This window comes from Malaclemys terrapin, chromosome 17, assembly GCF_027887155.1.
Source record: "Malaclemys terrapin pileata isolate rMalTer1 chromosome 17, rMalTer1.hap1, whole genome shotgun sequence".
In the NCBI taxonomy this organism is placed as follows: domain Eukaryota; kingdom Metazoa; phylum Chordata; order Testudines; family Emydidae; genus Malaclemys; species Malaclemys terrapin.
In genome coordinates, this window is record NC_071521.1 from 6,951,913 (window position 1) to 7,083,714 (window position 131,802).

At 48.9% G+C, this 131,802-nt stretch overlaps 2 protein-coding genes across 5 annotated transcripts; one reads left to right on the forward strand and one right to left on the reverse strand.

The window, feature by feature from the left end:
* The first annotated feature begins 62,110 nt into the window (after positions 1 to 62,110).
* On the forward strand, positions 62,111 to 94,350 carry EGFL7 (EGF like domain multiple 7). 4 transcript variants are annotated; one of them, XM_054007546.1, is made up of 11 exons: positions 62,111 to 62,336; positions 68,540 to 68,609; positions 72,760 to 72,882; positions 77,269 to 77,466; positions 80,062 to 80,184; positions 80,684 to 80,796; positions 82,496 to 82,591; positions 84,730 to 84,903; positions 90,091 to 90,155; positions 90,548 to 90,710; positions 93,262 to 94,350. In XM_054007546.1, the coding sequence occupies exons 4-11, from the start codon at positions 77,387 to 77,389 to the stop codon at positions 93,282 to 93,284; spliced, it is 837 nt and encodes a 278-aa protein (XP_053863521.1). In that variant the 5' UTR covers positions 62,111 to 62,336; positions 68,540 to 68,609; positions 72,760 to 72,882; positions 77,269 to 77,386; the 3' UTR covers positions 93,285 to 94,350. The 4 variants fall into 4 exon arrangements, with proteins under 4 accessions (XP_053863521.1, XP_053863519.1, XP_053863520.1 ...); XM_054007544.1 differs by lacking the exon at positions 72,760 to 72,882; XM_054007545.1 differs by lacking the exons at positions 62,111 to 62,336; positions 72,760 to 72,882 and adding an exon at positions 65,858 to 66,123.
* Positions 94,351 to 95,514: 1,164 nt separating this feature from the next.
* Positions 95,515 to 119,784, reverse strand: AGPAT2 (1-acylglycerol-3-phosphate O-acyltransferase 2). Its single transcript, XM_054007542.1, has 6 exons — positions 119,452 to 119,784; positions 106,041 to 106,174; positions 103,932 to 104,107; positions 103,485 to 103,580; positions 101,336 to 101,408; positions 95,515 to 98,260 (listed from the first exon to the last, which is right to left on the reverse strand). The coding sequence occupies exons 1-6, from the start codon at positions 119,643 to 119,645 to the stop codon at positions 98,094 to 98,096; spliced, it is 840 nt and encodes a 279-aa protein (XP_053863517.1). The 5' UTR covers positions 119,646 to 119,784; the 3' UTR covers positions 95,515 to 98,093.
* Between the last annotated feature and the right edge of the window lie 12,018 nt (positions 119,785 to 131,802).

A 131,802-nucleotide genomic window follows, 5' to 3' on the forward strand; every position in this document is an offset into this window, starting at 1 on the left:
AGAGCAGGAGCAGAGAGGTTATTTTACCTCTGTCTTTGGCACTGGAATATTGTGTCCAGTTCTGGTGTCCAAATTCAAGAAAGATGTTGAAAAATTGGACAGGGTTCAGAGAAGCACCACAAGGATTAGCCAGGCTGGCAGGGATGGTGTCCCTATCCTCTGTTTGCCAGACGCTGGAAATGGGCAACAGGAGATGGATCACTTGGTGATTACCTGTTCTGTTCATTCCCTCTGGGGCACCTGGCATTGGCCACTGTCAGTAGACAGGAGACTGGGCTAGATGGGCCTTTGGTCTGACCCAGGATGGCCGTTCTTGTGTTCTTAAAGGATTAGAAAACATGTGTCAAGGAGCTCAATCTATTTAGCTTAAGAGAAGGTTAAGGGGTGACTTGATCGCAGTCTATAGGTACCTACATGGGGCACAAATATTTAATAATAGGCTCTTCAGTCTAACAGAGAAAGGTCTAACATGGACCAATAGCTGGAAGTTGAAGCTAGATACATTCAGGCTGGAAATAAGGTGTACATTTTTAACAGTGAGAGTAATTAACCATTGGAACAACTTACCAAGGGTCATGGTGGATTCTCCACCACTGGCCATTTAAAAATCAAGATGGGATGTTTCTCTAACAGATCTGCTCCAAAAATTATTGTGGGGGAAGTTCTGTGTTATCCAGGAGGTCAGACTAGACAATCACAATGGTCCCTTCTGGCCTTGGACTCGATGAATCCTGGATTAACCATCTAGTCACCTTCTACCTTTCCCTGAAACCTTTTCCTTTCCCCCACACTGTGTCAATCTCGGGGGCCAGAGATGGAAGCAGCCATTCCTGCCTGGGCATCTCCCTGCCCTGCCCCCCACCCCTTCTCGCCTTCAAACGAAAACAACTCCAGCTCGATAAAGCCCCTGCTCGGCAACACAGTCAGTCCTTTGTTTTCCTGTGGCGGCGAGATAGCGTTGGTGAGAGCCCCTCGCCCGGCACTTCCCCTTGGGCCTCCGGCTCCCTCCTGCTTTGTTCGGCTGCAGCATTGTTTGGGCGAGAGCGAGCGAGGAGGGACTGGAAAAGGCCAAGCGCGCTGCAAGCAGCCGTTGGCTTTACGGAGCTGCCATCTTGGCTTCCCCGGCTAAGCAGCCGGAGCGCCTCACCCCGCGCCCGCTCTCTCCCAGCCTGTCAGCCTCTGTGAAGCAAGGATAATAAGGGCCGGTTGGCGGCCTGGGAAATCACCCCTTTGTGCTGCTCGTGCTTTCGAGCCGGGGTGCAAATAATTAGGTCAGGTGGCTGGGTCACCACGCAGGACTTTTAGGTCCCGTTCCTCCCCCCGCCCTACCAAAAAAACCCTTTTGGTTTGTCAAACGGGCTGTTTCCAGGTGGTTCGGGTGACTCCGATGAGCTTTACCAGGCCCACTTTGCGCCCCTATGAGCTGCCTCAGAGCAACCAAAAGCCAGGGCTGCCGAAGGCTCTGAACACAGCACTGCCGGTGCCAGGGGGTTATGGGTGGGTACGGAGGGCTATCTCCGGGCGGTTTCTGCCCTTTGGGCCTCGCTGCCACTGATTGTACACTGGTGAAACTCAGCTGCATTCACTGGGATTGCTCCTGATTTACACTGGTGTAATGAGGGGAGGAGCAGGTCCCCCTTGTCCTGGGAAGCTGTTTCCCCGGGGTGGGGGATGGAGGGGAGTGTCTCTCCAGGCCTGTAGGAGGCAAGTGGCAAGGGAGCTATAACCTTTGATTGAAACATTGTCGTTTATATTTAAAATATGAATTAATAATACCAAGAACCCATTTAAATGCTTCAGGTTCCAGCCTCTGGGGCAGCTACTGATCAGTTTCATTTAGTGGCGGACTGTGAATGACACAATGAACGATAGGCCAAAAGACTTTATTTAAAATAAGAGAATTCGTTAAAGCAAGCAGGCAGTGCAATCTAACCACATGCTGCATTCTACACTCCCCTTCCAAGGCGGACGGTGCACCCGGGGGATCACTCCCTGGATGGAAGAACGAGAATAGAACCCGTTCTCTAGCGGTACCTCGATGGCGGATGGGCGTGCTAATCTATAATTAGTGTATGACCTTGGTTATAATCCTTTATAATAGAACCCCATAATTAATTAGCATTAAGCCTGCCTTTTACCGTATCTATATTTCTGTTACCCCAATTAAAATACCTTTTACTCCCTAGTTGGCTATTTAATATTAAACCTCACCTTAGTTAACATCGGCATAAATGCCATTCCAATAACTATCAATATAGAGCATTCGTCCTCAACGTTCCCATTTTGTTGAAAACTCTTATTAAAAGCAGTTAGAACCAAGTATGTTTACAACATGCTCCGGGAGATGTCTTAACTTATCTCTAACTTGCATCTTAACTATCTCACTTCCCTTCACCCACAATTTCCTAGCTCTCGCTATTGTCCAGCCTAAATTTAAGGCAACCCCCACTCCTCCCCCATTCTCTACTTACATTTCAGCACATTTCTAGTTAACCTAAAGAAACATCACTTTTATAGGCTGCAGCCTGTCTGGTGGTTGCCCCAGCCAATCCCTCACCCTCCCACCCCCCAATGGAAAAGACAAATCTTGCCAAGTTACTCTGTTCCTTAATAACCACATGGCTGCCAAGCAAGCTGGGTCCATTCAGGGATAGGCTGTGACACCGAATCTTCCTCATATGTCCATAGGAACAGCCTTGCTAGATCTGACCAGTGGCCCACCTAGCCCAGTGCCTGTCTCTGACAGTGGCCAGCACCTGCTGCTTGAGAGGAAGGTGCAGGAAATTCCACGCTGGACAGTTATGGAATAACCTAGCCCTGAAACAGGCGGCTTTATGCAGCTAGGCTGTGCCAATGGGTGGTGCAGGGGGAAAGCACCTGCTGTGCTGATGAGTGTACCATGAGCTGATGGGAGCGCTATATGCTAACACCTCCATTGTTCCTACCGACTGAATGTCAACCAGGGCATGGAAGTACCAGTGGTGAAGGGAAAGAGATCCTGACCCCCGCACGCAACCCTGCTTTACACCTAGATCTTAGCTGACACGTCACCCATATTTAATTCCACCCCGCAGCAGAATTGCAGTGGGAACTCCAGCCCCTTCCAAACGGGCTCCCAACTCACAGAGGGGGACTATGGAAGCGATGGAAATCAGATAGGCGTGTTCTCATGGATCAGCGTTACTGAGAGGCAGTGCAGAGAGCCCTTCATTCCCACCACTGCTGGCTAGAGGAGAAGGTTTGCAGTGGGGGTGGGGAGCAGCACTCGATTGCTAGGTAGAAAAATTGCTTTCTGGAAACAGGGGACTGCTCCTTTTTGGTGCCTCCAGGTATTCCCCATCCTCACTCCTGTGACAGGCAGCTGTAGTCGGGCCTTCAGCTCCAGGAACTGAATCAAGAGGGGCCCTTGGCTAAACATGTCCCAACTCCAGTGTTGAGCAATGTGCTCCATGGCTCATTGTTGCCCTCCTCCTCTCCAGTGGCAGCTGCTGCATTTCTGTTGTAACTGTGTCAGGCGAAGAGCTTTGGAATCCTTAGACACCACGTATTAGAATGACTTAGATGGGGAAACTGAGGCACAGAGCGGTGAACGTGACTTGCCCAAGGTCACCCGGTGGTGACCAGAGATGGGCATAGAAGCCAGGCATCCTGCATCCCAGTCTGTTGTACTAACCGCTCACTAACACTTCCTACTCAGCCAGTAAGCTCTTGTTCCTGTGGTTAAGGTGATATGTAAAATATCGGAGACGCGCCTGGATTTAAAAGATGAGAGAGCTGCTTCAAAACTGTGGTCTCCAGTTTGGGAAGTTTCTCCGGGCAGCTCCCCGGAGCAGCTCTGCGATAGGCAGGATGGGGAGATGTTTTCTGAGCTTGATCAGCTGGGGCAGGAAACTTGGACACCAGAAACTTTCACATCCCTCCTTGGCCATGCACAATCATTTTTTAAGCTACACTGCCATCTAATGGCCATACAGAACTCTGCCCGACCTTTCTGGGTGGCGTCCGCACTAGGCTCTCCTTTGCTCCAAATTTCCTACTCTTGTTCCTAGGGTGACCAGACAGCCAGTGTGAAAAATCGGGACGGGGTGGAGAGATAATAGGAGCCTATATAAGAAAAATCCCCAAATATCAGGACTGTCCCTATAAAATCGGGACATCTGCTCACCCTACTTGTTCCCCCCAGTGCAGGTTCATCAGTGGTAACAGCAGCGGGTGTGCTAATGTAGACAGGCCTCCTGGCAGCCACCAGCATTTTAAGCACACCTTGGACTAATCCTGCTCAAGGCAGGGCTTGTCTCTGATGGGGCTCCGAGGGCTGCTATTGTAACTCCCTGGGAAGTGGGCGTTATGCATTCTCCTCTGTGGCTGATCCCCACAGAGAATGGGAGTTGGTTACTGCCCCACCTAGGGAGTCTTAGCTCAAGCTGTAGCTGGAAATCCCTCTATCTGTACCTGGTGTGCTGCTAGAATGGCAGCTGTCGCCCTGCCCCCGGGTGGAGTTGCATCGATGGAGACTGTAGCCTAATGCAGTCAAGGCTCCTGAAGTGGACGGCAGCCTCCGTGTCACTTTCCTGGAGCTCAGATCCCAGTAGATCTAGTGACCTGTTTGTGCCATGCTGACTGTGGGCTCTATGGGGCAGGGACTCGATTTTTGTTCTGAGTTTGTACAGCCCCAAGCCCATTGGGGTGCTGGTGTCTGACTGGGGCTCCTAGATGCTATCGCAATACAAATACCGAATGCCACCTGTCTCTCTTTCCTGTACACGTGCACCGAAGGCAGCTCTCCAGAACTCTCCCGGGGGAGCCTACAGTTACAAACCAGCATCTGAAAGCAGAAAGAGGTTGGCCCATCAGCTGTCCCCACGTTGGATTAAATCACCCCGGAATCCCTTCTGTCATTTCTGGAACCAGGGGTGGCTGGCTGGGTGACCCCAACTTGGGCTGTGCCACATTTCTTTAGTCTGGGTCTCCTTTGTCACCCATGTGTCGCAGCCCAGCCACCCCTTGCTGCATTAAAGCACCCGGCTCATCAGGTCTGCATGAGACACTACGGCTCTCAGATCCTCCGTTAGGAGCCTAAGTACTTTTGAGCATCTGGGCCTAGCAGCCTTGACCAGGTGAAGCGAAGGGTCAATAAGACATGAGCCAACAGAGGGCGTCTGTCTGAACCACCAGCGTTCCAAAGCATGCCGCCGTCATCTCAGTGTATTTTTCAGCAGCCCTCGCCACCCCCCGAGAAAAAGCTCATGTGTAACTCCTTATTTTGGACTGATTCGGGCCGTATTTAGTCTTCATCCATCCCCACTAGTCACATCGTGACGCTACATCCAGCTTTTGAACATGAGCCATGGAACATTGCTCTGACTGCCAACATTAGAGGCCCTTCCTTGTGCACCTAACCCTGACCTCCACTGCCAAAGGGACTCAGAATCATGCCCACTGCCTCTGCCTGTGTAAAGCAGCTGCCTGCCTGGCAGAATGGGCAAACATTCCCAGACTCCTGATGGGTGTTGAAACTGCACACTAGGGGGAAGCAGGTAGCCAGAAATTCTTGAGAGATGCAGTGGAAAGAAAGATCTGGTGCGAGACAGCTGTTGGGATGAAAGAACGGGATAGCCTAGGAGAGAGACACATTCACTAGCCTGTATGGTGGGGTACAATTTTGCAGAACTCGTCAGGGAAAATACCTTGCTTTCCACAGACATATCTGGATCTGATGCAATGGGCCAGATCCCCAGCAGGGGTATGTGGGTGGTAGCTCTACAGAAGTCAACAGAACTGTATTGATTTACATCAGCTGAAGATCTGGTCCTAAGTTTCACGTGGAGAAAACGATCTAATCCATCTCCCTGCCCCTGCAGGGTTTCCCAGGTCATTTTCTAGTGGTGGGAACATCCTTCCTTCTCTTTGCAGCATTTCCCTTCTGTCCCTTTGCTAACACCTCTCTGTCCTTTTCCCCATTGCTGTCCCTCCCTCTTCTCTCCTTGCCCCCCGCTGCCTCAGAGCCGGGCTTTGATTAAAGTGCAGCGTGGCTTAGAGTTCTTTCAGAGCCAGTGAATGTTTATAATGCATTTGAGAGGCCCCTGGGACTCATACTCACCAAATTAAAATCAAATTTGCAGCTCATATGCAAACATAACATATCCTTATCTGGAGATCGTGCTGGTGCGCAACGCAAATAAACAGTAACACATGGCTGAGCCCGGAAAAGTAATAACCTCGTTCAAAACCCAGAATCAAAGCCAGGAGTCAAAGTGTGTGGAGGGTTTTTTAAGTGACCTAGTCAAACTCAAATGCAATGAAAATGGACAATGCTGGATAGTTTAGACCCAGCGCCACATCCCCAGCAGGTATTGGAGCTACACTGATAGACATCACATGAGGAGCTAGCCCCCAATATTTAGGTTTTCTACTGATTTGTTAAAAAGAAGGTTTTGCAAAATCTACTCTGCATAGAACTGTCTTCATGACTTAAAACAATGTCAAGAGAATCCTTTCAAAATAAGCATTTTCCCTGCTGTATGTTGCAGCCCAAACATTGCAGCATTGTGCTAGGGCATGAGAACCTGAACGTGTGAAATTGACTTAAAAGTCTGATATTTGTCAGAGGTGCAGGGCACTGCCAACGCCTCCTGAAGTCCAAGGGAACTGCAGGTTCTTCGGCTCTGTCCTAAGTACCTGTAAGGGCCTGTCCCATCTGATTGCCTCCTAGCAACCCCATGATGAAGGGCAATGTTACCATCTCCATTTTATAGAGGGGGGAAACTGAGGCACAGGGAAGCTAAGTGACTCGCCTAAGGTCACATAGGAAGTCTGGGATGGACCAGGGCATTGAACCCTTGTCTCGTGAGTCCCAGTATAGCACATGGACCATTGGGCCATTGTCCCTGTTCTTCTCAAGCATCTTCCATCCTAGGTGTGGCCCGCGAGCCAAGTTCCTGGGTCTCTGATGCAGCATGTCCGACTCCACCTTCACCATTTGGATGGGGGGCAGTTCACGGAGGCTGCAGGGCCCATCTCGCTTTGGTCCTTCCGCACCCCAGGAGGAGGCTAATGGTAGAACCCAGTTTGCAGGATCAGATACAGTCAGTGCAGGCAGGGGCCATCTCCACAGTTAAGGAGGCTGCTCTAACATCCCCTAGAACCAGACAGCCCCCCCCCCCCAGCTCCAGAATACAGGGAGGGCAAAGGTGGCTTAAAGCCATCTTAACCTTGACGCCCCAGCCCTAGCACGAGCACCAGCAATGGATTAAGTGAGCCCCAGGCCCTTGCTCTGAATTCTCCCATACCCAGTGTGTGGCCAGGCCTGAGAAGATCTCGGCCGTTCGGAGCTGGGCGCTACTGACAGCAGCTGGGGGAGAGAACGCGGGAAGCAAAATGTAAAAATTCCTCAGTAACCGCGCAAGTGACATGGCTGCCTAGTCCCTGGGGAAGGTGGAATTCAGTCCCCAATTCCCCGCGTGGTGAAAGGTGCTGGACTGACCGCCCTGGAGCCCTTGCTCCACACCATAGGAATGGCAACAGGGCAAGTTTCTGAGCCAAAGGGCCATGTAGGAGGGTGAGAAGATATGCAGAGCAGGGCTGGATTGAGGCTCACCCTGCCACCTGCACCTAACCCAATGGCATGTGACAGCATCATGGCACAGGGGACTCTACTGTAGTGATATCTAGTGGTTAGAGCAATGAACTGGGAGCCAGGACTCCTAGGTTCTATGCCTGGCTCTGCTTGATGTGTGACATCGGCAAATCATTTCATCTCCCTATCCCTCAGGTTCTCTATCTGTAAAATGGGGATAATGATGCTTAGCCCCCCCTCGCAGGGCAGCTGTGAAACCCACGTGTGCAGAGGGCATCGGGGTCACCAGAGGGAGCAAACTAGAAGAGAGCAAAGTATCCTGGTCTGGGCACCTTTCTTACTCTGTGTGTGCTAGCTGCCATGACTAATGTTACAGGCCTTGGCTACTGAATATAATAAAGGTAAACGGGCTCTGGCAATGGGGATGAATAAAAACAGGACTTATTTCAAGATCTGATCTATTATTATATTTGCTGTGTAGAAGTCAGAGGCCCCAACCGGGAAGAAGGTGCTAGGTGCTTACAGACACATACTGCACCCAAATGGTTTACAGGGTAAACTGACAAGACAGCCACGGGAGGGATATGGCAAAGGTGATTAGCCCCCTTTTACAAAGGGGGAACTGAGGCACAGAGAGATTAAATGACTTGCTGAAGGTCACACAGGGAGTCTGGGAACTGAACCAAGCTTACCCAACACACACACACACACACACACACACACTTTGCCACAGAAGTCCCCCAGCTCTAAAATCGTCTCTCTCTAACGAGCTGGAACAGGAAATTAGGGGGTAAGTTGAGCCCCTTTCTGTTCCTAATGAAATCGGTTGATTAAAATGCCTCCAGGGGGATATAACGATGAGTGTATGATGAGGAATAGTTTCTTCTAAGACTGAGCTCTCAAGGGTCGCTCTTAAGAGCTGGGGCCCTTCCTAAGGGGTCTGAACGGATCTATGCATCTACACTTTGCCTAGCTCTCCTCTATCAGCTGGAAATAGGCAGCAACAGCCTTGGGAAGGCTGGAAGCTACTGCTTGGGCATTGCTGTCCCTTCCCTACCGCAGCTCCAATCCAGCAGTTTATCCTTCACGGGGGCATGAGAGAGGAGAGAGAGCTTGCGGCTTGTGACTCTTGGCTGCGCTGCAGGCATTGTAATATGCAATACAGATGGTGAGGATTAACTCTACATGTCACTAGAGCCATAAAGGGAGAAGAGGAAAGCCCTTGACGGAACACAGATGGTAGCGATAAGGCCTAAAACGCTTGCTATTGCCTTAATGATCACTCCCATAGCGGGGGGTTTTCTATGGAGATGATGGGCGCACAGCTGTGCCCACCTGCATGGGCAGCTCTCTCTTATCTGGGTACCAGAGCGGCTTGTTTAGGAGAATAATTTCTTCCTTTCAGATCGACAATACCATGGATGTGATGTACTGGTCACGTCACCTGTTCCTTCCTACTCAGAGGCTCTGAAAGCCTTTGTGATGGGTACCCTGGAAATTCGCTCTCTTTCCAAGGGTTAATACAACAAACTAGATTTCAAACTCTGGCTTAGGTCCCAGGTGCACATGAGTTTGATGAGCCCGATGGGGGATGTTAAATCACATCACAAAGTTGTTGTGCTTGGAGTAAAACAGAGCGAGTCCTGAGAGGAATCAGGAAAAGAAGTGCCTTTGAAGAAAGCTTAGCTCAGCGGACTGGCATGAGCAAAGTGAAAAGCAACCAGTTCCAATTCTAGAGAGCACCAGAGAAAGTCCACTAGCAAGATATGGAGTGGCAACTCTCTCAACCAATGAAACACCAGCTCAAAGCATTGCATCATCACAATAGCTCTCATTGGCTGGGCTTACTTAGGCACCTCTAAAATGAATGAACCTGGCTGGCGCTGGTTTTCACACACCTCCCCAAACTATCAGCCCATCCAGCATGATTGTCGTGTGTGCTCAGGAGAAACCCAGGGCTGGTGTCACAGATGCGTGGGGTCCCAGCACTCATCTGCCATGTGGTTGGCTCTTGCAAAATGCAATTAGCCTCTCATTTCCCTGCCTCTTAAATTCACCCACAGGGAAAAAATACAATGAGCAAAATTCTGTCTCTGTCCTAGTCTTTGTTCTTCCCATCTCTTTCAAGGCACCCTGCAGTTCTAAGTACAACTCTGAATCTTTATTTTCATTTCATTAACAACCTGCTTCTTGCTCTCCTCTGTGCCTGTTGCAGAGAATCTGTATAAGAAAGGAAGGTTGGAAACTGCCGTCTATTTGCAGTGGCATCTCCAGCCCCCAGGGCTTATACTTCCAGTGTCCCATAGTGTAAGGGTGGGGCCGGCATCAGGGAAAATGGCGCCCTGGGCAAACTTGTATTTTGGCACCCTTTCTTTGAGTTTGAGAACAGCAGGATGTGAGGACCAGCTCCTGGTCCTGAAGCCCGGCTGGGTTGCACTGGGAGGAGTTTCTGTGCCCAGGGGTTCCCCTGGCCATACACCCCCTGACCACCTACCAGGAGGAGTGCCCAAGGGAAGGGGAGACCCGGGGGCTGGCCCGCTGGCTCGGCAGGGATGAGCCCTGCTGCCGGTTCCTCCCCACCAGGCTGGCAGCTCTGGGTGGCCCAGCTGGCCACGGGTTCCAATCCCGCACTCACCCCCACTCCAGCAGCCCAGGCCCACCAGCTTGCAGCACTCGGATGACACTCCCCTGACCAGGGCGCCCTGGGCGGTTGCCCACATGGCCCACCCCTAAGGCCAGTCCTGATCATGGGAAGTCAGTCGTGTCTGAATTTCCCTGCGATGGTTCTGGAGTGAGTCCCAGGCAGAAGAAAGGGGGAAGAGAGGAGGGAGGGTGAGTGCAAAGAAGGGGAACAGCTTTCAGTGCTTAGCAGCACAAAAGTGGGAAGGGAAACCTCCTCCTTCTGCAATTAGGACAAAGCACTTTGTGTCCCCTGCTTTAGCAGCAGATCCCCTGTGACGAGACTCTAATGTGCACCACTTGGAAACAGAGAGAGAGAGAGAGTCTAGGTACCTGGGCAGACACTGCAGCTGATTACACGGACAAGTGTCTGTTTCAGTCTTGTATGCAGTGTTGGTGTAACCGGGTCGGTCCCAGGATATTGGAGACACAAGGTGGGTTAGGTAATATCGTTTATTGCACCGTTTGTTGGTGAGAGAGACAAGCTTCTCATCTGGGGAAATTAAGTTCAGATGCAGCTGGCGGGGAGCATGTCCTTGCCTGTTCCAGCAGGTGTCGCTACGGAGCTTGGAAGCTGCACGCCCCAGAGAAATTAACGCTAACCTCCAGGAAGAGTGTTGTCCCTGGCTGTGTCTGGCCCTGAGTGTTCTGGTATTTAGAGATGGATTTTTGCCTCCCTCCTTGATGGCCTTTTTATCATCAAGGCCCCAGCAGCAGCTCCGATAAGGGCAGCATTAACTGCTTCATCAGGATCGTGGGCCCTCTATGTAGGGGCAGGGGGGCAGTGACAGAGTGCAGAGACGTTTCCCAGATAACGCCTCCCAGGCCGTCCTCTGTCCTGGGACCTGGGGAGGCAGAGCTTCTGATCAGAGCTGGAGCACTCTCCCGCAAACCGGGCAGCTGGCCCAGAGACCAAGGGCCATGGCTACACTCATTTTTGCATCAATAGCCACGAATGTCAGGGCCAGAAGGGGCCATTTTGTCTCACCAGTGTAACAATGGCTGTGGACTTCCCCCCAGTGAGCCCAGTAACGAAACCAAAGCCGGCTGGGAAAGCCCAAACCAAAAGGTGTTGGAGAAGAAACAGGAACAGGTCTGTCTCCATTTTCCACCCAGACCAGTGGCTGGCAACACTAGCTTAGCCACAGTGGCATCACTGGCCACACCTAGCACCTGGGTGGGAGCGCCGGGGGTCAGCAGCATAAGGGCGGATTGTAGCCCCTATCTTCACAAGTAAGGCTACTAATGCAGTGTGATGGGCCAGGACAGGACTCCCGCAGTGCAGGGCTGTTGTCGGTGTAGATGATACTCCTCCCCGAGAGGCGGTAGCTAGGGTGACAGGAGAATTCTCCCATCGGCCTGACGCTGTCTACACTGGGGCGGTTTAACTATTTGACAGCTTTCTTCTGTCGTTCAGAGGCAGGGGGGTTCTTTCTACTTCCCTGCCCAGCACAGCCATCCCCGTTGTGTCTGGGTGCTGTTGGTAGACAGACGCTGCCAGGGGGAACCAGTGCTAAAGGGTGTCTCTCCAAGGCTGAATCCAGGCAGCAGAAATAAGATGAATGGGTGTTGGGGAGAAGGAAATCGCCAGGTGCTGGACTCTCACTCGGTGTCTACTAGAAGGAAGGTGAATTGTGGCAGGGGGTTAAAAGGCAACTTCTTTCCCATTTATATTTCTCTCCTCCCGGCTCGTCCTCTCTCCAGGCCCCAGGCAGAGAGCAGGGGGCGTTTCCAAGGTTATCAGTGAAGGCCAGCAGCTTGGACTGATCAGGAGAAACAGCCAGGATTGTAGCGTTGAGGGAGAGGAAGGTTGGTGCAGTGGTTGGGGGGCTAGCCAGAGGCTTAGGTTTAATTTCTGCTCTGCCACAAACTTCCTACGTGACCTCGGGCGAGTTATTTGGTGTCTCTCTGCCTCAGGTCCCCATCTGTACAATGGGGTTAATAGCACAGCCCTGCCTCCCGGGGGGGCGGTCTGAGAGGCTAAATACATAGAAGATTCTGAGGTGCTCAGATGCTGTCGTGAACTCTATACGTGCCTTCAAGGGACGGAGGAACCTCGCGGTATTCCGTACACCAGCTCCATTTCAGAGTAGCACCCAGCTGCCAGAGCAGCTCTGTGTCGCCTGAGCGCTCCTCACCACAAAGGGAATCAGCCAGGGGCTTGTCCAGCGGAATTCAGTGCTCATTTGTGCCAGGGCTCTTGGTTCACCAGAACTAAACCCCCTTTGAAAAAAGCTGGAAGGGTATGTGTGCAATTATTCTCCCCCACCCGTAACTTAGCTTGGTGGACATAGTTACATACACTGTGAAGCTTTAAACCTATTAGTGCCCAGATGTGAGATGCTGGCCCAACAAAACTGTCATCAAAAGCGACACATTTCCATGAAACGTTTTGGTCTGAACGCAACGGTATTTTGGTGGGGAAAAAAATTCATCCCATTTTTTTCAACCCGCTCTAGTCAATGGTAATGTGTCTGCCTCCTGCATTTCATTTCAAATTGAGCATAGTTAACTCCTTAATGCAGCATCTTAGACTACATCTACACTGCGAGGTAGGGGTGTGACTCCCCTGCTTATGTTCACACTCACGCTCGCTCTCATCGGGCCAGTGTGAGTGTGAATAGCAGGATAGCCGGGTAGAAGCACGGCTGAGCTGTACCGAGTACATACCCACTGGCTTAGGTATTCGGCATGGCTCAGTCATGCTGCCGTTGCCTGTGCCACTCTGGCTACGCGGCTATTTATGCTCCTGCTAGCAAAATGAGAGAGCACGCGAGCCAGGGAATCACTCCCCCAGCTCATAGTGTAGACGTAGCCGCAGAAGCTGCTGCCCTCTGCACAGACAGGTGGAGCAGAGGCTGGCTTTATTGAGCTATATTTAGAAATATAAACAGTTATTTGTAAAGATCACCCAAAGTGCTCTCTTCTCGCCCGTCCTCGTGGGTTTTGCCGTGGGACTTTGATCTGACTTTGCAAAGCCAAAGCATTCCATCTTCACCTGGAACCACCGCCATCTGTGCAAGAAAAGGCAGCTCTAATGTTAGCCCTGGACAAGGTCATGTGTTAGCCCCCACATGGCACTGACTCAGTGCCACGTAAAGTCCAGCCAGCCAGCAGCATTCAAAGGGCCTCGTGTTCTCATGGGGAATCCCAGCAGGAGATCCTGTCCGTCCTGCTGACCGGTCAGCTTGGTGAGTGGCAGGCACATGACAGAACCCTTCACAGCTATAGGTCTGAGACTTCAGTTTCCATCTGACTCCAGATGGTCCAGACTCGTAAGAGTCAATGAACCTCTTAAGTGCTGCATCAACCTTGTGATGGCCCCAGCACAGGGGTGAAATTCACCCTTTTCTAGGAGCAGGGCAGCATACGTGCATAGCTTCTCTTTCACGCCAGCTGATGGTGTTCACCGTTCTTCAGCTCTAGGCTGGAGTCTGCATTTCATGTAGAGGGGACTTTGAGACGCCCCGCCTCACTAACTTGCTGAGATTGTTCCAGGGCAGTGTGGTAATCAGTCTCCCTTGGAAAAGGTACAGAAAATAAATAGATGCAGTAATATCGAGGGGGAACCATCCAGCAGCAGGGCAAGGAAGTCCACTAAGCTTAGGTTATTAGTGGTAAACATAGTAATGTTCAAAGCCCCAGGTGATACAAGGGCCCCATTATACCAACACAGAAAAGACCAAATCTTTAGAATGGCCTTAGTGACAGAGCTGGGGGAAGTGAAACTTTCATTTCTCCATTTCCTTTGTTGCGCTGAGTCTTGCCGACGCTGGGCCCAATTCTGCAAGGTCCGCCACTCCCATTTGGCTCCAGCGGGAGTTGAGAGCACTTGTCAGCTTCTAGGATCTGCCCCTCCATTGTCCATAAGCATGATGGACACTGAGCCGAGTAGGGGCTTGAGTCCTTCCCCTTAAGTCAGAAATAAACCACTCTTCCCAGCTCAAAGAGTGCAAGGAGACTAGGAGTCTTTTAGGGCCAGCAGTTCCTAGGTGACTTGATTAATCTGGCGGTAGGAGAGATCTGGCTGTGATGCCTTGTAACATCTGGAAGGCATTTCAGGCTTGCTGCATGTTACACAGCAGTCCTCTGCCGTGGTTTATCTTTGGAGGGAGAGAGAGAGATTACAAAATCAAACCGCACTGCTGGATTAACACCACACGGCGAAATACCCCTAGGACCCGCGTGAGCCAGCAGTGCTGTGTAGGGCGCTAACCCAGCCAACGTTTCACTGTAATGTTTATAACCAGTTAGCATCCATTCGCATGCATCTGAGCAAGGCCTTCCCACTTCAAAGGCTGTGTGACAAACAGGCAGAGAACATTGCAGACCATTCAATAATAACAACACCTAGCTCTGGTATAGCAGATCTCAAAGCACTTTACAAAGGAGGTCAGTGCCATCAGCCCCATTGTACAGATGGGGAAACTGGGGCACTGGGAGGTGAAATGACTTCCCCAAGGTCACCCAGCAAACCAGTGGCAGAGTCAGGAATAGACCCCCCCTAAGTCTCCAGAATCCCATTACAATGCCCTAGCCACTAGACTACACTGCCTGCCAGCCTGGTTTCTTCCCTTATTGTGCCCGATTTTCTTTCACTCTGACCAGTTTGATACTGGCACAACTCCATGAGAGCTGGTGGGAGAAGCCCAAGTATTTTCATGGGAAATTGTTAATTTTTTTCAGTTTTTAAAATGTCTCATGACAAAACAAACAAACAAAAAACAATTTTTTTTTAAATCTGAAAACGTGGGTTTTTTAAGTTACCTGGAGTTATTTGGTTTTTCATCTAAAACCTGGAATAAATTTGACCAAAATAAAAGTTTTTCTTTTGGTCAAAGAGCCATTTTTCTTAAAAACTCCAACTCTAAACTCCATCGATTCATGATTTACACCCGGATCACTGAGAGCAGGATCAATTTCTGCTCTAAGGTCATGATTTGGTTGGTTTCTTTCCCCACTGGCATCATAAGGAGCTTTTCATTCCTCCCTTTGGTTATTCTCCCATCTTGTATTCTTGCAAAGTGCAACATCTGCATCAGTGCTCTTGTCGTCACTGCAAAGTTAACTTGAGTGTTGCTCCTAACACCAGTCCCATGCGCATACAATACCCCATCACGCCAGTGAGGTGTTTTTAACTGAAGCTGGCTGGGCTGAGAGGGGATACAGGCCAAAGCTGGATTCAGCACAACTCAGCAGCTGCTAACACTACCGTCCTATAGTGTGGACACAGGCTGGCACCGCTCGATGTCCTCCAAGGCCCTCCTAGAGCTCACAAAACGGATAAACAAATTCTCCCACAATTCATTGGGAAAGAATTCATAGAGTGGCTCAGCTTACCGCTGTGCTAGGAGCCTGGGTTATGCCCCAGAAGCCTTGTGTCACACAGGAGTGAGCCCAGCACCAGTGTGGACGCAGCCGCTGGAGTGTCACTTTGCAAGCTCGAGCTAACTCTGCAGTGAAGATAGACCCAGAGACTTCTCCTTTCTCCCTCCTGATCCTGTTTATGAACATTCAACATCTAACTCCTCAGCTGGTGACAATTAATGTAGCTCCACAGAATTCAGTGGAGACTTGACGCTTTATCCCAGCTCAGGATCTGGCCCTTATTCTTTGGTGACTGGATGAATAAACCATGTGAGCTTGTCTGTCAATTTCCTACTCCCTCTTTCAGATGTCCCTTCTCACCAGCACCATCTGCTCTCATCAGATCAGCACTGCTCCTGTCTTTTCCCCAGATGGACACTACAGCCTTTGAGAGATGTGCCTGGGATAGTCGTAAGAACTTAAAAACGGCCATCCTGGCTTAGATCAATGGTCCATCTAGCCCAGTATCCTGTCTTCTGACAGTGGCCAATGCCAGGTGCTTCAGAGGGAATGACCAGAGCAGGGCATGTTCCTACTATCAGCACCATCCCTTAGTTAATTATTTGGCTAATAAGATGATCAAGTTTATTATGATACTTGTGAATTTTAAAAAACAACAACCCTTTAATTCATTACAAATATTTTTCTAGGCCCATTCATTTCCCCTGCTCTGATGTTTAGAAATAGTTGTAATGCCTGCAGATCCGGTTGCTGCCACTTGAGAGGGAAGGTGTAGAGAGAGGGTAAGTGTAAGTTTCTGACGTCCCGCTAGCCTAAACTGTGCACCTTCGTTTTCTCACCCACACTTGACTGGTGCAAATCGCAGGACGTGCTTCTTTAACTACGTGGCTAGCATCCACAGGCAGGTGGGTAAAAGTACAAGTACTGGGATTTGTGCCATGATTCAACCGTGTTTGCCAACTTGTGGGTGCATTTTCTGGGTGCAAAGGTATCCCTGCAAAAAGGAAGCCCCTTCCATGCTGAAAATGCACCCCCTAAAGGCTAGCATTTGTGCTTCCAGTCAAGTGCCCCAGCAATTCTCCACCTACAGTTGATGTCTGGCATGAAGTGGTGGATGCAATAGACAGCTGTTTTTAAAGTGTGGCCCTTTCTTTGCATACCTATTTCAGAGCTCTGCTGCTCTCCAGAGGAAATGCCTGATGTAGGGCCTGAACCGGTGACTGCTGCAGTCGCTGGTTAAACTCCCATTGGCAGCAGTTATGCGGATCAGGTTCCTACTCCCAAACATGCACCAGTCCTAAGAGGGACCCTGGTTGCAGTTACCCAGTTTTGATGATGATGTTGTTACTGTGACAAACTGAATTCATTAAGTGTGTTTGGAGAAGGCTCCAGAATTCCTCCCATTTCAAGTGCTTTCTGCTTCAAAGGAAAGCAAACAACGTGAACATCTCCCTGGCTTAGGTGACTCAGAATAACACCATAGATCAGTCCAACTAGCCAGCAATCCTAGCCTCCCATCCACGCCACAGAGTCAGAAATAAACAAACACACAGGAGTCAGGGCCGCCGATCCATTTATTTCCTTAGACTTTCAAAGATGCGTGAGGCAAGATCAGGTCAGAGGGTGAGGAGATAATTCCGCGGGTCACTTAAAGCTTTGGGAAGAAGCTGGCGTTCTGCTGTCCTGTTCTCTACCCCCGCCACTTTATAAACAGCAGGCTATTTGACACTCTGGTTCTTATGAGCTGTGAGCCCATGATACCATTCCATGGAACGTTCCTTGCACATGCACGGCCTCTCGCGTTCTGTCCCAGCATTACCGATACCTGCACAAAAAGCAGAGCTCCGTATTTCCGTCCGGAGTCAATGGGAGAGTTCCCTTGATTATTACTTGTATTGCAATAGTGCTCATAGGACCCCAGTCAAGGATCAGGACCCCTTTATGCTAGGTGATGTATACAGCCCCTACCCAAACTGTTTAGAGTTTTTCCAAGCTGTTTCCCTTCAGTTTTGTTCTGTCTGGGTTTGGTGGCTGTGTGAAATGTGAGCCACAAGCCCAATGTAATTTCCTTTGGTTTAGAGAACTATTTTCTGAAAATATTTCTGTCGGGTGGCAGCCCGTTTTTGGAAGTTTATTAAGCAGACTCATGGGAAGAGAGCGTGCAACGGCAGTTTTGGGAAGCTAGAACTGGCCCCCCTCGACAGAAGTAGTGTTGTGCTGGATTCTCATACCTGCAACATGCTCTGCTACTCAGGGGAGGAGGCTTGAGGACACCTGAGTACTAGTCCTGTCTCTGCATCTCTCTGTGTCTCAACAACTTCATCGACATAGAAGGAGGGTAATAGTTACTCACCTTTGTAAGGTGTGTGAAGTTCTTCAAGGTGACTCTGAGGTGTTATTGTTACGTCGTTCCCTTTTCACAATGCAGTCTGAGATGGGGCATTTCAAGCCAACGGGGCCACTTTACAGCTTGGTCTAAAAATATTGCAGACACGGTGAATGTGCCGGCTACAGGGTGTGCTGGTCCCTCAAGGCAGGTGACAAACCCAACACAGTCCTGTCCAGCCCAGAACCAAGGTATCTTGGAGGTTCACAAAAACCCACACCCATTCAGCTAACTTTTCCCTCTCCCAGAGTCCCTTTCTCTTGGGCACTCTCCTTATTCTGAGGGAAGGCTGCCTCTTCTGTCACCATCCTTCCCAGCATGCCTAGTGATACCCTACAGTTCCCTCAGCCTTTCTGGGGACTACAGCCACCAGAATGCCTGGGCTCTGGGCTGAAGTGGCAACTGGACCTGTAGCTTGCCTTACAGGGCTAGCACAACCTGTTGCAGTGTCATTGCTACATGAAACCAGGTGGAATTCAGTGGCTTCCTCCAAAATTTAAGGTGATTTCGGTTCCATTCAAATCCAAACCCCAAAGTAAAACTGGGCTGCATGAACCACATCTTCTTCTTCTTCCCCTTATCCCATTGTCTTGGGCCGGGTCAGCATGCAAGTGTCGGCCATCTTTGTCGGAGGCAACATGAAGGTCCACCTGCTTATCATCTTTTTGGTGCAATCCTTCCATTTCTTCCTCGGCTTTCCTTGGGGTCTCTTTCTTACCACCGGCTGTTGCCACGCTATCTTCACCAGGTCCTCCTGGTTCATCCTCTGCATGAGCCACATGCAGACTGAAAATGGTCACACACATGTCTGCAAATTCACCTTTCTGACCCTGAACTGGGCTCGAAAGTGCTGTGAGAAGTCAGTGCCTGACAAAAACCTCCGATGCTGGCTGGATATGAACAAGTCTACAAACCACCCCGCCCCATCCTCTGTTGTGTCTGCTGCTGTCTTCTGTGCAGGAATAGAAAGCTTCCCCCAGGCAGCTACTCTTGGAGTGGCTGAGTTTGATCAGAAACATCTCCAGCTCCTGGGCAATAGGTTAAATGGATAGACAAGGAAGGAAATAAGGGATGTTGCTTTTGGCCCATGGTTGCGTGGTTTTCTGCTCTGTCCGGCTGCACTAATGCACACACTTCAGCACACGAGTCCTCACCATCTTTCCATGCGTGTAGGTGTCCATGTTTATTGAAAAGGGGGTTTTCAACTGTCGGCTTTTGCACCAATATTTTCCTTTCTCTCTCCAAGCGTGACCAGACTGCTGGGAAAAGGTGCACCAGGGATAGCACCGGAGTCTCAAGTCTTCTGAGCCACAAAACAGGTACAACAAGGACAGCAGCTTTCACACGCACACGCGTCATAGATTCATAGACTTAAGGTCAGAAGGGACCATTATGATCATCTAGTCTGACCTCCTGCACAACGCAGGCCACAGAATCTCACCCACCCACTCCTGTAACAAACCCCTGACCTATGCCAGAGTTATTGAAGTCCTCAAATCATGGTTTAAAGACCTCAAGGTGCAGAGAATCCTCCAGCAAGTGACCCGTGCCTCATGCTGCAGAGGAAGGCAAAAAACCTCCAGGGCGTCCTTGTAAATGTTCCTCCACCCTGTCTTGGAAGACAGGCTAGCAGCGTATAATGCTGGCCCAGCCTCTGGTACCTTTCCATGGACTAGCACCTTGCTCCCTGGGTTGTCCCGCTGACATAACTCAACATCAGAATCCGGCCCCCAGGTTTTATAGCACAATGTTCTATGTATATACAGCGCTAGTAGTATCATATTGCCAATAAAATACCCATGCAATAACCAGGACAAGTACCAGCAGCAGAGTGCGCACTGGGTCTGAATCGTTATCATACACAGACATACTGGAGCCTTGTTTTAAAAGGAGGACCAGGCATGCTTCACATTAAAGGCACATTCATAATATTTTATAAACTGCTATGAAATGATTAGCAGATGGCTTAATAAATGGCTAATCAACTGTTATAGATTGTTATAGTCTCTATCAGGACAGTAGGTCACTTCTGGTGCGCTCACAACCATCTACAACACATATGGCTTATGTCCGAAACGAGCTTATGGCGCATAGTAATCTGCTATTAACCTGAAACCATTTACAAATGCCCCCTTAATAGAAAGTGTGACTGGAGGGTCTTTACTTGGATATCCAATATATTTAGGATTGTTTGTAAGTATCCATTGAATAGGTCTAGCTCATTAGCAGGAGTGTTCTACATGATATGTTACTTTCCAGAAATATATCCTTTCCACAGGCAGGATTGTGTCTTTATCACAATCCATTAGAAAGCCTGGCTCTGTATTTATCTATGTGTCTGATGCAAGACCAGAACCGACATGGTTTAGCGTGGACTCTATTGGGTACAAACCTCATTGGAATCTACTCAGCTCTCACTTTGTTCTTGAGACGTGAGCTATTAAAGGCCCCTAAAATGTGTGCGGTTCAATCCATTAGCCTGTCAGACCTTTGGAGGCCTGTGTTCTAATCTGGACAAGACGAAAGACAACCCGAGTGGGTTTGATGGACTAAGCTGAGCCTGGAGAGGAAAGCGGAATGCAGCGCTCAACCGTAGCAGGCTTTGGAGCAACTCTCAAGGAAGATCTGCCACAAGAACGGCAGAGGGAGCTGTTGGTCAGGTTTGGCCTTCGTTTTGCAAGCCCAACTGGCAATTTAGTTACACTCAAGTCTCAGTCCTTTATTTTCATGATTTTAGGTATTAATCACACTTGCCCAGAAAGGTCCAAAGAAAGAAATGTCTGTAGAAGACAATGGAGACAATCAACTTAACCAAGTGGTGCTGCTGATCTGGAGATCCCACGCCCCTGGTCAGTGCTGGGAAAGTGGATCCACTGGGATCTAACTCAACCAGAAAGCATGGTTCTTAGACCCACAATATCTCGTCACAACGACAAACCATTGTATCTTTTTTGGTGTTACAACACATCCCAGACAGGCAGACTGCAGGAGGCCCAGAGGTTTGGAGTCAGTTCAGAGCAGTTCTCAAAAATGTGGATGCTGATTCCAAACATGACCTGGGTTTCCAACCCTAGGCTAGGTGATGGCACAAGAACAGGCTTACTGGGAGATCCCCTGGCCTCCCTGCTTCCCAGGGCACTGAGCGGAAGGATGGCCCAATGGTTAGGGAGCCAGATTAGGAGGCCTGAGTTCAAGTCTTCGCTCATCATAGCATTCTTGCGTGACCTTGAGAAAGTCACTAGACTCCCTGTGGGAAAACAGCCCTGCCCTGCCTCACAGGGGCGTGGTGAGGGGAACAACATTAAACATTGTGAGGTGCTCAGATACCCCAGTAACGGGGGTCAGCGAAGTACCTTATATGGAGGGCTCAGTCTGTTGTGGCGCTGAGTTCCACCGACCTGGATGGGATTTCAGAGCACTCAGCATGTCACAGGCGTGCTCGCCACCTTGCAGGGGGGAATCCTTATGCATCATGGTGGTGAGCACATTAAAGATACACAAGTGTGTAGACCGATCGGCTCTGGGGCTTTGGTTCGATCTTCCCTGAACTTTGGGGGAAATTCAGCTCTTCGATCCGGATCAAAATATTGTGATTTGCATACACTGAAATAAATGTACAGGGCCTAATCCTCTCCAGGTGCCAACAGGTGGTGTTCCATTGAAGCTAATGGAGGTATGTTGATTGACATCAGCTGAGCATCTGACCCATAATCTGAAAAGTTCTGAACTAGTTGCTGGTTCTGGCTTGGACATGGGTGTGGGTTGGTTCTCATGTCACCCATGTCCAATCATGTCTACAGTGCCCTTGTGACCATCAAAAGCGGAGGCAGAGTGTCATACCTTTTCCCATCCCTGACAACACCAAGGCTCCTAAACTCAGGCCTGTGCAACCTTTTTTTGGGGTGGGGGAGGTTTACAATATATGAAAATTACTTGATACTTTTACCTCTCCTTGTGCTAGAAACCTGCAGACATCTGGGGCAAAGTTCTGCTCTCAGATTAGCATGGCAGATTCCAGCTCTGAATTCTGCCTTCCCTCCATCTGTAGATTTCATTGTTAGGGTTGAGCCCACAGTACAAGGTTTGCATGTGGATCTGGATCCAGACCTGAACTTCATGAATGTTTCTAGGTGTTTGGTTCTGGCTCAGTCTCGTCTCTATTTAACATCAGTATGAAACCCTGGCATGCAGGTCTGAGAGCAGAATTTTTGCCCTTCAGTTGGAGAGTCAATGCCTCATCCTTAACACGAATATTGATTGCCGTTTCTTTGGTGAAATCCATAGCCACAGAGAAGGCAGTTTCGCAAGCTGGGTGCTGATCTGCTTCTAGGCATTCAAGATCACAAATGCACCTTCTCAAGAGCACGGCTACTCTAGGGAGAGCAAATTTAGCTCCATCCTGCAAGGGGCCCAGCACCCTGAACTCCCATTGACTTCGCTTTGAGCTGACATTCACGCTGTACTTTCCAAGTCTGGACCTATAGTGAGTGAAGCAAAATATACCCCAGTTACAGTAAGTGGCTTTCTTCTTGCTAACAGATTATTCTGATGACTCTTGTCAAAATCTCGCTGGATGCTCAGGCCTGAAAAGTCCTTTAGAACAAAGGTCAGACACCCCCCGGCCCCCGAACTGCCTTTTGGGGGAGTTTGTCCAAGCTCTCAGAGAGCACCAGTTGTGGAGGTATCTGTTTAAACCCATTTGTGTGTGAGTGCTAGTTGTGTTTTAATATTCTAAACAAAACAATGAACCTAATGACAAGGCCTTTCCCATCTGTTTCCTCTGCTGATATATCTTTCAGTGCGCGCTCGCACCAATTTGCTGATTCTCTTTGCGTATCCTCAGACACCATTCCCAGACGGGGCTGCAGCTGTGCTGGAAAACACCCTTGCTCTGCAAGAGGAGGTGTTTCCAGACCTGGAGGGCAAGGCATATTATTTATAATTTGTATCATTGTAGTGCCTAGAGGCATGATCCAAACACACAGAGAGAGGCAGTTCCTGCCCCAAAGAACTTACAGTCTAAATATACAGAGGTTGGGATGGGCAAGAGAGTGACAATGAATAGATGGGAATAGACCTTAGGTTTCCTGACACAGTTCAGTGCCCTACCCATTAGACCACGCTGTCTCCTCTGGGCTGAATTTGGATCTCCATTGCATTCCCTTCAGTGGAGCAACTTCGGAGTTATCTCAGTATACCAGCCCTATTGGCTTTTAACTGAGCTTAAGGAAACATTCTTTAAATCCTGTGTTTTTATGTTTTTCCAGATGCAATCAGCCTAAATTGTTTTGGGTTAAAGAAAACAACAAGAAAGGACAAAAGTAAAGTCTGTGTGAGGGAGAGTGCAGTGTGTGTTTTCTCTATGGACAAAATGGCTGTGAAACTCTACCTGAAGGGAGAATCCTTAAAAGTTAAACGGCGCAGTACCCAGAAATCAGAAGGCAGTGCAGCATCGTAAATCCACAGAGCACATCATGAAATGCAAAGCTTTTTAAAAATATGGGACATTTTCTTTCCCTGCTGCTCTGAAAGCATCGACATGATGAAACAGAACTATTTTTTTTTAAGTAGCACTTTGTCTAATTCCATTTCCTTGCCGGACACTGTTCCATGTAGCTGAGCCAGCCAATATCGCCACTCCATGCCCTGTTCTGAGATCCCATTATGAACAAGATGCAACTTAAATGCAAGATTTAACAACATCCAGTCAATATGCACTGGCAGGTCACTTGAAACTCCATAAAGGCAAAGAGAATTACTTGGCAGAGACTAGGTGAACCATGACACAAAATTACATTGCTGAAGAATGCAATGAACTGCTCCCTTAAATGACCATGGCAGCAAGGGAGAGCTGAGAAGGCAAAGCAGAGTCCAGCTCACTCTCTTACGGCTGTATTGGCTCCTACAGGACTAAGAAGAGTACAAGACATTGCAGAACCAACCTTCGCGGTTTTGGACCCGCCTACATAACAATTTGTGTATGAGAGACAATGGGAACTGATTACTGCCCATCATGCTCCTCCTCCCATACACCGGGCCAGGCGAGGGCTTTTGGGGAGGGGTAATTAGATCTTAAACAGATCAATTTTAAATAAAGCGTGTGTGTATGATGGGGGGAAATCCAGTTTTGTGCGGCCGGAGTAGCACCTGGCTTGTTTCTTTCAGCCCTAGTCATCAACATACATCAGTTTGTTTTCAAGGCTGTTCACCAGGAAAAGGGGGAGGAACCTGTCCTTTTAAAATGAGAGCTGGGCATTGTTATGATGTCTTTCCTGAGGAGCCAGGGCTATCCTGGCGTGTCCAGTAGTTATTTTAACAGACATCAGCCATGTGACAAGACATTAAACTGTTGCCTATGTTCACCAGTGACTGCTTAGTCTCTTTCATTAGACTATCTCTTGATAGATTCACATTCTGTTGTACTTGGACCTGTTTTGAATGAAGATAAGGATTTGTATTTCTGCTGGACTCTGCCACTGCATTGTACTTAGCTGCTTGGCCGTAAAAAGGTTTAAAAAAAATCATAAACAAACCAAACCGGCTCTGGTTTGATCTGAGTGGGGGTGTGGTCTTGGGAACCAGGAGAGCTGGGGTCATTTCTTGGCTCAGCCACTGACTGACTCTGTGACCGCAGGCTAGTCACTTATCCTCTTTTCCTTCAATTCCCTCGTCTGATAACGAGGCTGATGAGAACCATACTGACCTAGCTCACCGGGGAGGTTGTGAGGATTAACTCGTTAGTGCTTGCAAAGCGCTTTGAAATCCTCTGCTGGAAGGTGCTATAGAAATGCAAAATATTATTAATTATTTGCATCACAAGAGTGCCTCAAGACCCCAGTCTGGGACTGGGCCCCATTATTACAGGCACTTGTCTCAAAGAGCTTATACTTCTTGCCTATAATAAGAGACAACAAACAAGCAGAAGACAATGAAATGATCACAGCCCCCAGGACCTGATCCCTCTCACTGACTTCAACGGCTTAGCTCAGGCACCAATGGTCTAGCCATTGCTAGGTGTTTTGTAGGCATCACTCAGCAGCGCTCCAATGTGGGCCAGTCTTTGTTTTGTCCAGACCCGTTTGTCCAGCTCGTGTTTTCGGTCCAACCCCAAATGTTTTGGTTTTCAGGGGGTTTATTTTAGAGGCAGAAAAGTAGAAGCTAAATTTAGCAAAAGAAATAAAACTGTTGTCCGTCCGTCCAAAATGGAAAGTGTTCCTTCTCTCCCCAGGGGGAGGTTTGCTTCTGGAGTATGCTGGGAATGGCGTGAGATTGGGTTTGTGCACCTATAATTTGGCCTTTAAACAGCTCCCTTGTCTAAGTCATCTTGGGATAGATCATTCCAGCAGGGATGTGAGGGGCAAAAGGCAGGGAGCGAAATGTTTGGAAATCAGGTTATATTGGCATCTCTTAAGTCTGCAGGCCTGACCTGGAACCTCCTGAGAAGATGCTTTCTCTAGTGATTCCTTTCCTTTCTCCTGCTGATCCTCGCTGGATCCCAATGAAAAAGTGAGTGGAGGGGGGGGATGTTATTTGAACGTACCCGAGCCCACAGGAGGCAGTGTGCTGTAACAGGTAGCGCAGGGAACTCTGGGTCAGGAGACTTGTGGGCAAGTCACTGAGGACCAGATTGGCAAGTGTTCAGCCCCCACCAATGAAGATGGATTTTCAAGAGCTCAGCTTCCAATTATGCACCTAACTAAAGACTAGATTTCCCAAAGGGCTGTACACCCAGTGTGTGGAGCAGCTCTGAGAACCTGGTGTCTCAATGGGTGCGGAGTGATTTTTGCTCAACTTTTCAATGTGCTGTAACTTGGACCCCTGGCGACGTTATTTTTATAGTGCAGAGCTCGGCTTTCCGCCAAATAACAAGACGGGGTCACTTTGAAATTATCCACCGTGGAAAAAGGCTTAATTATCCTCCTCTTCAGAGAACTCTGTGCTCTCGAGGGCGCCGCTGGAATGTGGCTTGTGGATGCCGCACCAGGCCGCTGAATGGAGGCGCGCTGCTCTCTGACAGGAACTGCGCCATTGTGCCCTGGCAGGCTTTCAAGGAGCAACTGAACTGTAAAAAAGAGAAGATGGAGGGAGGGGGGAATTACAGAAGAAGGTGGATTTCCCCCTCGCCCCTCCCATTACTTCTAAAGGCACCCGACTGTTTTCATCCCTTTGTCACTCAATTTGCTAAACCGGGTGGCTCTCCTAGCACAGCATCCATTGCCTTCGGTGGCACCAAAGGGGGGATCCGTCCGTGGCCCTCCTGTTCCTTAGCTGGAGACGGTGGAGACAGCAAAGGCCCAGGGCGACCTCCCCCTCCTCCCCTCTGCTCTCTCAGAAACCTCCGGCTTCACCTGCCATGGGACAAAGGGGGCCGTTTGCAGGGGAGGGAGGTTTCTTCATTCGCAGCCCGTCAAAAGTGCCATCTGCCAGAGTTCAGTGCTCGTGGCAGATTTCTGGCTCGAGAAGCTGGCAGGTCCTTGTGTAGGAACCCACGCCCCTTACTCACCTCTCCACCAGGGTCTGGCGGTGAACCCTGGATTTGGGGTCCTTCCTCTTTGTATCTATAGGTGCTGTAGGGCCATGCTGAACTCTGGAGCGTCCCATTCCCAGCAGGAAGTGCTGCCAGTAATGCTCGGCTGCTCTGCTAGGAGCTGCCCCCGATCAGAACCACTTCTGGAAGTTGTGAGATTGTTCAGCGAGGCATTATTGCTTCTGCTTTCCAGACAGGGCCAGGAAGGCGGCTTCGGGGCATCTGTTTGGTAGGGTGACCGACTTTTCAAAATGCAAAAACGGGACACCTGCCCCCCTTCCGTGCCCCGCCCCTGCTTCTCCTGTTCCCCTTGATACCCCGCCCCCTGGCCAGGCTGGAAGCCAGAGACAGGCAGTGGTCAAAGCCACGCAGGGAGCCTGGGCAGCTGTGGGGAGCCTTAAACCCTCCACCTGTCCTGGGTAGGGTGCCCAAGAGCAGTCCCTGGCCCGTATCCCCACCCCACGGGGCACACCACCCAGGGCAGGTGGAGGGTCCGGCGCTCCACACGGTCATTCAGCCTGGGACTGGGACTTGAACTCTGCATTTCGGGATGGGTGGTCACCCTATTGTTTGGGCCTGTAGTGTGGGTCAGCAAGTCCCTTCCAGGACTGCTGACTCCAGGCCAGGACTCGAGAAGAGCCTAGGCCTGATTCGTCTTTCATTTACACTGGTGTAAATCAGGAATAATTGCCGTGAGGCAAATGGAAAGACAGTGGTGTGAAGGGGAGGAGAATCAAGCCTACCCTGTGGTGGCCATTGCAGACCTGAATTCCCAGTACAGGCTCTTCAGACTTCCTGGTGTGATTTTCAAATGTTTGAGGACGATTTTCTGTGTCAAAATATTTCCCTGCAATCCTCTGCTATTTTCCTGGATCTTTATTTCTGTCTCACATCTGCTGTTAAGAGAGAGAACCAGGAGACCTGATAATTAAAGTCCAGACACAATACAAACTCTGAGTGGTGTTTTTCACCCAGCTGATGACAGGTTTCATGAAGCAGCCTTGACGTTTCATTTGTTTCCATTTAGACCACCATTTTCTAGCACTGACAGCTGTCCAGCCTGATTTCTTTCTCCTCTCTCTTCATCCCCCGCATCTAGATGACCAGGTGCAGCACTGCTGGATTTAGTTATCAAGAGTAAAAAAAAGAAACTAACAATACTTAAGCTTATACCATTGTGGAGAGAAAAGGTGCACAAGAAGTAAACCCACCAGGCAAATGCTGTCATCCTTCCATCAGCATGAGCTCTGTAGGCGTGGGTGCCATGACAAAAAGGGCAATACAGACAAGGGATTGCAGATGCAGCGCATTGGCATCTCTCAGTTTATTTTACAGGGAATTAGATAATCCCCAGGTATCCCCTAGACAGCGCTGTAGTGTGGAGGAGGGAAGGTGAGATCGGAAATGTCTCCATCTGCTGGTGAGAAGGTCAAGGTGATCCAAAAGATATAAGACCTGTTCCTTTAATAAGGGAGCAGTCTTGTAACTCCGCCCCCTACAGAGGAGAGCAGACCTATAAATGGGAGCACAGGCTGTCCTACTTTCCTAGTGGGAAGACTTCACTTGGACTGAACGTGCTGCAGCGTGACCTTGGGCCAAGTCACTTCCCTTCTCTGTGTGCCTTGACATCTATGGAAAGTGCTAGGTATTGTTCTCACAACCCTTCCTGTGAAGCCAGCTCCTCACTCTCTCGATTCCCTTCCCTAGCCCTGGGGAAAGCTGGTGAGGTCTGGCAACAAGGGGAGGCCTGGCTGCATGTGGCCAGTGCAAGGATCTTGGACAGGGATGTTATCCAGGGCTCTTGCTAGCTCATGGACAGTTCATGGAAGGAGCCTCTCTCAGGTGACACACACAATAGGGCTGGACCCAAGAAATAGACCCAGGATTTCAGGCAATGCGAGTAGCAAACTGGAAGGCAAATTAACACCCACACACGACACTGTATTCAGCAGCAGCTTCCATTACCACTGCGCACCCGAACATTTCCCTTCTCTCTCATCTAATCCCCTGGTTTTGCTTAGCCTCACTACATTCATCTTCCCTGCTGCTGCCCTGTTCCCACACTGGAGCCAGATGGTATGAGCTCAGCAATGCAAACCTTGACTTGCCCACGTGCCGGGGGCGACTGTATTTGTTCTGATGGGCAAGTCGAATGTTGTCATCACCATGAACCAGGCCATTGTGTAGCGTCTTGGACCCGGCGCTGGTATATTTCAGGGGGAAATTTTGCAAGCCTGGTTGGTGTTTATGGTGGGGTAATCACATGTGCGACTGCAAGCTCCTTTGAGCAAGGGCTGCAGCGATCAATGGGACAGCCCCACTTCCGCCGGGGTTGTCTTGCACAAGCGCACGGGTGCTTGTAAGAAAGATGGGCCTGGTCCAAGCCCCGTTGAAGACAATGGGAGACTTCTACTGTGTATCTAGGAGCTTTGGGATCAGGTTTTATATTAGACGCTTTGGGATCAAACGTTCTCCTGGAGGAATCCAACTTGCATTAAGCAAGCGAATGGAAAGATCCTGCGATTCTGGAAAACCAATGCAATTTAAATCACAGCGGCAGCTTAGATTTTCCTTTCCATTGTTCTGCTTCTCTGCCTTGCCCTCTCAGACGCTCCTTGCCTTGCTTCAAAGGAAACTGGGCTTAAGACATGGCAAGGCTATTGTGTCTAGGCAGATGTACAAATAAGTTGGCAGCCTCTGGTATACATTACTGCCACCTAGCCCAGTTTAGGAATGTGCCTTTGTATGTGTGTATTTCCATCACATCCTCTCTAACATTGTCTCACCGGGGTCAAGGGCTCTGGTTAAGCACCATCCCTTTTAACGGGAAAACAGGAAATCGAGTCGATTGCAGGGATTTGCTTTATTACCAAGCTAACATTACGGCTTTTTACAAAGCAGGCCTGGCCTGGGGAGCGGTCACGTCTTGCAAAGCTTAAAGCAGGGGCCAAGAGTCTGCTGTGGTTCTCAATCTCTTCACCGGGGAGAGATGTGGCTGATGAAGCATGATGGGAAATGCTGCCTGCAGGACCCCAACCCGCACTCCACTGTTAGCGGGTCAAATCCAGCTTCAGCTCACTCAGCTACGAGAGGCTGGAGAAATTCACTTACCCCCAGTGCAAAGTGATGGGGTGGCCTTGCACACTCCTGGGAGTAAACAGCTACAAGACACGCAGGGCAGCAGGGAATTGAGCGCTGAGGTTATGTTCTGACTGGCCAGCTGGATGGGGATGGGAGGGAGCGGAAGGGGGGTACGGGCCGTGAGCAAAGTCAGCTGTTTGAACAGGGATGGTGGGGAGGGAGTGGGGAGGGAACCAGGTGGCATTTGAAATTTTTTAAATGGCTTCAAAACGTTCCTCAAATTTCCTCCAAGTGCCAAGCCTCTCCGAGGGCAAAGCCGCTGTATGAAAGAGATGATCATTGCACGATAGGGCCCGCTAGTGTAAATTGTCCCAGAACTATACTGATTGACACCAGCTAAGGTTGGGATCTGGTCCTTGGACACTAGAAAAGCGGCCTAAAGACACCCTTATATCCCATAACCCCATCTATCCCCACCCTTCTCTCTCCAGGCACACCCCCATCACAGGCGTTAATGGCTTTATCCTCACTACGCCCCTGTGAGGCAGACTCATCACTCAGCGCAGGCTTGTTCCCCATAGCCCGTGTTCTAGGCCAGGGCATGACACAGCAAGAAATGACGGGCAATGCTGATTCTTGGGGTAACTCCGTGGAGTTCGGTTTGCGGGGGCTGACTTTGCCCCAGCATCTTACAAAGTCTCCGTTACAAACGTGCTATCAAAGTACTAAAGCTCAAACGGATGGGGAAACTGAGGCACAGAGCGCCTGACCAAGATCACACAAGACCGGGGTTAGACTGGATGACCCTTACGGTCCCTTCTACCACTATGATTCATGATTCCACCCGAACTCAGGGGAAAGTGTTTACCGGACTGAGCAAACTGTTAGCAAACACATCACCGTCCTTCGCACGACACCGACCCGTTTCGCACCTCTCCCTGAAACCTGGCGCTAGTCACTGCTGTAATTTAGTCAACTACATTTTATGTCTGATTAGGGTTTTGTTTGTTTTTTTTGCAGATCTGTTTGTAAGTTTCAAGGTGATATTTTAAAGTGCAAAGTTTCAGATGCTTTACTAGTGGATCAGAAAGAGCTTTTGGGAGCTAGTTCCAGTTCTCCCCCCATCAATCCTGCTGACACATTAGACTAATAGCTGAACATGCCTCGGGTCCAGAGGGACTCCCTTGTGTTATCTGCGTAGAAACATCTGTAAGTGATCCCGCTGCGCCGTTATACCAGTGTTTACACAGTAAAGAGACACCGCGGCAGACAGACTCAGGGGGCAGTGTTTGCTCTAGGATCTCTTCCTGCAAAAGCATGCGGGCGCCGGATTTCCAAGGTGGAAATTCCACCCATGATTCACTGATTGGCTTCAAGGGGCTGCGTTGGCACTGCAGGAAACTAGTGTGCTGGTTTTGTAGCTTAAGGGCCTGATTCACCCCCTGCGTTACTAGCCTGGAGCTTGTCGCTGCTGCAAATGCTCTGGGAACCCACCTTCAAGAAGGCAGAAGGGACTCAGCTCTCAGTATTGGGTGGAGGGCTAGCATGGGCCAAGGGTGACCTGGGTTCCATCCCTCCTCTGCCATGACCCATCTTGGGTGATCATGATCAGCCTCTCAATTCTCCATATGGCCAGTAGCCCTGCCCTGTCTCACAGGGACGTTGCAAGGCTAAATACATTCTCTAGGTGCCCCCCCATTGCCATTGTTAGAGACGAGTGAGGATACACAGGGTTATGAGATAGCCGGCTGTAGTTAGGTAGATGCGGGTGGGGAAAGGAATAAGACTATCCAATTTAGTGGACACAGCTGTGGATTGGGGTATTTAAATGCGAAGGGATCTCTTTATTATTTCGTATCCAAGACGGACCAACAAATGCATCTTCTCTGCCCTCTTTTAATGCTGTAGCCCCGAGCAGAGCCCAGTGCAGCATTGTGAAGCGGGCCTGAGCCCTGCACGGGTGGGGTTGTGCAAGGGGAGATCTGCGGCTGTTGTCTTGGGCGTCTCTTTCCACGGTTAGCTGTGCGGGATCCTTTGTTCTTTCATGCGCCTTTCAGTTTCCCATGAAGTCGGGGGGCGGGGAAAGTTAATGCGGATTGTCAGCGGCAGCCCAGTTGGAGCAGAGGCCTGGGAGTCAGAACTCCTGACTTCTTTTCCCTGCTCTGCTCCTGGCTCACTGTGCGTGCTGGAGCAAAAATCACCGGGCCCCTCTGAGCATCAGCTTCCCTTTCCACGCAAGGGGGATAATAGCACCTCACCGCCTTGGAGGGAACGAGGATAGTACCGAGAAGGGGACAATGAGTCTCATTTCCTGCTGGGCACCTGTGACTGCTGATGCTCAGTTAGGTGCAAATGGGGCATTGTTGTGCGTGGGGGCATCTCCATCCAGCACTGCTCAAAGTCAACAGAAGAAAGATGATTTCAATTCCTCCTAGAGGGAGCTTCCTTCCACCCAGGAGGTTGTATCCTTTCCCTTCAGGTTTGCAGCATTCACTTGGACACCAGAGGCACACCAATACTAAAGGGGGCATCTGAAACCTTTGTGAAGTGGGAGCACTTAGGAGCTTCAGTTCGGTAGAGCTCCGAAACTCGAAGCTAAGCAGAGCTTTGCTAATGAGCAATTTAGCATCTAACCTGAAGGACTTCAGAAATCCGTAGGACTGGAGCTGTGAAGCTAGGCTTCTGTGGCGCTCCTAAGCAGGAGGTGAGGGGCAAGGGGCATAAGAAATAGGGCTGGCCAGAAAGCAACGATTTCATTTTGCAAAAAATGCCGAGTTTATGAAATGTTTTGGTTTTCTGATGGAAAAAAAAGTTTTCTTGAGTTTTTTTCAACCAGCTCTAATAATAAACAATGCCCATATCAAAGGGTAGTTATCAGTGGTTTGCTGGCACACTGAGAGGAGGTTTCTAGTGGGGTCCCACGGGGATCTGTCCTGGATTTGGTACTATTCGACATTGTCATTAATGATTGGATACTGGAATGGAGTATATGCTTATAAAACTTGTAGATGGCTCCAAGCTGGGAGGGGTTGCAAGCACTTTGGAGGCCAGGATTAGCATTCAAAACAACCTTGAGAAATTGGAGAATTGGTCTGAAATCAACCCGATGAAATTCAATCAAGACAAATGCAAAGCACTACACTTAAGATGGAAAAATCAAAGGCACAACTACAAAATAGGGGGAAACAACTGGAGGGGATAGTGGATCACAAATTGAATATGAGTCAACAATGTGATGCAGTTGTGGAAAAGGCTGTTATCATTCTGGGGTGTACCAACAGGAGTATTGTATGTAAGACACTGGTGGTAATTGTCCCGCTGTACTCGGCACTGGTGAGGCCTAAAGTGGAATATTGTGTCCAGTTTTGGGTGCTACCCTTTAGGAAAGATGTGGACAAATTAGGGAGTCCAGAGGAGAGCAACAAAAATGATAAAAGAAAACCTGACCCATGAGGAAAAGTTTAAAAAAAACCCTGGGCATGTTTAGTCTTGAGAAAAAGAATTGAGGAGGGACCTGTGAACAGTCTTCAAATACGTTAAGGGCTGTTCTAAAGGGGGAAGTGATCAATTGTTCTCCATGGCCACTGAAGGTAGGACCAAAAATAATGGAAAATCTTCGTACCTATAAGGACAGTTAAGTATTGGAATAAGTTCCCATGGGGAAGTTGTGGTATCCCCATCATTGGAGGTTTTAAGAACAGACAAAAACCACTCAAGGATGGTCTGTGTTTACTTGATCCTACCTCTCAAGGTCTTTCCAGCCCTACATTTCAATAATGCAGGGCTTGAAAAACTCAGGGCTTAACTCTCTCATGCCTTTCATCTGAAGTTCTCAAGGGCTTTTATAAATATGAATTCAATTCATTAAACATCTCTACCCCCCTGAAAGGTAGGTAAGAGAGCTCTCCTTTCACTCACCAATGAAATGCAACCCCCTCTGGGGTATGACATGGCAGCTGTTATCTGCACACTGCAGGCTAGCACAAGAAGTGAAGGGGAACGGCGTATCCAGTTGGAACCGTGGGGATTTTTAAAGACTTGAAATTTTCAGCTTGCATCTTGACTCAACTAGTATTCACAAACCCACAACATGTGGGGGTGAAGGGCTGTATGACGTGAACTTGCAACAAACAAGAACACTCATCTATAATATTCCATATGGTGTTTAGGAAAACGGTGTGCCTTACGGCAGCTAAACCTGTTGAAGCACAGCCAGGTCAGAATCGAATGGCTTCCGTAAATTATTCTCCTGCAAACATAATATGTTTAATCTTACTGCAATTGCAGAAAGTGGCAGCTCAGATCTGGTAGGACCAGTTTTTATAATTGCTTAGAGAAGGCCCTATCTTGGATCAGTCACGCTCAGAAGCATATCAGTAATATAGGGAATGCAGATGGACCAGCATATATTGGATTGGCCCAGGATTGGGGACAAAGGAGACTTAAAGCCATCTTTGCATTCCCACTCCTGCTACGCCAGGGCATTAGGGCCACGCTTAGAGCAGTCATCTGATGGGAATCAGTATTGGAATCCAGGGGAAAATGTTTGTTTCAGAGTAAATGGGATCCTTCCCGTCAGTCCTGTATCCTGCATATAGGGCAGCCGGCTTGTGAGGCAAGGCCGAGGGCTCTTCTGTCCTGTCTATGCATAAGTTGCACTTGAGCAAGAAGAACAGCTTTGTGTTGGCTGTGAATTGTCCAGGAGAGGGGTGTGTGTGTGGGAGATAGGTGTAAATTACAGGAAAAAATAGTTTCCAAAGCAAACTAGTTCTGCAGAGTCCAAAAATTGTTTGGGGGTTTGTAACGCCTTGACCCCTTGGAGTTTATTCCTCTCTTGTGGGTATCAGCTACTGTTGTAAACTCTTTATTACTTAATCAGTTCTTTCTGGTGCTAATGTCCATTTCCCTTTCCCCCAGCCTGCGTCTTTGCGGTTCCTGAAGAGCCTGTGGTGTCAAAACTGACTGCGAGTGTGTTCGCTGGAAACAAAATGTGTTTTCCGACCCCGGACTCCGTGACGCCAGGTCTCCTGCTGCTGTGACTCCTTCATGGCCGAGCTAGACACCTCCTGATACTGCGGCTTCTGAATAGAAATGCTGACACAGCCTTGAGGAGTGAGTGGGGCATGAACAGTCCATAATCAGCGCTTCTGGTTCCCCTCCATTCGCCAAAGCAAAGGAGGGGAAGGGCTGCAACCTACTGGGCCACATCTGACAGCTGGCAAGGCTGTTAACTTATCGGTAGGACACCGCTGTGAGGAAGTTCGCCACATGTCAAAGCCTGGCGGGTTATTTGATGGAGGGATAAAAAGGGAGCCACTAGAGAAGGGTCCTCACAAGGGATCTTTATCGCCTGCAGATTCTCACTTGTTCCGAGGAGCTGGATTGCCATGGTCTAGGACTGGGGTCGGCAACCTTTCAGAAGTGATGTGCCGAGTCTTCATTTATTCACTCTAATTTAAGGTTTCACGTGCCAGTCATACATTTTAATGTTTTTAGAAGGTCTCTTTCTATAAGTCTATAATATATAACTAAACTATTGTTGTATGTAAAGTAAATAAGGTTTTTAAAATGTTTAAGAAGCTTCATTTAAAATTAAATTAAAATGCAGAGCCCCCGAGACCAGTGGCCAGGACCCGGGCAGTGTGAGTGCCACTGAAAATCAGCTCGTGGGCCATAGGTTGCCTCCCGCTGGGCTAGGAGTAAAGCTCGACTGTGTCGTGAGCCAGTCAGAGCTACCAGCGTGAGGATGCGTCTCAAACATCCTTTGAGCCCCTTTCTAGGAAGAAGCACCAAGCGTTTTATTTCTCTGTGTGGAGCTGGTTGTAACACACACCCATTCTCATCCACACTCGCACAGGTTCCTCTTTCCTCTCCAAGGCCAGCCACAGGCCGGCGGGATTAGTGATTTATTAATGAAGCAGAATAAAAGTGCAGCCGGAAATGTCTGCTCCGAGAGATTGGATAATATTCCGACCCACGGCCCTTTGTAGCCTCCAAACGGCTGCAGCTCCGAGGAGCGTGATATCCTTTTCCTTTCCGGCTGGCCAGCTCCCTCCCTCCGGCAGCCTGGCTGTCAGACGTCTGGCGTACGAGTTACTCCTCACCTGGCGGGGGCAGAGGGAGCTGCTTTACACACCGAGAAAGAAAACCTCCAGGACAAGCTGTTTAGAGAAGAGGCAGGTCCTTGAGCCAGGCTCAGAGGTGATGCATCCAGTGGTGTACCTGGGACTCTCAGGGTATGTCTACATGGTGATAGAAAACTGAGGCATGAGTCTCAGCGCCCAGGTCAATTGACTGAGGCTCGCCCTGTTCGTATCACACGCCCACACGGCAGATCCCTCGCAGTCGACACCCACTGAAGATCTGGCCCCAAAACTTCATTACAAATAGCACTGAGAGCAGAGATGGTCCCAGGCTGCCAAGTTGGAAATCCAGGGCTTTGTTTTGGGCCTAGCTGCCTGAAAACAACCAGACAATACCCAGATTCCCGGTTAGCGCTGGCAACCTGTGAAGTCATCGGCAAAGTCCCCAGTGTAGCACAAGGCGAAGAGCCGAGTCAGGCTTCGACAGCATGAGTCAAAACACAATTTTTGGCCCTTGATTTCCATAGTGCTTAAAAAAAATAACAAAGGGAGCCGTCAGGGATTTACTATTATTATTCCATTTAGAATGGAGGCATTTTTAACTGATGGGAGGATTAAAAGTAAACATCCAGAGTAAGATTGTTTCAAACAAAAATTGTTCTCAGGCTAAGATCTCACATAGGAAATCTGCAGCCAGGAGCAAATATTTATGGCTGAGTTGTTAGCCGCTGCGAGGAAGGCTTTTATAATGGAAAAGCTGACCCACCCTGAGCCAGGGCAGCTCGTACAGCGATGCTCCCATGTGTGGGCTGGGGCTGTGTATACAAGAATCTGTCTGCGATAGGCCTGGGCCCCCTATTTATGATAAACATTTTGAATGGTAGAAAGAGGTTGTGTTACAACAAAGATCCATCACAAGGCAGTCCTTGGAGTTGAGAGACGTGGCCCAGCAGGAGTAGCGTGTGGCAGGGTCTGTGTCATAACAGAAAGCCCTGGAGAGGGGAAAGGGGGAAAGAATGTATAGAGATGACAGATGCGCGCGCACACGTCCGCCATTACACGTCATCCAAAGGGCCGGTTATCCCTAAGTAGTCATTTCTTACTGGAAATTAGATAGGACCAGAGGGGACAATAATTGCTAACGAAGGACCCCAGGATGGAAATGCCATTCTAAACTATTCAGACTTTCTGTCCTTACAGGGGAGTCCAGGGAGAACAATAGTCTATTCAAAGACTAATATTCTGGATTGTTCTTTGGGAATATTGAGGCTGCCCTTTTCTAGGGCCCAATTCTGCAAGGTGCAAGATGGCAGGAACCCCCCCCCCCAGCTCTGCATCCGGCAGGATCAGGCCCTTAATTTCCCTGTGCTGCTTTGAAAGCCGGCGTTGGTTCTGCAGCTCTCCTGAAGAAGTGATGTGCTCTAGAAGTCTCTTAATCTGCCCTGTGATTCTTCCTAATTCAGGGATCTTTGGCTACCGGCCTTGTCTCATAGGGACTGGTGTGAAATCTGGGCCACAAATCCGGTTTTGCTTCTGAACTAAACCAAAGCTCAGGGCTGTTTGCAATTATTATTTGCCATGTGCTGGTGGTGCCATCTGAGATCAGAGCCCATTGGGACAGTGGCATAGGAAGACACGGTCACTGCCTCAGAGTTGATAGAGAGTCATAGAGTTTCAGGCCAGAAGGAACCACGAGAGCATCTAGGCTGATCTCCTGTATATCCACAGGCCACCACCACCATCCAGCACCCTCACGCTGAACCCAACAATGGAAATCAGACCCAAGTATCAGAGCCCGCAGGAGACTAGCCCATGATGTGCCATGGGTGGAGAAGACGAGGGGCTGAGGGGCACCGGGCCCGAGACCCCTGCAATGGCAGGGAAATGGTTGCATGAGATAGACCCAGATAATCCCGGCAAGCGAACCCCACTGCACGCTGCAAAGGAAGGGGAAAAAACCCCCAAGGCCATTGCTAATCTGATCTGGGGGAAATTCCTTCCCCAGCCCATGTCTGGCATTTGCGATCGAAGGGCCAGATTTTTTAAGGTATTTAGGTGCCGAATGCCCATTGATTTCAAGAGGGGGTTAGGCACCTAAACCCCTTCAGAAGTCTGGTTCTAAGTAAACAAGTTGGATGAAGGGTCAGAGCCAGGAAGGGTCATTATCCCTATTTTACATAAGGGGAACTGAAGCACAGAGGGATTAATTGACTTGCCCAAGGGCATACAGGGAGCGGTGGCAGAGCCAGGAAATGAATTCAGATCCCCCATAGTTCCAATCCAGTGCCTTAAACCACACATTCGTCCTTCCAGGATTTAGGGACAGGCACATCTCTGGCTACTAGGAGCAACTCCCAGCTGAGGTCTTTCTGATCCGAGTCTTTTGAGAACAATCCAAACACTTTGAAACATAATTTGCCTTCGACGTATAGTTTGGTCATAGCAAATAAATATTTTCACGTCTCCCATCTGAGGCGCTCGGAGACCTTTCCAGGCACAGATTAACGCAGCCTCCTACTGATCTGGACATCGGGAAGCACGATCCCATTGTCCAGAGGGAGGAGCAAAGAGATAGAGGCTAGTAGCTTCTAATTTGGGGCTCACCTTTAGACGCCGTATGGGCTGAATTGCCGAGGTGCAAAGCAACGCGTGGCTTCCACTGGCTTCAAATGGAATAGTGGATGCTCAGCACCTCTGAAAATCAGCCCCCCAAACTGAGGAACCCAAAAGGGGAGGCCACTCTTGAAGCTGTGTCCCAGCCTCATACAGGGAGGCCAAGCTGCCTGCTCTCACCATTGGACTCCAGACTCATTGATCATCCCTTTAATATGAGATCAGCTCCGCTTACTCCCCAACAGCCAGGGCGTGTGCCTCGTCCCTGGTGACTCTGGAGGTCGATTGGGTTAATGGGAACTCCACCCCCGTGCCGAGACATTAACTGTTAATTGTTCTCTTTCATCTAAAGAGGAAGTGGCGTTTCTTTAGTTCGTTACTTCAATAAAAGAGACGGTCTCAGGATAATTTGGATCCAAAATAGCTCACGACAGGGCCATTCAAGGTAGGTGGACAACGCCTGGCAGCCTGTTTGGAAAAGGAACCTGGCAAAAGCAAACTTAGGAGGTGGAAATGCTGGCTGCTTTCAAAGGCTTGGGGAAATTCGACTTGTGGAGAACCCAGCTCCTTGCTGGGGCCGGAGTCTGGACTGACTTACACTGCAGTACCTCCATTGACTCCGGCTATGTCTGCCCCGCTAGCGCTGTGTGTGGTACTACCACACAGGCACGGGCACTGTCTCCCTGGGCTAGCACAAGTAGAAATAGCAGTATAATCAGGGTAGCACCAGGAGGCACGGCTGAGCGATGCTGAGTACGTACCCACCGGTTTCAGGCGGGTTTGTTCTCATCACAGCTCAGCCATGCCCCTGCTCCCGCTCGCTGTACTACCGTGGCCACCCTGCTATTTCTATCCGTGCTCACCCAATGAGACCTAGTGGGAGTATGTGTCCGCGAGCCGGGGAATCACACCCCGCACTTGTAGTGTAGACAGAGCTTTATACCGGATTGACACTGGAGCCAGTGAGATCAGTCAGAACACCAGTAATAAAATACGGACAGCGGGCTCTCCCGCTCTAGAGCTGGAAGCACTTTAAAATGCAGGCAAGTGCTATTATAAAATGGGGAAACTGAGGTGCAGAGAGGTCAGGTGCAAAGAGACTGCGAGGCATAGACCCAAATATTCTAACGCCTCGCTCAGCGCTTTCTCCTCTACACCGTGCTGCCTCCCAGAGAATGGGCTGTTACAGGACTGGAGCTGAAGAAGGGATTTCCATAGAAGCATGTGGCTTGGCAAAGACTTCTAGAGACCCCTCTGACTACCCAGTCTATCCCCCGGCATAATGGCCGGACAGCTTCCATTACATTTGGTTTTCAGTGTCCTCTCGATAGAAGATGCTTGGCTTAAACCTATCCCATCCTCTAGAGAGCGGTGACTGCTGGGTACATAAGAAATAAGGGGCATGATCCTCTTTGCATCAACAAATACTGAATCGCATCTACATCCCGGGAAGTCTCAAAAGAACCCAGAGCACCCTACAGCCTGTCACAAAGTTCTGGGCAATTGACAAGGAGGACAAGTTCCGGGACAGATCATTGTAGAATCTCCTGACCCGGGTGCATGTTAAATCCCTGCGGCAGTGCTGCCGTCACATCATTTTATTTGGGGGAGGGGGCAAGCAGTGGCGGTTGCACTTAGTGGCATCTTTAATCGGAACCTCCTGGCACTCCTGTCAAATCTGTAGCAGACGGAGCCACAGATCCACCTCCCAGGAGAGCTCCCCACTGACTCAAACTGGCACTCTCCAATGGCTGCTTGGTGGCCTGTGTGAAACCCACCAGCAAAGGGAGCACTAAGTGTGTATTCGCCGAGAGGCCCGGGCTATGGAGTGGACACGGGGGTTGAATTGTCGTCTTCACCGCCAGAGGTGGGTCCATGCACATTGGTGGGGTGGGCGGAGACAGGTCTGAGTGTTTGCACGGTAGGTACCAAGTGCTGTCCCTGTCCTGCAGGTCAGTAGAAGGCTTTTTTGTCTGTGGGGGCCTCTCGCTGAACTACATATTGGGATGTGCACAATCTGGGCCACTGGGGCACCTGCAGCCTTCACACGGATCCGCCCTGTTGCAGAGCCAGTCTGGGAACAGCCATGAAGGGGGCACAATGTTGTCAATGCGAAATTTCTCCCGTATTTTTCTGAGTGGGGCTATTTCACGGAGGGACGCGGTGAGAGTCGCGACTAACTGTCATTCATCTCGGAAATGTGTAACCGCGAAGGTCAGGAAGGAAAGGCCGTGCCGTTTTCACCCAGTTTTAAGTGTCACGGGTCACTAAATGGCAAATCAGCTGATGGTAAATTTCCGGACGTCTCCCATGAAATCACACCACACCAATTTGCCGCGGGTGGTTTAGTCTGTTTAATATGCCCTGGAGCCCTGAGCAAAGGATCCATGAGAGCAGACAATGCCATCAACAATAGATGGTAAAGCACATGCATGTACGCATGCGTGCGCTCGCCCCAAGTGAAAAGAAAAGAGCAGACAAGGTGGCTGCTGGGAGTTTAATGAACAGCTTGCTTGCTGGTGGAAACAACATTCCTTCAGAGCCGGAACGCTCCTCGTCAGGAAGGCCTGAAAAAAGCCAGGGACAAAAGGCGGAAGTGATGCCTGCTGTATCTGAAGTTATCTTGCCATTGCACTTGGGGGACTGTTGACTGACTGCTCTTTTCTGTTTCACTCCAGAGAAGCAGGAAACACTCATCTCCGCCTGGTCTCTTCCTGCCTTGACTTAACATTAGAACTGTGGTTTACCATACTAGAGAGTGAGGGAGTTGATCCCATAAACCTGTTGCTAATGGGGGCTGCCTGAGCAATCTTATGACAACACCACCTGGAGAGCTACTGAGGGGTGGTGGAGCCCAGCCCAAGGGGCAGCTACAGATCCAAATGGCGGAGCAAATGCATTTATAATGCCGATAACTCTCAGCGTAACTAGAAGCTCTGTTATCCCTCGGGAGGGGCTTCTACTGGTTACGCCCATGGTCCCAACAGGGCCAGGGTCAGCTTTACTGGGCTGTGGGTTTTTAAATGACTCAAGGTGTGAAATGACTGGTATTAATTAAAAGTCATTAACTGACAAAGCTAGTGCCTGTGGTGCAGGGTGACATGATATCTGCCTCTCTCTGGGCAGTGTCACGTCTCGCCCAACGTGGTATACAACGTAGTAAGGGTCTTTACCAGACTCCAGACCCTTTTGCTTCGGAGTCACTGGTCCCAGTACAGCCCAGGTCAGTAGCACATGAAAGTCATTCCCACCTGAAGGCTATTTGGTGCCATATATAAAATGAACTTCATGGTCTCAGTCCAGTTCCCCATTGACAATCATCCCCATCACAGCCCCCATTAGCACTAATTGGCTCCCCGTTAGGACTGAATGGGTACTGACCCGGAACAGCCCTTGGGATCTCGAGGTCAGGCTGGCGGCACACTGGTATGCCGTGATGTTGGGGCGCTTCAGGCTGCTGCTGGCCAGGCTGGACCAGTGTTGTGGTTTTCCTTCCATGAAAGCTGCCTAAGGGATTTTGACCAAGTCCCATTAAAATTAAATTTCATGGAAACTGGGTATCTAAATCTCCTACTCTGGATCCTAGCCTCTGATGTGTGGAGCTGTCTTTCTCGATCTCGCCACAGCTCATAATCTAGCAGTGATAATAAATAGTAAGATTCCCCCTCCCCAGGACCCAAGTGCAGTTGTTCGAGCTGGTGATAAACAAATAAGACTGCTGATTTACTGAGGAGGGGGAATTCATTTGCTTTCCCGTCGTTTCACTTTAATTCAAGCCTCACACTCATAATCCCGGCTACATTTGCTCAGAGGTAGCCTGTCTCCAGAGCGCATGTGTAAAGGACCCCAGGACAAGAAAACCTCATGCTGTTAACAACTCTCACGGCATGTTTGAGTCCCCAGTGGCGATCGCTAATGGCCCAGGCCTCCCGCGCCGCTCTCGAAATAGTAGCACTCAGCTCAGGGTTCTGGAAACTAGGCGAGAGGTCTAGTGTAAATAAAGGCCATTGTTTAAGGAAAGGTGCAGTCATGTGGGTGGGGAGGCTAAAGTCTGGCAGAATTTGTCAGGGCTGATGGTTCTGCACTGGAATGTTTCAAATCGTTTTTATTAATGAAGATTCTCTGGCTACTGATACACTTTTTTGACATATGCTCTGTGTATTGTTGGCTCCATATACACTGGAGAAAGACCCACGCCAGGATACCTGATTCCACACAGCCGTCCCCCAATCTGATTTACGCTTTAATTTGCAGCATAGATGGGAGCTGAATCATAGTTCAACTGGCTTCCCAGTTTGTACGGCACCCCTGCAAAGCCCACGGCAGAGGCATGCTATAGGAACTCTTTTTGTCCTGTCTGCTCAGCAAGACCATGCCAGGCTTTAAATGTGGTTGGGGATGGCTGTGTATGACAGGGTCCCCCAGCGCAGCATTTCTACAGGGCAGACCGGATCGTTGAATCATTGGCCTGGAAATGGGTAGTGCCAGTGCTGTGCTGAAAGGACTGAAAGGACATTCGGCTTGACTCTGTCTTCAGTTAGGGCCTTGGCTATCCTCTGCTGAAATGCAGCTTTGTATCTTCTTCCAGGGTTACGGCTCTGTAAATACCAGCAGCTACACCTGCACCTTCTCGAGCAGGGGTCAGCAACCTTTCAGAAGTGGGGTGCCGAGTCTTCATTTATTCACTCTAATTTAAGGTTTTGCATGCCAGTAATACATTTTAATGTTTTTAGAAGGTCTCTTTCTATAAATTTATAATATATAACTAAACTATTGTTATATATAAAGTAAATAAGGTTTTTAAAATGTTTAAGAAGCTTCATTTAAAATTAAATTAAAATGCAGAGCCCCCCTCCCAGACCGGCGGGCAGGACCCGGGCAGCGTGAGTGCCACTGAAAATCAGCTCACGTGCCGCCTTTGGCACACGTGCCATAGGTTGCCTACCCCCGTTCTAGAGTGACCCTATTTGCTCTCTTGCGGTAGGCATGGAAGAAACACAAAGATATGCTCAATCAGACCACGTTGTAGAAATGCATTCTCTACACTAATACTAAGTTCTTTAATCAACATCATTGGCTGCATTCCACTCATTAATCAATTATCTCAATACTGCTACCAGGTAGGTACTTTCATCACAGGAAGGTAACTTTGCCTACTTAGTGCCACAGAGCGGACTGTGTTAGCCAGGGGATTAGAACTGAAGAATTCCCATCTGCTGCACAGGTCACTAGAATACACCTTTCTCCAGTGGTGAAAGTAATTTACAGGACTTACTGCCAGAGTCCTGAGGGGGTGTGGCCTCAAACGGAAGAGGTGGGGCTTCGACCGGAAGAGGCGGGGCATCTCAAGATTTAAAGGCCCTGGGGCACTGGCTGTGGCTGGGAGCCCCAGGGCCTTTAAATCAACCCGGGGGCTCCCAGCTGTAGAGGTGGCTGGGAACCCCCAGGGCTCAGGGGCAAATTAAAGGGCATGGGGCTCCACCGCCGCAGAGCTCCGGGCCCTTTATAGCCAGAGCTGTGGGGGGGATTTAAAGGGCTCTGGGCTCCCAGCAGCGGCAGGGAGCCCAGAGCCCTTTAAATCCCCGCTGTGGAAGCCAGTGCGGTCCGGCATGGCGCACTGTCTCTTGCCGGTACGCCGGACCGGACCGGACCGGCTTACTTTCACCTCTGCCTTTCTCTCTACAGGACCTGCCATTGAAGGACAGACCTAAAATGAGGTGCTTTCATTTGGTGTTTTAAACCCATCAAGCTAAATTTGGTCTGAGTTGGGTTTCTTACAGGAGGATTTTCAACATTCAGTCAGATTACGCTTCGTAGCGATCCACCTTTCCCCGCATTTGTTAGGCTTCAGTCGGGTATGGTCAAAAGTCCATTTTACGAGCCATTCGATAGCCAAACCATTTGCCAGCGCTCCCATTACCATTGTGTAGTTCCCACCTGGCCTGTGTGGGATTTCTGGTCCCTTTATCTAGTTTTACAACCCCCTCGCACCGCCTCCACCCCTGTATAATTTGGTTTGTTATTGTAAACAGCATTTTTACGACATATCATTTGTAGATGTTTTTCCTGCATGTGTGAGAAAGAGCAAAAAAGGTGGAAACCCTTAAAACATGCTTAGAAAACAAGGGAAATACTCTAAACCCTGAGCTCTGTCAGAGAAGGAAAACAACGGGGACTAAGAAGTTGGTATAAAAACATGTAACAATCAACAACCTAGCCTGATGCTTTTCCACTGAGAAATTTGGAGCCCACCTTAATGTGGGATATCTGAGAATCTGGACTGAATTTAATTTCAGGTGTGAAGAATGCAGCTGAAAATGCAGATCTTATACTATGATACTGTGGTCTACATTTTTTAAAGTGACTAGATTTTGAGTGCCTCAATTTTACAGCGCCCAAATTGAGACCCCTTAAAGATGGGCCTGATTTTCAGATAGGGGTGAGCACTCGCCCACGGAAAATCATCATTTAAGGCATTTCACATTGGTCACCTGAAAACTGAGGCAACCAGAATCACTAGTCACTTTTGAGAAATGTAGCCGTCCGAGTTTTAAATCAGTGTTACAGATTTAATGTCCGGGACATTTCAGATGAGAATTAAGACATTTCAAGTTGAGATGAGCCCAGGATGCACAGTTTGGAGCTAAACCTAAAGTTTCCCAAAGTTCAGAGGAGTATAGATCTAGGGTTTCAGACTCTTCTTTGTTTGTAAGTACAGGACAATGTAAACATTCACCAAACCCATTGAACTGGCATCCGTTTTGCGTGATGATCATGTCAACGGCAACATAAAGTGCTTCTGGTTTTCTCTGGAAAAGAAAGAGAGACAACCCTGGGCTGAGCAGTGTTATGTTGACAGCAAATTTTCTAGGGCCCAGTTCCTAAACTCTCTTGAAAACAGGACTTTGTAATGGAAATGCTGAGCCAACAGTAATGGTGGTGTCCTGAACACAATGCTAATTAAGGAGAGGAAGGAGAACTGAAGCAGGATGTCCTGTTTGGCTGCCCAGCCTGGAAAATTTGTCACAAATAAAGAGCTTTCTCGTTCTTTGTCTTTATCCTTTTGCACAAGGGCTCCCAGATGCTGCAAAAATGCATTTTCTTATCTTTCACACATTCTTTCCCAGTGTTTCTTTTTGAAAATAGCTCCTGACAAGTATGTTGTTTCTCTGCCATATTCCCTGGCAGGCTATAAACAATGCCAATTGGGAAACGAATGTCATCTCCCTGAACACAAAGCCAGTGTGCTGTATCCCCCGAACAAAATCGTTTGGGCGCAAAGAGTTGCTCAGCTCCGTGCCCAATGACTCCCAGAGCGAATTGTTCTCACAATAACTTGCGGCAAGCACAAAGGGACAAGCAAATCAGAATGTTGGCTCTCAAAACCGTGTCATAAAATGTGTCCTTGCTAAAATACACTTGCCGTTGAATTAGCTCTAGGGTGTGTCGCTAGCTGCGTTAGGTCTGAGAATAGAAAAATAAAAACAAAGCAAAGAAAAACAATGCGATGAAATACATATTGAATCTATTCCACTGTATTCCAATGATTCTGAGTCCTCGTGATTTTCATGATCATACATAATCTGTTAGAGAACAGTCCAGGGACTGCAGAGCATTCGGCAGCTGTGGGTATAGGGCTATGATAGCAATAGTGTTGGGTTTGAGGTACTGCTCTTGCTCTGGGGATAATGGTCTCCTGCCACCACCCTCCCCAAAATCTGAGAGAAAACTTGATGCATTTATGGAAAATAAATGTGTCGAAACTGAAATGTTTATTTCCAAAGCAGGAGGCACTGGTCATGTGACTATGTTCTGGCCCAATGAGTTGGTCTCTAGTCCATCAACCCACTGGTATAGATGTTATCGCTTTGCCTATGACATTAACTCACTGTGCCTTTACTGACCTTCGGAGTCCTCATTGGCTTAGAGAACAGACCCATTGTGCACTTCAGCCAGTGAGAGAGCAGCTTTTCACAAGAGTCTGATTCGTTAAAGGATGTTGCATTTTATGAATAGAGGCTAAAGGGTTATTTTTCTTCCTACCAGTAAATATTGACCTCAGCCTTCCAGCAATCTCTTTGGCTGGCACAGGTTCCATTGCGTTTCATTGAGTAAGAAAGATCCTATAGCAGTGGAGAGAAACTGTAACATCTTCAGACTGTCCATGGAACGCACTAAAACGCACTGGATCTGCGTCTAGCATGTCTGCTTCCCCTTATGCTCTCCTCTCAGTGCAAGCATGTAGATGCCACTTGCATATGTAGATCAAAGTCTAACTCTTGAGATCCTTTCTGTCCCTTGTTTTCTCCCAATCCTTCCCCTGGCTAAATCCCATTGATTTCAGTGAAAGCCTGAGTAAGGACTGAGTATCAAATGAGCAGGACCTCTGTGCTGAAAGAAGCCTATGAAGCTCTCTGGACCATATTGACATCACTGCTTGTCAAGCAGCCCCATGTTACCCCCAGCTTGGCTAATAGCCCCTGCCTTGTCCATTTGCTCGTCATCTTCACACAGTCACTTCCATCCCTTCTTCCGCCAGCCCCCTGTGTACAGGACAACCTCCCTGAGCTCACTGCAGAGCCCTCCTACAGCACCTTCCCTCCGAGCATCTCAGAGCCCTTTAGGAGCAGTAAGAAGTTTGGCCTCTCCTAGGAAATAGGTATTACCCCCACTTTACAGAGGGAAAACCGAGGCACAGAGGGTTTAAATGACATTCCCAAGGTCATAGAACTAAGTCTGTAGCAGGGTTGGGAAGGGAACCCAGGTCTCCCGATTCCCAAGTCCAGTACTGTGACTCTCCAGAACTATCCTTCCTTTGTGGAAGATAAAATATATACTGGGTATCCATGCTATGGAGCATTCTGCCTTCTAGCCAGTTCCTTGCCCTTCTAAGAACTATTTGCTGGGGGTTATGTTACACCAGTGGTTTTCCACCTTTTTTCATTAGTGGATCCCTAAAAGTTTTTGAATGGAAGCGCAGACCCCTTTGGAAATCTTAGACATAGTCTGTGGACCCCCAGGGGTCCACAGATCTGAGGTTGAAAACCACTGTTCTATGGGAACAACAACCTTTCATGGACCCCTTAGACATAGTCTGTGGAGCTCAGGTTGAAAACCACTGTGCTACACAATTTAAATATCCACAGTTGCAAGCTGGGAATAAACCCAGGCTCCTCTTAGAGCTTTACACGATGTATACAGCTAACTATCTCAGAAGATGGGAGAGAACCCCATGATAGAACACCCCAGGTGACTGCGCTGATTTTTCAGGTGTGTGTTTTCTCCATTGAAGTGTCAACCGATGAACTCTTTCTCAGCGTGGTCCACCAACTCTCTCTCTCTTTATCCATCTCACTGTCCTTCCCTTTTTGCTCCAGCCCTTCATGCCACAGGCTGCGTTCCTGATAGGTTATTTGCACATTCTCTTACAGTGGGCCAAATTTCTTGTGAAGCTCTGTAGTCTCAATGACTAGGTGAGAGTTTAGGGGAGAAATCTTGGCCCCATTGAAGTCAATGGGAGTTTTGCTGTTGTCCTAAGGGGAGCGAGAATTTCACCCTCGAACTCTAATAGATTCTGTCAGGTTGCTGTAGGTTGATTGGCTACATTCGTTAGGCCTTGGGTGAAATGAATCAGCTAATAAGGTAAAAGATGTAAATTCCGAGCAGCCCCGAGGTTAACACTGGCAATGAAACTGCAGAAGACAGAGCAGCAGTAGAGAATGACACCATTTCCTGAGATACGATGACTAATAACAATAGAGGCCATTTCCAGACGCACCTTTGTCCAGCACAAGGCTCAGATGACACATAATCTTGACAAAGGTGATGCCCACTCCATTCACAAACAATTACATCTTTCACTAAGCTCTTCTGTGATCTATGGTTCCGTGTTTCTAAGCGCTGGACGGATGGTGATGCAACTCCAGCTGCGTTCAAATTGAATCCTGGTCCTCAGGCCAAGGAATGCGAATGCCTGCCAAGATATGGTTGGAGGATGGCAGTTTTAGCATTGGGAGCTGATTTCCTCAGAGTTCAACTGGTCGGGTTTTTTTATTCTACGCAGTGTTGTTGCAGCTGCGCCAGTCTCGGGATATTAGCGAGACGAGGTGGGGGAGGTAATACCTTTGATTGGACCATCTTCTGTTGGTAGAGAGACAAGCTTTCGAGCTTACCCAGAGCTCTGGGTTTGGTCTCTCACCACACCAGTTGATCCAATAAAAGAGATTCTCTCACCCAGGTTTTTATGATGTCCTTTTCGAAAACGCTCCTCACTACGCTGTAGTATTTGCGCAGCGATTACATGTACCCCAAAGGAGCAATCATTACTTTACGAGATGGCAGGCGTTCTCTCTCCCAGCCCATGGGCAGATTTAAGCGGTCATGCAGGAGGAATCAGATCTAGGAGGTACATTCCCTACCGTCCACAGCTCAGGCAGTCCCTCCAGGCAGATACGGGAGAGAAGGCTTGCAGAGAAAGAGCAGTGCTGCTGACAAGGAGCAAAGCGTAGGCTCAGTCCAGTTGCCTTGGCTGTGAATGCCTTGGCCAAGACCCCACTGCTGAGCACTGTGTGGACCTTCTCCCTCAGAGTTTGAATCTGGATTCCACCAGCCTTAGCTTCCCCCTCGAATGTAGCTATCTCCCAAGGGTCCAAGGCCCTAGCCTATTCAGGGCTTGCGAGACAAGGCCCAGGGTCCAAAACCTATGTCAATGCCCACTCACTTCAGTGAGTCCAGCAGTGTCCCCAGAACCTTAAAACCTGGTATTTGCTAGGTAGCCAGTACAGATCACACTGAATAAATCAGTTTAGCCGTAGGGCCGAATTCAGATCTCAGTGAGTTCATTTGGAATGGGATTGGGCACGAAGAAGCTGGTTCTGCAGACTCATACGTGCACGGCGATTAATGGGACTGCCTGCCTGAGTGAAGCCTGTTCACGTAGGAAGGGAGCACAAAATCATGGATTTACTTATCGGGCCAAATTCAATTTCCTGGTGCGCCTGCATTGATTTCAGCAGCGTCCTCCCAGGGAGGAATTTGGCCCCTTTTGTTTAATTAATTTCTGTTTCTTCCACTGACACTTCACCAACATTCACTGCTGACATTGCCCAGCTGTGGTTTCATGGGCTGAACAAATATTTTGCTTGGAGGAGAGGAAACCTGCTCGGGACTAGCTTGTTTAAATATGTGGGAAGAATGATTCTTGCAACATCCCAAAGGCCCTCAATCAACCATCCCCTATAAATTACCTACCACACGTGTGGCAAGCGTGACAGGGAAAATGATGCGTTAGCTGCGACAGCCAAAAGTGAGCTGAAAACTGGAACATCAGTTAAGGACTCTCGGCTTTCGCCAGTGGCTCAGCTGTCCCGTCTGTACAGCGAGTTTAACAGTTCCTACCTCACGGGGCCATTGTAAAGTCTAATTAATACTTGTGAAGTGCTTTGAGCTCTCCAGGCGAAAGGCACCAGAGGGAGGCGAAACGTGGGATTTCCCTGTGTTTAGTTACATTGGGCCAAGATCTGAAGTCATGTTACAAGGGCTCATCTTGCCCGGCGTGGCACAGCATTGACTTTAGTGGGAATTCAGGGTGCTTGGTACCCACAGCCTCACCCAGTCAGAGCTTCCATTGGCTTCATCTCCAATGGGAACCTTGCCTGAGTAAGTAAGTTAGTTAGTAAGTACCCATTACACCTCTGGTGTTTAGGGTAGCAATGAAGCTCCTCCACCCCTGTCTATTTCTGGCAAGTCTTTCAATGGTTCCCCAGCTATACCCCAGGGTTTTCAGCTCGGCTTCCGCAGCTCTTCGCCATGTTGTTTTCAAGCTGCCTTGTTTTCGCTTGCCTTCACATGTCCATTTTATTGCTATTCTGGTGATGGAATCAGTGTCCAGCCGAAGCACATGGCCAATCCGTCTCCAGTGCCTCCTGGCAATGATGGTGCTCAGAACCTCTTGGCGGCACTGTGTGTGAATAGGTCTTGGTTTGAGATGGTTCTGGGCCAAAAGATACAGAGGATTTTTCTGAGGCAGGTTGCATGGAATGAAGACAGTTTGGACGTGTCATACTTTGTCAATCCCCAGCCTTCTGCACTATAAAGTAGTGTTGGAAATAGGCAGCTCTGATAAATCCTGAGTTTGGTTTGGATGTTGTACTTTGATGCTTTCCAGACTGTATTTAAGTCTGAGTAAGGACTGGGTACAAAATGAATAAGAACTTGACCCAACATATATATGTCTCTTAAAATGGACCCCATTTGCTAATTAAGGGCTCCCTTCAGCACCCAGTGAAGTCAATAGAAACACTCTCATTAATTTCATTGGGGGGTGGATTAGGGCACAGTCCTGCACTGAGGAAGGCCAATGGGAGTTTGGTCATTGACTTTAAAGAGAGCAGCATTGGCTGTTCCACTGTTCATTCTTGTCTCAGGGGCAGGTTGTCTGAAGTCCGACCTGCCAGCGCTGGAGAGCTAGAAATAGGGATATTTGGGAAGGAAGATAAGAACAGTCCGCTAAAGTCCATTGCAGTACCTTGGGCCGGGAGAGCTTTTGGAAGGGACGCAGTAAAAAAATGGGAAATATTTTGCTAAAAAAACAGGGACTGTCTCTCCGAAACAGGGATAGTCGGCAGGTCTGGGCGACACCCTTCACCTGGAATAGCAAATCAGGGCGTTTTCAGTAAGGACCTACCACTCTAGCTAGTATGAACCGCTTGAATAAAGTCACTGGTGGCTGCTGGAATCGTTTAATCAGGAAAAGGCCTTTATGACTATATTTGTGCAGGCAGCTCTAAATGCCTAGGCTTTTTATTCTTCCCGGCTTTTAAACTAAAGGTCAGTCTCTCTTCCCTTCCAAAAAAAGGTGAATTCCTTTTGACGCAGATCCCTTTCCCCTCTGGAGGAGAGTTTAATTGTTCTTAGGAGCAAACTCCAAATCTCCCCTTTGCATTCACTTCCTGTTTCCTGCCAGAGAGGAAACAGAGATTTCTGACTGTGTGAACCAGCATCCTTTATTTGAGGATACGAGAAAATAACCAAACACTAATTCAGTGCAACTCCGTGCACTTTACCAGTGGCTTACAAAACAAAAGAAAGAGAAACACATCTCCACCCTCTATCAATTGCATTGTAAACTGTGTAGTGAGTTGAGTATAATGGGTATTTATTAAACTTGCACTGAAATATTCAGTAAAGCCCAGCGCATGCAGAAAACCCTCCGCCCAGGAAGTTTTAGCTACCAAAAATAATCATCAGATCTAGCTAATATTTTTAACGAACTCACATTCTTGGGAATTTCCTCTTCCTTTGGTTGAGATAAGTGCTTCAACAAAATACATGGCTGTGGCCATTTTGATTCACGTCAAATCTCAAAGAAAAAAGCACATCAACAGTTCTTTTTTGTTGTTCTTCCAATTTCCTAAGTTTGGACTTCTGCATTCACTGCGTGACTTTTGAGACTGAATTCTGCTTCTCTGCTACATTGGGGTAAATCCAGTCAAGTCAGAAGGAAAGACAGAGAGCCTCTTTTGTATAGAGTCTTTAAAGCAGTGGGGAGAGTTTGCTGATGGGGATATAATTCTCTATTCCACGCTACAAGTTGCTTTAACAATTCTATAGAAAAAGATCATGCTCCATTCAATTCTGTAGGTTTTCGAGTAATATCTAGAGCTCTCTAGTTCATGTCTATAGAACCCCATTGGTTTAGTGACTATTAAATTCTATAGGACTGCTCCAGAAGGAAAGTTAATCTGGATTTACACCTGTGCAACCAAGATCAGAGTTAGGTCCCTAGAGTATATATTTTTCACCGCGACAAGGTTTTCAATAAGGAAAACTCTTCATTGCTCAGTACTATTCTATTAATCAATAATAGCTCTCATCATGCAAAGCGTTTCTCATTGACTTATAAGGACTACATCATTATCGAATATCAAGCCTCTATCTATCCATGGTGTTTATTCCTTTCTTCTGTGCTTCTGAATTTGTCTTTTCTTTTGCATTTTTTCTATATCTTTATTAAGCTATTTGGAATCGGATGCTCAGTGATGTGCATGCTGTCACTGCTGAGATCGAGGGACGTGTCACACAGAAACAGCCTCCAGGATGCTAATCCCGTCTTGTGCCATTCATAAAAGGGCTCTGTTTCGAGGAGGCGGGGGAAATACTTGCCTTCTCATTGTAAGGTCTCTTCATATGGGGTCAAATCCACCTCTGTGCAGAGGGCCAACACAAACGTACCAGTTAAGGCCTACTTCAGCCCTAGAGTGAGTACTCCCTTTGTATCATATAAGTCCCACTTACGCAGCCGACTTGTCCTATGGGCTGGTGTGGAACTTAAATGGTGCAAAGGCTTTATGTTGCACAGGGATGAATTTCATTCTCTGTACCCTTTTTCGATGACCCAGCTCCTTGTTGAAGCCATACCTCATGGTGCTACCTAGAGGCCCAACCTTGAAAGGTATTTTAAATCATTGAAGTCAACGGCAGAAGAGGGCTTTCATAAACCTGCGTAATCAGGTTCCCTATATGAGAAGCAATGACAACACATTGATTTTTAAACATTTAAACTTGATTTACTCCTAAAAATGTTCATACATTAGACAAGCAGATCATTAAGGGTGGAAACGGGGGGGGGGGGGGGGGAGGGAAATGTTTCTTTGCTGCATTCACAGAGTGTAGGGAGTGTCTGGGATTGATTGATTTATTTATACTCATTTGATCATTTAATGTCATTTACTACAGAACATTCCACACGTATATTTTATTTGTTTGCTCTGAAAGAAGAGCTCTGCTTTTAGGAGTTACACTTTGTTGGCAAGTGGTTTGTAAAAAAAAAAAAAAAGAATTATGATGCATGTAATTCAAGACAGCATGCAGCAGATATCAGCCATTAGGTAATGACATGTTGACATATTCTGAGATACCCTATGCTGATATAAAACTAAGGGGAAATGAAAAAATGAAAGAGACAAACATTAAGGTCTATTTGCTTCCAAAAACATAAGTGAGGTGATTATGGAAGTCATGGTTAACTGTTTGTACAGATCCTTCTAATGGAAATGAAACTAACTGCGTGAAATTAACGACTGGATTTATGTATGTTTTTATAATGTAAAAGTCCCTCACTACAGACCTTATCCAAAGCCCACTGAAGTCAATACGAATTTAACTTCTCTGGGTTTTGGATCATGTGCTGGTAAATCCAGGGATCTAATCTTTTTACATTCAAAGAATAGATGTATAATACAAAACCCCTCTCCTATCTTCTAACCAATGTAAATTGGCAAATGTAAATCATTTGGGACCAAATACTCAGGTTCTTGTTCAGTTTTTGGTAGTCCTTTTTATCACGGACTTCAGTGAAAGATGAGAACTAGGTTAGGTCATCAGAGCCCAATCCTACAAGTTGCTGAGCCCTGGAAAAAAGCTATTTACCTTGATATGTATCATGCCTCTTCTGAACACAGCCCATTAGTGCCCAGCTGTACAAAGAGAAACATCTGAAACCACAAATGTGATTTGCCCCACCTTCTGTTTCTTTCCTTTCTCTGTGGCTTCACAGAGTCATCGACTTGCACAAATATTTTGTGAGCAACCCCTAGCTCCAATAAGGGAGATATCTTTGAGATAAGGGAAAACTCTTTCTGGCAAGACAAACATGAACCATTATCCCACACTAAAGAGAAGATAAAGAAAACCACCAGGAAACTTTTATCGAGTCAGCTTGGCTAAAGAGAGTAATTGTAAAATTACTGCCACGGATTTTCTCCTTTCCATCCCAGACCCTATCACACTACGAGTGGTCATACCAAGGGCTGACCGCCTCGAATACAGCTTGAAGATAAGTTCATTCCCATCCCAACCACTTCATCAAATACGTATCAGCTGAATCATCAGTGCTGCTTCATTTGTTACCTTCATGACATTTCTCTCCATCTTACAGACATTTTGGAGAATGCATGATATTAGAAAGTTCAAATAAAGGATGATCATTTCTATGCTGCCAAAGGGATTTGGGCACCTACTTCCTGCTAAAATGAATGGGAATTAAGGATCTGAATCTCCCAGGCAGCATTAAAGATCTCAGCCACGGTTTCTCTGATAACTCAGGTTTCAGAGTGGTAGCCATGTTAGTCTGAGAAAGCCCTGCTTTCCTGCCCTGTGTTTGTTGCTAGACCCAGATTTCCCAGCCTGCGAGAAAGACATTACTTTGCAATGCTCTTTAGTATCCTTCCCTCCCTCTTGTATCTGGTTTCCCTGGGACTCGCATTTGAGATCAGCAACATACCAGGAGCAAGAGGCAAGGTTAATCTCACGTGGGGTCTGATTCGACAACAGCCACCTTGAGCATAATACATTCGCTCCACAGAGCCTGGCTCGATTGAGCGGCATTGTCAGTGCAGAGAAGGCTGCTGTACAATCTCCATTGTGGGGTGTCAGCAGGGAGAACGCAGTCGAGCACTTTCCATGGCTGGTGCGTGGGGCACGTAAGCCAAACAACAGCCAGCACCTTAGTGCTGAGTAGGGTGGGCAGTGATGCTCCGATAACCCAGCATAATCATCCAGAGCATGTGATACAGTTTTCCCCTGGGTCCCAATTCAGAAAAGCCTGTTAGCATGTGCTCCAGCCCCTCCCTTTTCATATTTAATTTTAAGCACGTGCTCAAGTGTTTCCACAACAGAGATATTTTCCTGAATAGGGGCCTTAAATCCTGGCTCTGTGAACTCTTAGCCACCCAAGTTGTCCTTAGCTGAGCAAGTCATTCCGCTAAAGTCAATGGGACCATTTGCTCACGCAAGTCAGCACTGGTGGGATCAGATCCTCAGGCTGTCGTTGGTCAAAACCCTTATCACGTCCAATGTGAGACTGGGCCCAGGGAGTTTAATGTTTTAAATACTGAATCAATAATGATTAGCTCATGGTGTTAAATTAGGAGAAGTAGTAATAAAAGGCCTGATTCAAATGGAAAGATTTAGTGCAGCTGGAGCGGGCTATTAATGAATCATTTCTTTATTTATATTCTGCTAGTGTCTAGATGGCCCTGTTAGGGGTCAGGACCCCATTTTCCTCGGTGCTGTATCAACAGATGAGAGATGGTTCCTGCCCCAAGAAGTGCTAAACGTGAATTCAGTTTTGGGGACTAGAGCTGAGAGTCTCTTGAATAATTTCTGAGCTTAGAACCCTGGCGTTTCAAAATGAGATGGGGTAGAATGTGATATTTCTAGCTAGTCCCTTTGGGATGTATGCAGCTTTGATCTTGGAACTTAGAAACCCTTTCTAATTCGTATCTTCAGACAGCTCGGAAGCACGTACTGTGAAATATGAATCAATAACAAGAATCAGGCAAGTTGAAACAACATGGGAAAGACTTGAAGTGAACAGAGTTTCCAAAATGTTTATTTTAAAAAAGTTTGTTTGAGATCGATTCTTTAAAATAAGAGCATTAAAAATACAAACAAACAAACAAACAAAAAAACCCACCGCAAACGCCAATGACATGCAGCCAAGTAGTCCAAAAGCGACATCTCATTTTGGTCCTTCCATTTTTTTGGTTCCCAATGTGAAAATATCTCCTGTGTCCTGAGTTGGGACACCCACAGACTGAGGCAACCCAAATCATTAGCCATTTTGACGCTCTTGGCCATGTTGTCAATTAATCTGTCTAATTTATCTATCTGAGAAATTTATATGCCCTCCATTCCCCATCACCTTAGTACCCGAGTGCATTGTGTGGTTCCCTACTGCGAAAAGCTGGGAAATGCTGTTCAGAGCTGGCTAAAAGTCTTCATTGAAATATTTTTTGTTTGTTGTTTCATTTTGTTTGATGTTATTCTGTTCTTTTCTTAACAAAACATGGCTGTTTCATCCAAACAAATTGCCATGGGAAATGTCTGATGTCAATTACTCTTTTTGTTTTCAAAGCCAATTGTTAGTTGCGTTTTGTTTGTTTGTTTTTGTTGTTGCAGTTTTCAGATTTTCTATGAAATCCCCCAAACTTCTGATGAGAAAAGTAGGCCAAATCTTTTTCATTTTTGTCCACAATTTTTGCCAGACTTCCCTGCCATTTTTTGACCAGTTGTACTGTGGGGCACCAGGTTCACTGTGGTAGCACCTTTCCTCAAAGCGTTCTATTAACCATGTCTGCACCCGGCACCGCATGGGTACTTACCCAGCACTGCCTAAACTCCCAAAGTTCTGGCTTAGCATGTGCTAGATTCATTGGAAAATCTGGGATGGATTCACAGTCTCTGCCTTGTTTGTTCCACTGTGATTGTCAGAAGGAATGTCTCTGGGACAGCTGGGATTGCCAAAGCTAATTCCCCTGTGCAATTATTGAACAGTGTGCATAGAAATCCCAGAGGTGGCTTTAATCTTAACCCACCAGTGCATCCCTGGCTATATCCATGACTAGCATCCTATTAAAGAAAAGACAAAGATAAGAAATAGCTGCAGTTCAACTCAGGGCAAGTGGCATGTATAAGAAACAGGATGAACTCTAGGGGTGAAGTTTTGTGTCATGCATTGGGCCCATATTCTTGGATGTGCATGTGTGGCTATGAATTTAATGGGAGCAACGTGGGCATTTTGGAGCCCAGCATTCATGTCAGTGTTTTCTATTCACTCCAGGTCCGCCTAGGTGTCGAACACCTGCTGTGCTGCTGACTGACAGGTGCGCCCCCCACTTCTAGCACATCAATGAGGCATGAAAGGATGAGTGAGAGCCGCTAGCCAGGTGCAATGGAGGCCCAGCACTGAAAGGTTTTGTTTTTTCCCAGGGTCCCCAAAGCGTTTCAGGGTTAAAATCCCGTTTCCAGCCACCTTTTCCAGCTCCGGTAAGCATCCGATTTCTTTTTCGAACACGGGAAAGAAAGCCAGTGGGGTTCCATGTCATCTGGAATAAAAGGAGTCACACTTACGTAGCACATTTCATGCATCAATCTAAAAAAAGCTTGACAGACTTCACTTGATTAAGCATCACAACACCCCTGTGATAGCTCTGTAGGTTTTATTATCCCTGGGTGAGAAAATGGAGGCACGAGAGATTAAATACCGTTCCCAAGATCACACAAGAAGTCACTGGGACTAGAACGCAGGAGACCTGGGGCCCAAGCCCAATCACTAGCTAATATTCCCAAATGCAACATGTTGCCATAGACGCCTGTAAAGGGTTTACACTGCACCCTGCCTACTGTTTAATTCACTGGCAAGGTTTCTGTAAACCCAGCAAAGTTCAATGCTAAAGAATCACAAGCCAGATCTTCAGCTGGTGGCAGTCAGCATGTGAAGCCAATGGCGCTGTGATGATTTACACCAACTGAGGATGTGGCCCCCCACAGGGGCCTAAAACCAATGGGAGACGAGCCAGGAGAAGTGGCATAAAAGTAGTTGCAAGAGTGGAGATCTTTTAAATTAAAGCTCCATAGAATGCAATGGTGCTTTTGCCATCTGCTTTTGTTTGCTCCCTGCTTCTTTTAATACTACATGACAGACGTTCATTAAAATGTCACACCTTTTTATGGAATAATATTCCCCCCCCCCCGAAAATCATTCAGGTTGTTGACTAAAATGCGAGCAAACAGAATATTGCAGCAAGCAGAGCATACTGGGGACCAGCTGAATTCATGCCAATAGCTTCCAAAATATAAAACTTCAAACTAGGCAGAATTCAGCTTCTCTGCAACAGAGATGAGACTTTGGAGTCAGGGGGGATAAACATTTATGAGCAAATGGATCTCCTGTAGTGGGACGATAATGGAACGAATTAGCTAGTGGTTCTTCTACTTCAACTGCCATCAGAGACAAATGATCAGGACCATGGAGATAGAACACGACCCCAGGATCAAGGTCCCCTGCTTTGAAAATAAATGTCCTGGCTTCTCTCTCTCTCTCTCTCAGGGTTTTTCTGTAGTGCCCATCGGCATAGTAGATGAGTGCTGAGCTGATAGATTTGATCTCCAGGCCAATGCCTAGTGGACTTCATAGGGGGCCACATGGAAACCCTTGGGTGCCGGGTATAAGGACTGCCCCTGTATGTGCCCCAGGGGCCAAATTGTCCCCAAAGGGGGCGGGGTGCCTGGGGAGAGCAGGCTAAACGATCCTAAAGGTTTATCTTCCTAAGCGCTGTACGCCCTGCTCAATGCAGATGAAATGGCACAGTTTGGCCCACAGCATTTTGCTCATTGTCCTTCCCAGGAACTAGGAAGGCCTGCTTGTTTGTTGTCTTCATTTTCTTCAGCCTTCATTATTTCCCACAAGTGCCCTAGCCTGAGCACCTCCAACAGGAGCCCTTCTCTGCCACGGCATTTGCTCCGCTTGCACTGTGCTGCCCCTTCTTGCACGGAGAGCATCCGCCTCCATTCAATCCGAGGAGCCCCTCCCAAACAGTAGCTGCCCACAGCTCAGCACAGCACTACACACACACGTGGATCGCAGTACCGAGTATCTACAAGTCAATACAGCACTTTGAATGTGTGCGCGCGTGCACACACACACACACGGATTGCAGTACTATCTACAAGTCAACACACCACCTTGAATGTACACACACACACCACTTTGAATGGACACACACACACCACTTTGTACACACACATGGATTGCAGTACTATCTACAAGTCAACACAGCACTTTGAATGTACACACACACACACACACACACACACACACACCACTTTAAATGTACACACACATACATACACACACAGATTGCAGTACTATCTACAAGTCAATACAGCACTTTGAATGTACACACACACACACACACACACACACACACACACACACCTTGATTGTACACACACACATCACTTTGAATGTACACACACACACGGATTGCAGTACTATCTACAAGTCAATACAGCACTTTGAATGTGTACACACCCACACACACGTGCACCTCCACCCCCCAGACCGTTTTTACCAGCAGGCCTGACCTCCACAAAAGGATAACAAATCGCTTGGAGATGAGGTGTCATTATTTTGAATTTAAAAATACACAATGTTGTGGCCTCTTGTGACCATTTCCCGCCTCCCCAGCTAACATGACCGGTACATTTCAGTAAACAGGAAATGTTTTCCACACATCACATTTTCACTCCCGTTGACTTGAACGAAGAGGTCAGAAAACGAGTCCTCCACTTGTCTCCATGTGAGCTGTTGCTGGGTGGGTGGCTGACATGCTCTCAAGAATGGAGTGTGACCCGTTGCTATGAATAGGCGAGAAGACATGGGAAAGGATGGGTTAGAGCTAGAGGCCGTTGCTGGAGCTGATAACTGGGCCTGGATCGGATCTTTCCCAAAACTCAGGGGGGTTGAGTTTGGTGACCTGGGGATCTTGGGACATGAGATTGCTCAGCATTTCACATGAGCGCTCAGCACCTTGCAGAACTGAACTCACGACTGCACTTTATAGAGCATTAGATCGACTCTGGAGCTGAACTTCCCAGTGTGCGGGGTCTCCAATCTGAGGTTCTGCTGTCCTCCCAGCTCTGGGTAGTTAGAGTTCTGTATTGCTTTCAGTGTCTAATGCATCTACCTTAGCCTGATCCAAAGGCCACGCAGATCAATGGAAGCCCTTCCATGGATTTCAGGGGACTTTGGAAAAGGCCCTAAATGCACTATTCAATACAACAGGCACTACCCAGTAGGCACCCAGATACCATGGTGATGGGCGACAAAGAAATGCTTCTGAAAACAGTGCTAATAATAATAATGAATTGTACACAATTTGAAATGATATATTGTTAAAAATATCAAATTAAAATGATGGTAGGAAAAATAACAATGGAAAGGCTCCCACTAAGGAAAATAAGTAAATACAGGAAATAAATATTCAGTTGATTCAGCTAAGGTTAAATTCCTGCTTAAGTGCTTTGCTGAATCAGGATGGGATCACTTGTGTGCTTAAAGTTAAGCACATGCTAAAGTGTTTTGCTATCTCAAGACCTTAAAACACTTAAGTTTGCACATAACTTTAGACGTGTGACGTTGCTGTGATTTCACAGGAGTAAATGCTGTGCTGAATGGGGAGGTCCAGACATGCTTAACTGTGTAACTGAGTCAGGGTGTGAATAAAGATCTCACCCCTAGCAGCATAGAGAAACCGAGGCAGTGCAGCGCTAAAGATGTGTGCTGTGTTTTCAGATTATTTCCTTTCAGGTGGATTAGGTAAAATTAGCAACAGTTTCAAATATTTTACAAGGCATAGCAGGTTTTTCAAAATGCGATTTCTTTTAATCCAAATTGTGAATTTCAATATTTTTAAAAAGGGAAAAATACCTGAATTTCTACCCCACCCCCTTCCCCAATCTTTGACCAGCTACTACCGGTTGAATTTTGAAATCCTCACAAAATGTTGATGAAAATATTGGTGGGTTGGCCTGGGGACTATATTCCCATGTTCTGATGGGCTGTAATATTATACATCCCAAAATTTTCTTCTTCTGTTTCCCAATGAATGTAGTACGGATGCTAAGAGCCAGATGGCAGTCTCTAGATAAATACTAAGGGAGGAAGGATGACCCGTTAGGTTCAGTTCCCAGCTTGACTATAGACTTCCTGTGTGATCTGGGACAAGTCCCTTATTCTACCCTGTAGCTCAGTTCCCCATCTGTAAAATAGGAGTAACACATCTCTACCTCGCGAGGGGTATTGTGAGAATTACAAAAAAGATCCCTTAATGATTATGATGTATAATTCCATACTTAGATATGAATAGATACAGTAATTAATAATAGATATAATTAGATATTAATCCAAATCCAGACACAGCATAGACTGTGCAAGGTTCTCCCACCAGTGTGCCCTGAACTGAACCTAGAGAGCCATGTGAGAGCATTGGCTTCCAGCAAGCCACCGGCTGGGGACATGCATGCCTCCCCCTTGGGAACTTGACTGAGCCTCATTTTGTGTAGGCTGCCGGACAGCCAGCGGATGCTCCTGGCTTTCAGTCACTGCTGCCCTGGGTTGAGTTCCAACCGATGAAGCAAATAGGAAAGGCTCATTGTCTTCTGCCCGACGCAGTTGTAGCTTGGCCAGGGTTTTCTGGCTCACCAGGTGTTGGGGGTTGGGTAGGTTTTCTTCACCCATCAGCCACTTGAGAGCCCATGTGTTTAAATATCTCCAGTATATAAGCAGATTCAGTGCGGGGGGAGCGAAAGGGATGCTATGTTCCGGGAGGGGTTTAACACTTCTAGAAAGAGTCCCACTTGCTCTTGGCTGGGTGCAGCCAGAACGTCCCTGGAAAGCATCGGGGTGTGCTCCGGGATGGAGGGCGGGGGGGTCAGTTCCACTCGGCTGCCCAGTTCTCCCCCCCCTCCCAGCACCAATCCCAAAGCTGTGTGGCAGGGGACCTTGGTTTTTAGGCTGCGGCTCTGGGTTTAACACAGAGCCGGAGGGGCAGCCAGGTTCATTGCTAAAAGCTAAGACGTGCCAGTGTCTCTGAAAAGCTCCCCCCCTCCATCTGCCCGGTCTAGGGGTGACCCTCAGAGGAGCTTGGGGAGCCCCAGAGAGGGGCTCTCACTGCAGCCGCTTGGGGCTGTCCGTGTTCTGTCAGTCTGTGGGTCCCAGCACCATACTGCTTGGAAGTGGCCTGGAGACACTCTTAGCCCCCCCTTTCACTGTGACTGGGGTGTCACGGGGGAGCCCACGAGGGCTGCAGGGGCTGCCTTGTCCCGAGGCCCTCTCCCTCTCTCGGCCTGCTGTGAGCTGTCCGTTGTGTTTGTTCTGCTCTCTGAGCTCGTTATCAGTGAGCAACACACACAGGAAGTCCTGTCTGGGATTGTCCATTCCAATCCTGATTTATACAGGAAGAAAACCATAAAAAGCCTCCCTTCCACCTCTAAAGGGACCTCCTGCCTGCCTGCAGCACCAGTGACCAGCCACGCTGGGGAAGCACAGGAGAGGAGCAGATGCAACCAGCTGGGGAGGAGAGGCCTTGGCCATGCAGCAGCGGCAAACAGCAGAGGAGGTGGCGGCTGGGTTGTGGAGAGTTGCTTGGAGCAGGAGAAGGTGGCCCATTTCCCATGGCCGCTGCAGAGGGACGCAGAGAGGACGAGAGGACGTAGCAGGTACCGTATGCCAGAATGGGCGTAGTGCCCAAGGGCTGCAGGGTGCTGGGGATGGGTAGGAAAGCCAGCATATGAGGGTTAAAAGAGATGCCAATCAGAGCTTACATTATCCCAGTAGCAACAGGCCAGTTCCTGAGGTCTCTATCCAGTGGCTTCAGTAGGACTTTGAACATCAGAGAAAGTGACTAAGAACCTCAGGGTCTGGCTCAATAAAGAACAATAAAAAATTATTCTTACAGCAAAGAGGTTTTTTTGAAGCAACTATTGGCTTCTTCCGAGAAGAGCAGAGTGTGCTCACGTAGGGCCAACTCTGCTCTCCGTTACACTGGGGCAAATCCAGAGGAATTCCTTTGTCTTCAGTATTTCTGAGGGCAGAATCCAGCCCTTTGGGCAAATTTTTAATTTCACTTCACTGCCACTCAAGCTGTTTGTCTTGAAAAGAAGAGCGATGGAGGTCAAATATAAGAAGTTTAATTATGTACTGTCCATGTACAGGTCAAAGCCTGGGGTTTAAGGCTGTGGGAGCAAACAGACACAGTGGCAAGAACTATATAGATAGTGCTCATTTGTTTCCATAAAGTTACTTTCTTTCGCTTTCCCCCAAACCCCATATTGGTACAATGATTAAGAGGGCTATAGGTATTGTGTATGATACATGCATGTTGGTCCATAGCTATACAGTGCAAATATGCACCACTCTCTCCTCCCTTCACCCCCCATGTGACAATGATTCAAAGAGCTCTAATGCAAAGCTTATTACTAATCAGATCCAGTTGTTTTCGATTCCCAATACTAAAAAAGTCATTAGGCAAAATACAGCGCTGAATGATCCCCAGGGGCTGGGAAGATCCCAGAAATCTCAAATAGGGGCAGCATATCCTGGATATTTAGTGTGCTTCTATTTGCTGAGAATTATCTGATTCTGGCAAGCAAGAAGTCAAAGATCATCTGAAGTTACAGCTGTGCAGCTGGGTGATTTGCATCCTGCGGAGTTCTGTGTGCTGCTAAAGAGCTGTCTCATTTCACCCCAGAGGCTGCATTTCAGGGGTAGGTGATGTTATATCTCTCCAATGTGTATAGCCATATACCGCCCTCGATCCATGGCAGAACACAATGTGGGTGGGCGGGCGGGCGGTCTGTGGTTTGGGGATAATATTTGTCCTTAGTTCGGAGGGTACTTTGGGTGTCAGTTACTGTAATACCCAAAATGAGGCTGGCACTGGAGATAGAGGATATACAGAAGTATAATGCTAGGGAACGCTTTCTCCTTGGGCATTTTTTTCTGAGGGAAAAGACGATTTTGCGTATTTCTCTGCGGGGTGCAGCCGTGGTAGTCTGATGAATGAACTAAGCAAAGAATAAAAGAACAAGGAATTGTAGGTGATGAGCTGATGGGCAAGCTTCTGACACTCTCTTCATGCATGAGTCAGCAACACAGATATAGTGGCTGGACTCGGACCCTGTCCCCCATCATTAAATCTGGATCTACTGTGGATCACAGCGGAATTAGCAGTGGGGTAAGAAAACACTGTCTGGACCTAGAGTGTGTATTTGTTTGACTTTTTAGACATTATTCCCTGTGATCCACAGTCTAATTCTGGGATCTCAATTTGCACCCCTCAATAATATCTGAGGCTCAACTCCAGTGGGTTCCCCCCAGCTAATGAAGAGAAATTGACTCTCAGAAGCTTGCTCATTTTGACATATTTCTTTATAATATAGAGTCTGTGGAGGGGCAGTAGATTTACAAATTGCAGCAAAATAAATCTAAGTCTCAATCGATATACATGGGCGATGGGACAGTAAGTCAATTCAGAGCATAAGGGGGCAGATTTAATGTGTGCCTTCAAAATAGACACAAAAGGACAAAAAAAGGGAATGCGGGGAGGGGAGAGAACAGATGGCAGAAAAAACAAACTGAAGAAATTAAAATGTTCCCATATTCAATCTCTCTCTGCCTTCCTCTCCCACTACAATACCCGCCCTACAGTGCTGGGAATTCCTGTATGCCTACCTGATCTGCTTCTTGGAAAGCCGATAAGCTAGGAAAGCTCTACTTTGGTCCATTTAGTGCATGCTTACGTGCAATCACTTTTGAACCAGAAACGGCCTCTTAGAATCAAAGGCTCATAAGAACAAAATGATCTATTTTAAAACGATTTCTTCTTGAAGCAACTATTTGTTGGCAGAGGCGTGATTTAAGGACCAATTTAATCCATGCATGCAACTCAGATCGATTCCCGCAATGGATTGAGGGCAGTATATTTCCTTAGGGAGTGATTTTGCTGGGTGAATGTACAGGAAAAAACATGGGGGCTGATTTCTCTCCTGACTTACACCAATTTTACACCAGTGTAATTCCACTGAAGTTAATGGAGTGACTCTTGATTGATCCAGGTGCAAAAGAGATCCATGTTTTGTAAGTGTCTCTCTCTTGACTTTCATACAGTGACCATCACTGTCTCATCTAAATGTTGTGCAAATAATATGGAGCATAAGTAATACTATATAATAAACCTGGCTAAATAATAAACGATATTAATGATGCTCATACATTTGCTTTATGGTGGAGAAAATTAGACTGCAGTGAATTACTGCCATAGTATTTAATTATAAGAGGCCAGTCCTGAGGTCCTCACTGAGTGTTTGTCTTTATACCAGCAAAACATTTACCTATTTGCCTGAATAATGACTGTAGACTTTGGACCAGAGGTACCCACAGCACTGGGCGATAGGTGAGCTGACAGGTGCTTATCTCAATTTCACTTGCTTTAAGTTGCACTGACTTCAGTGGAGCTACTGTGGATTTATACCATGTAAAGGAGATCAGAGTCTGGTTCACAGCAAGTGCAATAGAGAACAGTAGGGTGGGTGTTCTTTTTTCCTTAGCAAACTTTGCGGAATGGGGTTGCTCCTCTATTTCCTTAATTTAAAAGACCCAAGCATTCCAATTGAAAATGTTCCCCCTCAAATAATAAAATGCTTGGTAAAGAAGCAATAAAGAATCATTGTTACTTTAGCTCTCTGTTCATGGAGCTATGCTGCATGCAATCCCCCCACTGCAGTGCAGGAGAGGTCAGTGTGTAGAACGACTACTGGGTCAGGCCTGATTTTGTAGCAAAATTATTGCAAATATGTTTTAAGAATTTGCTTATCTATCTATCTAGCCTGCCCATTACTGCCTCTAAGGCCCCAGTTCAGGAAAGCACTTAAGCACATGTTTAAGTCCCATTGACTTTGTTGGGACTGGATGATCAGAGATGGATCATTTGATAAATTGCCCTGTTCTGTTCATTCCCTCTGAAGCATCTGGCAATGGCCCCTGTCAGAAGACAGGATACCGGACTACATGGACCATCGGTCTGACTCCATTATGGCAGTTCTTATTCTCTTATGTACATGCCTTCCTGAATAGGGATAGTTTCCTGAATCGGGGCCTTAGTGCTCAGTCTCCTATTGTGTCCTCTCTGTTAGTCATTCATATCCATTTTTCATCTATGCAGGGTACCATTTTCTTTCAGAGCCACAACTCCCGTGTGGATCTAGAGCCAAAGCCTGTACTCCTCCCTCAGGGCCCTGCTGCAGCGTTTGCTGCACACCCAAAACTCTGATGTCACTGGGAACCAGGTGTGCAAGGAATCCAGGATCTCATCTTTATCCCACACTCAGCCTTCAGTGCCTGGGATCTCATGTCTGCTTTACATAAACCCACTGACCTCACCAGAGCTGTGCGCCTACCATGTCTGCAGCTTCTGCTATAAGAGTCTGCACTGCAGGTGACATGAGGGTGAGGATATGAGACAAGAATTTTGCCCTTAAAATTTAACCGGCTTTTCATTTAGAACTGATCCTGTAAAGCATTTGGAGTGTGTCATAATTTACATTTTAGTCTGTGGGGAAAGCAGCGGTGCTGTTATAAGACTCTGCATTGGCAGATAGATTTCAACTTTTTTACAAATAAGAAGCGATTATGCAGGAACGTTTCTTTCTTGGTCTTGAGACAAACAATAATATTACATGTAGCAGGAGTCCATTTTTAATGCCTGGCGGGGTGCACTGTGGGTGAATCATCCAGAATATCAGTTTAGGGATGGTATCAAATCCAGATAGACTTCAACTGAAGAACTAAAAGACATGAACTTGCTTTTCCGAAATCCTATAGCATTAGCATTAACAGAGCAATGGGACAGATCTTCAGTGCTGTAAATGACCACAGCTCCATTTAAATTACGGGAGTGATCCCAATTTACACCAGTTGAGGATTTGTGCCCAGATACTCAGTGGTATTTAAATAACTTTGACCATCTGGGTGTTGGCCCAGCGAAGTGAATATTACAGTCCCAGGCACTGAATGCTTCCCTACAGCCCGGGGATCAAATAGACTTTTATCAGTTTATCCTCAGTCCTTACCTAGCTGACACTGATGTCAGTGAGAGTTTGCCTGAATAAAGATTTGTCCTAGAAAAAGGAGCCAAAATTCAAACATTTTAGCAACTAAAATAATTGCAAAATTATAAATTGCTGCAATGCACGTCAGAAATAATTAAGCAATAAGATAACAGAGAGCTTGAATTATGGTGTATTTATTTCTACCTAGTGTGTTATCAGAGGTGAAGCTAAAAGCTGTGTGCCGTGAATGCAGTTAGGTGTGAATTAATCCATCCTCCTTCACACATTGGTATCTGAGTATGATTTTACACTTCCGTTACATAACTAAGGAATGAGCCTGCAAAACTGAGCATCTGCCACTCATTGACTTGAAGCTGAGGGTGCTTGAAACCTTACAGGACTGGGCCCCAAATTTTCCAGTCAAATGTTTCACCTTAAATTCCCATGCAGTTTGGCAAAGGGTGGTGTAGTGTAGTGGGTACAGCACAGGCCAGGGCACCAGCAATTCCTGAATTCTATGCCTAGCTCTGACACTAACTCTTTCTGTGGTCTTTGGTGAGTCACCTAACCGCTCTGCCTCCATTTCCCCATCAGTAGAGTGGGGATAATATCGCTGACCTCCCTCCAAGGGATGAGATGAGGATTCATTGTGCAATATTGATACAGCCTTATTCGCATTAGGAATTCAAAGAGAACTGAAATATTTGTCGGTGGAGTTGTTTCTGTATTTGTTGGCAGGTTTAGAATACATGGCTGAAAGTACTGCGGCTGGTATATCATAGTGTTTAGGGATGGGCACTAAGTATGGTATAACATTGCTCGAGGACACTCGGTTTGGGGCTGGCATAGCATATCCCTAGGGGTGGAGCACTGAGAATGCCTGGGGAAGCGATTGTGAAATAAGCTAGGGTGTGCTCCTATTCCACTCAGGGTGCCTTTTTGCTTCCAAACTGGATTAAACTAAACTGCCCAAAGGCAGAGCAGAATAAGAGCATTCACATGGCGAGCTAGTGTAGAATAGCTAATCCGGACTATTCCTCCAGGCAGACGAGCCCTGCGGGAGGAGTACTGGGGATGGGATAACACGCTGCTTGGGGCTGTGTAACTGATGGTTTCAAACTGGGATTTTCAGATGAGCCTAAGGAAGATGGATGTTCAAAGCCCATCAGAATTCACTGGGAATGAAGCACCTAATTCAGCCTCCCGCCTTGCTTTGGAATGAATATTGGATGCAGTAGAACATATTGCTGGGGGGATAAGTACCAGCTCTGAGTTAGATGGTCCCACCTAGAGTTCTTTAGAAACAACATGTTCATTTTCCTGCCGATTTTATAACTGCACTTTGGAATAATCTAAAGTCACACAGGCCCTGATTTTCCTCTTGTGCCAGATTTAAATCAGTGGAACTCCACTGACTTTGGTGGGGATACTCCCAATTTATACCAGTGTAAAGGATCGTGCTCATGCAAACCCCACAGTGAAAATTTGTCCTCCCGGACTTGCGTTGCACAGGAAAAAATGTACCATCCGAAGGATGGATGCTGTCCTACAATAGCGCCAGTCACTTCTTTCCATCCATTCCCCACCAAATGGTTATATTTTTGTAGTGTGGTTTCATTATAAATATTTGCTAAAAGTGTGCATTGAGATTGGGCCTGATCCTGTACTCCTGCTGCCCCACCCAAATAGTCCGGAGGGAGAGCTGGGTGCACAAGGAAGCCAAAGGCAGGCCCAGAATGATCAAGATCTGAATCAAGGAAATCATACGTCAGGAGAACGGCAGTGCATAACCGTGGTTTTATTTGTTCCAACAGTAAGAAATCATGGTGCCGTTTAAAGGAAGCATCCTCCGTTCATGACAAATGACTGATTTCAACAGATCAGGTGAGTGGCACAGCAGGGAAATGAAATCCAACACCTTTATGGACAAGCTTTTCACTTGGCTAATAGAAATCTACTTGGAAGCAGAGTTCCATAGCGGGCACTGTTCTTTTCCCCCAGGCACTAGGGCTGCAATAATAGACCGTGCATTAAGATTATTACTGTCCCTGTGGGAAGGGCTGTCTGTGCTCTGAGTTTATGAGATTAAATGAGTTTAAATAATTCCCCAGGGGTAGATGGATCCAGACGGAGGAATAAAACAATTCCTGTTTCGTGCTTACATAATGCAAGATGCTACACAAAGGGGAACAGAGCCAATGACCTTTTCCTTTGATGGGTTTGGTTATCCTCTCTGCCTCTAGGGATCCGGACTCCTCTCATGTGCATGCCCTATTCCATCACACGCACGGTGTCTCGTTCTCCACTCCCCTGCTCCTTGTCATTCACACCAAGGCAACGTGCTATCAAGCCACAACGGCGGGGCGAGTGCCTCGGCTCATGGAGCTCGGGGGCTAGTTGAGGATCTGGCTCGTTGTGTTTCACGCTCACTTTGCACGGGTGTAAATGAATGCACAGCAGTGGAGAATCAGCCCCAATGCATCGTGACCTTGCGCTGGGGCTGTAGCACCAACCTTCAGCTGATGTGACTATGGACAGGGGGCAGCTGGGCTTAAATCAGCCGCCTGCCCAACTCCCAGACAGGAGACGCGCCAGCGATTTCTGAGCTGCTGTTGTCTAGCTGCTAACTATTTCCCCTACATGTCCAGGTCCTAAAAAACAACAACCCCAAGCTAGAGGGTAACAAATATTCCCATATGGACCATACCCTGACCTTCCTTCACACGCCAACTCCTGCTGGCTTTGGGGGCAGTTCTGTGCACGGCCAGGTGACAGGAGACTGCGCTAAGTTGTTTTAGGAACAATAGTGCTACTTTGCTCTCCTTCCTTTACGAGGGAAGATAGAGACAAAGGAAATCCCGGTTTGCACAAAGGGACTGAACCATTTTCTTTGATAATTGACCAAGGCGTCTAACAAAGTAACATGCCAGCCGAGGAAGTCTGTGGGCAGCTGGACCATTGGGCTTGATGTGTTCCTTGTAGTGAAACTGGGTTAGAGGAAATGAAGATGCATCGGGGACACATTTGGGCCGTAGTATTTATGCTTTTATCTGATTCTGTTGTGTGATGTAATGTGTAAGGAGCCGATCCCGCGAACGGCTGAGCACCACGATCTTTGCTAGAATTGGGCCCTATGCCCCTGAGCTTTGATGCCTGGTTCGTGGAGTGTCAGAGGATTTGTTAGGTCAGATTTATATTTAAAAATTAGATCGACCTAGCTACGTCGCTCAGGGCTGTGAAAAATTTTGCGCCCTGTGCAACATAGTTAAGTTGACCCTTTGTAGACGTGGCTAAGTTGAAGGAAGAATTCTAGCGTTGATTTAGTTACTACCTCTCGTAGAGATGGATTAACCATGGAGGTGGAAAAACCCCTTCCTACACTACGGCACTACAGTTGCAGCACCGCGGGTGTGCTGCTGTTGTGGCCGTCCTGTAGCCACACCCTTCGATGTTTTGGTAATTTGGAGAGTTCTAGGATATTTCACTGACTCACAGACAAGAATTCAAATTCACTTTAACTCATTGTTAGTGTACAAGACGCTCCGATAAATAACATCATTCCTCAGCCATGCACCTGAGACATCCAGACCTTCACTGCTGCTCTTGTGTAGCTCAAAAACCACTAGAAAGAGTTTTTCTAAAGTTTTGCAAAGCGGTTCTGAGTTAACTCCTTGTGTATTGAGTCTCAACCTACATCGAACTGAGTTATAAACGTTTGGAAAGAGAGTTTGCAAGTTAGACTGAACCCCCCCCCCTTTAATCACAATGACTAGGACCACTTGGAAATAAAAGGCAGAATTAAGACCCCCCCCCCACACAAACAAAACCACCCCCGCCCCACTATTTCCATGAAGTAGAGGGTAAAAATTGCTCTAAAGTGCATTTAAAATAAAAGTGAAAAAACATCTGCGCCGTTAAGTTCAGATGGTTTAATTTTTCATTCTGCTGGGCACATGTTAAACCAAAAAACCCCACCCCACCCTGGAATGAGCTCTTCTCTCTGGGGAAGCAGCAGTCTACAAAACAGGCCACTTGGTCGAGTGGGATGGTGTTAGAAGGAGAGCAATTTAATCACCCAAAGTGGGGACTTAGTGGGGAAACAGAAACAGAAGTGGGGGAAAACTAACCCCAAGAGCTTTCGAGTTGCAGTTGGGTGTGAGATGGGTGGGTTGCTTGGCGCCCCCTAGTGAGCGCGACAGGCAGGGGAGCAGTTTGGGTTTGGCTCATCCCTGGTAGCCGGGAGAGTTAAACCTGCAGCCACATCCCGCCCTATCTTTGCAAGGCGGCGGGGTGCACCGTTCTCTCTGCACGGGCAGGCGGGCTAGCCGCGGCACGGAAGGGCCCCTAGCTAGGGCTCAGCGTTGACAGAGGGGTCAGGAGGAGCTCACGAGCCTAGAACTCACCCCGGGGCAAGCCGCAGCTGGGGGAGGGGGGCACTGGCTGGATCGGAGCGCGCGTTGCTTTCCTGGAAAAGGGGGGGGGTCTTAGAAACCGGTTCAGGGTACCGTGGGGGGCACGCGCGGAACATGCACCCCGCTGGGATCCCCCTTCGCGCTGCTCCTCTTTGCACGGCCCCGCCCCGCTGCAGTCACCCCCAGGCCACGATCCGGATTCCGGACCCCTGCTGAGACGACCCAGAGCGGTAACCCCGGAGGTGAATGTCAGGCGCAGGTGCAAAGGCGAGGGAGGATTTCCCCCTCTCCTGGCGGGGGGGGGGGAGGGGCTGCAGGTGCACCCCCCCCCCGGTGGGGGGGGTGTTTCCAGCCGCAGGTTGCGTGTTCCTTGGTCCCCCCTGAACTGCTTTGTGGGTTTCACTCCCGCGGTGCAGGGCTCGGCTCTGATCCTTCCCATGAGCTCATTGGACTAAGAGGAGAGGGACGCGGCAAGGGGGGGGGGGGGGAAATGCAAAGGGGCTACACACCGCTGGCTGCTCCATCAAGGAGGCAACATATGGGGGCAGGAGCTCCTGCGTGCGCGCAGCTACGGTGGGGCAGGCGAGCTCCGGGGAGGTCTCCCCCTCTCTGCAAATTCGCCTTCCTAGGACCGGCAGGAAAAGTAAGTAGGCTGGAAATCGGAGCTTGTAACTTCATAGCTGGGCTCTGGCTTTGCAAACCGCTCTGACCAGGGGGCTGGAAAGTGTCGACTCACGTGCGTGGAGGTCCCCCTCGCCCGCCCCCCCCCCCAGCTTTGCAATTCGGATTTCTTTGCACGCGCTGCTGCTGGGTCGGAATTTGTGGGGGAAGCCGCCTTCTTGCAAAAAGGCAGTGATGGGGGCCGGGGTGTGTGTGTGTGTGGGGGGAATGGATGCACTGGGTTAATTGCAAAATCTGGCAGGAGCGGTTCCCAGCGCGGCAGGATCAGACCCGAAAGGGGCCAGGTGGGGAGTTTGCAGAGATGCAAGGTAGCAGCAGCAGGACCTGCGCCGGGCATCCCAGACGCCTGGTACTGGATCAGTCGGAAAGAAACGGACAGCTGGGCTGGTGGCTTGGCCTGCCCCGGTGTAGCCCCGTGACATGGGGTTCCCCCCAGCAGGGTTACCCTGGGTTACTGGGACAGCAGCGCGCGCCCACCCCCTGCAGCACTTGGCTAGTCGTTTGCAGGGGAGCTCAGAATAGCTCCAGGGGTCTGCTTGACCCTTAGGGAAGGCCCCCCTCTAGCGGCTCTGAGACCGAAGTGCCCAAAGGAGGGGAGGCCGCGAGCTGCATGACATGGGCAACTCTGTCGTTCAGGAAGTTGATGGTTGTTGACAGTTGTCTTAAGTGGGTGATTGACCTTCAGGGTTGACAATCTTAGCCGACTCCTATTGCGCTTGCAGAAGGAGACACATCTTCCCTGTACGCCACAAGGGCAGACTTTGGATTCATCTCTGTTATTTTTAAAAATGGTTAATTTAAAAAAAAGATTCATTCAAACTCTTAACCAGACACCCCAAAGTTTGGCGAAGTTTGGATCTGAGCTGGGCTCATCTGAAATTTTTGTCTATCTATCTATCTATCTATCTATCTATCTATCTATCTATCTATCTAATCTTTAGCACCACTGACTGCAGGATCTAGTCGTAATATGCTTAGTGAATATGACATTTCAGCGACACAGGACCCGACCGCAGCGGCCTCTGGAATACTAATGAGCCCAGCAGTCCAGAGGAAGAATTGCTGTGAGTAGTTTGGGGTTGGGTCCCTGAGAAAGTTGCTCTGTCTCTTGCTCAAGTCCAGAAGAGTGTGAGTTACACATCCCCAGGTAGGATCGAGGCACTCTCGTGACGGGAACATGACTCCCAGAAGTCCCACATGACGAATGTCACTATGGAGCCGTCAGGAACGTTTTCACTCGCGGAGGTGAATGGGAGCTGCAGAGCTGAACCCTCCTGCGTCACTTAGAAAATAGCCCCCGACACAATGATTCAATAATAGACTTTAGCTGGTGCTTGGGTTTCAGCTACAGAGCTGGAGATAGTAGCAGAGCTGACACGCAACATGTGAAAATGTTTTCTGTTGGCTCCCGCCGTAGTTTAGGCAACAGCTCTGAGGGCAGGAATTTTAGCATATAGTTTTGGATAGAAGTCAGATGCAACCACTGGAATCATATTTGGCTACAGATGCTCATATTACAAGGCTTTGATGCCTCCTAGCATTTCAGGAGCATAGAGCTCCATACAGTAGCTTTATATGAACAGAGCAACAACATATTTTACATTATAAAACTTGAGACACACTTGAGATTAGAGAGACTATGCAAAAATGTATTGTGTTGGGGTTTTTTTTTGTTTTGTTCTTATCACACAAAGATTTTTCTGGGACATAAACAGAAAAAGCATTGTTACCACTGCCAATCATTTTAGAAAAGCGATCAGAGAAAAGACAACGCTAAATTACAATTTGACAAACAAGCATTAGGCGTCGTCTGCAGCCCTCAGAGGTCCTGGCTTCCTGTGTGCATTAAACACGTGTAGAACAGCTCTAATTTGATCAAGAGCGGCTCTTTATCTGACGCGGAACAACCCTGATTTTAACACACCGTGGAGGTGGAGATACATTCTGATGGGGGGCGGGGGGGGACAATTCTGTTTTAGACTCTTTGATTTTTAAAAACAGAACAAAACAAAGTGTCCTTCGGGACCCAGGCCTCTAATCCTTTGCCACCCCCTGCAGGCAAAACTCTTACCTCTGTGAGTGGAGTTTGGTCGAAGGTCTGAGATGATCTTCGGGGTTTGATTTAGAACGTGGAATTCAGTCCCGTTGAAGAAATACCATTGGCACGGAGGATTATGATTTCACTGAGAATTTGCACCGTACTCTAGCTTAGGTGAGGTCAGAGGGAATTAGGAGGGTCATCAGACCACCCAAGATGTTCTAAGATGCCTCCATGTGTGTTGAGGTGTGCAAAAGAGTTTTCTTTCTTTTCCATTGGTTGTTGACGTTCTTATTTCTGTAAATGGACCGAAGCTTGATTTCTTGTGGAGGCCGGCACCATAAATAACTAACTAGAGGGTGAAATTCGGTGTAGACAGCCAGCACAAGGCCTGTGCAGCATCTGAGCTGGTGTTTTGTCACCCAGGATGGAAAAGATTTTTGGCCCCTTCCCTTCCCCCCACCCAAAAGGGGCAACAAAACAACTTGGCGGTGATTTGGCATCAGTAACGGGGTGGCTTGCCTCATGGGCTGGAGAGCCTGGGGATAAGCCAGCCCTGAATACAAGATGAACCCCACCTGAATGGGATCAAGTAATTCCCTATAAACAGCAGCAGGTGGCTGCAATGAAGTGGGGGGATTCCTTGGGAAACAGAAGACGAAGGAGCTGCCGCTGGCTTGAAGAAGCAGCTGTTGGGAACCCATTGAATTGTACTGGGGTTGGGTCAGAATGTGTTTAAGGAGTGAATACATACAGGGAGCTCCCAGGTGGGGAGTGTTTTCATTTTCTTTGGACTGTTGGTTGTTTAAGGAACCCTGAAGAAGGGGAACATAGAGGCAGGGCACTGCACAGCCCGCCCCTGGCCGCAAGGGGGCGCACGGGAGGCAGCCAAGACTATCAGTGATCCTAAATGCAAACTATTAAGGATTAATCAGACAAAATAGGGTGATGCGATGGCGGCCTCTGTGCCTTTACAAGAAGAGGGAGGTTTGCTTGTCAGCCTTCTGATGGAGTCTGCTGTGCTTTTTGGGGCCAGCTGACTTCAAATATGTGGATCTAGTCGGGGTGAAACTGAGCTCAGGATTTTAACCAGCTTCAAGCCAACCGTCTCTTTCTCAATTGCTTCTGTGGGCCGTTTCCCTCATGTTCTCGAGGGGCCCAATCCAGTGCCTGGGCATCACTGCACTTGTCCCTTTCAAGGATACAACCTGCCTGCTAATATGAGTCCCCTCCTTGGCCATAGCGGAGCTAATCCAGCCGCTCCTTGAACAAGAGTGTTTGGAGCGAGGGCCCGTGTGACCTTTTCTATAGCTCTTCCTCCTCTGTTCTGGATCTCGCATCCCCCTCTGCTCCAGACCTTCCTCGCTGCTTCTGACCTCTTCCATGGTACCCCTGGACAGAGGATCCAACCCACCAGGGGTTGGTTTGTGCCCCAGAACCATTATTAGCCACGCGGCCGCCTTGCTCTGCTTTGAACCAGATTCTCAGCTGGTGTTGCACTGGGCTTCAGTGGAGCTGTACTGTTTGACATCAGCTGAAGAGCTGGAGAGCTGGAAATTCTTCTAAAGAAGAGCCATGACAGAGCCTGGACCATTCCAATTCTATTTCCAGCCCTGATTTCCCCTTTTACAACCTTCTTGCTATATCAGTGTGATATTTCCCCGTTTCCATGGGGTCGTTTCTTATTAAGCTTGTGTCTCCCCATAAAAGTGGTTTGTTTCAGAGGGTACAGTCAGAAAGTCTGGCCCTCTTTCATTGTCATGTATTTGATTTGTTTTTTTCTCCCTTTAACTTCCATCACCTGGAGGTCAACGGATTGTTTAAATTAGATATCGTTATTGACCCGCTAGAACTCTGCCTCGTCTAGCAGAATCAATGCCTCTTTATTCCCAACTTGGTTAGCATTGGCTTTGCAGAGAAAGCATTTAGCCTTCTAAAGCACTGGAGAGGACCCTTGTGTTTAAGAGGGAAGGAGACCCGATTTCACGATTTCATTTGGCGAGAAACATGCAGCTTTATGATGGCATATATATTGCAGACCTTTGTACTGGCCTCCCTGTCTGGCATTAGTGGCATATTTCAGAATGATACAGCTCAACAAGCCATTTACTCTATTCCTAGTCAAAGAAAATCTTCTTAAACTTGTGGGGCCAGATCTTCAGAGGGTGTAAATCAGCGTAACTCCACTGGCTTCATTGGAGCGATGTGGGGTTTTATGCCAGCAGAAGATTTGACCCACAAGTATTTAATGTGAATCAGATGCGAAATAACAATGACCCTCTCTAATTTTTTTTAAGCACTTTTACATGGAACACCCTTCGGGTTCAGCTCTGTTACCTTCTTTTCTTATCCTTGCCGGTACGTGCCCAATGATTTGGTATCGGAAGGCTGCTGTGCACGCTGGGTTGTGTAGAGTGATTGTGAGCTGCAGGCTGCGTGGGTGCTTTGTTATTGTAGGGTTGGTCGTGAGTGTTGGCCAGACATACAGGGCGGCTCGCTCATGAGGGATGGGCTGCACATGCTCTGCTGTCATTGTAGGGTTACTTGTGAGCAGTGGGTGGCTGGCATTAGTGATGTTTGTTTATTTTAAAACCCATCATTGGGACCGCTATCCTCATATTACTAATAGTGCAGTAATAACCAGACTGTGCCAGATGCTGTATAGACAAATAAATGCCAGTCCCTGCCCCAAAATGCTTAGGGTCTTACGAGACAAAGGAAGTATTATTATCCTCATTGCCAGATGGGGCAGTGAACTTAAGTCAGTGGTTCTCAAAGCCGGTCCGCTGCTTGTTCAGGGAAAGCCCCTGGCGGGCCGGGCCGGTTTGTTTACCTGCCACGTCCGCAGGTTCGGCCGATCGCAGCTCCCACTGGGTGCGGTTTACCGCTCCAGGCCAATGGGGGCTGCGGGAAGCGCTGGCCGCCCTTCCTGCAGCCCCCGTTGGCCTGGAGCGGCGAACCGCGGCCAGTGGGAGCCGCGATCGGCCAAACCTGCAGATGCAGCAGATAAACAGACTGGCCCGGCCCGCCAGGGGCTTTCCCTGAACAAGCGGCGGACCGGCTTTGAGAACCACTGAGTTAAGTGATTTGCCCCAGGTCACACAGGGAGATTTTGGCTGAGCCGGGAACTGAACCCAGATCTCCTGAGTCCCAAGCCAGAAACGTCCCCATGAAATTATTGTTTTTGCCGCTGCACTTTTAAAACCTACTTCGCTCGCGCTGCGTCATTGTAAGAGCATATCCCGCATTGCTTTGCTAGTGCACAGCAGGGAAATTCCTAGTCCCTTAGCGAAAGCAGCCCTACACCTTGCTCCCCTGCGCTCCTTTTTCAATAGGCCCAAAGGGGGCCATTGAAACGTCCCCGTCCCAGAAAGGACGCTGCATGGTAAGGTCATTATTCTTTTGGTTCCAGGGTTCCCCACTGAAGAGACACATGCAGTAAGAGCCAGTGCTTCCCATCAAAGAGTGACACCCCTTCATGCCACACAATATCGCACAGCAGGAAAGAAAGTGCCAGCAGAGGACAGGAAATGCAGAGAATCAGCTGCCTCCTCACGGGATTTGTCTTAATCCTCGGTGTGACCAGCACTGAGCGTTTTGCCCGGTCAGGGTAAGCCTCTTCTTTGTCCATCCTTCAGAAGTCTGGCTTGCCGCATGCATGCCGCTGGGCTTCTCTGCAAGCCACAATCAGGATTGATTCAGGGGGCTAGGCTCAAGGAGACATCAAAGGCCAAGTTCAGAAGTCTGCTGCATATGAATGAGCGGCTTTCGAGGTGTGGGGACAGGCAAGAGACAACCTTGCAGATTCTTCCTGGGGTAGTGTAGGTTTTGGCGAGCTTTTGTGGTGTTTGTTTGCTGTGTCTGTAAAGCAGAAAGCCATCCAAATACATTCAAGTGTATCCGTCTAGTTCCATGCAGCATATACAAAGAGAGTATCTTTGCCAGTTGACTTGGGGAGTCAAAAAGCTAAATAGAGCGTGCACTGCTAATGATTTCTTATTGTGTCTTTCGTGCACATCCCTGCATGCATACACCCTCCCTCAAGCATAAGTGCACACCCACCACCAACACACCCACCCACATGCATTCACACACACGTACATACTTCAGATGTACCCCCACCCCGTACACATGTAGATGTGCATGCACACACAAATGACTGGTTCACCACGTTCAATATCCTGCCACTAGTAGCAGCCAATATGAGATGCATCAAACTACGGCAAAATCTCACACCCCTAAGTCGGCAATGCTGTAGATGATGGAACAATTCCTTCCTGACCACAGTGTCAATCAATTTGTGCCCTGAAGCATGGGATTTGATGTCCCCTATCTGATCATGCATAACTGCTATTGTTATTGTTGTTAGAGATGGGTTTGACCTAAACCCCAGGATCCAAACACACTTTCAACTGGGGGGAAATTCAGATTTGGATATAAGCTGGGCAATGAACTCTCAACTCTCTAATGGGTCAAAACAGCATCCCAGCTCCAAAGCAAAACTTCCCCTTGACTGCCATGTTAAAATGTAGGGAAGTCTGGATTTGACTCCCGCCCCCCCTCCCCCTATTAACTCATTTCCCAGTAACTCTGGAAATATTGATATCTGGACCCCAGTTTTGTAGTTCTGACCTATCTCATTTGGTTTTACAGTGAGTGACCCAGCCCTTGCTACAGTATTGAATCTTTTGCAGCCCTGAAGTCTACAAGCTGAATCGCTCTCTCTCTCTCTCTCTCTCTCTCTCTCACACACACACACACACACACACACACACACACACACACACACACACACACACACACACACACACACACACACACACACACACACACACACACACACACACACACACCCCCTCTGGCTGCTGATATATATATACACACACCCAGAGTAGATAGATCTTTATAATAATGTCAGCAAAACTGCCTCTTTCATACCATTAATCCAGCAGGGTGAAATGAGTTATCCGGAGTTAATGGAAGGCATCTGATGTCAGTGTTAATTTTCAGCACTTTAGTTCAAGTTTCTAATTTGTCTGGGAAGCTGACACAAATAATCGGGTTTCTTAATGGGCTTCTCCTCCAGAGCCTAAGATCGGTGTCAGACAACATCCAGCTGAACAGAACCTCTCAACCTGGCAAAAGGCAAAATGGTGCAAAAATCTTTAACCAAGAACGTGTTGGATGTGAATTTCATGAAGCTTTTACATTGCGGGTGGGCGGGGTGGAGAGCTCCAGATCTCAGCAACCCCGGTGCAAATTTAGAGCTACTTCAGTGGAAGGGATTTTACCCCACTGAGCAGAATCTGGTCCTTGCTGTGGATTTTTGGTCATCACCTCGGTGTTGTTTTTCAGTGCTGCCACAGTCTCGGAACGAAAACAAATCGAAGGCCAGCTAAAAAGCAAATGATTTTTTTTACCGCATTGACGTGTCCCCTTTAATCTGCTGTTCAGGGGGAAATGATTCCCCCGGTAATGGATTTGGATTCCTCTCCTTTGCATGGTAATTTTACAGCAGCCTTCGGAGGACTCTGTTCCGAGACTTTGCATGACAGCCACCCAGCAGCCCGTTCGCTGTGGATACCTGTTCCCGACATTGGAACGACTGGCATTGTTTTCAGTGAGATTGGAGATGGCCAGCCAGGGCTCCTGGAGACAAACTGTAGAGGTAGCCTTGCAGCTTTGAGGGCAGAAGGGAGCGTACCTGCAAGTGTAGAACCTCATTGAGATAGGTGCAGAATATAAGCTCTCAGCGGTGTGAGGCAGGATATAGAGCTGATATTCAAGGGATTTACTCGTGTTAAGTTTTGGAAGCCCCTATCAGCTCCTCTTCCCAACTGCACCCCAATGACTCTGCTCCAGTAAATGAGGAATGAAGGGAGCCTTAGCAATTGCATCTTAACCGACCCTCTGTGAGGTTCTTGGCCAGAGTCTCTGTTAGTGGAACTTGGCACAGCTCCATTGGAGGCATGGGGCCATTGACGCTAGCTGAGAATCAGGTCCCCCATAGGCCAAATGCAGCCAGGGAGTAAGAGGGCACAGTTGCACAGAAGTCAGCAGTGTTGCATCCTCTTGCCCTGGAGCTGGGTTCGGCCCCCACGGAGGGGTTTTCACATCACATTCCTTACCTGCGTTCCGGGCCTGATCCCCGTTGCTTTATGCCTGTCGCTTTCACTTTGAGTGAGACCCGGTGCCTTCTGTCCAGCCGCAGGGTGTGCTCTGCAGAGATGCAGAACGGAGCCACTTCCTATGTGGAGTCCCACGTGCAGCCTGTCTACCAGCCCTACCTCACAACGTGCCAGGGACACCGGCTCTGCAGTACGTACAGGTGAGAAGAGCAGCCTGCTTCAGGGCATGACGGGTGCCAGCGCTGCAGACAGGTGGCATCTGGACTAGCCCGTTCGCTCCAGGGATGGATTACAGTCTCCGGGGATGCTGTGTACAAGGATTTGCCCAGAGACACAGCATCTCCCCAGGGTGCTTAGCAAAGGGTTTGTTCAGAGGTGTATAAGGAGCCATCACCCTGCACACTGGAGGGAGGAAGACCATTCCCCCAAGCCCCTGTTGGGAGAGATAGCCGTACTTGGCTCTTGGGTGTGGGCACGGCCCCTGCTCCTAGGAGCATGCGAGCAGGGAGGGATAGGGAGTGGGCAGAGGCAGGCTGGCACAACAGGGGAAGTAAGCGGCAAAGGGATGACCTGGTTTACTCCCCAACCCTAGGAGCAAGGCAGGGGAAGGATTGTGACTCTCCCCAGGGCGAAGCAGTCGGCTCTTTCCGCACCCCATACAGGCGCAGTCCCTAACTCCTTTCCTGAACCTTATTGCAGAACCACATACAAGGTTGCCTATCGCCTGGCCTACAGGAGATTTTCCCAGCCCATCTATATGTGCTGCCCCGGATGGAGACGGGCAAACGTCCACGCAGTCGGATGCAGCAAAGGTAAATGAGTGGCAGAGAGAGAAGAATATGGATCGTGATGAGATTGCAGCATCTCCCCTTTGGCGCTTTGGTCCTGCTCTCCCTTCCACTTTGTTTTACACCAGTCTTTTTTCATTGACAACGGTGGCTTTCTGCCTGATCTGCACTGGTGTAAACAAGAGCAGAATCAGTCCCATCGCCTCGAGAGGGACAGCTACAGCCTGGCTTGAGCCCTGACCTGGGAGTCAGGAGATGTGGATTCTATTCCATTGACTTGGCAGGGGCCCTGGGCAAATCACACCCTCTTGGTGCCTCAGTTTACCCATCCGTAACACAGGGATTGGAACTACTACTCCCACGTTGGCAAAAAGCTTTGTGCTTTGAGATCGCTGAATGAAAAGTATTAGCATCATGCTGGTGGGAGGGGCTCTCCTAGTGCAGAATGCTGGAGAGAAGGAAATACAGCGCAGACAGGGGTTGTTTACACCCTGCAGAGGGCTCTCAGCACCTCTCTGATCATCACCTCTGTGTGCCTCAAAAACCACTCCCCTTGTTACCAGATCTGTCTGAAATTAGTGTAATTCTCTCTTGTACTAAGCAGGCACTTATCCTTCCAACACCCGCCTGTGAGAACAAATCGGTTTCAATCAGCCATTCATTTATAGCCTTGCTTTGCTTGCCTTGTGTATATAGCTTGGCTTTATTAGCTTGGCTTATACCAGAGGAGAAATTAATAAACCCTTTCTGCATAAATCAGCAGTAATGGAACAGCTCTGCTCTTAGGGGGAAATAGTGATGTACAGCACAAAAGGAATGCCAAGCCCATCAGAGGCTAATCTCTTACCAGATCAAACCAGCCTGCAATATACTAAGGCTTCCCAGAGCCTGTCACTGACTGAGAGCTGCTGCAGTCCCCCTCTACATCCCCCCTACTCCCTACACAGACTCTGAGGAGGTCTTCCTCTTTCCAGGGCTGAAATGGGTTAAGTTACAAATGAAAGTGTTTATTGTGCTAGCGAACCCCAGTGGAAAGGCTTTCCAGGCATCACCTCAGTGCCATTCAAAACACCATCCTAGATCTGTTGCCTCATTTGATGAGCCCCTGGAGTTACTAGAAGGCTGTGAAAATACTGAGTTTCTGGGGCCGAATCCTCCTTTCTGATCTGCTCAGGGATCTCTGACCAACTCTGGGCCGAACTGTGAACCTCTTACTTCCGCTGGGAGCAGCTGTTTGCACTCGTTGCTGGCCCATGGGAGCAAGGCGTTCACAGCCTTTGCCCTCTGTGAGTCACTGTGGTGTCTTCTACCGCTTGTCTCACGCCGCGCGCCCGCCCGTCAGCCTCACTGGAAGTGCCACATGCTGAGCGTAATACAGATCTGATTCACATGGAGGCTGTTGCATTCACGGGGTGGGGGCCTCAGCTGGTGGCAAGGGGCCGCGCTACGCTGACGTTAATGGAGCTGTGGGCATTGACACCAGCTGAGGATCTGGCCCCATGTTTTTGCTCACCTTTAACATTCGCCCGAACTCTGCTGGCGGCCAGGAACATTCCAGAGGTGCGCTCAGCACAAAGGCCTGGACAGGCGCTCAGAAGGTGCTGATAAAAATCTCCCTGACGACAGGAATTTGCAATGGTGGGAGCACGTGCGCGTCTGCCTGCGGCGGGAGGCCCAGACTTTTGCCTCGGCAACATGGTGACCGTGCGTTATTGTTTTACAGCCATTTGCAGGTTGCCTTGTCAAAACGGTGGGAGCTGTTCAGCCCCAGACAGATGCACCTGCCCCCCAGGATGGATGGGGAAATCCTGCCAGACAGGTAACAGCTCTGGTTTCCCTGTTTTGTATTTCAGTCCCTTCCCTGGGCTTCCCTTTGCCGGGGCGATGGGAGCAGGGTGGGGGATGGCGGGATATAGCAGGTGACCTGTAGAAGGTGATTTGCAGGAGCTGACAACAATCTCCTGGATAGGCCAGTGGCACCCAGGCCTAATGGTTTCCTCTGTTGGTTCTCAGCAGGGAGTGAACCTGAGCCGTGCACCGGCAGAGTGCCAGGCCCGTGGGCTGAGAGAGTAACTCCAGGCTCTGTTAGCTGTCATAGATTCTTTACATGGACCCAGCGCGTTTACCCAACCCGTGACACCAGCTGTGTGGTGCCTCCATTCCATGCTTTGGGTCAGCCCTTGAGATTCGTGGGCGCTGCCTCCGCAAGGCGTCAGCTCAGCACCCAGCGCATGTAATGGGCCATCAGGCATCTTCAGCAGGATCGAGCTGCCCGTGTGCCTTCACCAAGGGTCAGGTCAGGTGCTTGTGCAAAAGACCCTCCCTGCTTCCTGGTAGCTGAGTCCCGTCATTTGGAACAAGGGCTGCCGTCCCATGGGCGTGGGCATTGTCGCTCCTGGGCAGCGCTCGGGGAGGTACGGCAGGACTGGCTTGTGGATCTGGGCTCTGGCACTGGGGGCCTTGGGGCAGGTCACTGAACTTCTCACTGACAGCAAAGGTCTGGAGGGGTGGGGGTGGGGGGAGCGCTGTTTATGCCCACAGCTCCCACAGACCAGCAGGCAGGGGGTGGGCCAGAACCGGCCAAAGGGCTTGGATGGCGTAACGCTGTTGACCCAGCAGAAGGAGGCAGAAGCTAGCGTGTAGCTGGCAGATTGGGGTAAGGCGGTCGGGATGCTCAGTGGATTTTGGGGGGGTGCTAGCTGTGGGAGGCCTTCCCTCCATTCCCTCCCCCTTCTGCTAGAGCTCAGGGCCGAGACTGGATTCCATTGCAAAGCAAAAAGGCCAGAGCCATGGCTGGGGTAAATGGGTGACGCGCCCGCCCGTGACGTTCCGGGCGCTCTGAGAATCTGTCCCTAAATGCCCTTTCTCGCTCACTTTATTCGAGAGGCCTCGTTTTGGGGGCTTCATATTACACTCCTGGGGAGCATGCACAGGCCTGCCCAGCCCCCACCCAGGAATTCAGTCCTGTCGCAGCCTTTCTGGTTCTCCTCTCACTTGCCGCGGTGTAACGCAGGAGTAACTATGGATTCGAATGGTGTAAAACCCCTAAGTCCAGTAGGTGGTTGGCGGCAGATGCCTGACGGGTATAAATTGGCTCTCTTGAAGCCGGTGAAGCGGCCCTGATTTCCACCAGTTGAGGATCTGGCGCGACTGTAATACCAATGCACGTGTGTGGGGTTGAAACACTGGCAGGCTGTAGTGACAGCTTGGATCCTCCCAGCGCAGAGGGCTGAAGAGATTGTCCTGGTGCCTAGAACAGGCTTGCCCAGGCACAGGAGGGGGCTGTCGTTCATTTCACTTTGTGGGTAAGGCGTTAATACCCCCTCTGCCCCCCGCGAGGCGAGGCGGTTGGGCTTTACACACCCACTCGAAAGGCTGATAGCACCTCACCGGGGATGGGCTGGCGCGTGTGGCCCCCCGGAGCCAGCGTTGAACAGCGCTCACCCAATCAGGGAGTGTTTGGCTCCAGCGCCCCTAGAATTAGGGAGCGTTCAGATCAGGGGCTTTGTTTTTGCCCTTTTTAGATGTACTGGGCCTGATGCATCACGAGGCTTCTCCCGTTTTACCTGGGGTAGCATCAGTGGCGTAAAACGGGAGTAGCACAGTGGAGAATCTGAAGTTTAGCTCCTGCTAGAAGCGAGACCCGAGCTGGCTGCATTGACAACAAAGGAGATTCTTTACTCGGGCAGCTGGGCATGGACAGACTCTGTGGGGTTCTCTCTCTAGCTCCCAACGAATCCAGCCTGCCATCAACACCCAGGTCTCCCCGGCTTGTGGCCTGGATTAAGCTGACGGCTCTCTAGTCCGAGCTGTTCCACGTATGCTTTTGGTGAGGGGCCCTGTCTGGTGTGGTGGTGTCAATCTGCCGTGCTCGGTGCTAACCCTGTCTTCACTAGCACTGCTCCCTGCTGGCCCGCCCCCACCCGAACCCCTGTGACTTTACCCCTGTGCTTTCAGACGTGGATGAATGCACTGGCCCGAGCCACGGCTGCAGCCAGCATTGTGTCAACACGCCTGGGAGCTACGGCTGTGCCTGTCGGGCTGGGCAAAGGCTTTCCGCCGATGGGAAATCATGCCAGGCTTCGGAGCCACCCACTGAGACAGAGGCCTCCCCCGCCCTCAACCGATCAGGTAACACAGCATGGGCTGGAGCTAGTCCGGGGGCATGTTACTGCTTGGCTGAATGTTAATTGCATAGCCTTCACCAAAGGGTACGAGGCAGTGGGGGGTCTCTAGGCGCTAGAGCAGGGGTCTGGGAGCCAGGATTCCTGGGTTCGATTCTGACGTGTGACCTGGGCCAGTCACGCACCCACTCTGTGCCTCGGCTGTAAAATGGGGATAATGGCTTGCTGTGAGGTTTAACTGATTACTGGGCGAGACCCCCCCAGCTGGTGGGACTAAGGGGCTTTGGCAGCCAGCTACTGGCCAGGCCGAAGACACAATGGCCAGCGGGGAGACAACTGGGTCAGCACAACATCATCTTTTCTCTGCATGTGACTCCAGAGCCACGAGGACGGGAGTGGCGGCGACGCTGGTGCCGGCCCATTATTACTTTTGGTACGCGCTGTGACACTTCAAACTCGTACCGTGAGTAATAATGCGCTGCGGCCAGCCCTGGCGACAGACAGGAGCAGCACGGGCGGAAGGGCTGTGCCTGCGCGAACAGCTGTGGAGGTGATTCCTGCGGCCTGCCCTCTCGGCTTTCTCCTCTCCAGAGCCCCTTTCCCCCTTGGGGCAATCTCTGCCATCTCTCCTGGGCTATTGCAGCAAGTTTAGCAATAGGGCTAAGATTTTGTCACGGGAAAAGTGACGCACGGATCACAGGCAGCAAACAAAAATTAACGGGCGCCCGTGACCTGTCTGTGACTTTACTAAAAATAACCAGGGGACAGGGCTAGGTAGGGGGAAGGAATGACAGCTGGAGTCCCAGGGGGTGGGAGGGACTGACAGTTTGAGCCCCACTGCCATGGGGGTGGGGGCACACAGCCCTGGATCCAGCGGCCGCAGCCATGGGGGGTAACTGCGGGGGACACACAGCCCCGGATCCAGCGGCCGCAACCATGGGGGGTAGCCACAGGTGGGTGGGCGCACACAGCCCCGGCTCTGGAGCTGGCAGCAGCCGGGGGGCAGGGGCACACAGTCCCAGGTCCAACCACAGCCACGGGGGGTGTAACAGCCCTGTGATGCTGCGAGGGGGGGCGCACGGCCCTGGCCCCTGGTGGAAGCTGCAGGACGGGGAACACGGCCCCAGATACAGCCCCCAGTGGAAGCCGCGGGGCAGGGGAGCGTATGGTCCAGGTTCCAGCTGCAGGGCAGGGGTGCTGAAGCCGAAGAAATCACGGAGGTCCGGTGAAGTCACGGAATCTGTGACTGCTGTGACCTCTGTGACTACATCGTAGCCTTATTTATCACTAATTCCGTAGTACAAGGTGCACAGTTCCACCCACTGCCCCGGTTTATCTCTAGAGCAGGCCTGCACAACTCGTAAAGCGGTGAGGGCCATATTACTCCAAAGAAAAGAGCTGAGGACCGAAACCCCCCAAGCGCTGCCAAACCCCCCTCCCCAGCACCACCCAGCCCCCCCCGAAACACAACACCCCCCCCGGCGCCACACACCACATGGAAACAACCCCCTCAGCGCTGCTGAAACACTACCCCCCCCCCCCCAGCGCCACCTGCCCCGCGGAAACAAACCCTCATTCCCCAGCACCACCCCACCAAAACAGCAGTATTGAACCTCGGTAATTTGTTATAGCGGGCCCCTAAGGTAGTCTTTTTGCTAGAAGTAGAATAAGATCTTCCCCCCACTTTGTAATCAATTGCCCTGTTGAATGAGGAATGAATGAGGTGTGAATGAGGAAGGCATGGAAGGCAGGCACCTCCAGACAGCTGCAACTCCTGGAGAGGGCAGGGCTGGCTCTAGGATTTTTGCCACCCCAAGCAAAAAAATTTTTGGCCGTCCCCCCCTTTTTTTTCGTGCCCCCGGCCCCGCCCCAACTCCACCCCTTCCAAACCCCTTCTCCAAATCCCCAGCCCCGCCTCCTCCCCCAGCGTACCGCATTTCCCCCCCCACCATTGCTTCCTGTGGGCCCCCCGCGACCTCCCGCCCTAGCTCACCTCCGCTCTGCCTGCTCCCACGGGTGTGCCGCTGCTCCACTTCTCCCCCCTCCCTCTCAGGCGAGGCAGGGCGGAGAAGCGGAGCAGGCGGAGCAGAGGTGAGCTAGGGTGGGGGGGGGGGGGCGCAGGAAGTAACAGGGGGTAGAGGAACCACTCCCCGCTCCAGCTCACCTCCGCTCCAGCACCATCGCTGCCTCCCCCAAGCGCCCTGCCACTCGGCTTGTCCTCCCTCCCAGCCTTGTTGCGTGAAACAGCTGTTTCGCGTGCGGCAAGCCTGGGAGGGAAGGAGGAGAAGCGGAGCGGCGGCGGTGTGCTCAGGGGAGCAGGCGGAGGCGGAGCGGAGGCGAGCTGGGGCGGCGGGGGCACTTTTTCCCCATGCCTCGGAGTCGGCGCCTATGATGGCCGGTGCCAGAATGCTGCCCCTAGAAATATGCCACCCCAAGCACCTGCTTGTTTTGCTGGTGCCTGGAGCTGGTCCTGGGAGAGGGGATGGGAGCCAGACCAGATCAGATCAGTAGAACAGGTCAGCCACCGATTCACCGCTTGCCTCCTCAGCCCCCCTCCCCTGGCTCACCTACTCACTCCCCGCCCACTCGCCTACTCAGCCCCCCCCCTTCACCCACCGCTTGCCTACTCACCCCCCGGCGGGCCGCACAGTGAGCCCACCTACCCAACCCCCGCGGGCCGCACAGTGAACCCATGCGGGCCGCATGCAGCATGTTGTGCAGGCCTGCTCTAGAGCGATGTATAGGGCTGTACGGGATAGAGTCCCACCCTCTTGAGCAAATTCTTTGCTACGCCAGCTGCCCAGCCCAGAGGACGGTGCTCTAGGCAGGGTGCAGATGCCATTTTCCACTTCACACGGGGTAGATACAGCCCCACTGAAGTCAATGGAGCTGTGCCGGCTCGCCTCCGCGGTGGAGCCAACCCCGGTGTTGCTGTCATCCAAGCGCATGGAAGGGTAGGACATACCTTGCATACACCACAGCCCAGCCTAGCAATACCTGCTCCCTTCAGCAGACCATCAGGGGCTAGTTGTTTGGGCTTTGCGGACGGGGAGCAGGCTCCAGCGAGCTCATTAAGTGAAAGCACGGCCCTGCTAAATTGCATCTGCACAAGGACAATTGCTAGCATGGGGTAATGCAGCATCCCATTGCTAATTGCACCTGGCTGCAGCCCACTGTTGTGTGCTGGGTGTCAGACCATGCCTGCTTTGCCGGAGGAGGGCAGCTCCAGGGCCCTGTGGATCGCAGACCCCAAACTGCCCTTTGAAAACCTGCCAAAGCCAAGGAATGAAAATGAATCACTTTTGAAATATCTTTGGCACCTGAGCATCTCTAAGGAAAAGTGTCAGGGGCTGACGGCCGTCTCTTAATTAATACCCTTTGGTGGAAACACAGGAGGTTACTTCAGGGCTAAATTAGTTGCAGCCGGACAATAATTCTAAACCTTCATCTTGTTTCTGTTCAGAACAAAGGTAATTCCCCTCCCCCGCCAATCACACACACATTTTGGACCCATGCTTTGCTCCCCTGTGAGGGGAAAAGGTGAACTGGTCTCAGCCTGAAGAGCAAAGGCTGGTTGGAGTGTGTGGGGTAATGTGCCCCTCAGGATTAGGGTCAGAGGCTGGGGCTTGGACAGCTTTCTGTGTTCCAGTGCCTTGTGATTTGCTACACTGCCAAGACCATGTTCTTCAGTAAGAGCCAGCATTGCTTGACTCTACTAGTCGCTTGGTTGCCTGGTTTGGGCCAGATCCTCAGCAGATGGAGGATCCAGCCTGGGGAATCTCTGCAAAAAAAAAAAAAAAAAAATCAAAGGGCCAAATCAACTGCCCAGCCCCAGGGAAGTCAGTGGAGTCATAAGATAAAAGTGGGTTCCCCCCCTGGTCCCCTGTACAACAAACCCACTTGCAGGAGCATAGAGGAGCCAAGCATGCAGAAGGCACGTTCATGTGTGACGGAGACCTTGCCCTGCAGCCCACCCCACTGCTAGGACCATCCCGAAGGAAGAATCCCGAAAGCCGCGGCTGTGCGAACACATGGTGCAGAAGCTCTTCAGGATTGTAAATCCCAGGGCAGAAGGGTCTCAGAATAAGGGCAGATTAGTTAGCTCCCGGGGTCAGTCACAGGCGCTCCTCAGTGGCTCAACTGAGGGCAGTTGTGTGTTTTCAATCAGCCACTGGTGTCCGGGCTGGTCATTACTGCCCAGGCCCCTTTCCATAGTTCCTGGATTAGTTGAGGCGGGGGGGGGGGAGGGGCTGCTGGTAAACTCTTGGCGGGGATTTCTAGCTAGGATGTAGATTGATATAGGGGACGCCTGAGCTGTCGCTTGTTTTCATTCCTGCAGCTGCTCCATGAACTGTGTCTCAACAAGCATGTCCCAGTGTGGCAGCCAACAGCCAGCTCCTTCCCTCACTCTCAGGCAGACCTCCGGCTTAACCCTTGGGCTGCTGCTGCCAGGGCCGGCTCCAGGCACCAGCCCACCAAGCTTGTGCTTGGGGCGGCACCTGGAGGGGGGCGGCGCGGCGCTCTGGCTCCAGCCGCCGGGGAGAGCGGAGCCCCGACCGGGACTCGCCGCCCTCCCCCCGGCGCTCTGGCCGCCGGGGAGAGCGGAGCCCCGACCGGGACTCGCCACCCTCCCCCCGGCACTCTGGCCACCGGGGAGAGCGGAGCCCCGGCCAAGCACTCCGCCCTCCCCCCCAGCGCTCTGGCCACCCTCCCGGCCGCCGGGAAGAGCGGAGCCCAGGCCGGGGAGAGCGGAGCCCCGGCCAGGGCTCGCCGCCAGGGAGAGCGGAGCCCCGGCCGGGCACTCCGCCCTCCCCCCGGCGCTCTGGCCGCCGGGGAGAGCGGAGCCCGGGCCGGGGCTCACCGCCCTCCCCCCGGCGCTCCGGCCACCCTCCCCTGCCACGCTGGGGGTGGGGGGCGGCCGGAGGCTTTTTTGCCTGGGGCGGCAAAAAAGCCAGAGCCGGCTCTGGCTGCTGACTCGCGGGTTGCCAGTGGCACCTGTCCAGGTTTTCCCAGGATGGCTGGGAAATCCGCCAGGGGGCTCAGTACACACTGCCAACGCCGCCCTTTTAGGGGCTCCTGGGTTTTTTGCACCTGAGAGGTGGCAGACCTCGCTCCGCCATCACAGCCCGGTTTTGAGGATGACCGTTCACTTTAAGGGATTTTATTAATTCCTGTGATGCTTTGCTCATGGCAGGCGCCTCCAGTGAAATGAAGGAAGAAATGCAAGCCCTCCGGAGCCGGGTGGAAGTGCTGGAGCAGGTGAGCCCCTGTCAGCGAGTGCAGACAGAGATGCAGGCACTTGTACCTCAGCCTTTTTTCACTGCACTTTTAATTCAGAGTATTTGGCTCCAGAACCTCATTGCACAGCTGTTCATAGCTGGAATTTTTGCCCTTCGCTGGCTCTATTTTTAATTTCGCCACCTCATCTAGTCTTGGCTTCTGGTATCAGCATTCCCCGCTGCGCCGCCCACCGCTCGCAGCAAATACTGTGAGAACTCCCCCCACCAGGAGCCCTGTTAGCACTAGTCAACTACCCCAACCATCAGCTCTGCCAGCCCGGGAGATAGCTGAGCCAGCCGTATCAGCTGCTGGCAGGTCTGATAGTGTAATAGAGAGGGATGAAAACTAACAGCTCCTCTCTCTCTCAAAAGAAACTCCAGTTACTGTTGGCTCCATTCCATAACCTCATGCCATCGGCAGCAGATGACGTCAGCACAGACCCCATCAGCCAGCTGTTCTACTCCCTGCGGCAGCTGGATAGAATCGAGTCCCTGAGTGAGCAGATCTCCTTCCTGGAGGAGCGACTGGAGACATGTAAGTAGCCAGGGTAGTTTGGCAGTGCTCAGCAAGGAGAAGGCCCTTGATTCTGGTTATTGCTAGAGATTGTACCCCTGCACCTTTTGCTATTACAATGACACTGCCCTAGACACTGGGTCTGTAAGGTAGACATGGTCCTGCTGCTGAATTCTAATCCCAGTTCTACCACAGGGTTAGGGTTACAAGCTCACTTCAAAAAGCCATGTCCCTAACTTGTAGGGAGCAGGTGGAACAGTGACATGCTCTAAATGGCCCCTTTTTTGTGCATTCCGAATGGGTAAATCAGAGTACAAATGCCAGATTGCTTCCCTCTTGTAAAGCAGATCTAAGAAGTAGAACGGCAGACATACCACGCACGTGCAGACCAACTGGATCGGTTATGTTTATGCCACAGTTAATCTACTTCTACGCCAACTCCCAAACCATCAGCTTGTAATTAATAAAAGATGGTTGCAACCAGCCAGAGTTTCATTTCAAAGCTGTTTGTGCGGGGGCTGAATCCGATCCCTTCATGCAGCATCCAAAGATAATAAACAGCTGCACAGAGATCACATAGTTTTGGGCAGTGGCGCGGGTACATATTATCTCAGCTCCTTTTCATGCCACTGCTGTGCAGGGGCCATAAGCATCTACATCAGAAACTGCCTCAGATCCTAGGGTGTGTGGGTGCCGTGTCAGAATTCAATCCTTAGTGAAACTCAATACAAAAGTTAACAGTCCAAGTGAGTTTGGGGAGTACAGAACTAGTCCAAATCATGAGTACAGGGAACATTGAGGGAAATTGCGCCTAAAATTCTACAAGCCATTTTTTTTTCTGCAGTGCAGCAAATCAGGGCTGTTTAGAAAAGGTAAAATTGCACCACAACTTTGAACAAAAGCATTTGATGAAAACCTTCGCTTCTGAAAAAGTATAACTAGCTGAATAAAGAGCAGGCATAGGGCTTAATTTCCTACCAAGATGTTTGCAGCAGCTGTAGTTATCCAGCTAATGTGTGGGTCATGGAAATTAACCCAGCCTGGTGAAATAAGTATCAACATAATGTTTGCTGTTAATTTCAGTGTATAGGTTTGTGTTTTCACACAGCTGCGTTAATTTCAACGTGCAGAGGCGTTAGTGGAGCACTGCTCCTTGGGATAGTAGAATGTTTTACTCCCCATTACAATTTTGAAGTGCTTTGTTTTAGTATGCAATTTGCCAGCCATTTACAACTTTTGCATTTGAAAGCCTTTTGTTTTCCATTAAATGCTTTTGATCAAACTTGCTGAGAAACCTGCTCATTTGTCCACTCAGGAATTGGTGTGCACCAACAATACAGCTTAATTCCTGATTAGTTACCCTGCCTCTAAACGGTAGAGGAAGTCCTACAATATACCTAGTTCCAACATAGTTGCTTATGTGCCTAAGAACACGGGCCCTACGAGACCGTCAATTTTCAGCTGGTTCCTGTTATAAAGGGGCAAAACTTTTTCTGTTATTTGCTCAAACAAACAAAAAAACCCATATGTTGGGGGGAAAATGTTACAGGGGCTGCTCTGTAGTGATGTTTTTTGAAATAGGCTCACTCTGTCTTTTAAGGACACATTCTTATCACCAGCACAGTACTGGAATGAGCTGTAAAGTGGAATATTTCCACACTACCTTGTGATGTTGCTTAAAGTTCACAACTGTAACTAATTTGTGCCAGGCCCCATCCTGCCCCCGGGATGTTTTTTCCCTTTTAAAACAAGAAGGTTGAAAAATTAAGATGGAAACTAAGACCCATCATGCTCAATTAATTAGTATTGATAGTGCAAAAACCTGTCACTGAACAGGGCTTAGAAAGGTAGCTGGAATTCCCTCCCTTCCATCCTCAGCGGGACTCCAGTTTTTTAAAAAGTGGCGTCCAAAGGCTTCAGTTGCAGGCACAGATTTTCTTTGGCACTGCTCCGCGGTTGGGGTACTTGGCCGTCTACATGGTAAGCAATCAGCAGCCACATATAGAAAAACGTAGCTGTTCTTGGTTTAGAATCAGGCCTGTCATAGCTTGGTGACTCTACAGCAGTGAGATAAGAGTGACTTTTGGATACCCCGATTGTACTGTGTGCTGCAGGTCTGAGCCTCCTGGAGAGTGGAATAGAAGTGTTAAATGCTTTGTGGATAAAAGACCAAATAACAAGGCCCTTAATGTTAGTTGAAGCTAGAGGGTTTTAGGTGGTTTGGAGGGTTTTTTCCTATGGTTTAATAGTTTAGCATTTGATATTATTATAAGTTTGGATTTAAATTCATTCCCAGACTGACTGTGTAAGGGTTCTACCCATAAATGCCTAGGATCTTCCCTGAAATCTGGGACTTGATCAGCTGTGCTGGTCAAAAGTTACCCCTTTACAAGCAATCTGAGGGTGTTTGGACTTTACTTTTTAAATTGCCTGAGCTTGTGACCCTTTACAGACAGTCACACCCAGGAAGTTATACTAGTACAAAAATCAGTGTGTAGACCAGGCCGCAGCCCTCTCACTGGCACCAAGACTGGCCCTGACTAACACCAGCTCTGGAATTGTCTGGTTTCAGGTTCGTGTAAGAATGAACGCTAATAGTAAGAGGAGCAGCACTTCATTGTGGGAGCAGAGTGATTGGTAACCCTGGATTTCCTATCTCAGCACCTCTTGACCCAGCCTGCCGCAAGAGGCCCTGAATGCCTTCAGGACCACGTGGGAGAGAGCCATAAAGAGCTTATTTTGATACGAAGGGCCCTAGTGTGTTTTTCTAAGAATTGAGCTGCTTGGAGACTGATTTTAAATTGGACTTACACCTTTGCCATAAGGGCAAAAAACTATGAGATGCTCAGGGTTTAACGCTTTCTTCCAGGCGCTTGGCCCACTGGCACAGCATCAGCCAGTGCCCTACAAGAGACTTGCTAAAAGTGAAACCATGTGGTGCTTAATTTGTTTGTGACTATAAGGGAGGTGAAATCTTGGGCCAGCAGTTAATCGTGTGGTACAGCAGCAGGAGATGATCTGTGCAAGCAGCAGCTTGTTTAGCTTAGACGCCTACGTTCTTCGAGAACGAGATAGCCAGACCTTGCTCTTGCTGACAGCCAGTGGAAAGTTTTGCCTAATCACACATTGCGTCACTAGTCAAGCAGAGGGGAGATAGGAGGGCTGTTTTCCACCATCTCCTTTTTACACATGCCTGAAATTCAAAATGGACCAAGTCAAAGCTGGTCAGTAAAACCTTCCTCCATTTGAAATGCTAGAGGGGGTGGGAAGAGGATAGATATAATTCCTTTGCTTCTTAAAAATCGGTTTTATTTACACACTGAAGCCTGGCACACTTGCTTGTCTATGTGGTAAGATAACCAGCCAGTTTTGCCGGCTAAACCAGTCTTGGCTCAGCCTGGGAGGAGGAGTGGCAGAACAGCTGTATTTAAAGTAGGAACGGATGCACATTGCCCAGTTGCCCTGGGTGAAGCCTGCAATGCTCATGCCTCTTTGCATAGTTATCTCAAGGCTGCTGGAGGAAAGATCCTAATGTTTCTAGAGAAACAACGAGTCTATGGTACAATGCTTTCCTACCTGTAAACTGCCAGAGACTTGAGGTCTATTAGCCAAGCACTGTGTAGGGTGGTGCAGTTTTTGTATTAAAGTTATGTCCTGTACAGCTCTTGGGTATGGGCTTGTCATTGGTTGGTCAAGATGCTGAGCCATGAATTAGGCGCAGTGGAATCCAGTTTAGGGGTGTTATTCTACTCTCGGTCATGACTTCACTCATGGGAGCTTAACACCACAGTTACTGCTGCACCAGAGGTAGGCTGGGGAGGTTAGCAGCTTCCTTGTGCTTGTAGCCAAGGTGCAACTTGATGTAAACGCACACTTACCCGGGTAGGAAGCTGCAGGTAGAGATGTCTGCATTTCTCCCCACCTCCTGCCTATGGCAAGGGGAACAGTTGCAGTAGCATCTCTTCTTCTCTGCCTGAAGGGGGCAAGGGGGTCCAGCAGGAAGCTGAGGGTACAAACAACTGTGTAGGGAACATGACCAGCCCCTCCACCCATATATAGGAACATGGACGCTAGATGCCCTCAAGTTACTGGAACCCTTTAGAGTGGTCACCAGCTCTGCTTGAGCCTAGTAGAGGGCCTGCTGCGCCTACAGCCTATTCCTCTGCCCTGGGGAAACAGGGGAGCAGAAGGGAAGGGCTGGTAAGGAAGTGACTCAAGACCAGCAAATCTTTTCTGCTCATATCTCCTGCTGGTGCGTTTATAGGGAGGAGAGGGTACTTACCTTGTATATCCTCAGACATCTGCAGCTGGCCCATGGGATGCGAATCCAAAATTTGTATCTGTCTAGGGCTCTACACACCACACTGGGTAAACAAGTCCTCACTGTAGAAGCTTGGACAAAAAACACCTTTTCCTCCCTGATGCAGGAGTCGTTCGTACCAGCTCGTTAGCAACAGGAAGCTCACTCCAGCTTTCAGTGCTTGGTTCCGAGAACACTAACGATTTTCTACAAAATTGGTAATTACGCAGGATCTCTGCAGGGATCCTTACGGCCATGCAATCTTTGTGCACAATCAATGTCTAACTAACATGTATCCATGTAGTAAATAGTGATGCATTTGAGAGTGGAAGCGGCAGAAACTGCATACAGATTTGGTCCAGACAAGGCTCTCTTCGCTTATTACCTCACCATGCTCACGGGGCAAACGTGTAGCTAGCGACAGAGACTCAAATGGGGAAACTGACAATATTGGGTACACACTCCCCACCCACAAGAGGCAATAAGTTCAACCCAACCTGGGTTCTAATAAACCCCACACAAGACTTTCTATTTAAATAACTGCTTTATAAGAATGTACATTTGATCAAACATACATTGTTTAAACAACTAAAAAACAGAACAGCAGACAACGGCCTTTGTGCACGCTCAATCTCTTTTCCCACTTCGGTCATAAACAGACAGACTTAGATTTATACATCTGATACAGAGTCATCTTTGGCCAAAGAAAAATATCCACCCGTTACGACCACCCTACCCTCCCAACTGCTCACCCTAGACTGGAGCCGTTGGGCAAGAGGGAATGAAATCTCCACAAGAACTTGGATGTTTGCCTCAATTACATCGCCGCTTTGTCTGCCATTCTTATGGAAGGAAAAAAAGAAAGTGCTGCTTTGGATTTCAGAACTGAAAAGCAGGAGGATTGCTTTCTTCCACTGGGTCTGTACTGAAACCAGATTTCACCAGATGGATGCTCGAATATTCATTTGTAAACACAGCTCTGAACCATGTGGAGCTACCGCCTCCCAGCATCCTCTATTTGGTTTCTCCCAATTCTGCATTAGTGCTTTTTAAGCATTCGATTTGGTGTCCTTTCTAGAAAAAACAGGAATTCAGTGATTGAGACAGCATCATCTCCAATGCCACCCACCGAGCAGGAGGTTTGGGGATGATGCATTGCACCAGATTACTTGACATGAAGAGATACACTGCCTTGGTGAGCTTGAGGCAACATTCCCACAAGGCCTCTAAGCAAATCCCTGGAGTTTTCATGGCCAAGGCCTGCTCCCCCAGGGAGCATAAACATCTCTGCTGTTACTCCCTTTGAGGAGCTCGACATTTCTACCGCTGGGTGAGGAGAGTCAAACTCAGTTACCGGGAATCCCTCTAGCTGCTATTTCCCAGCTGGCAAATTCACACTGAAGGAAACATTGATTCAGGGCCATCATACACCTCTCCCATCCAGCATGTTTTACATCTCCAACACCATGGCTTTCGCCTAACACTAACAGTCCTAGTAAGGCGAATCTTCCGAGACACGTTTGTATGGCAGGCACTGTCTTTTGGTCAATGCTTCGGATGTGCAGTGTGTCAAACAGCACAGTATAGCCCTTAGGAAGCAAGAGCAGCAACGAAGAGTCTAGGTACAAAACCTAGATTAAAAACAATTTTAAACAGAACATTTGAGCACTGAAAGCGTTGCAACAAATACCAAGGAAGTGCCACATCTACCCTTCCCTCAACCCGTCATACCTGGCTTTATGCTAAAAGCAAGCCATCAGGTGGAGTACACGAGTATACACTAAGTCAGGGATGCTGGCGGTAATGCAAAACAAAGGGGATGAGCAGAGAAAAGTCCCGGTCTCTTTGTGGGTTTGTCTCATCCTTTTAGTTTAGTTCTTGACATGTTAATGCATCACTTACAAACCCCAGGGATTTTGTTGAGAGATAGCATCCCCATAGAGGTTTGCATTATAGCAGCCATCAGGCTAAGTGTTTGGATAAAAACCTACCAAGACACTATACAGCAGGTTTGGTTGGGTTTTTTAGGTCTCCACGTTTCCCCCTCCTACGCCATCCCTAAATGAGTCCACATGGAGCTTGTCCACTCAGTGGACACGGAAACTTGACTTCACTAAGGGACAGCATCAAGAGTAGCTGGCCCCATAAGGCCCACCTGTCCTAGCCCAGAGAACCTGAAGGAAGCCTTAGGCTGCAGGATTGCTAGAAGTACTGCTGGGGAATTCACTCTGTCTGGAGAGCGAGTAAGGGATGGACATCTGTACAAAGCTTGCACCAGGACTTCTGGTAAGAGCAACCTGCACATTTCAGTTCCCTGCTACGTCCTACGACTTGGCCATTCCATCAGGAAGGGGTGAGTGGTTGGTCTCCCATCTTTGTCTCTGAACAGAATCACAGATGCTTAGTGTCTTTTTAGAGAAAAAAAATCCCCAACAGGTTGATTTGTCAAAAACCAAATGGTGTCTGAGGTGAGAGTCGAGGCTAGGAAGAATGAAACAGTGCTGGGCAGAGACCTTAGAAGCTGAATTTCAGCTGTGAACAAGATTTCAGCTAGGGCATCAGTCCCTGTCAGTAAGCGCTGGGAATGCACAGCCACATGAAGAGGGCCATCTGAACTGCTCCTACCCTCGCCTCCTCAAGCACCAACAGCTAGGGACAGGATGAAAGTGAGGATTAATCAGTTGGAGGCTGCAAAGATGTACCTAACACGGTCTTCGGCATCCAATGGATTGGCTGTGGCTAGTGCCAGGCTTGCAGTGGTCGGTGCCAGGACCTTAACACAGTGTTCTGCAACACCTACTGTCCCAGCTACCTGAGTGTGGCAGGAGGTCGCAGAAGAGTTCACTGCACTGGGCATCAGCACTAGCTCTTGTAGGGTGTTTGAGGAAACCGAGTGCAGGAGACACGTCCCCAGGGGAGATAAAGAACCCACAAAAGAGATTCACCGAACAGTAGAATTGGCCCAACAAATGGTGTTTGTCAACTTAGGTTACCCTAAGCAGAGGCTTAGGATTTGCCCAAACCTGCTGCAAAGGAACGGGAGAAACCCCTTGGATATTTTGGCAATGGAAATAGGTCCTTTCAGTCCCTGCTATTTGGGAATACTATTGTTGAGGGCCCTGCGTTGAGCCGTTCGCCTCACTCGCTATGCCAGATAATCTGAAAAAGGTCTCTCTCATGGTGCAGTAGCATCTCTCCGTGAGGTCGGCGACATCCTCGGCCTTCAGGCCCTTGGTCTCAATAGGCTGGAGCACCTCAACCCGGATTTTACCTAGGAACAAGAGAAGAAACTCAAGTTCTGCATTTGGCCATTAGATAGTCATAGGAAGGGTGGAGAATGGCTAAAATACCAATCATAATCCCCACCTTCACAACCCCTGGGAGCGCAGCAGACGTGGCCATAGCAGACAGCATAGCAAAGCTCGCATGTGCTAGTTACCAGGATCCAGTCTAAGTGCACCGTTACATCTGCTGTAACGGCCATTAGTGGGGATAGCTCGTTTCCATCTGTGTCCCAAGGCTGTGTACAAGGAGTTCCTGGCAGCAGGCACCCAGACCCCAGGCATTCATGGCTTCCTATTGCAGGAAATGCCTGCAAATTCCAGCTGTAGCTCAAACGGACTAGTCCAGCAGAACTTGCGACTCCTTTCCCTGTCCCCACCAGGCTAGTGGCAGAGTCCATTGCAAAAGGTCACTGGTGTGACATTTTTAGAAAGCAGGGTCATTTTTGTAGCTGTTACTAACAAAGAATTCTCTAGAGAGGATTGTGACAGCACAACCCCCTCATGTACAAAAGCAAGTAGCGATTAGCACTCAACAGAGCCAATTTCCTTGGACACATGTCGTGTCATGAACGTCAGTGTTATACATATGTCCAAGGAAATTGGCTCTGTTGAATGCATTTCTACATTCAATACCCAAGTGTCTCTCTCAGGCTGCACCCTTAGGAGTGAATTGAACCACCTGGAATAAGATCTTACTCTCTGGGAACCATTAGATCCTTGGAGGTATTTGGTGGGATCATAGGGGTGAGTTAATATGTACACAATAAGAGTATGGTCTGAAACAAGATACTGCCACTTGATCGTTTAAGCTTTGCTTCTGCAAGTAAAGTACTTCTGCTCCTTTATTAAGCTACACACCCTCTGGCCTACCTAATCTGCTCAGGTCCCAGTCATTGAAAGCCACAATCAAGCTAAGGTGCTTCACTTGAGGCCAGGCCACTTGGCTCTCAGAGTTGAAGTCATCACATCTATGATTTGGCTGGGTGATATTTACCTCTTAACCCTCCTACCCATGGGGGCACACATTCATTTGGAAGCCATGTAGTCCTGTTTGGCTTTCCCCAGACAGTAAGAAGTGCCAGCAACCCTCCACATGGCTGCCCAGCAGTACAGGTTTCGGGGGGTGGTTTTTGCTGTGTGGAGCGAGATTTTATTTTTGGTTAATTAAACCAATAGACCCTGCTGTTGCAACAAGCAAGACACAGACCCCCGCTCCTCTTCTGCGGCAGCAGGAACCACTGTGGCATGCAATGGCATTTAGGGGACTCAACAGGGCGGTTAAGTGCCCACTCAAGGAAAGTAACAATAGCCACTTCTGAAAGAAGTTCCTAGTTCCTCAGTTCTCAGTGTGCCCTTTATCGTCACAAAGGCTGGGTACAGCCCTCCGGCAGAGCAGGGGCCCAGCTAGGACAACACTCAGGAAGTCCTTCGGGGAGAGAATTACAATTCATTCCTTTGAAGCCAACAGCTCCTGAGTGAGCAGTTAAAGAAACTCCAGCCTCACCTTGCAAGAGTGTTTACGAGGCAGCAGGAGCCCTTCAGGTGCTCTCTCCCACAGGGCCAGGTGCATTTTGATACTCTTGAGATAACGAGTCAGCCAAAAAGCCAACCCAGCGACCTAGCCTGCATATGCTGAGGAAGCAGGCTGGAACACAGGAAACATCTGCTGATTATGACAGAACAGGACATTGCCTGCTGTGCATGACCCAGTAGTGTCAGGTGCTTTGTTCGCCCGTTCCCTTTTTGCCCATTATATACTGCAAGCATGGGCCAGATGAGAGTTAACTGGACCAGGCCTCAGCCCATACTCTAGTCAGTAGGGTGCTTACATCTCTCCCTATGCCCCAACTTGTGTAGAGATATTTCTACCACAGGCCCAGAGCCGCCTCTTAGGTAATAAGACCACAACCTAGCTCTTACCTAGTACTTTCCATCCAAAGATCTCAAAGTGCTTTTACAAAAAAGGTCAGCGTCATCCCCATTTTACAGATGGAGAAACTGAGGCAGGGAGCAGGAAAGTGACTTGCCTAGATCACCCAGTAGCCAAGTCAAGAATAGAACCCAGATCTCCGAAGTCCCAGTGCAGAGCGCTAGACTCCGGGCCACAATGCCTCCCTGAAGAGCAGCCACCTAGATCTTGTAGTCAGGGTTTCCCCTAGCCCAAGGCTCAGCACGTGAGGCACCTCGGAAGGACAAGCCCAGCACTGAGATTACTAAAACTGCAGATAATGGGAGAAGAATTAAGATGCCAGTTGAGTGACACTGGGACAGAAGTGGCCTGATTGTGACAGGAAAGCAGAAGGGGACAGAGGCAGCTGATTTTCTCCCCAAGGATAATCCAAAAAAGCTTTTATTCACTGCTGTCACTACCTTCATATTGGATTTGCTCATTGAAGTGAAGAGCTGATAGTAACTGGGCATACTATATGCTGCCAAAGCGCTGTGACCCACCGGTAGCATCCCCTGATATTCTATCCCTGGGCCTCCCCAGGAGAGACTGCCTGTTGAACCAAGTAATTTGAGGGCTTTGGAAGGTTAGCAGCTGCTCAAGACACTTGTAAGATGCTAGAATTTGATCCCTGGTCCCCAGAGGTGCCTATATGCACCCTGCTTTGCATCTTAAGAGCAGCTGGCCCAACACAGTACATAGAAACAATCCTGGCCCAACACCAAGCATTGCCCCCTCTTGCCCAAACGCTACCCTCACCACTGGGTCCCAGTGCAACAGTTTAAGTGAAGGAGATTTGGAGGCCGCTTTTCAGAAGAGCTCAGCTCCTACTTGGGCACCTAAGGGCCAGATGGTCAAGAGAGCTCAATTGACTGAGCACTGTCTGAGACAAGCTCTGCTGGGGAAAAAATAAATCCATCCGTCTAGCCCTGATCATGGCTACTGAGTGCCTTGGACAATCCGGCTCTGGAAGACTGAACGAACACAACTTAGTAAGAGGACAGCCACTGCGACAGGAATGCCCAAATAAAGGCACCTCAGCACCTCTGTCTTGAGCCCAGCTTTTCTTCTGCTGGGAGACCAGAAACAAGAGGGGTTCAAAGCAGTACAGTACCTGATATAAATAGCTTCTTGGCTGGATTGTAAAACGAAGAGAACGAGGAATACACCACAGGAATAATGGGAACCTGGGAAGGGAAAGAGTACCGGAAAGTTAAAGGTTTTTTGGTATTACAATAGCATGGCACCAGTCAACACTGAGCCCCCATGGTGCTAGGTAGTCTACAAATACAGAACAGAGTCCTAACTCTGGCTTTGGACTGTAGGCTCAAAAAATACAGAGGGCAGGAGAAAGCTACTCTCTCCTTTCCCATACGTAAAATGGAGTCCAAGACAAAGGCCCAGATCTTCAAAAAGGTATTAGGCGCTTAACTCCCACTGAAATCAATGGAAATTAGGCACCTCCACACCTTTGAGGAGTGGGGCCCAAGTGACTTTCCTAAGGTCACAGGAGCTTGCAGCAGTGATGGGAATTGACCTGAGGTCTCAGGCCAGGGCTCTAAGCACACAGTTACTCTCCCAAGTCAAAGCCCAACGCACCATCCTCCTCAGTATGTTTAATCCTGCAATTCCCTAGGTTGATAAGCAGCTCAAACATTCACTGCAAATGCCTCTAAGCACACAAGAGGAGGAAGGTGCTGGTTAAATATTTAGGAACAGGAATCACTGTTTGCAATCATTTATGAGCAAGGCAATGCCTCTGACCAAGAAAGAGGAGAAGAGGCAGCTATTTTTAATCTGGCACAATATGGAAGATCTACTGTGGGCAACTTGCTTTGAATATAAACGAAGCCAGCCACTACTTCAGATGTTGTCCTTAGCCCAGTCTCTAGAAATCCATCTTTAATGACTTGTTATTGGGTGGCTAATTTGTATATTGGATTTGTGGTCTGTAGCTGGAATTGGCTTCTTAAGTCACAGGCTCCACACTGGGTTTAAACTGTCCATTAGAGATCAAGGAGGTTGAGACAAATATACAGGAAATAGGTTAAGAACTACAATCTTAATATTTTCTGCTTCACTGTTGATTATGGTCCCTTCTGCTCCTGGTATATTAAAGCTTGTATACATACAAACATCATGCCCTCCACAAACATAGAATGGACATGAGATACGAAGCAGTGTTTGGTTTTCAGAGTCTGGTAGGACTTCCTAAGCCTGAAGAAATCCAGGAGAAGCGGAATAGCCAGACCGTTTTCAAGTGAACTTAGTAAAGTTCTAAATTAGTGGCCCGGGAAACTAGAATCCTCCATGTATTTGCTCAGCAGGCCACTGCACCAGTGCAAGCATTATCCCCTTCCAGTATGCTGGCGACTATTTAAGTTGTATTTACCCAGTTCTCTCTCTCTTTTAAAGAGAAAAACGGTCACAAAATATGGCTACTTTGAATATCAACTTTTGTCTGTCTTCTAGTTATAGAACATACCATGTTGCAATTTAATAAACTCATCTAACCAACCACTACGGAGCTGGAAATTGAACTATCCAGACCACAGCCTGTACAAGTTGTGTGGCATTTATATGTATCGAACCACATTTTAATCTTGCTTCTTCCAAGACATGGCACTAATCAATCAGTCCCCACCTGCACTGTGCTAAACACCACAGCACCTACCGGGTCACCGTGCACTGCAGAGCAGGCAACACCGAGGAAGTGATTCAGTTGGCTAAAGGAGGGATCTAATTGACAAAGGCGGGTTCTAACCCACGTTATTGCAGACTAGATGTGTGACTCAGAACTATGACTTTAGAAGCTAAAATGCAAGTCAGTAGTAGAAGAGCCAAGTTAGCCAGAATTTGATCATGCTCCATGGGGTTGTCCTGGAGAAGGATGCCAGTTACGCCATGGTATTGGCTGGCCATCATCGTCTCCCCATGGATCTAGGAGGGCAGTCCTTATAATCTCTCTGGTCCCCACCCATGTCCCCTCTAGCCCATTTATCTGGGAAGTTTCAGGTGCCATTTTCCAAGGAGACTCACATACTTCTGGGAGCCCAGTGAGAAAGCTGCCTCTCTCTGCAGCTTACTATCTTGGGTGCTCTGAAGATAGCGTTCACGTCAAAGGGCCTGGGTGTCATTCATCATGCTCACATTTTGGACTGCTAACGAATCCCATGTTGCCAGTGTCTGGTCACCATAGGTAGACCTTTCACTGGAAGGCCTGTTTAGCGCTTTGGCCTGCAAAAGAAGCCAACAAGTGTTACCTGTGCCTGAACAGCAAGATGAAAAGCTCCTTTCTTGAATGGTAACAAGTCACCATTCCCATTCCTCGTGCCCTCCGGATATATCCATACCTTCACCTGTAAGGCCGAGATAAACCATGAATTCCATTTGTTGGCACACCAGAAGTTAGCTGTAGAATTAACCCACATAACCTCTCTAGGGCTAACCCAGAGAATAGATTGCATGCCTCTATTCCTAGTTGTTTGGAACTCCTCAGAAGATTTTGCTGCGCGTACAGCTAGCCAGGACTGGCATTTGATGTCCACGCTAGCCACCAGGTACTAGAGGTCAGACGATAATTCTCATAGTATTCCACCCTCCCTTCATCCAGCGGCTGACTAATGTTCCAGCACAAGCAGCCCTCTACTCCAACAGATGCAAGCAGTGCCCAGCACTCACAAAAACCTAGTGGCATATACATTACTCACGTTCTCATCCAGCATGGTCTGGGCAACCCCAGACATCACCGTCTTGGCATTGCTCGTACTCTTCCTGTTAATGAAGATGACGCCACCCAGGTACATGATCAGACCCACAGGGCCAGTGTACAGCAGCTCCTTCTTGCCGATCTGAACGCAGTTATCTGGGAGGATTTCCATCAACCCTAAGCCCAGGGCGAAGGGAGAGCGTAAGAAGCCCACCCACAATAAGCCATGACAACAAGAACATCCTTCTCCACCCACAAACCAGATCGGCAGCGTACGAGCGACACAACCCACGCTTGCTGATAAGCACTGGGAGCGAACGGGTGCAACAGGCTGCATGTACAGGAAGGGTGGCAGCAGCCAGGGAACTTTGCAGAGATGATCCCTTGCTGATTCAGCGGCATCGCTGGCTTGCAAGCCACCACGTGTCTTTCAGCAGCTTTCAGGTATTAGACGCTGAAGAGACTTAGTCGTAAGAGGATGGAACGAGAGCAGGGTGTGGGCGGGAAGGGAAGGAGACATCGTAAAAGGGCCACCTGTTCCACAGCTCTGCCTCAGGGGTCTCCTTGGTTCTGCAGCAGGAGCATGGCAGAAGGGACCCATGGGAGCCTTTGCCTCTCTAACAGGGGCTGCAGCTCAGAAAGGTAATTTTTTATACGTGCACTTACAGGGTGGCAGCAGGAGTCAATGGCTGGAGCAAGGAGCTGTGACGGAGGAAACGGGTTTTATTCCCAATTCTGCCATCACTCCTCACTTCGCCTTAGACCCACTCTGCTTACTCCCATGTCTGCAAGATGGGGCTATGACTTCACCATCTTTGGATCACTGGTTCCTTCCTAGACTCTAGCTGTGTTTGTACAGCACCTGGCACAATGGGGTCCCGGTTCATGATAGACTTCTAAGGCACTATGATGAATAGTAATAATGTAGTCTCAATTGCTGAGCCAGCGGACAGGCTGCAGCTAGAAAGTAGGTGTACCACAGTCTCCTCCTTCGCTCTAAGGGCTCCACTAGCTTATTTTCTGGTTAGTCAAGGTTTTTTTTTTTTTTTTAAACCCTTTCACTACCTGTCATGCTAACGTCCTCTATTAAGATGAACAAACCCTTGGGATGTACCCAAGTGAGCCAGACAATGCAACAAGAGGCATTCCAGCTGGAATATTTACCCCTGGAAGGATGAAGTACAGTATCTCGTTACTGTCCCAGCTTGGAGAAAGTGGGAGTATGGCCTCTGGGTGCCACTCCACATACCTCTCTGCTTGGCTTGCCTTTTAGGTCTTTGCAGGATTGGAAGGTTAGCCCTCTAATAGGACAGCCTGCAAATTCTGCATGAAGTACCAGGCCCTAGGCCATGGGGAGACTTTGGCCTTTATTTCAGGGCAAGTGCAGAACCGCCTTTCCACTAGACTGAAGGCTAAGACTTGACCCATGCCTGCCATGGGTCAGTAATTGGGGTGGTACAGCTAAATCTGCTCAGAGCCTCTGCGAGCTGTAGTAACAAGTATCCTGCACAGGGTCACTAGAGAGCACAGACGGAAGGGAAAAAGGGGGGGCAGCCACATTCTTCTCCTCAGGGGGACACAGCCAGTCAGTGACAGTTCAGACTAGAACTCTCATACCACTGCTCTAAGCCACACTGAGTCCCTCTTGCGTGCCTGTGTTTGATTATCCCACAGCTGTTCTTACATCTGCCTCTGAAGCATCAGGCGGCGATCACGGTCATGGACCAGACACTAGACTAGATAGACCTTGGGTCTGATCCAGTCTGGCAATACCTAATTCGCTATATACCAGGCTCTTCCACTGCTCTGTTGAGAGTGCCCGAACTGCAAGTATACCCCTCCCTGCTCACCCACTGTCCCATTACTCTGTGCCTCTCTCCCCTCAAGACACTGCTGTAGCTTTCGACACCGTACATGGCAATTCCGGCAGGCAGAACTGGCCGATGCACTTTGTGACATACAGTCAGGTCTCCTGGAGCCTCTTCCACTAAAAGGCTTGGAGACTCCCCAAATCTGGGACAAGCACAGGATTTCCCAAACAGCAAAGCTAGGCGCACCCAACAGTTCACTTTCAGACGAGACAGCTTCTTTTCCAACCCAAGCAACTCACCCATCATGTCCAGGATGCTCTGATGGTTTGACACGATGACACATGGCCCCTCGACCTGGAACTTCTCCAGTCCTTTCGCCTCAAACCTCAGGCCATAAATATACTTGAAGGTCCTGACGATATTTTTGATGATTCTGCAGAGAGCAGAGGAGAGAAGAGAAGTGAGAGGCCAGCAGGTCTCATGGAATCAATAGCGTCTGCATTATGGTGTGGAAGACGCAGCACTAGGGCAGCAGAAAGAATCGGTTAAGCCAGAGGAACAGGCTTAAGGACCAAAAAAGGTGTCAACACTTCCCTCATTTATCTGCCCTCCTGGGATGTCCTTGCATGAGCTGGAAGCTGCCTAATTTGCCCTGTAGTTTATTAGGAGGGGCAGGAACATGAAATATCCTTCAATTCCTGTTCTAAACAGTTGTCACATAACCCCACCCTCATCGACAGCCTCCCCCCACAAAGTCTTCCGCAAAGGTACCTTTGGACCAGCTCCCTCCGAGCAGTACAGCACACAGCTCCACAGAACAGTCACCCTCCCACATCAGAGGTGTGCAGAGAAGCAGTGAACCCCTCAGAGGACACTTTAGTGCCAAGGCAAGTCAAACTACCCTTTGCTCCCCCACTGATGCCAGCACTCTGCTGCAGACCTGCTGTGCTCCAAAACGGTGTGACTGGGAAATTGCTTTGAAATTTCCTCAGTCCAAGCTACATCACTGAAAGGCCCTGAAAGTGAAGGGCAAACAAGTTATCTACTGAGCTCGATGATCGAACATACAAACGACAGGATTTTGTAGACTCACCCTAGAAGTCATATTTGTTTCTCTCTCTTCACATCTATCTGTACCATCGTTATAAGACACTGCCATCTGCAGGGGGAAGCTTTCTCTGGTGAAACAGCACTACAGGAACCAGTTCAGTAGATTCACCACCTGCCATCTTCCAGCAGGCAAGATGACTAGCTCTGGTGCGTTAGCCCTTATGTAATGCTACCTGAGATATCCGCCTAATGCAACTTATTTGGAGAGATGCTCACTCCAAGGAGCTTTGTGGGAAGGCATAGAGCAGCTTGGGAGCCTTCTCAGTACCATCTTGGCCAGTGATTCCTTACCAAGAAGCAAGGGTCCAATCCCGCAATGAACTCTGTATATGTAGGGAGCACCACTGTCTTCAATGGGGCTCCCCACACAGGTACAGGGGTCCAGCCGCGCAGACCCCATTGCTGCACTGGGCAGAGCTGCTTCGGAAGTTCTGGCAAGACAAAAGTGGTTTCCTGAACCCGCTGGAGATGGGCCATGCTAGCCCCACCGTTGGGTTTCCCCAACACACTCCGTCTTGCCTACCGCTTTAGACAGCGGGCACTTTGGGGTGGGAGCCATGTTTTCAGGAGAGGTCAGCACCCAGTGACAAGAGACTGGGCTGAGCGCTTACGATGCGACTCCGTTTCGGGCTGAGCGCCCTACAGCACGAGCAGTTGCTGTTGCTGCTGTAAATTGGCTCCCTTGGTTTCAATCTGGAAATAGCTGGACTGGTTGCTAGTAAAGAAAGCGAGAGTTTGGCAGTTTGCTGAGCGAGTCCCGTGGAGCAGAGACAGGAGACTCATGCAGACTCAAGAACCAAGACCCCACCCTGTACAAGGACGCACGCTAACTCCCTGCCAGCAAGCAGAGATTAGGGTGCTGCTCCTACCACCCACACAGCTGGGTGGAGCTTAAAGAGCCCTTACAGAATTAAGTGCCAAGCCAGACTTTCATTTAAATTAAGGTTAGCAGTTAAAAGCCAGAACTTCCAACTGCAAGTCTCCCATCCCTCTTCCTGGCATGCCACAGGACTGGGGGCATTCAGCAGCTATCACAAAGATGAGCTGCCCATACACTGCTAGGACCGACACAAAGAGCCTGCTGTGGTGGATAAACCCCCATTTCCCTGCTCCAATGTTCAGCCCTACACCTCCGGCACGATAACAGTTGGGGGGGGCAGAGGATGGGGCAGTCAGTAGGCATCCCCATCAGAGGCGCAGAGGAAGCAAGCGCCTCTGCTGGGAGCATGCTGGAAGCTAACAGCCTCCCTCAGCAGATGTAGGGAATAAGAGATGCGTGCGCGCGTAAAACTTAAACACAGAAAACAAAAGCAGCCCACGTTCAAGTGCTGGTGAATCTCACTGTCACGCGTACGCTGCTTAAGACAAAGAAAGACTTGATCTAAGAGAAGAGTGTGTGTTTAGAGCGGCACTTGGAAGACAAAGAGGTGGGACAGGGTCCCCTGAGCTCAGAATTGGAGTGTGGGGCCCAGAGATCAGCTGGCCAGCACATACTGGCTGTTTCAGGCTGGATGTGTGTGTGGGGGGGGGGGGGGGGGGGGGGGCGGGGGAAGCTACTGCCACCTACAGGGGAAGATGAAGGTGTGACAGCACATATGGAACCTAGGATGAGCGTATTTCATGCTCCCCTAATGTTGGCAAGGGAAGGAGAGGGAGGGGTGTCTTGTGAGTGGCTCTCGGATTGGGGGCACAAGGAGCTAGCACCCTAACCAGACCGTCTCACACCATGGGCAGCAGCAGCTGCTCTCCCACCTTAGCATGCTAGACAGCCTGGCACAGCCCCACTTGCTGAGACTGAAGTTCCCCCCACCTCCCTGGCACATCTGGTTTGAGACTGTGTGGGTTGGGCATTTGCACTCTCCAATAAGCCCCCTGGCAAAAGAGATGGCCATTTCTGAAGCTCCTGCTGGCAGCCATCGGCACAGAGCAGCAATTCTGTAGCCAGACCGGGCAAAGGTTGCAGTTTCATTTGCGCCCACACAGCAGCTGCTGCCAGCACAACTGTTTGTGCAGCTGCTCCCACCTCCCGGCCTACCTTGGTTGAATGCTTTCTACCTCACACAGCACCTCAGCATGAGCCAGCATGCACAGGGGCATTCACACAGAGCAGCATACTCCAGGATGCTTTACTTCCCAGCTCTGCCCAGGAAGGCTGGCTAAAGCAGATTATAAACAAGGTTAGCGATTCCTAGCCTCCATAGGAAACAAAACAGGACCATGCATCCATGTCCCAAGCTAGACCTCTGGTTAGCTGCCATGGTTACTAGCAGAGTTTTAGCAATACAAGCCACCATGCCTGCAGTTGGTCACAAGCACCCTTGTCCATGCTACACATTAGGGTTTTCTCTCCTCCCTATCACCTCTACCTAGCTCTTATATGGCACTTTTCATCTGCAGACCTCAGAACACTTTATAAACGAGGTCAGTGTTCTCATTTTACAGATCTGGAAACTGAGGCCCAGGCCCAGCAGAGCAGGGACAGAGCCAGGAATAGAACCCAGTTCTCCCAAGTCCCCATCCTCTATCTGCTAGGACACCCCTCCACGCACTTCTCCCTCTCTACCTGGATTCTCTTCATTACAGCATGGCTTCTGGGAGGGGACCACTCATTTCCTCCCAGACCCCGCACCCTCAGGAAAGTACAGTCTCATTCAAAGCCCAACTAGATTTGAGATAACTGCAAGTAGTTTTGGTTGGGACTGGACAGACTGGGGCTTTTACAACCAGCTGAGTGGGACACCAGAAGCAGAGAACGCGAGAGAGAATACATGGGGCACTGTGCCAGCACTAGAGCTGGTCAGGATGGGTTCTTCCCCGGCAGAAAGTGAATGAAAATTGACAATTTGTCACATGTTCCAGTTTTCCCACAGGAAGAGTCCAACTGGTCAAAACACCAGATTCAGTCAAAGCGGTTTCTGACAAAACAAAAAACGAGAGTGAGAAAAGCAGCAGCTTTCTACAAAGATTCTCATTTTGTCAAAACGCGATTTTCTATTAAAGCTGATCAAAGCCTCTGACTAGCCCGACTCTGCAGCTACTTGTTTTCCTAGACAGAAGCAAGGTCAGGAGAGGGCAACTTTTCCTCCTGCATTACTACTAAATCCTATTGATTTAGGGTTATTAGAGAGATGCCGACAGGATAGCACTCACTCCCCAAACTAGTCAGGTCAGCAGAATACCAGATGTTGTTTGATACTGGCAGGACTGGTGCTAGGAGACTCAAGTCCTCTATCTACCGGACACAGCGCAGGCAATGCAACGTGAGCACCTCTGCAGAGCACTGATCCCAACACAGCAGGGCCTGTCAGTCCCGATGCCCATGGCCTACCCTGCACAATATTTTTGCCAAGACTTGGGAGAACGCCCCACTTCCCGCCAGCTGCAGGAGTGGCTTGCACCAGGGACACTGACCCACAGAGAAGGGACTGAGAGAAGATTCATTTAATTCAGCGAATCACGGCCCATGGACTGGCCTGCAGGAGACCAACTGACCTCCAGGATGAAGCTAACAGCTCCTGTCTGGTAAACTACAAATAAAGTAGGTTTCCTTTTTTTCTGGTTCTCAGGGTGTCTGAAGGATACAGTGCTCCATCCACTCAAACAGAAACGTCCAGTGATTACCAACCCAGGCTGCATTCAAGTCTGCCTCTCGACAGATCATTTTACTACTAAGAGTAACAAACAGGAGACTGGCAATTGCTCAGAACGAGCATGCACACACACACACCAACTCGTTCTTTGCAGAAATCAGAGGCAGAGGTTTAGCCCATTTTGTCTCACTCCAGGCACACAGTCAAAAGGATTGTGTAGTGGGGTTACGAGAGCCAACGTGACACCAAGTCAGCACAAGGATCACCAGTATCCTAGCCACGAGACTGACCCAATTTCCAACCCCACCTCCCTTCCATCGCTGAACCAGGGGAGAGGTCACTGCTCTGGAAACCAGCACTCTGCAGAAAGCAGGAGGAGCTGGTTACACATTACCCAAGGGCACATACTGGCAAGAATGAGGGGGTGGCTTGATGTTGTAAGAGAAAGGTCCGGGTTGCACAACAAGTGAGGGGGTTGTCCTAAAACTGCTCAGGCCACAAGGGGTGACGTCCTGATCTGGAGCAGAGCCAGAGCACACAGGGCCCGACTCATTTAGTTACACTAATTGGGCAAGAGGAGGGGCATTGCAGCGAGGATTTCCCCCAGTACATGTGGTGACAGCATTACAAAGGTCATAAGCCTCACGCTACCGAGACACATTGGCAGGGGATAGGAGGAAACGGCATTCCTTCACCTCCCTGGTGACTCCTCAGGTGGGGTCACTAGAGGTCTCTGCCAGCATAGCCAGTGTCCAGGCTTTGTAGTCTGGGGGGTGTGTGTGTGTGTGTGTGTGTGTGTGTGTGTGTGTGTGTGTGTGTGTGTGTGTGTGTGTGTGTGTGTGTGTGTGTGTGTGTGTAAGGTTCTTTCCAACACTACAAGCCTCAATCACACTTGATTGTGAAACTAAAACATTAAGTCTAATTCATCAACCAACAGGTTATCCGAGACCCAAGAACGTATTTCCAAGGGCACGTCTACACGGCAATTAAAGCCCCCGCAGCTGGCCTGTGCCATTGGACTCTCAGACTCACGGAGCTCGGGTTGTGGGGCTGTTTAACTGCAGCGTAAATGCTGGCGCCCGGACTCTAGGACCCTGTGAGGTGGGAGGGTCCCAGAGCTCTGGCTGCAGCCCAAACCAGACGTTCTGATGCAGACCTTCTACGCCACAATTAAAACAGCCCCATAGCCTGAGCCCCGTGCGCCTGTGTCAGCTGGTACAGGACAGCTGCAAGTGTCTAACTGCAGTGCACACGCCCCCTTAGGCGCCAAAAATATATTGTCAATGCAGGATGCATTTCATGCTTTTAAAGGTCTAATGGGGCAGGCTACATGTTGGCAGCTTTAATGAGATTTCACAATCGGCTGTGTGTAACAAGTGACATCTGAGCCTCACACTGGCAGGTAGTGACCTCTTCTCGGTCATGTTGGGTTTGGCATTACGGAGCCAGGAGTTGAATCAGCGGCAGGGGCAAGGATCTCTGTACCAGGCCATAAAGTCTGCCATGGAGCTCTCTAAGCTGCATACATCATTCATTTATTTAGTCAACTTTCATCAGTGCAGGTTAAACCTTAATCCATTAGTCCAGGTGCAAAGACTAGAGAATGGAACCAGTGGGACATGCCAGGAGACTGGTGCTAAAGGTTAAAAGCCAAAATCGACACACTTACTCCCCATACTGTGACCCCTCCACCATCCCATAGCGTGTGCGTGCACACACACACACCCCTACCTTTCCTACCACCTTTGGAGATAGAGAAGAAACTGCACTGACTTCAGTGATGCTACCTGAAGACAGCAGGTGGGGAAATCACTGGCACTCAAGTACAGAATTAACCCAGCAAACATTTGGGTCCCATAACCCAAAGTTTTAATCCAGAGCTTCTGTGGATGTACAGATCACACTTCTTCAGTTCATCTGGATCAGGGCTTAAACACAGAGCTGAATTAGGTACTAACTACTTACAGAAATTTCAGGGCACAGAACAATTTCAAGTACGTACGTATGTACGTGCACCCACCCACCCACCCGCTGTGCTCAAAACACCAGCCCCAAAAACTAACCACCAGCTCTGCTGTAAAGCCTGGCACCTGTCCTTTCTGGGAAAGGCAGGGTCAGCCCAGCCCTTTATCTACAGCAATAGCATATTCTGCGCCAAACAGGAGACACAACATGGCTACTCTCCCCCTCCCAGCAGGGGACTTGGCTCACATACAATCCAGGAAGCTGCTATGCCAGAAAGTCTATCGTTCAGCATGTGCAATCCTGCCTCAGTGGAGCTGGACTTTAAAATAACCTGACCTTTGTTCTAACCAGAACAAGTTAAAGCCAGGAGTTGTGTCCCCCCGCCAAGCTTTCCTCAGGAGGCAGTTTGCCTCTAGGCAGGCCCAGCACTACCTGCCACCCCTGGGGTCTAACTGGCCCCAGGACTCCTGGAAGGTTGTTTGTTTAACTAGTGATACCCAGGGGCCCCAAAATACCCACTAATCTCCCCCACCCCATCCCCCAATAATTGGACCGCAGAACCAGCCCTGCCTCTAGGTGTAGCATTATGGCAGAGGAGTTCCGTACTAAAAGAGGGCATCATATGCAAGTTAGGCAAAGAGGGCAGTGTTGTCTAGCAGACAGCAGGAGTCCGAGTTCCTAGGCTCCACTCCGATACCGGACAATAACTCTTCGGGTACCCAGGGCTGGCCCGTTATGGGCCAGCGGACACTGGTTCGCAGGGCTCAGGCTGTGGGCCTGTTTAATTGCAGTGTAGACTTCCAGGTTCTAGGACCCTGTGAGGTAGGAGGGTCCCAGAGTTTAGGCTACAGCCCAAGCCACAATTAAACAGCCCCAGAGCCTGGGCCAGCTGAAGGTTTTTAATTGCAGTGCAGACACACCCTTTGTGGTCCTGAGAGCCTCTGTGCCTTGATGCCCCACATCTATAAAAAAAACCATGGTACTTTGGATGAAGAGGCGAAGCACAAAGATGAGAATTACCATCATGCACAATCAGAGGGCCAGGGGATTGGCACGTCTCAGAGGGAAGTATCCTGCTAACATGGCACAACACATTCCAAGTTCATAAACTGCAAAGCAAGTCATCACACGCCTGCCAGGACGTAGGACCACCACAGAGCAGCACTAGCTAGTGCAGCAGTTGCTTGCACCAGCATGCTGCTTGTGTAACACACATTTACAGTTAAACAAGGAGTCCGGCGGCACCTTAAAGACTAACAGATTTGGGCAGATTTGTTAGTCTTTAAGGTGCCACCAGACTCCTTGTTGTTTTTGTGGATACAGATTAACACAGCTGATATTTACAGTTAAAGGGGCACCGTTGTGTAGTTTAACACCATGAGAGAGACAGTTCTATAACCCTCTGAATCTTAATGGAATCATTTCCACTGGGCTTTTAATCCCATGAAAGACAGTTCTACTTGGATCATTTCTCAGGGGCGTTTGTAACCGCAGAACTGTGTTAAGTCCGTTGTGTATAACTTTTGCAGCATGCAGAGCCATGCTGGCAATATCCCAGGAAGTGGAGGATGGCAGCTTATTTGCATACGTTTACATGCATTGAGTCGCCACATTCCCCATCCCAAAACACAGTTAGAGGAAGCACAATACTTGGCTATCATAATAGTTATATTTTGTTTTCAGTCTCCCCATCTGCTACTTCGGTCCTCTGTTCACTCTCTTGCCTGCACTCCCACTATGCAAGTCACTATTCTTGCTAGTCTCAACTCCCCACCCACCCTGGTGACAAATCCTTCAGACTCATCCCTCACCCAGGAGGGCCAAGCCCATCACTCCAGTGATCAGAAGAAGTGCAGGCTCTTGACCCTCCCACCACACTTCTACTGCAGTTTTGCTTCCCTGCCCCACCTCTCCCCTTCATACATGTAGGCAAGGGAAATGAGACCAGAGTAGTTAAGATGTTTGGATGGCGGTATGCTGACTGACAGACAGCAGAGCCAAACAAGGCCAAGTCAGTCAGCTCTCCAAAGAATGCTTGTTGGAGAAGGGAAAGCCCTTCCTTGAATAATGTTCTCTTTCTGAAGTGAAAGTCTTCAGACCAAGTGTTGTAACTACAAATACTAGGATATCATAAAGACAATTTCCACAATGTGCTGATTTTTTTTACCTACGGCTACAGAACCCTTTTGGCTGTTTATCAAGGCAACAGAACTTTGGAGAGACAGATCAACAAAACAAAAAGTCTCAACAGGCCACACAGAAGCCAGGATCTCAAGAAACATACACATGGGAGAGTGGTGAAAGATTCAGAGTTCTCAGTCAATGACCCAAGGAAATTTTTAAACATCTAATTGTAGCGTGACTTTCCCTTCAAGTACAGCGGTTGCTTTGACAACACTAGAACACTGCCTTGGAGGTCAAATGAAGTACAATTAGATTTTTCTTCCTTCCTCCAGATCTAAAGAGAGGTCACAGTAGCACGATTAACAGCAAGAGCCCAGGAGAAGAAGTTTTTGCTTTTATAAAAGTACTTTTGAACCAAGCACACTTTCAGCCTGCTTTGAAAGGACAGTTGTATATTCTCAATAGATTGAAGTGTCTTTCGGTTTTGTGGTGGTTCCTACAAATCCTTCTGTATCCTCAGCTGAAGTATTTTGTATATACTTTTGCAGAAATATTCTTTAGCAAAATAATACTGGTTCCGGTTAGACTAGTGTTCTGTAAGAGACAGCTGTATATGTAAACAGCCAATAGATAGGTCAGGTGCCAGTAGACAACATGCAGTGCAGTTCCTAGGTTTTGGGAGACCAGTATCTGTGGCTTAAGAGGTGCGCACAAAAGATGCAGGGATTGTTATGCGCAGCTCAAGGGAACACTAGGTGGACTATTCCTATCTCTGGCCATGGCAGGCCACTGCTGTCAAAAGTGTCAGGGCACTGGTTTGACAGCTACATCTTTGCATTTAAAATATAGCTTTGAAGCATGCAGGGGAAAAGGCCATTCTGAATCAATTCATTTTGCTCGTATGCAAGCTCAACACAGAGTAGCTTGCTCCTGCATCCCAGATTACATCATGTACCTACAGAAGTCACACTAGCTACTAAACTTCCACAACAGTATTATTACCACTGCACTGTAGTGAGAATAGAAAATCACTTGCTTGTCTCAGATCATCTTTACTTGCTATCCAGGAGCATCTCATTCCACCTACCACTAAAACCTAGCTACCTCCAGGGTAGAACACAGAAGGTGCTTAATAGCACACAGCTACAATTACAGATGGGACATGAATAAGGATGTCAGACCATGGAAACCCTCCAAGGAATTTAGAGATGTAAAATCACAACTGGAATTTGGCTAGGACTCCAAAAGGTTAACAACTCTACACTTCAGAAGAGGGTCAGCCCAGACACCTACCGGTCAGTCCCACATTTTCACATCTTAGTCAAAAGACAGCACCTCCAGCTACACCCTTTTGAGTTAATAGACAAAAATGACAGATTTAAGCAACAGGATAGATCTGGGGGTTTCAAAGAGCAAACACTTTGGCTACTCACAAGATTATAATTAAATTCATATGACCGCAACGCAGAAGCGCCCTCACACTATGAAACAGCAGCGATTATGGGTTAAACTAGTTTGTGAGGAGTGGGGAGGCATGGGGAAAGAGGACTATGGCAGCGGACTTAAAAATGAAGCTGCCACATTGCACTGTGCATAGAGATAACAGAAGCAGAATCTGGTGGCCATGCTCCAGCATACAGACAAGAGCAAAGGGACGCACTGCTTTCAGAAGCAACAGCTAGAACTGTAGATGGACATATTTGGGGAAGAAGAATGTATAACCTTGCTCTGAGCAGGGATCCCAAGGATTGTTTAAAAAGCCAGCAGCCCTTTGACAGCAAGCCTCCCAATGCAGCCACGTGGAGTCAGCATGGGGTTAGCAGCAGTAGGGAAATTTCTACAACAGCATTTCCCTGTTGAGGGAGAGGCTTTACTGTCCTGCTCCAGTTCAATACAGTACTGTCAGTTACAGGACTAGCTGCACCTCTGAACACTTGCTGGTCTGAGTGCACCTCTCACGCCTTAACCTCTCCTGGGGTGGAATGCCACAATTCTCCCACTCTTACCTAGGGGCCGGTCTATCAGCCATTCTTATCCTGCAGATTTGATTGTGTTTGGCCGGACTCTGAAGGTGTATGACCAATAGTTACACTAAACAGCCTTCTGCAATATAAACAATACTTGGTTTTAAGTAGGAACAAAGCATTTAGATTTCAAAAGTCTACCAGCATGTCTATCTTACCTAAAGATCCCCTGATGGCAACCTAGGCAGGCCTAGCTTCTACAGACACCTTAGCAGGTTCCTGCATCCCAGTCTGGCCTGCCAAAAATACACGCCATCGCCAACAGTGTTCCTTTTAAAACCTGCCACCGCTCTTCTGGTGGCCTGTATTCCCAGGCCCTTTCCTGTCCTGGCATCATCTTCTAATTCTCAGGTGTTTGCTGAGAAGTGGCTTGTCTTCAGCCATTTTCTCCCCTTCCTGCTGGTTTCTCCCTACCTCAGCCCTCCATTAAACTAAACCAAGACAGTCATATGTAAGTATCCCAATAACCCAGGCAACATATAGTATTCATTAATTATTGCACAGCCACTCTAAATCAGGGTTAGTCAATAGGCAAACCAGCACTAAATCTGGACAGCCCGATGCTTTTGAACAGACCTCAAATATATTTACTTATTTTTTTGTCCAGAGAAGAAAATAATAATAATAATAATAATAATAATTATTGACTATCCCTGCTATAAAACCATCATACCTGCACCTTAGCTCCCTGCTACCACAATGGATATTTCACATTTGTAGATTTCTGCAAAGTGGTCAGGGCACATATGTGCCTGTAACAGGAAATGGCAATAGAGAATCTCTTTTCAGTTGCCCTCCCTGCTTCTTTCTCCCCCCCCGCCCCCAAACCCAGTTCCGCTAAGACACTTTTGTTTAGTCAGAGGATCTATCTCCCAAGTAAATCAGGACACTGATAGGAAATTCTACAGCCATCTTCAGCTTGCCTGGACTTTATACACCCCCCCCCCCCCTTCCAGCAGTGCCAGAGTGAACACAATCAAGATACTACAGCTGTGAAAGTCATCCCAAGTGTTCTCAAAAGCCCGTGACTAAGCATTTTCCCAAAGATCCTCACCCCAACCAGGGCTGAACATTGTCAGAATCAGAGCAGCATAACCTCTAAGTGTAGTACCGGTGCAGCAATACAAACAGAAGTCTTATCTTTTCCACCAAGAAAAGTTGGTCCAATAAAGTACAAGCTTTAGAGCTACACAGAGCTCTTCTTCAGGTCTGGACAAGGAAGCGGCGTATCTGAGCTAAATGCGAGTTGGGACAGATTGTTAAGCAGAGGCAAAACAAGTCAGGGCGCCAACTGGCACAGGTTACCTAGGCCCGAATACAGCTCACTAGCTTTCTTTAGAGACTGGAATAAATCAGAAAAATATACGTTAAGTGACTTCCCAGCTTTCACACCCTCCTTTGGCACTTTCAGTCACCAGGTGCACTATTGCATAAGTAAGGGACGAGTTACTCAATCTAACAGATCACCCCACTCAGCCTGTTGTGTTTGAATCTAGGCAATGGGGTGGATACAAAACTGAACAGATTAAAACTGTTCGAGTAATACAGTGTTTAAAAAACCTCCATCCAATACACGTTCTCCAACTAGCAACTGAGTGCATTAAACCTACAGAAAATCCACACTCTCACTTCAAAACAAAACTACTACACATGTAAGAAGCAGAAAAGAGGACATTCTAATAATAAAGATTCCCAAGTATGTTTACAGGGCAGATCACATCTTAATAGAAACTTCATGGAGAACTCTCCTTCATAACCACACAGGTCACCTCCCTGTCAATTTGCAATAGCTTTAACATCCATGGGGCTGCAACAGCAATGGGTTACAGGGACAAACAAAAGGTTAGGAAAGTATTTAATGTATTTTTAGCCACCGCACCTTCTAATGCAGTTTAACAGCTGGAAAGGAAGAGAGCCAGCACCCTGTGGCCTGATATCCCTTGGCAAGCTACCCGTGGTAAATGGGCCACAGTTCAGTAGCTCACAGTAGCTAACCACCAGAGTTAAAAGCGGTCAGTATTTTGGTTGTAAGCCTCTAAGGAAGCGTGTTGTTTTAAGGGGGAGGGGGGCAGCATTAACATCCTAGCTCTTCCGTCTCCAAGTGTTGCCTGCTAGCAAGGCTTGTAAGCCAACAGAAAGCAGTTACCTGTATTCAGGGCCACCGAGAGCGAGTTCGGGCCCCGGTGAAAAATTTTTTTCAAGCCCCCCAGCAAGGGCGGACTGGCTAAACAGGGCCAACAAGAGGGGGGAAGCCAGGCCCCCTTCCGGACCACCAGACCCCAGTAATTTCTACTGGCTTAACGCCTCCTCTCATCAGCCCTGCCTGTATTAGCCTCCTATTGCTCAAGTCATGCCAAGCGGTCACAAGACAGTGTTTGTGACCTAGCTGTGGCTTGGACAGCGAAGGATCGCCCCACCAGGACTACTGGCTGGGGCCCATCACTGAAGGAAGGGCGAGTACAAACCGGTCTGTAAAGAGGACAACGCCAGGGTTACAAGACAAGCCGAGTTTCGGGGTGCAGAGAGCGCTGGAGCCTTCCCACGTTTGCCAGCCCAAACAAGCAGACAGGCTGGTAGCAGGCCAGGCGGCACGGGGCCGTTTTAACAAGCAGGGCACAGCGAGGGCCCGGTCACACCCAGCGGGCAAACAAGCTCCCCCTGCCCGGGAGGGCAAGTGCCAGAGCAGGTCCGCGGGCGGGGCACACGAGTGAGCAACACCCCGAAGGGCACAACCAAGCCTCGCCCCCCCCGTCCCGGCTGGGGCTCGGCCGCCCCGCTCCCCCCCGGAGACCGCGCCGGGGGCTTCCCAAGCCGGCTCGGCCCCTCGCGGCGGGGCTGGACGCGGGGGCCGGGTGCGGAGCGGGGCAGGCGGGCTCCTGCGGGGGTCGGGCACTCGCCTCATGTTGCGCACGGTGCGGCCGCCGTGCCGCAGCAGGCAGAGCGGGACGGCCAGCGCCGAGGCCGCCACGCACAGGACGCAGTAGAAGCCGATCTTGAGCTGGAAGTGGGCGGCGGGGCTGAGCGCCAGGAGCACGGGCAGCAGCAGCAGCAGCAGCAGGGCTGCGCCCCCCAGCAGCCAGCTCGGCTCCATGCCGGTACCGGCCGGCCGGGGCGGGGGGTGCCCGGCGGGGACCCTAGTGGCCGCGCGGCGCCTGCTCTGCCGGCCGGAGACGCGGCGAAGTCAGCCCCGAACTCAAGCCAGTCCGCCGAGGGGCGGCCCCGGCTGCCCTTAAGGGGCGGTTCGCGCCCCCCCCCCCGGGGATCGGCTGGGCCCGCCCGCCCCGCCAACTACCGCCCGCCCCCTCCCACGGCCGGCCACGCCCACGCCCACGGGGCGGCGCCCAGCGCTCCTCCCGCCTGCTGCGGCCGTGCCCCCGCCCTGCCCCGGCTGGCAGGCACTCAGCTCCGCCCCGGCCCGGCCCGGCCCGGCCCGCCCGCGCTCTTCCGTCTGCCGGACACACTCCCGGAGCCTCCCCTGGTCACCCTGACACACTCATTCGCTCTTCTCCCGTTCACCCTGACACACTCACTGACTCTGCCCCCGGTCACCCTGACACACTCATTCACTCTTCCCCCTGCTCACCCTGACACACTCCCGGAGCCTCCCCTGGTCACCCTGACACACTCATTCGCTCTTCTCCCGTTCACCCTGACACACTCACTGACTCTGCCCCCGGTCACCCTGACACACACACTCTTCCCCTGCTCACCCTGACACACTCACTCACTTTTACCCCAGTCACCCTGACACACTTACTCTTCCCTTTCTCACCCTGACACACACACTCTTCCCCGTCTCACCCCGATACACCCACTTTTACCCCGCTCACCCAACACACTCACTCTTTCCTTCCATCTCACCCCAACACACTCACTCTTTCTTCCCCTTCATCCTGACTCGCTCACTCTGTCCCCCTCTCTGTGACACTCACACTTTCTACCCCCCAACACACACTTACTTTTTCCCTCCCTGGCCCTCGAGCACCAACAGACACTTCCCAGCCAAGGATATTATTGGGCAAAACCCTCTGTGGTCTTTCCCTACTTTCCCGCCTCCTCCCCCATCCAGCTCACCTGACCCAGGCCCTGTGCTATCCAGCGTTGGCGTTCCCTTCCTGCAATATTTAATGAGACTTTGTCGGTACCACAAGCTAGGCCAGTGATGCCAAAGGAAAAGGGAAAGGAAAAGGCAGACCGCCGTGGTGTCCATCAGGGAGGAGGGTCTGACCTGCCTAGGATAGCATCACACGGTGTTTCCTGGGTTTGATTCCCTGTGTCCATTTGTCAGCACTGTCCATTCTGTATCCTGGGGCAAGCTGCTATGCAGCGTGATACTGACTTTGGTCTCTCTCTTCTCTCCCAGGGTCAGTCACAGTTTTTCTTCATCTCTTTTTGAAGAGGCAGCTTTTATGATTCCTGATCATTTGAGGAAATCTCATAAAACCCCGTCTTTCGGATACTGGAGTGGAAAGCATCTCTGTGCTTCCATCTCTCTGTCACGTTGGCTGCACAGTTGCTGCTCTCTGCATTTAGATTGTGCTTTGTATCTGCCAATTTCCATCTCTGGTTTGTGGTCACTGGAGACCGGGGACTGATGAGACATAGGAACGATTGTTTTCATTTTCAGCTAATGTTTATCCTCTAGTGCTTTGCACTGGAGAGAACATTTGCTGCATTGGTTGAAGTGGCACCAGGAGTTGAATTTTCTTTCCTGCATGTTGATTAGCAGGAGGGTTTGACCCAGTTCTGCTATGAGGATTGCACAGTAGAGGTGGCAGTTGGGTTGTAGTCACAGTCCAAAGTGACAACAATTGAGAAGTCAGCAAGCGTTGCCAAACGGTTATTATGGAAAGAGACCAGCTCTCCCATTGTACACACGCCCTACCCATTATAGAGCCGCCCCTGCAATGCATGAATAATCCTCACTCATGCAAGTAGAACAGGAGTACTTGTGGCACCTTAGAGACTAACAAATTTATTAGAGCATAAGCTTTCGTGGGCTACAGCCCACTTCTTCTCTAAGGTGCCACAAGTACTCCTGTTCTTTTTGAGGATACAGACTAACATGGCTGCTACCCTGAAACCACTCGTGCAAGTGACCCTATTGGGCATTATTCTGATCTCACACTGGTGTAAATTGGTGCAACTCTCTTGACGGCAATGGAGTTACACTGTTGAAAACCCAGTCAAGGTGAGGGGGGAATCATGCTCGACTGCAGTGGGACTATTCAAGTGAGTAAGGCCAACTCTGTCCTAGGAGTGCTTTACCATTCTAGGAATACACCTCTACCCCGATATAACGCTGTCTTCGGGAGCCAAAAAATCTTACTGTGTTATAGGTGAAACCGCGTTATATCGAACTTGCTTTGATCCGCCGGAGTGCGCAGCCCCCCTTCCTGGAGCGCTGCTTTACCGCGTTATATCCAAATTCATGTTATATCGGGTCGTGTTATATCGGGGTAGAGGTGTATCAGTTTGCTTTATGGGCAAAATGCGCCTAGGGTTGTTGCGGCTCATACCGGCAAAGCGTGCTTTTACCAGGAAAGCTTATTCCAGCCACCCCAAGTCAAACAAGCTGTACTGCTAAAAGCTCAGTTTTGCTGGTATAACTTTGTCTACACTAGAGGTGTCTGCTGTCACAGGTATGTTGGTTGGGGATTGTACCTCTTCACACCCTGACCGATGTAACTATATCAGAGAAGTCTGTGGTGTAGATATGGCACAAGGGTTGCAGGATCAGAAGTAAACACAGACTAACACAAACACACACACAAAGATTTTGGGGTATTTAAAGAGAAAAGGAGAAAAAAGTTAAAATAATTCACTAAAGTGTGGCCTACACTAGAATCTTTTGCTGGTATAGTAATGTCACTTAAAGGTGTGATTTTTACACCATTTTTATACTTGCAAAAGCCCTAGTGTAGACAGTTATACTGGCAAAAAAGCATTTTGCCAGTATAGCTTATTTCTTTCAGGGAACTGGCATAAGCTATACTGGCAAAAACATTCTTTTGCCTCTATAAGCTGTGTCTATTGTCTATACTAGCTATACCAGCAAGTTCTTTCTAGTGTAGACAAGGCCTTTCGGTTCCACTTGCGCAAGCTGCTCTGCAAGTGGGCTCTACATCTGCACAGAGCCCCGATGAAGTCACAATAGGGCTCTGTGTGGATATAGAAATCTGCCTGCATAGGACAGTTTGCACGATTGGCACCTAAATGTCTATAAAGAATTCAGGAAAAAATAAGATCAAGTGAATAAACTAAATACAAGCTTACACGTCGTTCCTGCAACTGATTCCATGCAAGTTGCCTCCTGCTCCTATGCTGAGCCCTGGGGAAGTCTGGGGACGGAGCTATTGTACAAATCAACTCAAGCACCCTCAATCTGCAATCTCATATAGAAAATGTCCTGGCTCTCATACATGGGCAGTCAAGGAGCCAGGCTGTAAGTGGGCTGAGAGTTTGTTTGTTTTTTAAGTTTCCTTGGAGTTTTATTTTGCCCCTAATTCATAAGAACATTTCTACTGGACTTAGGTTTTCTAAAAGCTTGTTTGTACAAAATCAAAATTTGGTGGGCAAAAGTTAAATTGATCTTGTCCCTCTAACACACGGTGAGCCTTTGCTTTATATAATTTGTATCCATCCAACTGCATAATATCTGAATACAGACATGTACATATTTTCCAAAGGGCTACAGTTTTTCAAATTCTAAACACATCCCCAATCTCTCATGCAGCTGATTTTCAGATGCACCCTGACATTGTGCATCACCTCTTTATTCCTTTTCTGCTTGATAACACTGCTCACAGAGGTCTGGAATTTCTACCAAACAGAGAGCTCCCTTGATTCAAAGGTGTTCTCAATTTTCACCGCTCTCTGCCAGGTTTAGACATTGCAGTGTACTGTCCATCTCCAACAATTTACTAAGCTATGTGTACAGCAGAAACAATAAGAAACGAAGCCCTTGCTCCCAGAAATCCGCTAAGGTCTCAGACCTGCAAACACTTAGTACCAGGTGAAGTGCTGATGATTGTGAATGAACCACTGAGCTTTACCGCTTTCGCTTTACACTGGTATAAATCCATTGTCTTTGGTGGAGTTACTCCTGATTTACACCAGCGTGATAGCAAAATCAGGCCCAGTGACTTCACTGGGTCAGTTCATGGTGGCAAGCACTACCGACCTGATCCAAAGTTCATTGAAATCAATGGGATCATTTTCATTGGCTTCAGTGAGTTTTGCAATAGACCCTATTCGTGACATTCTAGCCCCATTAAAGTCAATGGGAAAACTGATTAACTTCAATGGAGCAGGATTTCACCTTAAGACTGGTAATAAATATTTGTAGGATGAGGTTCTCGTGCCGTATAGGGCTGTGCACAGCTCCTATTGACTTCTATACATCAGGACCTAAAAGTCACAAAAAGACAGAACAGATCGTAGATAATGAACACCATGTGGTTGTTTTAGTCAAATCCTCCTTTTACAGCCTCTTGTCCTTTCACCATGATCCCTACTACATCCAATAACAGAAGTCCAGACCTTTCCCATATGAGCACTTAGCAAAAACAGGGTCTGCCTGTGTGTATTTTTACTGTTTCTCTTATAATAAATAATAATATCCCGTCTCCTAGAACTGGAAGGGACCTTGAAAGGTCATTGAGTCCAGACCCCTGCCTTCACTAGCAGGACCAAGTACTGATTTTGCCCCAGATCGCTAAATGGCCCCTTCAAGGATTAAACTCCCAACCCTGGGTTTAGCAGGCCAATGCTCAAACCACTGAGCTATCCTCCTCTTAAAGAGGCACTGATAACTAAGCTGCTTTAATACTTAAAAAGAGAGACAAGTACAGCTGTTATGTCTCTTATTTCTATAGATCAAGGCTTGCAGTCCCTAAAATTGCCTGCACCAGTGTTATGCAAGGAGGGCAAGAAAGTTTCACCCAGTGACTTCTCACAGCCGGCCTCATGAGTCCCACTAATACCACCAAGAAACCTTATTTTATTAGCATCTAGATACTGCATTATATTAATCTGTGTGGTCTGTACCATATGAGACTTTTCAGTTATCCTTATTAGGATTTTGCAGCATACAGCATGTGTTTGTGGAAATCTTTGAGCTCTGTTCAGTGCTGGAACACGTTTGCATTGACTTATTATGATACTCACTTTTGTTAACATGTTAAGAAAGTCACTCACAATCTATCACTTTGGGGTCGTATTAGGTAAGCATCCCGGGTTGAAAATAGGTGCCATTAGAAAAAATGAAATTTAAAGATGACATGAAGTGATGGTAGCAAATACAATATAAAAGAGATCATTGTGTTATCAGTGTATTTCACTTTCCTGTCTCTCATAAAGTGTTAATGTCTATTTCAGCTATAAGTCTTGAAGCCCTTTAATGGATTTGCTTGAGCAATGCAAATGAAACACTTAATATAAGTCTGTAGCTGCTAAGTAAAGGAAAGGGAGTAATTTCTGATGCCAAATTAGAAAACCAGGCATGGACCTGTACTATATGTTAGGAAGTGGAGTGGTTACATTGAGTTACGGCATAAAGAAGATGGTTATGCAATTATCACTGGATTACAACTGCTCATGCATTAATATTATCATAACAAACTGATTTATATAGTTGCACACACAAGCCTCCAAGTACTTTACAGAATGACAAGTGATTGTGGCAAGGATCATGTCACAATCACTGAAATGCAGCCAGCTCTGGGCAGGGATTAAAGTAAGTGGGAACAGGGTAGCACAGCTACCCCATCGTCTGCTAAAAGTGTAGGGAGAGCATCCCTTCCTGGGCAGGAGTCAACAACAATGCGCATTATACAACATTATGTATTTTTAATAAAATGTACTAGATTGTGCAGAGCATTTCGCATATTTAAAAGATTGATTTAATTATTTAGATTTATTTCAAATGTGCCTCTGGGTGACTCTAAATGCACGTGGCCCACACAAAACCAAAACACACTGATCCTGAATAGATTGTAAGCTCTTAGGGGAGGGGATTGTCCTTTTATTCTATTCTATGTACAGCACCTAGCACAGTGGGGCCTTGAACCTCACCTGAGGTCTCTAGGTGCTGCCATGATACAAATAGAACAAACCAAGGCCCCGATCCTGCATGATCCATTTCAGCAGACCTACCTCTGCAGGCCGCACTGAGTTCACTACAGCTCTGTAGAGGCATAGGAGAGTCCAGCTGGGCAGCTTGCAGGATTGGGATTTAAAACAAAATCTCAAAGGTGTAATAGATTTTTTTTTAAAATGCCCTTTTCTGGATTGTTTTATAGCACTGTTGTTGTTGCAAGTCAAATTCCCCCCTTTCATGACTGAGAGCCTGTGTCTATCAAATGACTGCTTCTCCACAGCTGAGGTCTTGGAGAAGCTACGATTATGTATAAATAGGCATAAAAACCGTGATGTAAACCAAGGGACTTTCCATTGACTTTAAATCAGGCCAAATCCATGCAGGTGCGTGGGGCAGAATCCAGACGAGGTTATTCAGCTTTTATTTGTTTTGATTTATTGCCTCTCATGGAAACGGCACAGGAAACGGAGCAAGTGCAAGAAACAGCCACTTTTGATTGAATAGATTTCACCTAGAAAAGAAAGAAAGGGAGAGAGCAGCTCTCTCTCTGTCTCTCACACCCACACACACACACGCAGGGCAGACAGAGGAGATGAGACAAGCGTGGGGGGAAACGGAGATCAGTTACAGAGAGGTGCAGATAAAGGAGGTATGCAACCAATCATTTTGCATAACCCTGTACATAGCTGAGCCCTGTGGATGGAGAGTGAAGGTTTTACTGCCAGAGAATCGGCTAGCAGGAGTCCGCACTGTAAATCTCAAACTTAGTGGATCAAGGGCTGCTGTCGTTTCTATTTACAGAATCATGTTATGCTCTGCCTCACTGAGTGTCTGCCCGTGACTTCCTGTAGCGTCTCCGAAGCCTCGAACCCCACAGCCTGCCTCGCTTTGCCTCCTGACAACAGGAGTGTCTTGAAAGCAGCGATTGGTTTTGTGCCATGAAAAATAAAATAAAAGGAGCAGGAAGTGACCAGTGGAGCTTCTTAGCTATGGCAGAGTAGACATGCACGTCACTGACTTAGCTTTCAGCCGTTGCTACACTACCGACAGCTCAGGCTTACTGGTGGTTCAGGTGGGTGGTTATTAAACCCTGGTGCCATTCAAACCTCCACAGGAATGACACAGGCCAAACTGCTTATTTTGGCAGGCTGTCAGAGACTCTCTACCTAAGAGCGTCTATCTATCTTATGTGGCCCCCCATCATCAAAGTATCTCAGGCCTACTCACTTGTCTGAGCCAAACGGGAACCCTAGCACAGCCATATTTCCTGGGGCCTGTCGTTCTTGAAAGCGCTGATTTGTCGAAGTTGGACTTCTGTGACACTGGACTTCTGTTTATTTCAATGAGAGCAAGATGGGGAGGGGGCTCTGTTTGACAAACCATCGGCACCTATGGTGCTGTGTAAATAGGCTCGGAGGGGTTAGATTTTTATTGGTAAATGTTGATAAACATCGATTTCAACGCGCACACGCGAATTGACAAAAAATATTTCCATCAGTCGTAGTAGAAATTGACAGATAGGCACAGTAAGAAAAGTGCTGCTTGAGAACTTATTGGAGTCGCTCTCTCCTGGAACTTGGGGCTTCATCACTTCTGCAAATTCCATTCAGAGCTACTTCTACTGTGTGGTTTGAGTGTCTGCCTGCAGCACTTATCTCCCTGATCTCTCCTGCTTTCCTCATCTGCTGCAGAAGTGTCATATGGACACGGCCATTTGCTTATAGAACTGATTAGCCCAGGTCCTGCTGACTCAGTCCTCTGCTGTCCTGGCAGAAGGAACTTCCAACATTTTCCCACTGATCACAGCTTCTCCCTGCCAGCCCAGCTGGGCCTGAAGCTCCTAAAAAACATTTGTCAAGTACATCTCCTTGAGCTCTGGTCCCACAGCTGCTTTCTCTGTGCATCTGAGCCTGTGTGAGCAGATTAGCCAAATTGTTCAAATCCATCATAATACACAAGGTCTTGATTCAGCAAGGTGCTTAAGCATGTGTGTCACAAGTCATCACAATGTGCCTAACTTTAACCAGGCAAGGTGTCCCATTGTTGGTATCAAAGCATCATATGAAATAAAAGGTACCCCGGCTGCATTTTATTGGGCTTGCAATTATTAACTACTTTTTACAGGATCTACAGAAAATCAAAGTTCTGTGATCTGTACACCAGTAGCAGTTCACTAATAAAAACTAGGGGCCAGATTGCACCTGGACCCTGCATGGATGATCAGCTCTGTGAGTGTGTGGGGAGGGTCCCAGAAATTCTCCTTCCCCACCCTTTGAATCTCTTTTTAGCATCAGACTTCCATTCTCTTTCCAAATATTTCGTGATGGTCCTCATTACTGCACAATGGGTTGTTGTTATTATCCCTGTGTGACAGCTGGGGAACTGAGGCCTTGCCCAAGGCCACACAGGAAATCAGTGGCAGAGGTAGAGCCAAGAATAGAAAGCTGGTCTCTCAGGGACCACCAAACACCTTCACCAAGACCATCCTACCGCGATGCAGTTCCTGCTCCACTTCCCCACACCCCCTGATCTGCTGACAGCGGGGCCTTGCTGGGCCTTCTTGGGCACAAAAGGGGCTGAGGAGGAGGCAGGGTCATGGCCTGCCCACTGCTCAGATGCAGGAGGTGAGGAGCATGGCTACTACCCTGAAGGGATGGATGGGGCCTTGGGGGTTCTAACCCTGTGGGTCTGGGATTATGCTCCCATCAGGTTCAGTGCTTCCTGGTGCTCCCGCTGAGATGCCCCTGTTCTACATAGCCTGCCAATGTGGGACAGTGGGTAAAACTGGCTAATTGTGTGGGGACCCATTCCATTACAGAGACCTGCAGTGCCAACAGCTCGAAAGAACCTCTTTCTTCTTCACCTGCTTCTAGCACCTCGGGCGGCTCCCCGTCCCTGCAAGCAGCTCCCATCCCTGCTGTTGGTGGCGGAGGCGAGGCGTGGCCAGTTGCCGGCCTCCATCCCCGCTCCCCAAGCGCTGACTCCATGGTTCCCATCCCAGCCCATTGGCCGGGTTTGGGAACCGTGGCCGATGGGAGCTGCGGGGGTGGCGCCTGCAGCAGATGGGGGCAGCGTGCCTGCAGAGCTGCCTGGCCATGCCTCCCCTCTGGCAGCAACAGCAGGGATGGGGAGCCACTTGTGGGGGGAGCCGAGCCACCCGAGGTGAGAGCCTCCCATGCCACAGACCTCGACATTTTTACGACAGACTCTTGTGTCCATGTACGGACACGTTGCCGACCCCTGGTGTAGGGGGGAGAATACAAAGAGTGAGCTGCTGTGCATTTGTGTGTGTGCGTGCCCACGTGTGCATTTATAAGCATGCTTGCATTGGTGCGCCTGGAGGAGTTTGGGTGTGCATGCCTGTAAACACATTTGTGTGTGAGCACAGAACTCTTACAACATGCACCAAAGGTTCGCAGTCACAAGTTTATAATTATCGCTTCCCCTGCTCCCCCTTGATCTTTTCACTGCGGACATGCAGCTGTAATTATGTGGAAGCCAAAAAACTGGTTTACCAAGACAACTGCTGTAATTACCACTGTGCAATGGGCTGCGTGAGCCGGAGCTGCAGATGATTTGGGGTTTGGGAGATTTAAGTGAGAGGTGTGATGCAGACAAAAAGGGAAGCGAAACAGCTCAGTCAGGAACATGCTGCCTGCTCTGTCATCCAGACACCCTCTCTTTCCCGCTCCAGTCCTTTGTTTCTGTTGTGCATTGGGCATGTAACAGTGGTCCCTAGCAATCACACCGGCGTCATTGGTTTTGAATGGTATCTCAGATCGATGGGCAGATGACCAAAGATCTGTGAATAATAATACTGCACTACTATGCCATTATGATTGTAATACTATAAGAATCGTTCATGCTGTCCATTGGTGGGTGGTGCACCTATGTTTTTAATGAAAATAAGGGCCTGATTCGCCTCTTGCTTTACTGGCGAGTGACTTCGCTGAGTCAAGGGAGTTATTCCTTCTTGGGGGCTCAGCACTTTGGCTCCAGTTCAGGAAAGCATTTAAGGCCATGTTTAACTTTAGAAATCAATGGGACTTAAGCACAGGCTTAAAGTTAAGCATGTACTTAAGACCCTCCCCCCAATTCATCCAAGCACATAGATGGGACTTAAGCACGGGGGGAGGGATAGCTCTGGTTTGAGCATTGGCCTGCTAAACCCAGGGTTGTGAGTTCGATCCTTGAGGGGGCCACTTGGGGATCTGGGGCAAAATCAGTACTTGGTCCTGCTAGTGAAGGCAGGGGGCTGGACTTGATGACCTTTCAAAATCCCTTCCAGTTCTAGGAGATGGGATATCTCCATTAATTTTTTTTTTTAATTTTTTAAAATTAAGCATGTTCTCAATGGCTTTGCGAAATCAGGGCCAGAGCGCTCAGCACCTTACAGGATTGAGCTCTGACACCCATCTGAGATAAGAATCAGGTCGATCTATCTGTGCACTTTACAGTCACTTCTAATTTCTCTGTAAGACTCCTGCGTTCTTCTTTAGTCCTTACAAACCCAACACTCCTTCAGAGGTGTGCACTGCAAACATTAATTAACTATCCCTCACAACAGCCTTGGCGGCAGGGCAGTTTTTTATACCCCTTTAAGCAGAGGCTCACAGAGGTTAAGGCCAATATTTTCATACCTGTCTGCCTAAAGTGAGGCTCCTAAATTTGTATTTTGCCTCCCAAATAAAAGGTATCTCCATCTGGGCTTCCCAAAAGTTGGGACACCCAAAATCAGTGGCATGTTTGAAAATGACATGGGGCACGTGACTTGCCGAAAGCGACGCAGTGAGTCTGTGGCAGAAGCAGAAATAGAACCCAGGAGTCCTACGCTAAACGCTAGTCCTCCCTGGCTGGGTCCTGCAGGCAACTTCATTTATGTTTTCCACTTACGCTGGCCTGAACAAAACAAGGTTTACCCCAGGGAAGATGACTGTATTCGGTGAAGGGTAATGGTGAATCCAGCCCACTAACTTCAAAGAGTTTCTCCTTGAATTACCGCAGTGTAAGAAGAGATTCAGGCCCAGCATTCACCCATGTGATGTCTCAATAAAAAGTATCCCATTAAACCTTTGACCCTGAAAGTCCTCGGTAGAACTGGTTGGGAATTTTCTGACAAAATGGTTTGTCATAGAAAAATACCCATTTGTCACACCTGAAACATCATGGGAAAGGGTTGGTGTCAACACATACTTTTGACTATAAAGTTTTGAAAATGTCGAAACATTCTGTTTTGACATTTTCAAAACAGAAAATTCCGGTTTTCTGGCTCAAAACAACTTTTGGTTTAGAAATGAGAACTAATTAGACTAAAATAAAATAAATAAATCTAACGTTTCAATTGACATGAACCATTTTTGTCCAGCTTGTAAACATTTCGAGATTTTGATTCTTTGTCCCGCTTCGGCATGGAATTTTTTTCTGATATCTCAAAAATTTTCCTAGGATGGGATAATCATTTCCTGCCCATCTCTAGTCCTGGCATGGAGCGTGAACTCATTTAACTCCAACTCAGGAGCGAGGAGAGGCCATGCATGGGAACAAGTAACGTTAGCAGTATAACCAGCTTTTAAGATTTTATTGTGAGTCTCATGATATTTGTGTTTTTTTCTTCATGCTCCAGCTGCTGGAATCAAGAGATTACACGAGAATCTCCATTTTCATTGGTATAAAGTTCATCTCCTGCCCTTGTGATTGATGAGAAAAGCTTGGAGACATAAAGCAAAAACTCAGAAACCAGAAGACAAAGGAAGAGAACCCAACATTTATCGTTTTAAAAAGACTCCTAATGACTTCTAAGCCAATCTCAAGGTTTGGGGACCGGACCCATGTTTTTTTCACACTGGGGATCAACAATACTGGGTTAAATGCTTGGCATGGCCCTCTGCACAGAGTAGCAAGGCCCTGAATCCTGCTTCCCTGCAAAAGCGCAGGACATAGCAGAAGGGTAGGGCTTGGGTGGAGAACAGTGTCTGGAGTGCATGGTGCTAATGATCGGCTGCTAGACAGGAAGAATAGATTCATAGATTCATAGATTATAGGACTGGAAGGGACCTCGAGAGGTCATCGAGTCCAGTCCCCTGCCCACATGGCAGGACCAAATACTGTCTAGACCATCCCTGATAGACATTTATCTAACCTACTCTTA

Bases quoted from the DNA above. Each gene is read 5' to 3' on its own strand.
- EGFL7 (XM_054007546.1), top strand. From the start codon at position 77,387: ATGCAGAGAATCAGCTGCCTCCTCACGGGATTTGTCTTAATCCTCGGT. The intron at 80,185-80,683 runs GTGAGAAGAGCA...ACCTTATTGCAG, and splicing joins CGGCTCTGCAGTACGTACAG to AACCACATACAAGGTTGCCT. The intron at 82,592-84,729 runs GTAACAGCTCTG...CTGTGCTTTCAG, and splicing joins GGGGAAATCCTGCCAGACAG to ACGTGGATGAATGCACTGGC.
- AGPAT2 (XM_054007542.1), bottom strand. From the start codon at position 119,645: ATGGAGCCGAGCTGGCTGCTGGGGGGCGCAGCCCTGCTGCTGCTGCTG. The intron at 106,175-119,451 runs GCGAGTGCCCGA...TGCTCTCTGCAG, and splicing joins CGCACCGTGCGCAACATGAG to AATCATCAAAAATATCGTCA. The intron at 103,581-103,931 runs GTGAGTAATGTA...TCGGCCTTACAG, and splicing joins AGACCATGCTGGATGAGAAC to GTGAAGGTATGGATATATCC.